General features: G+C 42.8%; 8 protein-coding genes across 12 annotated transcripts in view; 3 read left to right on the forward strand and 5 right to left on the reverse strand.

Moving 5' to 3' along the window:
* The window catches only part of LOC308125632 (chymotrypsin-like elastase family member 2A), a 3,162-nt gene extending 2,772 nt beyond the window's left edge, over positions 1-390 (reverse strand). Inside the window, exons 1-2 of the mRNA XM_080489526.1 lie at positions 260-390; positions 62-156 (exon numbers count right to left, since the gene is read on the reverse strand). Of these exons, the coding sequence (XP_080345652.1) occupies positions 62-156; positions 260-293 (129 nt within the window). The 5' untranslated portion in view covers positions 294-390. The remainder of the gene's footprint in view (positions 1-61; positions 157-259) is intronic.
* A 1,316-nt stretch (positions 391-1,706) lies between these two features.
* Positions 1,707-20,854, forward strand: LOC308125633 (uncharacterized protein). 2 transcript variants are annotated; one of them, XM_080489527.1, is made up of 10 exons: positions 1,707-1,842; positions 2,339-2,419; positions 3,476-3,679; positions 3,967-4,053; positions 4,170-4,300; positions 4,393-4,522; positions 4,613-4,715; positions 4,812-4,934; positions 5,193-5,524; positions 20,772-20,854. In XM_080489527.1, exons 1-9 carry the CDS (start codon positions 1,777-1,779, stop codon positions 5,522-5,524), a joined length of 1,257 nt encoding a protein of 418 aa, XP_080345653.1. In that variant the 5' UTR covers positions 1,707-1,776; the 3' UTR covers positions 20,772-20,854. The 2 variants fall into 2 exon arrangements, with proteins under 2 accessions (XP_080345653.1, XP_080345654.1); XM_080489528.1 differs by lacking the exons at positions 3,476-3,679; positions 20,772-20,854 and having other exon boundaries at positions 5,193-6,182.
* A 10,072-nt stretch (positions 20,855-30,926) lies between these two features.
* slc35g2b (solute carrier family 35 member G2b) lies at positions 30,927-35,053 on the forward strand. Of its 2 annotated transcripts, none has more exons than XM_080489820.1 (2): positions 30,927-31,250; positions 32,479-35,045. In XM_080489820.1, the coding sequence occupies exon 2, from the start codon at positions 32,515-32,517 to the stop codon at positions 33,763-33,765; it is 1,251 nt and encodes a 416-aa protein (XP_080345946.1). In that variant the 5' UTR covers positions 30,927-31,250; positions 32,479-32,514; the 3' UTR covers positions 33,766-35,045. The 2 variants fall into 2 exon arrangements, with proteins under 2 accessions (XP_080345946.1, XP_080345945.1); XM_080489819.1 differs by having other exon boundaries at positions 30,941-31,336; positions 32,479-35,053.
* A 2,014-nt stretch (positions 35,054-37,067) lies between these two features.
* nck1b (NCK adaptor protein 1b) lies at positions 37,068-62,223 on the forward strand. Of its 2 annotated transcripts, XM_080489822.1 has the most exons (5): positions 37,068-37,304; positions 48,209-48,259; positions 48,918-49,158; positions 58,726-59,480; positions 60,037-62,223. In XM_080489822.1, the coding sequence occupies exons 3-5, from the start codon at positions 48,933-48,935 to the stop codon at positions 60,235-60,237; spliced, it is 1,182 nt and encodes a 393-aa protein (XP_080345948.1). In that variant the 5' UTR covers positions 37,068-37,304; positions 48,209-48,259; positions 48,918-48,932; the 3' UTR covers positions 60,238-62,223. The 2 variants fall into 2 exon arrangements, with proteins under 2 accessions (XP_080345948.1, XP_080345949.1); XM_080489823.1 differs by lacking the exons at positions 37,068-37,304; positions 48,209-48,259; positions 48,918-49,158 and adding an exon at positions 51,813-51,935.
* Positions 62,224-64,236: 2,013 nt separating this feature from the next.
* On the reverse strand, positions 64,237-67,953 carry bdh1 (3-hydroxybutyrate dehydrogenase, type 1). The gene is made up of 5 exons (XM_080489824.1): positions 67,022-67,953; positions 66,243-66,353; positions 66,004-66,139; positions 65,762-65,914; positions 64,237-65,340 (listed from the first exon to the last, which is right to left on the reverse strand). Exons 1-5 carry the CDS (start codon positions 67,232-67,234, stop codon positions 64,874-64,876), a joined length of 1,080 nt encoding a protein of 359 aa, XP_080345950.1. The 5' UTR covers positions 67,235-67,953; the 3' UTR covers positions 64,237-64,873.
* Positions 67,954-82,768: 14,815 nt separating this feature from the next.
* Positions 82,769-92,550, reverse strand: LOC308125823 (glycogenin-1-like). Of its 2 annotated transcripts, XM_080489825.1 has the most exons (8): positions 92,150-92,470; positions 90,458-90,593; positions 90,177-90,351; positions 89,905-90,067; positions 85,776-85,902; positions 84,400-84,616; positions 83,936-83,974; positions 82,769-83,704 (listed from the first exon to the last, which is right to left on the reverse strand). In XM_080489825.1, the coding sequence occupies exons 1-8, from the start codon at positions 92,154-92,156 to the stop codon at positions 83,570-83,572; spliced, it is 999 nt and encodes a 332-aa protein (XP_080345951.1). In that variant the 5' UTR covers positions 92,157-92,470; the 3' UTR covers positions 82,769-83,569. The 2 variants fall into 2 exon arrangements, with proteins under 2 accessions (XP_080345951.1, XP_080345952.1); XM_080489826.1 differs by lacking the exon at positions 83,936-83,974 and having other exon boundaries at positions 92,150-92,550.
* A 1,758-nt stretch (positions 92,551-94,308) lies between these two features.
* On the reverse strand, positions 94,309-99,710 carry cpb1 (carboxypeptidase B1 (tissue)). The gene is made up of 11 exons (XM_080489827.1): positions 99,588-99,710; positions 98,521-98,596; positions 98,305-98,429; positions 98,131-98,230; positions 97,927-98,028; positions 97,710-97,814; positions 97,519-97,629; positions 97,339-97,429; positions 96,393-96,595; positions 94,979-95,063; positions 94,309-94,684 (listed from the first exon to the last, which is right to left on the reverse strand). The coding sequence occupies exons 1-11, from the start codon at positions 99,650-99,652 to the stop codon at positions 94,497-94,499; spliced, it is 1,251 nt and encodes a 416-aa protein (XP_080345953.1). The 5' UTR covers positions 99,653-99,710; the 3' UTR covers positions 94,309-94,496.
* Positions 99,711-99,976: 266 nt separating this feature from the next.
* On the reverse strand, positions 99,977-106,443 carry agtr1b (angiotensin II receptor, type 1b). Its single transcript, XM_080489828.1, has 2 exons — positions 106,314-106,443; positions 99,977-102,087 (listed from the first exon to the last, which is right to left on the reverse strand). The coding sequence occupies exon 2, from the start codon at positions 101,977-101,979 to the stop codon at positions 100,888-100,890; it is 1,092 nt and encodes a 363-aa protein (XP_080345954.1). The 5' UTR covers positions 101,980-102,087; positions 106,314-106,443; the 3' UTR covers positions 99,977-100,887.
* Between the last annotated feature and the right edge of the window lie 36,157 nt (positions 106,444-142,600).

The raw sequence follows: 142,600 nt of genomic DNA on the forward strand, positions 1-142,600 counted from the left end.
TCATTGGGCAAAAGTGAAATGACTTTATATAAAACAGCAACATATTGCTCAGGTGTTTTACCTGCCATTTCCAGGTGTTGGGCTTAGCATTGCTTCCCCCTATGACTCTGTGATTGAGCACATTATGGTTGAAAGGCTTTTCAGCACAAATCAACCCTTTTCCAAACATGTGCGTAATCAGAGAGGAAGAAACATTGTGTTAATGTTAATACGTGTAATCTGTTGTGAATAATGTTGGTGTAGTGAATGAGGAGCTTACCAACGCAGGCCAGAACAAACACGAGTCGAAACATGACGGAGCGCTGAGGACGAGGAGCAGTTCGCTTTTATACCCGTTGGAGATGAGAGACCTTCAGACAGGTCTACCAAATCAAGCAGGCGGTAAGTTCTCTGCCAAAGTCAGCAAGCTGTTGAGATTAACAGCTTCGAGACTAACCGTGGACTATTCTATATTCTGTCCCTCAGGGGGTCGAAAAATGAAAAGAAAGCTGTTTTCTGTGGTAGCCAGGCATAGTCTGAAGTCTCCAATAGCCACACATAGAGTTTATTTCCATAAATATATTGATAAAAACAACATTTACATTTTATGAACCGAGGAAAACAAAAACTATCATTGTGGGAAAAGAGCAGGTGTGGGTTGATGATGAAGCAAAGTCAACTAAAACCAGCTGTGACAGGTGCGAGTCAGACACAAATGTTCTGACAGATAACTGTCAACAGTTGTGAGGAGGAAAAAGATAAACAGCTTGCGAAAAGTATGTCACTTATACAAAATAGAATGGAGCATATTGTACAATGTTCCATACACATATAGGCGACAGAAATCAAATTACATAGAGATCTAAATACACGACATAAACAGTTTTTATTTACAATAAGATGTGTTCTATTCTATTTTTGTTTAGTATTGTATAATTTCCTTAACAAATGTGCTATCTAGTGATGGCCTAGAAGCCATTTTGGGATTGGAAATGTTCAGGTTTGAGCCCTGGACCCCTATCAGCTCCGCAGAGAGCCTCAATGTGGCTGCCCACTGCATCGTGGAAATGAGATAGGTAAATGCAAATAAGAAATGTCCTAAAGGGGATTAAAAAAGTATGATTACTTATTCTATGTCTAACTCAATGGAAACTGCTGTTTTATAGCATTTGATTGCTTAATCTCATTCTGACCTATTAACATTTGGGAGAATACAGTCTGTAAAAAAAAAAAAAAAAGAAAAAGAAGAATTACAATTATTTCCTTGCTTGTCACGATGCTGGTTTGATTATGGTGCACAAGCGTGTTGTGACCATCCCAGCCTTGAATTATTAATTGTGTGGATAAGTTGAGATTCCAGATGGAAGCTTAATGAATTATTTTTGTTTTGTTCCAAATAAAAAAATCATACGTTTTTGACCCCGACTGGTTATGGTGGCCCTCTGTTTGCTGTGGAGATCGGAGGTTGACCACAAGTCTTAAATGTGACTAATCCAACTCACTATTGCTCATCGCATACTCGAATTGGCTGCTCTGTGTTGTCTATCAGAAGAACGCTGTCGTCTGTGCCCGAGCTGCTCAGGACAGCTAATCGAGCGCAGAGTCGTCGCTCGGAGACGCTCGATGATTCTGCCGTCTTTATTTATTAGCCTCGCCTGGCCCTCCAAGTCAACCCGCCGCGTCTGCCCGTGCAAGCTAGCTCTATTTTTAGTGAATATCTCCCAGTAATGCCTCGTAACTCCACTCTCTCTCAGTGACATTCAGTCAGTACTGGCGTAAACTAACTTTTAAAAGGCAATGGGACTACCGCAGAGCTCGTTCCTGTCGGACGGGGGAACTAATAGTGGCTACCACGTCCATGGGGTACGTGAATGCAAAGCAAGGTTACACATCCAGGTCGTCTTTTTTTTTTAGATCCGAAACACTCGTCTGATTCTCGGTGCTTGTCTTGCTTCACTGGGACTGGGCATAAGTGTGTCGCTGCATTGCTCTGTGAGAGCCCACAGGGGATTTTACAGCTTGTTTTGCAACTTGTGTGACGGTAGTTTTTAGCCCTTCACGGTGTCCGCGTGCCGCCCATGATGAGGTGGCATTTGGCACACATCCAAGCCCGCTGAGCATTCCCTGGAAGTGTGCATGCTTATTATCGTAGAAACCTACAAATCATCACTGGAAGCGGGAAAGATGCACGCTCATATGTTGAAGGTGGTAGATAGATACACCGGTGGTCCGGCTTCTTGCAATAAGAAGCCCCGAATACCGAAGAGTGCAGTTTCTGGAGTGGACACAGGGGGGCGCTGAGAACAGTTCATGTTGTTGAAAGCGCCTCCAGATTGGAAATGTTTGTTTGTTTTTTCAGGTACAAGAGGACTCACCTGCTCAGAGGGCAGGTCTGGAGCCTTTCTTTGACTTCATCCTCTCCATAGGAAACACCAGACTAGTGAGTAGACTCCGTTTGACAAGACTTTTATATGGTTGAAAATGTTGCTCATAACAATCAAAAGTCACCTGTACGTCACAGGGTGAGCACAGAGGAACAGACACTCCCATTCATACCGACTGGGAATGTAGATTCACTAATTATCCTTGCATGCATGTTTACACAAGCGTGCATAGAGAAAGAAGGCAAACTTTACACACAAAGCCTGAACTGAAGCTATTCAACTTCAACTTCTGCAAAAGTGCTACACCAGTAGTCATGCATTCTCCCACAATGTGGTTTTACTAGTAATATGATAATACTGCAGGTTTTTTGTCATTGCTTCAATGACATTTGTTTATAGAAGAAAACAAATAAATCTATTCACTGTGAACTTATTCTCCACATCTTATACATACTGAGCGTGACTTTAAGCGATAGAAGTGACCATGGCCTCATATATCACATCAGTAAATGATCCTCGGTGGCTTTTATAGCTCTTTCATTAGTAGCTCATTATTAAAAGCTGAAATATTCCTGAGGAAGGAAGAGAGGCAGTGCTTGTATGCGTGCAGCCCGGATAAAGCAGCAGTTGATTCACATTCCTTTAATGATTTGAAGACAGCGGATAAAAACCGAGGTGAACACTTAGAAGTACGTTTTGATGTGAAATTCTCTGAGCGTTACCTGCAGGAGACTTGTCAGGCCTCACCTTTAAGCTGACATTTGGATGCTTCGTAGTGAAAGTGTACGTCCATTTCTCTTCTTTTAAAAAGCAGACGCACAACCGCATAGACTTCGCTCTGTCTGCTTTGTGTTGACTTGTATTTGGGCGTGTTTTGATTGTAGATGTATTTCAAACCGCCGACGTCTGCTTCTGTTCTGTGTTTTACTGCAAACTCAACTTGACAGACCATTTCTCATTCCCCCAGAATGAGATTTAAGCAGCTTGCATTGCAGCCACAGTGGGAAACATGGCCATACCGTCCGCTGCCATAATCTCATTCACCCCATGCTCTTTGACATTAAACCCCCGTCTGTGATGTCGTAGCTTGAAAATCTCCCCCCCCCCTCCAGAATAAAGAAGGCGACTTGCTGAAAGACCTCCTCAAGGCCAACATGGAGAAAGCGGTAAAGATTGAGGTGTACAACTCTAAAACCCAGCGGGTGCGGGAGCTGGAGGTGACGCCCAGTAACATGTGGGGCGGTCAGGGTCTGCTGGGCGCGAGCGTTCGCTTCTGCAGCTTCGAGGGAGCCAATGAGAACGTTTGGCACGTCCTAGTAAGTGAAACCCACCTCGTTTTGTTCCAGCTGCAGCTGGTAACCCCGCGTTGACCCCCCCACCATGCAAAACACATTAGTGGCAGCTGTTGGATGGAAGTCATCACATTTACTGTTGCTATTGTGTTGTAACAAAATGGAATTACATGAAAACTACATTTCTATATATGTCAGTTAATACTCTGTATGCCAGATTTGCAGTTCAGTAATTCTTCTTGGTATTTAAGTTAATTTGACTGAATTAAATGTAGTTGAGGTAGAAAATGCTGCTTTCTTTCCCTCTTCAGGACGTGGAAGAAAATTCTCCTGCAGCTCTGGCCGGCCTTATTGCACACGATGACTTTATAGTTGGAGCTGACCAGGTGCTCCAAGATGTAAGCTTGTTTTCTTCTTCCTTTCCTCTGGTTGATGTCAGGGGGGAGACAAACCCATATAAACCACAAAAATATGAAACCATTTTTCTTAATATATGCGTCACTCTTGGTTCCAGTCAGAGGACTTCTTTTCTTTAGTTGAAGCCAGTGAGGGGAAACCTCTGAAGCTGTTGGTGTACAACATGCAGACTGAACACTGCAGAGAGGTGGTGGTCACACCAAATGGAGCGTGGGGAGGAGAGGGAAGGTCAGTGATCTTAAAAGGGCTTCAGAATGGGCGATTGTGATTGCTTTTTATCTCTATGGTTCAACCGTGTAAAAATACCTTCCCATACCCAGTTTAGGTTGTGGTATCGGCTATGGTTACTTGCACCGGATTCCCACTGGTCCAGTTCAGCTCAACAGCGATCTCCAACCCGCGGTGACCGGTAGCAGTGACGACGAGCCACCTGCGGTTGACCACACAGAGGTATAATCTGTCCTGTCTTTTCATTGTTTTTTTTGTTTTTTTAATTGTTGTTTCTCATTTTGTAGCGTCACTAATACTTCGTTTTGTCAGGTGTCTTCTGTGGCTGAAAGCAGCCCATCTATTGTTCAAGAGTTGATCCAAATCGAAGGAGATCAATGTGTAATCCCACCCAGTCAACCGGCTGCAGACCTTGGTAAACCACAATCTGTTTTTAGAACGCCCTCAGACCAAATTGGCCGGTTTGTCATTTCGCTCAAGTTCACGACTATTTGTTCTGTGCTGTTTTCAGATATTTCCAGTCTCCCCGAAGCCATGACTCCGGATTCATCGGACGTGGCTTCCACCAATGACGATGGCCACAGCTCCATGTTTGTTAATTATGGCGATGACTCGGGTGATCAGTGTAGCCTGGGTAAGCGCTTCACCCCTAATTAAGCTGCGCAGTCTCACGGTGCGGCTGAGAAAGAAACTGAGCACAGTGCGAATCGGAGAGTTGGTTCATTTAGTCGCTTAGCTGGTGCATGAATTGCTGCTTCTGCAGAGTCCGAGCTCAAATCGTGTGTAGCACAAGTTTAAAACATGTTATTGTTTACACTTTTGTAATGTCAGAATGAACGGAGGACAAGTTCACCTTATCCACGTCCCTACAGACTCTGACGTTCTTTTACAGAAAACCTGTCTGTTGACGACGGCGGTTCACCTTCAAGGAAAGAAGAGCCCGTCGTCCAGGAAACTGAGCAGGAGAGCGGTGTGGATTTAGCCGCTTCTCCCACCAGCGAGGCCGCAGACTACGACGATGACGCGGACGCGGACGCGGACGCAGACATCGACCCCGCCCCCGACGCCGACGGCGGCCTGGAAGTCGGTGCGGAGAGCCTCAATATCTCAGGTATCGGCGAGATGCGGGATTCTAGTCCAGAGCCGACAAGCTCCGCTCAAACCACAAGGGAAGAGACGCCGGAGCCTCCTCAAGCACACACCGAGGAGGACAGCCAAGAATAAGTAACTTGAATAACTTTTGCTTAAAAGATGATTTAGAGCACCTCATGTGACAGAAAGCCTTCCTGATGACGGCAAGTTGTATCACTGGAACTTTTCTTTTTTTTTTATTTCACCTACTATATCAGTGCCATTGCTGCATGCTGAACTGCACACTAACACTAATATGTTTGCCAGAAAACACTAAAACGCTGTTTTATGCAACATGAATGTAGAGTATTTGTAGGCATACTGTGTTTTTAAAGATCAAAGTTGCTGCAGAAAAGCCATCATAGCTTACACAAGCAATCCAAAGGTTACATGAGTGTTTGTTCTAGTCGGCATTACTTTCTAAAAGGTACAGAACACTGAAGAAGAAGAAAAAAAAAAGGACTTTTTCAATCGGGTTTCTTGTTTTTATTTCCTAATGGGTATGTGTGTGTGTACACAGTTTTTAATCTCAGGCAACTCCCTGTTTGATCCTTTAAACTTTTCTTGCTGTTTCTTATGTGGAAGTTTGACTTTTGGTTTAAGTGAGGACGCTACGTTTGAGGAAGCTCTGGATGTTTGCTGTTTGTTCGGGGGAGGGGGGGGGAATTTTAATCGAGTTATGTCTGATTTATATGGATGGATGAGAACATCCAGATATTTATAAAAAAAAAAAATAAGATGCTCAACATGGATTTTTTGTGTTACTGTGTCTTTTATTTGTCGGGGTGACTTCAGGCATCGGGACAGCAGGTGTCAGCAAACACTTCATTATAGAACTCAGGCTTCAGTTGGGTTGCCATTGCAGCTTTCGATATGCCAGATTACCGCTCTCATTTTTAGTAGCCGTGTTGTGACGCTCTTAAAAACACATCTTCGTCGAGAAACACAGGGAGGTTTGCTTAAATCGCCTTGTGCAGAGAAAAAGCAGTATATTATAGAGGATTCTCACGGCACCGCTCAGACATGGCGACACACTGACGCAATGGTGCATCGTTTATCCCATTTGCATAATTTTGTGGAACCTAAAAATGTACCATGTGTTCGTATTATATGTGGCTGACTTAAAAGCACTACAGCTGGAAGATGTATTCTGATATCAAGAAGAAAACAAAATAGTGATACTCCATAAGCAGAATAAAAAAAAAAAATTCTTACGGTGTCCAAAAATCCCATGAATTATAAAAAGGTTTGGCATATATTCAAAACACATATTGCCCTTTATTTTAATTTTTTTAAAATCTGTAATGAAATATTTATTTGTTTTATTATCATTGGGGGCCATTATAATGTAATATTGATTTGAAAAACTTAAGGAAAAAAATGTAAAATATAAGTGAAGCTACAGTATCAGACAGGGAGCATGTTTCAATTATTTACCAGGGCACTCCTCTCCTCAGCTGAAGGGGGGGGGGGGATGGGCAAGAGGGAAAAAAGAAAAGCCTGCGTGGGGGATGAAAGACACGGGGGGGGGTGGATTTGTCTTTCCACAGCTGGATGGTGGAGCACTGTTCTCAAACACGCTTTCCTCTGGCACACCTGCGAGTGTGCGTTAGGTGAGGATTATGTTTCTTAAAACGAATCTTGGTGGCTTTCCGTTCCGCATGCACGCTGACGTCCAAGAAATTCCTGACAAATGAAATCCTCAAGCTTGTCAAATAAGAGACCTTTCTGTTGCGGGCGAGGATGTCGCCCTCGAGGTGAACGTGTTATTTCAGTGAGGTTTACAATGTGATTATTTGAAGAAGCAGCCCTGGGCTAAAAGCCAGCAGCTGCTGGTGAGGTGGATAGGTGGAGTTTAAACGGGGGGGACAGGGGGGTGGGCACCTCTGGAGGAACATGCCTTGCCTTCCTTCTCTGCCTCCTTGCGAGGCCGTTTCAAAGGGACACTGTGACGCAGCTGAACCCACATGTCAGCTTAGCTTTATCTCAACCCCTGAGAGGCTCGGCTCACAGGCACCAGCATAGTGCTCGCTGCCTCAGCCTGGCGTTGCAGCATGACAAATTGTGAAATAGAATAACTCCAGAGAAAGATAGAAAGGAGGGACTAGGGGGGAGGGATTGAAACATGGGTGGAAGGAATGGATGGGGGGGGGGGGAAGGTATAGTTACAAGGCCGAAGGGAGAAATGGAACAAGAGAAGACGATTGGATCAACCATGTTGTTCACATAATGCCGAGTCTTACTCTTTTATTTTGCAGCTCGTGTTGCGTTTCTGTCACACGGTAACGTTGTTGATTGAAATTAAACTGACTGAACCGTATTTATTCGATTTGACAGTGAAGTAGACTTTTCATCCATGTGGGTGCGAATCCTCGTTTCTGTGTTCCATCACCTCCCCGCCCTAATCACCCCTTTCCCGGTGAGGAGGAGTCTATATTTGGAAGTGCTGTGAGGCGTATTTGCATACAATCCTGATGCCGTGTTGCTCACAGTGGTGCAGGAAAGAGCCTGGGAATAATGCGAGTAAGTGCCTGTCTGCGTTGGACCACCAGGGTTCAAGCCATAATTACATTCATTCATGCAAGAGGACTGTCACTCTGAGGAGGTCTGCATTCATTAACAACTTGTTTTCATCTCTGCGGTCATTACCAACTGGCTGTATGCTTTCTCATAATTGCGCAGGGGATTATATTTGCTTCCAGTAAATAAAACCCGTTCGCGTTCGATCTTAATCTTAAATGACGGCTCACAGTTTGCCCTTTGAAGCAGGGGGCAGGGATCTATGCATAATACGGCCGTGTAACCTTAGTTAGCCTGCATTGCATCTGTTTAGCACCTGTGATGTGCACAATGGAAAACCAATTTAGGCGCAGGACCGATAAATCTGAGCGTGTGACACGACAGAATGGCGCGTGGGGAAGTATCGCAGCATGGTCAAATGGGAATTAACAATGAATGTTAAGTGACGCATGGTTGCAAAATGAAACTTTATAGTCCTTGTTATCCACACGGCCTTCCTCCCTGTTGGGGCCCTCTGACGTTACTCTCACATTTCTTCTCGGAGTGGACAAATCACCGGTCCTAATAATATAAGGGCTACATCACTACTTTACTGCTTTCTGAATGATGCCTCTGAATTAACGGTACAATATCAGTGTTTCTCGTGACGGTGTGGTTTAGTGGTCAGCAGTCATGCCTCGGTGTGCACGTATTGCATTTCCAGGCCCAGTGCAGGTGGAGGCCTTTCTGTGCTGGATTTGCAAGTTCTCCCTGTGTGTCCTTGGGTTTTCTCCAGGTGCACTGGTTTATATCGCTTTTCATGCGATTTTGTTCCATCGGGGTGCAGCGTATTAAAGGTTTTTCCTCGTCAATGTTACAAAACAATCCCATTGAAGTAGCTGGTGGCTCACAGGGTTTCATTTCTGAAAAGCACGAAGGAGGTTTTTAATGCTAAAAGAACCTCACATATAGTACTGCCTTTCAGTCGCGTTCACACAGGGGGCCCATGCTGCCATGGATCGCTGGGAATGTTCGCTCTTTGACAGGCAGACCTTTGAATCAAACGACAAACGTTCAGATTAAAGGAGCACCTGAGCCAAAGCCATAATATTCTTATGTTAGTTTTAAATATTACAGAAAAAAAACAACTGAACAACCATATCAGAAGTGTGGTAGGTAGAGTTCTGGCTTGAGAGCATGCATTTGAACTCATAAAATGAAAGCATTAACTTTATAGCCATCTTAACTGGTCCTGCTGCAGAAATATAACTATATATATATATATAAAACTATAAATAATCTCCAGTGCAAATGTAACAGTGAAAATGACTGCTTGGCATAAGACAAAGTGGGATTAGAGTGGGAGGCTTGAAGAGGGACTCATCCTCACAGGGTTCTGAACCTCCTGCTTTATTCGACTGTTATTCATCTCAATACATGAAGAAGAGTCCTTATCTGATGAGGATGGAAGTAGCACATACACCATAATCCCAAAGTATAGTGGGGGGGGAATAAAAACCCATGTGTGATATGATGATGATGATAGAGAAATATTAGATGTCAAAAGTGATTAGCGCTTATCTGGATCTAATGAAATATCAGGGAGCTCACACTAAAATCGTGGCAATTGACCTCATGATGGTGCTAGAGGGAAACTCACAGGACAGATTCTTTTGCGAAATACTGAACATGTTTGCCAAAAATGCAGTCTGAGCGAGAGACCGCGTTACATAGATCCACGTCACCATCATGACTAAACAAGAGCCAGCCTACTCTGTTTCTGCTGTCACTGCTCTTTTATTCCCCTCAACGGAATCAAACTGTACATTTTTGGTCGTGCACAATTGTCCAGCTTCTCCCCGGTGACGGCAGAGGAAGAGAGGAAAACTCGGTGACAAGGTTACGAGAGGGTGTCCTGCATCATTTCCATGCAGCGGGGGTGAGGAGCCGGCGGCCACGCGAGACGGCACACATTGTTCCTCCGTCGGGATGATCCTGCTGATGTCAAGTCCAGGCCCATCTGCTCCTGCGACTCTCACACTGAAAATAAAGACCTCACTTGTTTGCATGCCATCAATGTGCCAGTGCCCCATAAATATATAACGGATTTAATGAGTTGTCGTCAGGCTGCCCTTTAATCGCCATGCACCATCTGAAAGTCCTTCAGGTGCATTCATTTGTATTTGTTTTTTATCTTTAGCTATAGACAATTTATTTGAAGATTTCCATTATGAGTTTTCCTTCTCAAGTAGAGCGTATTATTTATTTTATTTGTATTTATTTATTTTCCTACTGAACCCTGAAGACGCTTTCTTCTATACAATGCTTAAAAAAAATACAGCGTCTGCAACGTCACCGTTTTCACCCTGTCATAAGAGGAAAAACAACTTTGTTATGGCAGCCTTTTCCAGCTGCCGCATCTTCCTGGGTCCGCTGTTTCTTTTTATTTACTCTCTCGCTCTCTTTCTGTTGATCAGGAAGCCCTTTTGTTCAGCTGAGGAGCAGCAGATGAGGCAGAGGGATAAAGGTTTGGCTCAGCCTTTTGCAGAGAAACGCGACTCAGCACCATCCCTGCTGCTCTTCTCTTTCCGTGACATATTTGCACTGACGCCCCCACCACTGCCCCGGCTTGGTTCTGACCCGATGGGGGACTGTCTCTTACAGTTAACCTCATTTACTAGTTAACTCACACCCACACGTGGCAACGCACGCTTGATTTTAGCCCTCCTCTGTCAACGTGCATAAAGATGCACGTACACACAATGTCGCGTGCCATCCACTGACGGAAAGGGTGAATATTGGTGGATTATCTTCTACGTCAAGAACATGAGTGTGATGTTCTTGTCATTGAGAAAATGTCAGGGGCTTTGTTAGGTAAAAGGCTGTGAAACTGAAGCACGTCACATCCTGCACACGGGTGACATTTTATCAAGCTCTTCTGTTTGCACATAAATACAAATATGCTACAAAGCACATATACAGAATTGGATTAGGTTTTTTTTTTTGTTTGTTTTTGATTATTGTTCCTGGGACTTCAGTCATGATTTCTCATCCACTTAAACAAACGGCTGCAGCACTTCTTTCCAATTGTAGCTCCTTCAATCAGCTTTGGCTCTGCTGTGCGTGTGCCTGTGCGTGTGCGTGTGTGTACACAGATGACAGCCTGAATTTGACAACCACAGCATGCGCATCACTCAGCTTGTGTCCGTGTCGAGCCAGAGACGCACCGATCTACCTGGTGCAGGCGGGGGTGGTTTGGGAAGCATTGCCAATATGGTGGAGGGTGGAATGAACTGTGTCGGCTTTTTACTGCAAAATGGAGGCACCATTTTACAACACCGAGGAAAGGAGGATTAGAGAGAACGGTGGTGCAAAAAGATAAAAAATAAAAAAATTATGCCAAGCTGTGAAGTTGCCATGCGTGTGCAGATGAGTTGACTCATAAGAAACAGGATTGACGTTGTGTAACTCTTTCATGTTGGAAATGATGAACACGATCAGCATTCAGATTCTCCTCGGAACAGCAGAATATATAAAAACAGCTGAGTGCCTCGGTGCTGTACACATTATTTTGACAAAACCCGAGCCCCCAGACATAGAGGGTGTGATAATGCTCAGACAGAGCAGGGAGAGGGTGAAAATTGAGAAGGGATGCACAAGAGAGCCAATGAAAACAATGTCCCAAAATAAGAGTAACCCGGTGGAAAATGATGTGTGTGTGTGTGTGCGTGCGTGCGTGCGTGCGTGTGCGTGGCATATGTGCTGCATGTGCACTGAAATGCACTGTTATCAGTTGAGGCCAGAGTTCCATTCCCCAACAACAGCTGAGCAGCACAAACTCCCAGCGTCCCCCTGAGATTCCCTTTTTTTGTAATTACTTTGCAGAGCAGGGGGTGCCCTGCTTCTCTCAGGCTGCCTAGTAGCTTATGCTCCACTTCATCCTCCTGATCTTAAATGCTCTGACTTCTGTCGAGAGCTTTCTCATTCCGGCTTCATGCTGGCGTGCCCTTAAATACATCATTTGCTATGCAAGTCATTAAATTGCCATTAGACTTTTACGTCAGGTGCTGTCCACTGATGGCATTACCCATCCGTCATAATTACGGTGACTGCTTGAACGGGCGGGTTTTGCATGAGACAGAGAGTGTTTTTCAGCGCGCACAGAGTCCGTGGAGACGAGCAAGGATCCCATGTTGGTGCAAAGCCAACACATGAAATGGGGAGTGTGTTTACCTAAGGAGAGGCAAACAGAAGATGGCAGGTGGGTTCGGGTCGCTGCCTCCACCTGTGGCTGCAATTACAGTGATAAATGGAGATCGGGACACTCTGGTGACTCAGAGAGGGCTGGCCAATCACTTATCTGGCAGTGAGTCATCAGCAGCTCCTACTGTCAACAGCAGTCCATCAGAAACACATGGGAACATTGAGTTCGTGTGTGTTTGCACACATCTGCATGTGAGTGGGAGGCTTTCAAAAATGCTGATGGCAAGTTTCTACCATGGTCATCCACTGTCCTCTGACAGTCCTCTACGATGAAGATGTGAGGCATCGGAGGGAGCGCCTCGCTCATTGATATTGTCCATCAACAGCAGTACATTGTGTTCTCCGCTTGCAAAAAGTTTCCTTGCATACGGACGGCTTTACAGTTAATGGTGAGGAGGTTAATTGAGTCCTTAGTTTGAGCTTCGTCATTCCTGCCATCGGAATTAAGTCTCTCTGTCTGTCATATTTTCTCAAAGGAAACCTGGGCAAAGCTAATTAAACCATTTAGAACTTTAATACTGCAACCCAAGACTGTGATAGAAGTTTTATTGAGTGTTTCAAATAAATTGCAGCTTTCCCGTGCAAAATCACAGTAATGATGACTTTTCTGTCTCAAGCAGACCCTAATTGATTGTTTTGTCTCGTTCCCCATAGCAACTGGGATTTACCCTGAAGGACAAAATCACAGGGTCTTGCATTATGTCCGAAAGACCATAAAACAGTCTCTTTCGTACCTCTTTCTATGCACCTCCTCCACCTGCAAGCTCACTGATTCAGTCATTGATTGAGATATTCTGAGCTGTAGCTGCAAAGTGCACCAGCTTCTTAAATGCCAGCACTGCGAAAGCAGGAGGGATTAACCTATAGGTGTTTGTCATATGTGTGCGTGTTGTTTTTTTTGGGTTTTTTTTCCCCTCCCCTCACAGTAACACCATAATGTAGCTCATTTGGTGGGCGTGACAACACTGCTGTGCCCTGAAGTTATAGCCAGCTGGCAGCTGCTGAATTTTCTCTTCCTTTCCACTGCGAGACTGTCGCCCTAGATTCCCCATCATGACATTTTGGGCAGCGTGCATTTCTAGGAGGGGATGTGGGAAAAGAAAAATCCCTGCTCACGCCTGCACTTTAGTTAATAAAACCTTGTGTAGCAGCCATGAAACGTTCATACGTCTGCCAGTTCTATTCGGTTAAAAAAAAAAAAAGATACTTTCCTTGCATTCATGCGATGCAGTGAAACCAAATTCAAATCCTGACAAAAGACTGGAAATAGCTTTTTTCGATCTGCCAGGGGAGCAGGCAGGAATACAGGGGATCCTTTCTTCCTCCTTAAACAGGAGCAGTAGTCACAGGAAAACAGAGCTATGCTCCTATTTATATCCTAGTTTATGGTAAGGCATCATATTACTTCAATATCCAGACATTACTGTTTGGAGAACATTGAATAAGGGTTACTATTGTTATTACTTCTCATCCTGTCTCTGTTGATCGATTGATAGCCTTTGAAATCATACACCACTCCAGTCATGGGCAATCAATTGATTCAAAAAAAAAAAAAATGAATAGGAATCATTGATATTCAAGTGATGACCGCCGGTAGATATAATAGAAATGCTTTTGGACGACTAAGCAAGCATGCGGTTAAAAATGGAGTGTGAGCAGCTGCAAGCTTCCAATATATTGGGCAAGAGACTGTCCATACTGGATAACCGAATACTTCTGAAAACACACTGATCCATCTCACAGAATGTAATCAGTACCACTTGCAATAACTAGCAGCTGGCTTGCTTAGCGTACAATAAAAACTAGATTCACACAATGTCATTTCAGCTCTAACTGTAAAGGTATTAATACAGTATGATAAAATAAATAAATATACAGAATATTGTGGCCTGTGTATAGGATGATAAACTAGCTTTCAAGTACACAGTTGACTGAGATGTCCATGGTAATAGAAGTTTTGTCAAGCTAAAACATCAAATGTCTTATTAATGTACATTATAAATTATTGACTATTTATTTCTGCACAAGTGCCTCTCAAATATAGCTTCTTAAAAACGCCATCATTTTCAAAAATATGAATAATTCTCATCCAGAGATATTAACGCATGCAGACAGTGATTCTCACTGTGAGGTGAAGGCGCAAACCTCTTTAACCACCATATGGCCCCAGCGATTATCATATTGACACAAAGGTCAGGTTTCCGCCCTTCAATATTTGCCAAATTGAATGTTTATCAATAAAGTATACAAAAGATTGCTTTCCCTTGAAAACCTATACTTGCCATTATGCTGATAAAGAACACAAAGTGGTTTATGATACGGTCTTTCAGTGGTACAGGTGCACTCGTGGGTCGTAAACCATTAACTGTTCTTCTGTGGTGTTGACAAGAGAAGTTATGGAGCATTAAAAAAAAAAAGAGGTTTGTGAAATCAGATGGAAACTATTTCCAACCAGATGCTGCACAAAGTGCTTGAACCAGATGCTTTTCATTCCTGTGAAAACGAACATCACAAATAAATCGGCACATAACTGCTTTCTTTCGTGTGGTGTAATACAACTTTACAAGCAAGATACAATCAAAACAATCCGGCTTTCGTCTCGCTGATGGTCCAAATTGTAATGTCCTTTCTTCAATTTGTTGTTTGACTCCGATTTAAGTCTGCAAAAGAGGAACATATTAAAAGTGATGTTTTCAACAGTTTACCGTCGCATGAAGCCAAAAGAAATCTTTCCACGACATTGTCTAAAGGTTGATCTATGAAAGAGGTACCTCATGCTAATTGGCCCCCAAGATTGGATTTGCCTTTTCCAATAATGTTGCTGTCAGACTGCTGCCAGGAGGTTTTTATCTGCCTCTGCTATTCAGTGTGGGCAAAGGACCCTTTTATCTCCTGCTTGATTTGATAATAAAACAACTATAATGTCGGCCCGCCGCCACACACACACACACACACACACACATGCAAACACAGATAGCTCATGTCCGTGGCTGAAAAGTGAATAAAATAGAGGGGACACAAAAGGAGCAAAAAAAAAAAAAGTGATATGAGAGCTAATAACAAATCCAGAGAAAGAAGTTTCACATTTTTATATTTTTTTTTCTTCTGTTATTTAGTCGCATTTAATCAGATTTTAGTTTATAGGTTTGCCTCCCCCGTTCCTCTGCCCCTCCTGTTTTTTCTATTTGATGTGTCGCAAGATAAACGATATGAAAACCCTCATTCTGAGAGAGTGGTGTGAGCTGAAGGCTTCCCACAGACGTCATTCTAAATAACGCTTTTACTGACACTGAGTAGCCCTCTTTGTATTCCCATGCGCCAAAATGACCATCAGTTCATTATCCTGTCCTGCAGAGCACATCATCACTGTGTGTTTTTTCCCCACAACATCTGCAACATTACCACTGCACAGTTACAAAACTGCGCCTCATTTTGACAAATGCAGATCTGTAGCAGGATGAATTACATTAAAACTTCTTCCAGAAATGAGTCACGCTCTGTCTCTTTACTTGAATTTGTACATGCCTGGGTCATTGCTCAGAAAACATGCAAAGAAAAGTGTGAATGCAAACATACAGCATCTGATCCATTACTGTGTGATCTCTAGGAGAGGATTTAAACACAGTAACAGCTCAGCGGAGGAGCGTGTTGGTAAGCGGCTTAGTTTACCCCCTGTGAGTTGCTCCATTACAGTCGGCGCATGAGTCAGCTGCTTTTAAAATCAAATTTCTTTTTCCATTTTCACATATTGTCCTTTTTCCTCTTTTTAATCCCTGAAGATCTGAGGTAGGGGTAATGAAACGGTGTTAAAAGTGAATGGAGGCAGTTCTCTGGAGTATAAAGAAGACACATTTTATCTGATGTTGATTTTATAAATTCTATATGTTGATGGTTAGGTGATTTTGTTTTTATTTCATTTTTTTTTATCTTGGCAAGCACATAGTGTGGACACAGAGCAACTATTATTTGAAGTTTTGAGGAGATATTTCAAGTCATTCGAAGTATGAGATCATGAGCGTCTCATCACAGAGCTCATCGTACCATGCTTTGGTAAATGTTTTGATATTTTAAAAAAATGTCTTATTGAGTGCTTTTTCACTGCATCAGCGGTCCCCTCGGTATCGTTATTCACCCATTCACACACCAAAACACAAAAAAATATGAAAGGGGGATGTAGCAGTTGTGTCAAATAAATTGTTATCTACACTAGAAGAGAAAACATAACAATTAAGAACCTTTAATGAGTTAATCCAGAGCATGTCTTGTGCTATAAATTGGAAAAATCTGGTTAATCTTTATATATAGTCTGCTACTGTCATACCTATTACATTCATGGTATTACACTAAAGCTTATTTTATCCTTGTTTGTCTCTATCACGCTATCCATATATGCAATTCTAAGAATTTTGTTGAAATAATTAATAGAGTCAGAGTCAGACTATTCATTTTCATCAAGATTTCGTCTCAGAAGTCAAAAAGAGAAATCATGCTGCTGTGAAAAGGCAGAAATGGATGACAGACGCAGAAGGGCTGAACAAAAGCAATAAAGACTTCACAGAGTTTGTACAGTTTTGGTGTCTTTCTCTGAAATACAAGTTGTATCAACTGCTTGAATAAATATTTTGATTTGAGCTGCTCAAAATCAATAGAACCATCCACATTTACAAGGGCCAATATAGTTTCATACCTCATATTGCAGGGTATGGGGTATTGGTTAAAACTCTCGCATGAAAGCAAGAAGGGTGGAGTCCCAGCCAGACCAGTGTGGTTTGTATGTTCTTCCAGTGTGTGGATCGTGAGGGTCAGTCTCTTTGCACTTTCCCTGTAATGGTTCAGTGATCAGTCATTACCTTTTGGCCATTATGAGCTGGGATCAGATCTACTGTCCCACTTGGTGTCAGCATTCGTTCCAGCTCGGGTTAAGTTAGTGTTTCTTACTCGTCTCGTCTCTTTTTCAGGTCACTACTCCACCTGTTCCTGTCTGCCTTCCCTCAGTGTGTGATTACCTGACTCCTCCCTAATGTGGTTCACCTGAGTCCCTTCCTCCCTAGTGCATATTAACTCACTTCCCTCATGCTCCTCTTGCCGGATCGTCTTTGCCAGTGTCGAGTCATCCAGCAGATCTTCTAGTGTTTCTCTTTTTGTTTTTTTTTTCAAAGTGAAACTCCTAGAAACCTTTTTCTGTTTTGGAAAGTGAGTCATCAATACTTTTAAAGCCCTTCAACAAAATCATCTCACTGGCAATGAAGCCACGTCAAACACCCGCTAAAACGACACAATAGTGCGATTCATGGCAGCTATCGATCCAAGTCACTTGCTTCTTTATGTCGGTGCTGTGATGCGACACGTCCCCGGGCTGCGCGCAGCCTACGTGTCAGCCATCCCAAGACGTGTGCTGCTTACCTGACCCCGTCTGCCGACGTCACCGTGAACATGACTCATGCCTCATTTCATTTTGTCGTGACTATCACTCCACCCGCTTTTCAGCCTCCCTCCAGCGGCTCCCCTCCCTCACCCTCCCTCCATTTGTGCATCCCTCTCCCCTCACAAACACATCCGTAAACACATCACCGCACACACTGAGGCAAACATACAAGCCCCTGCCTCCTCTTTCTTTTCTTTTTTTTTTTAAATGTGTCGTCTTTAATTTGGGGGAGAAAAAAAAGAAGAGAAAAGCAGAGATGAAAATGTGACAGCTGACACAGTCAGAGACACCCTGCCTTGTAAGTGAAACACAATAAAGCTGCATGACCTGATTACACAGCCACTGTGAGTGTGAGCTGTTCAGTGTGTGCCATGACTTATTCTCTCCCGAGCATCAATTTTGTATTCTATAGAGTCCTAGAAATAGATTTTCACTTTTCAGGCTACTCTGCAGTCTGCCAGGGCTGTCCTGTTGACAGCTGCCTGCCCGCATAAATAGGCTCCTTCAGGCCAGCGCCACACGGAGGGAAAAGGGCACGAGAACGAGAGGCAAAGAAGGAGGACGATGACAGTTTGAGGGGTGCCGATTTGTCTCCATTTAATATGTGCTCAGGTCCCTTCATGAAACCAAGAGGCGGGAATCGGCGCCAGGAAAAAGACCAGGCGGCACTTCAAAAACCGTCCTTTGTATAGAGCCCTTCTTTGTGTTGGGAATCGGTATGAGGAATGTCTTTGCCAGGGAAAGATCCTCTCTAATGAGGCCATTTTGGGATGAAGTAGCAGATAAATCAGCTAATCTCCCCCACAAACAGCAGACACTGCTCTGCTGGCTCTTAAAATAACTCCTGCAACATCGTCTCCCCTATAATTTTGTATGTCACAACGCAAACCCTTGAATTTTCAGTGTATTTATGTAAACATCACACAATGACAATTTAGATGGGAGCTGTTCTCTGCAACTAATCTTTAAAATCATTGGCAGACTTTCTTTTATTTTTTTTATTTTTTTGGAATGAGTGGGAAAATTTTAACCTACACATTTGGATCCACTGTCTTGGCAGGTGGCCAAAAGTCAAAAACAGGTAAAGGAAGGAAAGAGAATGCAGAAGCATTCCATAAGCGTTTTTCAGTGCGCACAAACAGAGATACAAATAAAATACTCAAGCTTGATGGATGCCCAGCATGACCAGTTTTATTGCTTGGAGCAAGAATTGGAATCCTAACATAGGCTAATTAGCACTTTACTCAAAAGTGTAAAAAAGAAGCTGGTAGCGAGGTCAGGGTCACGACATAAACACGACATAAACTGGGTCAGAGCTGCAACACACAAGGTGGTACAAACTCTGACATACTGGAAGTCAACTACTTCCTCTCAGCTAAACGATGCAGTAAATCCACTTGCGTGATGTTGTGAGTTACAACAGGCTCTGTTGACATAGATTTCATCGCATCACTTGTGACTTTCTTCAGCCTGTAAGTGTCCTCAGAGCAGCTTTGAGCTAATCAAGCTTGTTTCGGCTGTCATGTCATCTCACCATGCTTGGCATAGACTAATTCTTTTTAACGGCTTTATACTGTTTAGAGTCGCACTTTTGTTAACCAATATACCTCAAACTTTCTAAGTCGTGGGATTATTTTGTAATTAGTCCTATAAAGGTGGGCTATTACTTGTATCTCAGATTTTAGGTGTCCTCTTTTAGCCGCCCGGTTTGTACTCCTGTGATGGCTGCATTCCTCTCCTTGATTGTTGTCACATCTTTCTCAACCGGCGGTGTTTTTAATTGATGCCAGGTTCTCCTGTTGTTTGTATTTTCGCCAGGCCGTCTGGTTATGTAGTGTTGTTATCAAATCTGTCTACTCTCAATCTGTCCCTGCACAAACTGTACCGTGGTTTTCAATCCAAGTCGGTTTTGTGAGCCTTTGCTTTTGCACCTGCAGTTGAAGTGAGCCACTCAATCATCTGACAAGTAAGAACCACCCTCAGTGGTGGTGACACAACTGAAATACGCGGGTGGAATTGTTTACTGTTGACTGTTTTCTCGGTCAAGGTGGGATTTCTAGTATTTGTAGGGAAAATGTGACACATGCCCACGTATAGGTTAAGAGGCCGGGAGCGGTCGAAGATTCATCTAATAGTGCTTGTCAGATTGATGGTATGATACTCCAGGGGAAAGCGTCTCTGGCATGAGAGATGTGACTCTATCCTATCAGTTTCCCCCAGAACAGAATCGCCACATATGTTTTTCCACACCTGATGTCATTGTGGGGCTTAGTTTTACACACCAAGTAAGCCTCCCTCTGCAATTTAGAGCAACCGTGCACCACGTGATATCGCCCATCTCCTCAGGATCCATCTGTGCACACAAGGAAGGTGTGCGTGGGGTTGTATTGTGTGCCAGTGCCGACCGGCTCCATCTGGTAACAAGGCGGTAAAGATAATGGCCACTGGGAGATGTGGCCAGTCAATAAGGGGTATAGCTTGTCTTGCGGGTCGATTGGGGATTTCTGCCGGCTCCAATACAGCTTTGTAGGGGGAGGAAATGAGAAACTACAGCATTGGGGTGATAAGACTAGGTAGAGAATGTAAATTGTAGGAATCAGATGTCAGTTAATTCAGACTGAAATCAAACAAAACTCCAAATTTTTAATGGAACTAAAGACCACCAAGGAATATCAATTAGGCATGGGTTATGGTGTTGTTGACACTTTCTGAAATGACGATGGGTGAAGGCAAAATATGCCTTGAATCCAACCACACACTCTCACCACCTTACAGGCAGTTTTGAGTCACCAGTTAGACACTGTATATTTTTGTACAGCAGGAGGAAACCAGAAGAGGAAGCCCAAACAGGGAGAACATGCAAACTCCACACAAAAAAATCTCCTGGACTCAAACTCACAGTGCTAACCACTACACCACCATGTCACTCCTTGTAATACCAAACTGTCTTGTCGTACGTGACTTGTTGCTATCATCAAGTTGTTGTGTTTTTATCAACCTGCTAACATTTACCCAATATGATTTATGTCCCTGTTTTTACACTCATTCATTGACTCGTGAAAATGCATCAGTACACACAGTGTAGATAATGGGACTTGTTTCAGTTTGACGTATTGATGACATTCATGACTGTGTTTTATTACTCTCTTTCAGGCTGTCACTGATGCGACGGACATTATATTTTCTCCCCATTTCTGATTGAAGCCTTCACTGTTCATACCCCGCGCCCTTCCTCCTCTTCCAGTTCTCGTTATCTGATTCATGTCAACCTTTTTCTGCACAAGTAGAAAATTAGCTCAGCTCTGGCTTTTACATCATGGCAACTGTGTTTGCCGAGATAAATGTAATGGGGTGACCTGGCGGCTTGAATCAATAGTCTGTGGCGTCGAGCTACAAACACAGTTTGAAGGAAATGTTCCCGTGAGCCAAAGTTGAAATGAATTGCCCCTGGACACAGTCTCATACTCCAATGAGACTTTTAGATGGGTATTTTGTGGAGGTCCGCTGAAAGCCTAATGAGAAATTTAAGAAATCTCACTGAATTTAAGGGCTAATTTGGGAGTCGGTTAAATTGCCTGTGAAATGAGAAACAGAGCTCTCTCTTATTGGCACACTTAAGAGCTATGTGTTTTTTATTCTAATTATCAGCCGAGCTCACGAAAACAATAAAGCAGCAGTGTATTCTCTTGCTTTCAGGATTTGTTGACTCTCCCACCGTCTCTCCTGAATGCAGCCTGAAGCTTTTTCTTTTTCACCGAGACAAAAACAAAGAAAATATTTTGTTTGTTTTTGAAGAAAGCTCAATAACTTGACCTAAACAAAGCAGATCGCATTGCAGTATATGCTGTTATTTCAATTTTGTATTTTTTATTTTTTTTTACTATGCCTTAGAACACACTGTAACAGATTATTTATAGAGCGTGTGCATAAAAGCGACTGCAGTGCCCATGTTTGTGGTAATGAAGAATTGTGTCATCTATTGAAGGAACATGGTCCAATCGTGTATCTCTGGGCTGTGACATGGCTTTAAGGACGTCAGTGTCAGTCTGTGGAGGGGTCAGTGTGCAGCTTTGGCCCAGATTGAAATAGCTCAGCAGCTGCTTTATTGATCGCCGAGAAATTTATGCTCCCCGGGAGGATGAAGCGTACCGACAGTGGTGATCTCCCCTGTTACAGTCAAGTGATTTACATTCATACTTACAGGTTAGTGCTGTCCAATCATGGTCCTGCAGGACTGACACTTTTCCATCTCGTTCTGGATGTTCCAACATAAATGAATCTAATGAAGGAGTCATAAAGCTTTAAAGAAACCCTGATAAGAAGCTGCTTATGACAATCAGCTGTTTGAGACAGACACATGAGACATATAGAGCAGCGGTCCTCCAGGGATATGATTGGATTGTTTTTTGGTAAGCATGGTTGGAAAATCTAACTGTCAGTGTGAACAACACAGCGTCACAGGAGATGTGGACTGTGGGCATCAGACTTTATATCTCTTCTTTGTAAATAATGTTCTTTTTACTGGAAATCAATGCACATTGTGTATTATATTTATTCACTGCTAAGACTTGTACATATCTGAATAAAAGTAGCTTCTATTCTATTCTAGTTTATTCTAATAGTAAAGGAAATGTAATAGAATAAATGTAACAATAAATAAATTCAGAGCTATGAAATAGACTATGATATACGAGACAATAAATAATGATTTATCCGTTTTCATTGATGCATGTCAGGCCATTGCTCTAGCCTTACTTGCATTTTAACTTGGCATTGGAAAATACATCTGTGGTGAGAGTGTAACTTTAAAGACAGATGTGCATTGTTTAAGAGAAAAACCATGCAAATATAATACATTATCATGTCGCATCAGGTAAATATTGTATTGGTCCCTTATCTCTGATCGTTTCTCGTGTGATACCTCTCAATAGGACCAGATAATTGTCTTTATGTGTAACTGGAAGGTTGGAAAGTTAAACACTCCACAGGGAGAAAGTATGATGTTTGGTCGAGTTTCAGGAAACAGATTTGTTGCCACTTGGCAGGATATTAAAAAAAAACTGTATTCCTTGCAAGTTTCTTGCTGCATGAATTCTTCTTAAGACAAACAGAACATTGAAATGTCGACACCAAAAATAAAGCTGTTGCTAAGAATCACAGTCTCTCCATTAACCCTGCCTGCCTCTGTCTGTCTGCATAACACAATTTAATTTAAAGGGCAACATAAAGTATATTTAAATTTTATGGAGAGGCGATGTCAGTGACAGTGCTCAAAGTGATGAATGGAGGGTTTTAAGTTTCTCTCTATAACCCCACCCAGTAAATCACCGAGCTCCCCCTCACACACATCACTCCATCCCTGACCAACACTGCTCCGATGTTGATGATTATTAATTCCCTGACAAATAACTGATGGTGCTCCGGTAATAATCTAGTCAGATGATGTGTTGTCATGCATCACAGTGCTATGCCAGTTTGGAAAAAGAAGAATTCAGATGTTGTGAGGTAATCTATCACTCCTTCTCTCTCTCCACTGTCTGTAGAGAAACCACAGTAGGAATTGGATGTGATGAATGCATCCAATACTGGGCAGCCTTTTTGTTTATTGTAGCAAACTAGTGACTGAACTAAGGACTTTGAAAGATGTGTTTATTCTCAGGTGCTGCAGTCAATTTGATTCCCATTTACTGTTGTTTGAAATTGATTTCATTCAAGCCCTGGGCAATGGTGGTGAATGCCTCAGTGGCTTTTCTGACACGGTTGAGCTGTAAAACAGACTATCCTATTGATCCAGTTTCACTGTTTTGTACATGCCCTGTGGTAGAGTAATACAGTTATGAAGCCAGTAGGTCACAACCATCATCAGATCATTCTCTAAAATGAAACAGGAGTTGAAACAAATCTTTTCCCCTAAAATAGAAGGTCTTGCTGAAAGTATTTTCCTGCGTATTTCTCTCCGTAGGGCATTTGTAGTGAAAGTAACATCCCTCAGGTGTCTGTGACCTTTGCAAAAGCCTCAAGACATCTCAGCTAAAAATGTATAATAATCTCAGGCAATGTCCTGAATGTTAGGCCCGCGTGAAAACAGTTTATCATGATGGTGGAGGCCTTGTTACAGGACGGTCTCGGGCAATCTGTATTGTGTCATAATCTTTCTTTAACACAGTCAGGCAGAAAGATTCAGTTAAAATCATTGATCCTGTCAGTGAGCGAAGAACTGGCTGCTGCCTGGTGTGTGTGTGTGTGTGTGTGTGTGTGTGTGTGTGTGTGTGTGTGTGTGTGTGTGTGTGTGTGTGTGTGTGTGTGTGTGTGTGTGTGTGTGTGTGTGTGTGTGTGTGTGTGTGTGTGTGTGTGTGTGTGTGTGTTTTCCCCCCCTCTTGTCTGGAAACCTGACAAATGTGTAATGTTTAAAATTAGCAAAGCAGCATGGCCGAAACTGATGAAGATTTAATGAAATTCAATGCTTCTGTGTCTAATTGGGCAACAGAATTTATTTCCATAACTGTTTAATTTTCATGTCTATAAATTGGCTGAATAACGGTCGACAACGTGAAAATATTTCTGAGTGTGTGTTTTATTTAAGACAGTGAACGGCTGTGAAAACCGTAATTTCCCTGGGCTGTAAAAGAAATGGCGGTTTGTGAGGGAATTTCCAAAAATATGTGGAGATGTCTCACACTTTTCTCAGAAAGCATAAAAGATAAGAAACTGAACTTCAGCATGTTGGTCAGGTCTTCATCCAGATTGGGATTGTAATCCAGAGACAGTGGACAGTGGTGAGAGAAGCAAGCTTGTGTTCGAAGGGCGGCTCTCTGTGGTTCTCTGAGGAAGACTTTAACAGCTCCCTGGGTGCTAATCTGCAGCAGCTGGATGGATGGATGGACGGATGGATGGATGGATGGATTGGTTTAAAGTGTGATCAATCATTTAAACAGTTTTTTTAAATCGTGTGGGACTGTTTCATGACTTTCCTGCTACTGCTGTTTATTTATTTATTTATTTATTTATTTATGTATTTATTTATTTATTTATTTATTTATTTATTTATTTATTTATTTGTTTATTTGTTTATTTATTTAGTGAGTGAGTGAGTTTTGAAAGCTGTCTAAATGTTGTCCAAATGAATTTTGACCCAGATTTTCAAAGGAAACACGTGTGACTTTCCCACAATTTTTGTCCAACATAAACAAAAGTACTGATCGCCAAATGAAAAGTTGATGGAAATTAACATAATTTCTCACTTTTTTGTGTTTTTTTGCAACCCAGTGATATAGGGACATCAAATATTCCTCACATCCTTCGATTTGTATTTTTAATGGTTAAAACCATTTAAATCCAACTGCTGACCTCATGAGCGACACCATCTGATGTAGATACATCAAGTTTGAACTGCAGGTGTAAGTCATTTACACCATCACACTACTCTATTTTAAGCGCTAATAATAATGAAACACTTTGGTTTGTGTTGGTATTGTGCTGGGGGGGGGGGGGTATTTTGGTTTTTTTTGTCAGCCTGTAGTGCTCTCTCTTTATGCTGTCACAGTTTGCCTGATTCTGCAGCTCATAATGTTACTGAAGCCTCCTTTGTGTTTTTCATATCTGTATGATGGGTTCATGCAGGCTTTTAGGGCTGCTGTGCCGTGTTGACAGTAAACACAACACAGCAGCCTCTTGGGCTTATCTGCAGTTTTCATCTCTTGGCTGGAAAACAGAGAGAAACAACATCTATCGCAGCAGGATCCATTCACACAATTACACCATCGCTAATCTAATAGACTAAACTAAACATTAATTGAGATCAGAAGAGAAGTAAGTCTTTATCAAACGGAGAAAAAGGGCAACCTCACAGGGCTTGTCTGAGGCGTCACATGCATTATGGATCAGCATACGCCGACTGGTACACACAATGGCCGGTTTATCAGACCTTAATAGCTGATCTCTGAAAGGGTTAAGGCTCAGGCTAATCAGCTATGGTCATGCTTGAACCACAGACTCTGCCATGAGGTAAGCCTCCTGGGGCAAATAGGTATGTTAGTGTTCCAGATGGTTTCTCCAATGATAATAAGCTCACAAACAGGAAGTGATCTCTTATTTCTAATGTTGTACTTTGTATAAAACATGATTTGCAAGATGATTTTAAATACTGTCCCATTTGAGAAATATTATTTTCTACAACTTATATAAAGTCACAATAAAACAGTACTTCCACGCAGAATGTCATCGTTATTTGCTTATATGCATGACTTGACTTGAACGATGTCTATTTATGATGAAAAGTAAACAAGCCTCACCCATTCAAAGGTACTCATGTCATATTTATCAAGCTGTAGAGTTGAGTTTGTACAGCTTACTCTCAAGAGCAAACAGCACAGCTGTCATTCCTGGCCTTTCTCTTTGGCCTCAAATTCTCACTGAGCCCGACATCTCAGCGGACTCCTTTCACCTTCAATCTCAGCTGATAGTTGGTGACTGCAATGTGCTGCACCTTCTCATGTCAATGTAATGTCTTTAGGTTATATTCACATGTCAAACTATGTCTACAGGTTTGCTTTCTTCAGGCTAAATCAGCCTGTTGAGCCACACATTTTTTCTCATATGCAAATTAAAGTCAAAGAGTAGTCCAGTATTACAGCTGCACACCTGGGTACCTTCAACATTACAGGAATCTCAAATCTAGAAATTAATAAATGGAGATTGAATAGCCTAAAAGCAATTATTTTTATTTAAAGAAACATATTTTTTAGAAGTGATTGTAATATGAATGCAATAGAAATTATTTAAAATTGTGAAGCTATTAATCAACATCCACAAGGGCAACAGGTATGACAGTTGCAGTCTTTATATAAACTCTCAACCACTTGACTCAAGCTTTAGGAGTAAAAGCTTCTAACTAGCTGGTGTTTTGTTTGCTCCGCTGATGAAATCGGGATGATCGAAGTAATGCAGAATTCCTTCAAAAAGTCCCCACGACTCCTGAACTTTGAAAAGCTTCTGATGAAGCCAAAGGAAGTTTCACTCCAACCAGTACAAAGAAGAAAACCTGCTAGCTGCTGGAGTCCCAGGATCCAATTATATCCCACCATGGCTGCACCAAGAAGCTGATAATATCGCAGTAGATGGGGGGAAAAAGGTGTTAAATCTCGTCATCTGTTCCAGAGGGTACAAGTTGGAGCAGGGGTGTGGAAAGGATGTGAGAAGAGTCAGAATTTCTTTTTTTTTCTTTCTCAGAAATAAACCTGCTATGGTTATCTCATGGTGTGTGTGTGTGTGTGTGTGTGTGTGTGTGTGTGTGTGTGTGTGTGTGTGTGTGTGTGTGTGTGTGTGTGTGTGTGTGTGTGTGTGTGTGTGTGTGTGTGTGTGTGTGTGTGTGTGTGTGTGTGTGTGTGTGTGTGTGTTTGATAAACAATATCTTTATCTGAGCAGCCATGATTGTTTCCTGATTGAAACACACTGCATCAGAATCAGAACCTTTATTGTCATTGTGCTGAAAGAACAGCAGAATTTTGTTCAATCCCATTCAGTGAAAATAAAAAAGACAGAAAATCATCAACAAATTGAGGAAAAGAAAGTGATGAAAATTAGAATAAATAGTTCATAAAAACAAAATTCTGTAAAAAAAAAAAAAAGAAAGAAAAAAGAGGTGAGTTTTGTTTGTTTGTCTTATTTCAACAATAAGACAAGATAGTATGATGATGGTTTTAGTTAGTTAGTTAGTTAGTTAGTTAGTTAGTTAGTTGGTTAGTTTCATTTTTGGGGGGGCAGGGTGCAGAGAAACAACATATCCAGCGAGGAAGCCTCTTTGGCCGATGCATAATTAAAAAGGCTGGATTTAGAACAAACTGCTGAGTCGGCCCATTTATGATTCATGAAAGTACCAGACTCTATTTGATTTTTGGGATTCAACAAATAGACAGCAAACAAAAGCGCCGCAAGATTGCTGGCAGGGGCGAGCTATTCTCAGAGAAACGTCTACAGGTGCCGTCATGCTGGATACAGTTTGGCTGGGTGCTTGACGGCTGGCTCAAGATTAATGGTGTCTTACACAAGGTAAACCTCGAGATTCCCCAGAGTATTTCTTTTAAAGACAAGACAAGGAAATGTACTTTTCCCTTTAAATAATGAAGAAAAATAAAATGTTTAGGTGAACATTGTAAAATTACTGTCTAACACAGTGTGGTACTTGGCGTCTCCCACCGCTAAACGTGAGCAGAGCAGGAGCCACATCCTTTCTTCTACCACCCACACACTAATGATCCATTTAAACCACCAACCTCCATTTATTCTCTTTATGCGCTTCATGACAGAGACAAACCCGCCCTTGTCTTCCACATTGCCAAATCCTTGAAGTGCTGTGTAAGCCTGTCCATCAATGACCAGGACAGATGGGACGGTAGTTTGCCGTCCTCTGCTCTCCAGCCAATAAAACAGCAATCTAACTGCCTAATCGATGACAGATGCATCAGTCCCCAGATGGAGGATGGATGAGCGACATATTCTTTGTGTTTTCGAATGCTCCAGACTGGAGAAGAGTGAAAAGCCACAGGCGATCCATACAAATCACACCTCAAGGCCCTTGTATTTTTCTCCAATATGCTCAACAAAATGCAGCAGGGGTAATACAGAGCATAATCATCAATCGAAAGCACCGCACTGAAATAAAATGAAGAAAGTAAGAGACATAAAAAGATGGTTATGGAGCCAACTGAGGAATTGCAGCTTGGGGTCTTCTGAGTCAGTGACTTTAAAATTTTCAGACACCACTGAAACATGTGACAGCAAGAAAACCGCCGGGGGGAGGCAGAATGAAACTGCTGAAAGTGGCAATGGAGCTCAAGTCTGGAAAAAAAAGAAGAAAGAATGGTCTTTGTTTGGGACATCAGTATGTTGACCATCCATCCATCCATCCATCCATCCATCCATCCATCCATCCATCCATCCATCCATCCATCCATCCATCCATCCATCCATCCATCCATCCATCCATCCATCCATCCATCCATCCATCCATCCATCCATCCACAGTACTGCCTACTCCTGATGACTAACACTTTATTTCCAAATATGTAATGTGGTGATGCTAATTTGCTTATTTCTGTAAAATGTCAGGTTTTCATATTATTCCCACTAATTAGCCACCTGTAGTACAAGTTCAGTATTGTTCCAAAGTATAAAAGGATCAGCTTTAGATTCTGTTGTTGTCTTGAAATGTACCCTACATTAAAAGAAAAAAAAAACTGACCTACGCTCAAAGAGTGATTAGTCTCTATTATGTGAGGGTGTTCACTTCCCACTCATCCGACTTTTATAATAATCTGGTTCACTCACATAACCCCCGGAGTTCTGAGAAAGGTGAGGAACGTACACTGTTATGACATTGAAAGAAAATTGCGAAACGCTGGTTCTTTCCCTGAGATGTTGTGGCATGATGCTTTGTAATAACAACTCAAATCCTGATCCCAGATTCAATAGGCTTTATAGCCTTTTTGTATATATTTTATATATATTTTACTTCAGTTTCTCATACAGTCCAAAAAAACACGTTTAAGGGTAATTTGGTGATCCTAAATTGCTCGTAGGCATCTGAGACAGACCAGTGATTTGTTCACAGCGTACCCTACCTTCAGGATCCAGCGCTCTGTGACCCAAAATGTGATCAAACAGAATAGAGGATGAATGCATAGATGGTTCTTCTCGCTTGTCCACGATGACATCAAAAGACATAGAGACATTTCTTGGTGAACCATCTGCTGGAACGGGCAGCTGCAAACTTTGTGCCGTCGGGATTAGGGAAACTTAACATGTTGCCGTCTCCCTGGAGATACTTAACAGAGCCGAATCATTCTCCTGTTAAGTGAGATAATAAAAATCGACTGCAATTCACCATCTTTCACGCCTCCTCGACGGCCTGGCTCATAAAATCTCATCCATGAATTTCTTATGGAGGGAATATGCCCTCTGGTTGGTTAAATGAGAAGACATGGCACTATTGACTCCCAGTGTTTAATGTGGTTCAATGAGCTGTGAGGCAGTTCAGGGTTTGGTGGGAATTTTTTTTCTCACTCAGTTTCCACACTGAATATTTCACCATCTACTGCAGCAGCTCCGACATTCACAGCTTCATACACGCTGATATCTGTCTTGCAAAAATCGGATAATACCACTCGTGTGTCTGGCTTATCTTAACGAGTTATGCACTGACCAATGCACGATTGCTAATGGGATTTTACCTGTTTTAATACTCTGGTGCGTGGATATGTTTAACCTGTGGGGCGAGCTAATAACTTTAAATGTTGAATCTGTGTTTTAGAGTGGTGTTAATGAAGTTTCAGAGCAGGAATGATCCGGTACCAAAAAGTGGCGACCCTTTATTAAACCTTAGTTTAAAATAGTAATATACAAAACCAAAGGGATGGCTATCTCTATCTCATCGAAATAATATTCCCTGTAAGTTGGCAGCAATTCATTATTTTCTGTGTTGAATGTGTGCTGACCACTATATTATATTTCTAGGGCTACCTATTCATTTGTTCATGAGAAACCGGTAATAGAAATTCACTTCTGCTTCCCAAATAGACCAATTCTACGCTTTCCCCTACTGTTTTCCTTCTTTGCAGTAACTGCAAATAGCCGAATATGTAAATGTTGACATTGAGTTAATTGTCACAACATCTCCAATTACCTTCCATAGAGCTTCGGCCCAATTAAATCACTGTCATGTTATGGAGGCAGCGGCAGCGAGTGGCACTATGATCTATATTACCAGCTGAGGTTCCTGTTGCATTGCCTGAGGAGTAAACTCAACAATCTAATTCCGGCGCCTTTAAATTCATCCATCCTGAAGTGACAGTAGATTCCCCTGCCTGCTTTTCATTAAGCTGCGTTCAAGCATACGTCATCTCTGCGTTGTCCTGTGGGCTCGCTTCACTGTGGTTGATGCATTTGGATTTCTTGTACGAAACAATGAATTGCTTCCAGTAGATTGTTGTCATTTGAAGAGCGTGACGAGAGTAAGGGGCAAATCGAGCATACTGTATGAACAATTGGTTTCCCAAGAGGCTTCTTCAAGCAAATGGCATGAACCCAGAGGATCATGGGACACCTGATCGCTTTAAATAGACATATAAGAGATACATACAAACTCAAATGCTAAAGATTTTCAGTGTTATATAAGGTGCTGAGAAACTATTAGAAGTTCAAATAAAATGTATTTCGTCTCTATGTGATTACATGAAGATACGATTAAATCATATGAACAAGATGATGATGATGACGATGATGGTGATGATGATGGTGAGAAGGGCTCGACGCACACACATCCTTCTTCCTCTCTGAAGGAGGACGACCACGAGCACAGTGTAGGTGGGAAGCAGTCCTGGGGAGGAGGATTAGGAGGTCAAACCGCAGGTTGTGACAGTTGCTTCTCTCAACGGCTTTCCCCTTCTTCAGCTTCATCCTCTTCATCATCCTCATCATCCTCATCATCCGCCTCAGCAGCAGCAGCAGCAGCAGCTTCAGGAGCAGAGGCAGAGTCCATCGACTGTGCGTGTGGAGCGCAAACAAGCAGCGCGCATCTTCAAGAGGTGCTCCACTTCAGGGGGAAGAAGATGGGGGAATGGCAGCTGCAGATCACATGTGAGGATCAAGAAATCCGACAAAATCTCCTTTTATGACACAAACCCAGGTCCATGCACCAGTAGGAACTATTTTAAGAACAAAAGGTAAGACGTTTTTATCGAGGACACGCATGCCTTATTAGGTCTTTAAACCAATTCCACCCTCATTTCTTGCCATTGCATCTTTTCACTTGACAAAAGCTTGAAATCTGAATGCTTAATTCCTTCAAAATGAAAAATCTATTCATTTTAATTTGCACGCACTTTTGCAATGGCTCGTATTGATCTTTTTGGTTGTTTTTTGTAAGTATAATATGCAATATTAATTCTTTATGTTCGATTTGATCTTTCCAGCTAATATCATATAGGCATCACGTTTTGCCCTATTTTCATCACCCTGTGCATGAGCATACATATACTGGCGTTAATTATCAGTAATGAAGTTATATGAATGTGTGCCGTAGAGAAGAGAAAACGAACAAGAGTGTCAACCTGCCCCCTTGTGGTGTTATGTAGTAGTGTTTCGAGGTACTGCCAAATTTAATTCTCAACAAATCACCTGTAGTATATACAGTATATTTATAAAAAACAAAACAGTAATAACTATAATAGTGTTTGTCCCCAATGTCTGGGAAGTCTTCAAATGTTTCAAACTGGAAAACAAAATTCAGTAAGCACCTCACTGAACTAAAGTGTGTTGCTGCTTAAATAAAGACATAAATCTCTCCTGCAGGAGGAAAAAAAAACCTCTACAACACATCATCACCATCACACAGTCCTTTATACAGGGTTTGCTTTTTTTTATGGTGTGTGACTCCATTCATCTTTTAAGTGGCCCACATTCATGTATTATCCCCTCCGTGGATTCCTGTTATGTAATTTCATCCCCATCAGACAGCATCAGCCTCAGAATGTTTGCTGCTCGGCTTATATGAGCTCACATGAGATATATATAGACGTAACATAACACGAGTGTAAGGCCAGGCAGGATATAAAGGTAGTAGGGGCGGGGTGAAAAGTGTGTGCTTTTCTTTGTGCGTGTGTGTGTGCGTGCGTGCGTGCGTGCGTGCGTGCGTGCGTGTGTGTGTGTGTGTGTGTGAGGAAAAAAATACTGAAAAGCACATTATGAATTATGCAAGCCTTCCCAATGAAAACAGCAGCAGGGGCACACAGTAACAATATTTGACTCTAATTTTAAACATGAACAAACATCAAAACTGATGTTTTCTTTTTCCTTCCTTCTGCAGATTGCCCCATTTGATGCAAAAAACAAACAAACAAACATGGATGCATCTTCAGCCTCCCTCCAGCATGGATCAAAAAAGCGGGTTAAGATTCACCCGAACACAGTAACAGTAAAATATGCCACTCATTTCCCCCAGCCTGGCGATGAAGGGTACGACGATGCACCTTCTTTTGAGGACTTTGGCACTTTTGCAGAAGCAAACGTGGGAAAGAGACTGGTGTCAGACAGCAAAGGGGGCAGGACTTTCTTTGGGACCATGGAAACACAGCCGAAGCAGCCAAGTGTGCAAAGAGACAAGGGCGTCGGGGGCCAGCTGGCTAGCTTTGGTGAGGCGAATGTGTTGGCCTCCAGGGTGACCTGGATGGCCTTGTTCGGAGCAGCAGTGGCTCACGGTTGCGTGGCACTGATTACCCGTTTAGCAGCCGACCGCTCTAAAGTTCCCTCTCTCGAGCTGCTCTTTATCCGCTCGGTGATCCAAGTGTTGTCCATCCTGGTGGTCTTCTACTACCAGGAGGCCCCGTTTGGTCCGAAGGGCTATCGACTCCGTCTCTTCTTCTATGGTGTCTGCAATGTAATCTCAATCACTTGCGCCTACACATCCTTTGCCATCGTACCGCCCAGCAATGGCACCATCATGTGGCGTGCCTCCACCACAGTCTTCAGTGCGATACTGGCCTTCCTGCTGCTGGATGAGAGGCTGGGCTACACTGACGTGGTGACAGTAGTGGGAAGCGTGTTCGGTCTGTGCCTGGTCATGGTACCAAATGTAGCAGACGAGGAAAAGTCCAGGCTGAGCTTTTGGAAAGAGGCCTTTGGCTACACAATGACAGTGATGGCCGGTTTGACAGCCGCCCTCTCCATGATCGTCTACAGAGCCATTAAGGAACGTGTCAGCATGTGGACCGCACTGTTTACCTTCGGCTGGACGGGAACGGTGTGGGGGGCTTCCACCATGTTTATCATGCAGGAGCCTATCATTCCTCTGGACGGGGAGACCTGGGGTTATTTAATCGGAATCTGTATCTGCTCCACCGTGGCATTCCTCGGAGTCTACTATGCCCTAAATAGGTTCCATCCAGCGTTAGTTAGCACCGTGCAGCACCTCGAGATCGTGGTCGCCATGCTTCTCCAGCTCATTGTTCTAAGGATGATTCCGTCTGTTTATGATGTCATTGGAGGCCTGGTCATCATGGTCAGTGTGTTTACTCTAACGGGAGTCAAGCTGTACAGAGTGAGTAGGGCCATTCGGCAGGATTATCAAGAGATCCTAGACTCACCGATTAAATGAACTGAGATATGTCAAGTCTATTTGTTTACATTATTGCTTGGTTGTGCAATTTAAAGAATGTCTGGATATTCATCAGATAATTTTGTATTGTTGTGTTGTCAAAAGAGTGCCAGTTGTGTAAATACTGTCTTAATATTTGTGTGTGAAATAAACAAAACAAAAAAAATGTATCATGGTGATCATCCACCAAAAATAGCACTGCATTCATGTCAGATTGTGTGGCAGAGCAAAATTTCAGCAAGAGATTAAAAAAAGATTGATTGAATTTGTGTGATCCCACATTTAAAATCAATATTGACCATACTGAATGTGGTCTTGTGAGTGACAGTGTCAAATCAAAGCATCAACAAGGTGTGTGTGCGTCCCTCTGTTGTCACACTGTGTGAGTCTCTGCTCACAGGTATTGTTCATACAACATACAAGCAATGACAGAATAAAATAAATACCACCCACAACACATAGAATGACTGGTATTGATTTTCTTAGCCTTAATCTGTTGCCAAGAAAGTGTCCATTTTTAAAACAGTCTGGAAAGCCAGTGAGCAATCTGATGATATATTGGCCTTCATGTGTTGGTACACCGGCTCTGTTGTGTTTGGTATGTGAGATTGTTCGTATTAAAGTTGAATCGAAAGTTCCAAGTAGACTCCAAGTTTATATGAGGTGAAATGCAGTTCTCCACGACCCAAATTTGTTATTTAATACCTATACCCGTGGTTGTCAAAGTGTGGGGCAGGTGGCACGTACCTTTACCCAGCATTATTATTATTTTCTTTTTTGAGAAGAAATCCTGATAGACAGAGTGCAAGTGAATAGAATGAAGGTGAAACTATTCATCATTTAATTGAAAGACATTTTTAAAAGGTATTGAGATCATAATGGGAAAGAAAAAAATGAAAAAATGAGCTTTAATGCAAAACCACAAGTGCAGTTACAACAGTTCAGGCTACATATAAAGATTTATATTTCAAATCTCCATCTAGTTGGCTCAAGAAAACATTGTTTTTATTGTCTATGGATCGTAACAGTTGTGGAAGACATATTTCACGAGACAATGCCTGTGCAGAGGACCCCCACGCTTTGAAAACCCCTGCTGTATACAATATTGTGTCTGCCCCCTTTTGTGATTTTCTTATTGCCTCTCATGTATGTTCTTCAGGCCCCGTGAGCAGGTCGATATTCAACTCGGGTGATTATATCCGTGGCTTCTGTTTACTTTCAGACACTGTCAAACTAATACCAAGAAGCAGGTGCACTGTATTGAATTAAAGTCCCCTTTAACAACATGAGACCAGCTGTATTTTCTGGAGTGATTTAGAAAATCCAGGCCGCGGTAGTCAGTCTCTGTGTTTCCCCCCAAGGCAAAACAACAGTGGTGGAATGAAATAAAGACATAATGACGAGGCAAGGCGGATGAAAGAGAGCAGGCTGCTCGTCTTAAAACGGACACAAAAGCCATGCTTCACTGAAAGCCCAGCAGGTGGCATTCACGATCTACTTCATTACTCAGACTGCCTGCCTTGGCAGAAAGTGTTAAGTCATTATGCTCTACTATAAAAGTAATTATTTGTAATTCAGTGGTTAGGAACACTGAGCTGCTCTGTTTCTTTTTAGGCACACAGTTTGAAAAGATCACAAAACACACTTTCTATCAGAACACTACAAGTGCACTCACTAGACTTGTGGTAGCGTTATAAATTGATGGCACAATGTTATGTACTCAACTTATGGAAAAAAGAAAAAGAGAACCAAGCATCAGCTGGACGTGCAACCAACACCTAGTCACGCTTGATCAGCTATCACTGAAGAAATGGTGAGTAAAACATCAGCACAACCACATGAGTAATAACCATAAACTAATAATTAACTGAAGCTGTCCTTCACTTTAAAAAGACAGTGTTTCAGTAGTTTGCTTTAAAATGGGAACGAATCAAACTCACTCAGATATAAATGAATAAACTGAGGTGACGATACTCTGTATAGCTGTCATGGTTTGAGATGGGGTTCTGCGTGCAGAAAGCAGAATACATGTCGAGGGGGCCCATCTGTTTGAGCAGGAAACAGATTGCATCCTGCAGCAAGCTGCACAAGCTTCCAAATTACTCTGCAACTCTCTCCACTACAGACATGTTTATTAGATGTATCATCACTTCACCGCAGGGGGTGAATGAGTTCTTATACACACACTTGTTGCTCATGTTTTTGTGAAGTGCAGATGACTGCAGTTTAATACTATTCAACCCCAGGGTTGCTGCAGTTTCCATGTATGCATTAAGTGTGCACTTTCTGCATTACCCTGCACAATATTATAATCATCTTTGGCTGACAATAATCTTGAAATAAAAAAAAAAAATCTAACCAAGATGCAGTTTATAAGTTTTGTTCATCTCAACTTTTTAATTGTGTTTGCTCCTTATTAAACTACCTGATAGAGAAATAACTATCATTATGGATGAGGGACTGCAGGATGATGCAGTGGTTAGAGCTCTTGCTTCATAGTGAGAAGGCCATGGGTTCAAATATTGCCCTGGCCTTTCTTTGTGGAGTTTTCATGTTCTCCCATGTGTGCGTGGGTTTCCTTCCTCCGTCCAAAAACATGAATATGAGGTCCCTTTAGGTCAACCCAAAATTTCCCCTAGGTGTCAATGTGACTGTGTGCTTGCCCTTTGGTGGATGACATGTCATGGGGCCCTCGTCAATAGTTTGATTGGCCCCAGCGCCAGTAGTAGTATAGAAAATGGATAGATTCTTAAGATGAAACATGTTTTTTTTTCCTTTTCAAAGCAAAGACTTTCTAGCAAATATATTATGACCCACGAAACAAAGATGATGTGATGTGATGAAACTAAATCAGAAGTGAGAGTTTGAAAGGGGAACTTTCCTTTAAGGAAGTTTTATTTTTTGACTGAAGGTAAATTCCTGTTTTACCTAAAAAGCATTTTTCCGTAATTCTGTTTAAAATCAAAATAAGAAAAAATATGCAGGAAATCTTTTTTGATTTGATTACACTCTTTAAATGTATTATAGTCAAAAACCTGAAGTAAAACTTGATGATCGTCAACCAGCTAGTGAATCGCATTGTCTTCTTACAGATTTATTTGCTGCTAGTTTGTATTGACGCCCTTTACCGAGAAAAAAAACATGACGAATGCTTGTGGGAACGTCGGCAGCTGCATTGTGATTAACTGACATGTCTGCCGTCCAATCAGAACACAGCCTGTTTCCCCCGCAGCCAATCGCGTTGTAGGAGGCGGGACCACCCGTGCAGCCGTGGCTAAGTTAGCCTAGCCGTGCTGAGCAATGACATGCTTTGATATAGAAATGCTCTTCCAGCGCGGCGCCGCGTCTCATCAGCGAGGCTAGCTCCGCTCTGCGGTGGGAAAAAAAAAAAAAAAAAGAAGAAAAAAAAAAAAACCCTAACCGGCTGCCCGCTCGGACCCTGGATATCACTTGTGTACATCCTTCGCTGGTGTGCGTGACGCTCCACCACGTTAACCCCCTCCAGAAGGAGCTCAGACGCGGCGGCCGTCAGCAGTCAGGTAAGACGTGGTATGACTGGGCATGATGTGGCTGCGAGCTGCGGCGGATGGTTGGAGCTTCTGCCGCATAATGCCTCTCGCAGAGCCGCAGACTAGCTGCCGCTGCTGCTGCTCCCCCTCAAATTCAACAGTGTGGCTCACGATGCTAACGGCTACATGTTAACCAGCCTGTCGCCCTGCCAACATGGCCAACATACCGTTACCCGTTAATTTGGCTGGAGCCGAGATGTTTGTATCCATTGAAGACATTGTTCGTGGTTTTTCCTTTTCCTTTCTCCCCCCCCATCAACCGGGTGAGCTAAGTTGAATAGCCACGGTTCACTGTCAAGCTAAAGTTGTGGCATAAGACTGCTACACACTCCACGTAACCAGACTTAATTTCCGAGCATCGCGTTTACGCGTTAATTTCTGAGATTAAACATGGAGAGGACGCTTTAAGGGCAGGCAGGGTGGCTTTAAACGGCTAACGTGACAACATGGACCTCTCTGATTTAAATAATCTTGTATTGGTTTTTAGCTTTAACTATATCAAGTTTTTTCTTTTTCTGTCTGCAGTGCCGTTCAGTCATGGTGGCATGCCCTAAAATTAGGAGTAAGTTACGTTTCCTTTGTTTTAAATGGCCATAAATGGTTATTGCAACAATCTATCAGCTCCTGTTTTTCTCTCACCACACACTGATCACTTCCTCCCTAACATTTGATCGAACCGATGTGATCTCGCACAAGATTTCGACTTAACAGAGTCTAAAAATTCAGCTATGCTTGACATCTGGGATGTACTTAGAGTAAAACGTAGGTATAGTTTTGAAGTTGTATTTAGCTAATTCTACTACATTAAGACACATAACACACACACAGATGTGATTAATATTTGAAATATCACTCTCAGGACTATTAATAGTATTGGATAAAAGTACTAGAAGTTGATAGGAATGCAAACGAACATTAAATCTCTACATATCAAGGTAGTCAAATCCATTTCAATAATTTGGCCAAATAAAACCTGAAATGAGTGAGTCTATAACTAATTATATTCCCAGAGATTTTCCTTTGTTTTAGGTCAAAGAAGGATGAATACATTATGAAAAATTCTACATATAATTTCAACATCATGTCATATGATTTAAGGTCTTGTGAAAAAATAGTGTGAAATCTGCTGAAAGATCAGAAATCCCCTGAGCTGCAGTTTCTCTTCATGATGTTTCTGTCATTTCTCATGTGGCCTTCATTTTTTTTTTTTTTTTTTTAACACATTCACTTCCAGGCTGATGATCTGGTCCATGGACCACATGTTTAGCACCACTGTGTCCAAACGTGTCACAGATCCGTATGCTTTTACTTTAACCTTTTAATTTGGTCAGCCGCCAATCACAGAGTGAAACTAACCACTTTGAATTCAGTTTTCTAGAAAGATCAGTAAGAGGAACTGAAGTGTATTTCCTACATGAAATCTTTTTCTGTTTGGGGAGGGGTGGATGATTGCACACAGTGTTTATCTACAACATTGTTTCTACCTTACACAACCCTAGCTAAACTAAATGCCATGCTTCAGTAACACAATAAGCACTCCGGCTGTGTATTTGTTGACGAGAATTTGTGGATGTGTTTGTGTGGCCTTTTTGCAAAATGTGCTCAACAGTGCTGTGCAATGAACAGACCTCTTGAGAGTTTCTATTGCACAGGTAATAATTTGCCGAAATTCAGTAGGAGTGATTTGAGGGAGTAGCGTCCCCGTCTTTTCGTGTGCTCTCAGCTGTTCAACATAGTTTGTCTGGTTGTCACAGGTAAGGTTTTTGAAGAGTGAGATGGAGCAAGACATTGGGTTGCTGTAGCTTTCTTTTCAGTGAGTCGCTGCGAGGACACACCCAGTTTACAAAGAAAAGTGATGGTAAAGTCAGACTTGTCCACCCGTCAGGCCGGGAGGCAGACTTTTTTTAAGAATCTTATTTGACGCAGATAGTGGTCATTTACATATTTGCCCCCGTCAGCTGCCAGGTCAGAAGCTGATGTTCAGGATTAAAGACTCCAGCGAAACTCAACGTTTCACTCTTCTGCAATGCATGCTGATTTTGCGGTCACATCCGCCTGTATACTCTCACTCTGTCCTATTCATAGCTCCCGTTGATTCATAAAGCCTGTAACATCCCTTAATGTCATGACAAGAAAAAAGACATTGCGAGCATAGATGGATGATCTCTTTTTATACAAAATCTCCTCGTTGCCAGTGCCTGGTGTTGTGCTGTCAGTGGCCTCCAGCAGCCAAGTCTGTCCCCACAGCCGAGGGGGAAAATACCAACTGTGCATTTCATGATAGCCAGAAAAACTAATGTGCCTGAAAATTTCTCAGTTGAACGAGCAGCTCAGGAAACCAATCTATTATCCAACATTACGCTTGTAATAGAGTTGAGAAGCGGGGATTTTTTTTTTCTACCCCCCACCGCAATCATTTCTTCTTTTCTATCTCTATCATCTCAATTATGACAAAACTGCTCTTCTACTTCCCCTTTTCATTTTGGGTTTTGATTTTATGCCGGCCTTGTTTTGCTGTAGACATGAAGAGTGAATTGCAAAAATCTTGCTATTGGGTCACCTATTTATCCTCTTCAGGTAAACTTGAAAGTCTAAGCGTCTGGTTTTGCAGATGTGGTCGAAATATTTGCTATCAGGAATGATTCAGAGTAAATAATTTTACTTCCCCATCACGGAAAAAAAAGAAGTGCGCCGTTTCGGTTGTATCGTTTTTTTTTTTTAGTTCATTATGGTGTTATTTCTTTCAGGGAGAATTTCATCGAAAAAATGAGGAAGTATGTACTTGTGTAACCACAGCAGTCATTATGGCAAACATTATTGGTGTGTCCCAGAAAGAAACATTATCGTTATGGGTTTTATCAGAAAGATAAATTTAGATGTGACAAAAAAGCACTTTACACAGCCTGTTACTGAAGTTAGGTTTCCTCTGCCCAATGTACTTCATATTTTGTTCAACTCACAATAGTTGCAGTCTCCAGGTCTATAGCAGTTTACCACATTGCTTTTCTCCAGGCTTACTCAGTAAAGCAATAGGAACAATTTCAGTAGCGGAACCCGAAACAAAATCTGTGGTCCTTGTATTGCCTGTGGCCTCTCAATTTATAAAAAATAAATAAATAAAAAGAATTTTTTTTAAATACTTATTCAGTAATATTAAAACAAGATGGCTACAGAGCTTTTGCCTGCAGTCATGTGGGAAATCAAACAGCTGAACTGTAGAAATGCAAGACAGCTGACAAAGAAATGTCAGACATACCAGAAATCTGATCAAGCACCCTATCAATCATACCACATCGCCCTCAAACCAAATGTAATGCCACAACTGATCTCGGTGAATCAAGACCCGATAGAAGGAACAGTTTGAGGCGGTGGTCTGTAAGTACCTCGTTTGAAACGCTGACTCAAGACCAAACAAGAGTTATGGGGGAAAATCTGAATTTAAGAAAAGTGATTCAAACATATGATTACTGTAATGAAATGATGACAATTGGGACAAGTATTGGTCAGTTTCATTTGGAACGATGTCGAGAGCAGTTAAATGAATTAATAATAATTTAAACAATAAAGAAGCATCTTATCTGATGTAGACTTTATCTGCCTACAGAGTCTGAGACCACATGGGTTTATGATGAGTCATAGGTGGAGATATAAAGCAATCCGTTGCAGGTTTCTATGAAATAAAAATATCGTCTGAGTCAGTCAGGGGATCAATCCCATAATGCTTTGCACTGTGATTTTGGTCGTTTGTGTGCCAGTAATAAAGATGTTTGGGTTTTTTTTTATGCTTGACTTTGAATTACATTAATTATGGTCCATATAACCACAGCTACTATCACAGCTTTCTGCGTCATACTGAAAGCTTTAAATCTGACTACTGGGATGAAGAAGTAGTTTTAAATAGTTATTGTGATAATATTGTGATAAAATTGGCATTGGTTTAAAACTTCTCCATGCTGCAATCCTGATGGAAATGCATTGCAACCAGCAGTGTGACCTCTGTTGTTCATGAACAACAGTTTTCCCAGTGTTTGAAATGTGTGTAGGCTGTCAGCGTCAGGCTGGAGAGAGGTGAAGTTTTGTGCAGAAAATGTTGCCTTTCTTGTTTCCCCTCCTATCAAAGATCTCATAGATGTTGATTTGCGCAGGCCCAAGATTTTTGTGGCATCACCATGCAATCTGGAATGCCTCCCGCTCTCAAGGTGCTCGCACACAGGTTACAACATGTGGCTTGTCCAGACTTCTGCTCCAAGTAGCTTGTTTCGTCCTATTGTGACAGCACCCGAGGGCTCATATTTACCAGGATGCCGGAAGAGTAAAAGGAAGCCAGTCTATCTATTTCGTCTGTTTGACACAGGTTGTCTGAGATTGTTCTCTTGTGGTTTGCAATCGGCTATTTTGATCGCACCAATAACTCTTTCCAAAAGGTTACAACAGGGTTCACAAAATATACTGCGACAGTGCAACGTCGGTCTAAATTTTATGTACATCGCCTCTTTTACAGACTCCTTAATACAACTTGCAGTTTTAAGTGTGCAACAGCACTCCAAACTAAACCACAGAGCACTTTATTGTACTATGGTGCCTGATGTTAGAAATCCCTTTGCTTTGTAAACTTGGATTAGTCATGGGGAAATCCCCTGGAGCTCTCCAGAGTTTGTGAGGTAACCTGTAGGTTTATTTTGCTGTGGCCCTGATCCCATATTGCTTGGATGTGGCCGTGGATGAACGTGACAGGCAGGCCACCCAGAACAGGAACTGGCAACCTCAGGGTGTGGATGAAGATGTGGAGGCTGCTCATGGAGATTTGGTATAAAAAAAATGGATCCCTTCTTACTCAGAAGTTCTACTTTCTGATAGATATCTTCTTACAAAAAAAAAAAAGCAGTGTTCCTCAATGTCTGCCTGCAAAAAGCTAGTAGAAGACCATTCATTTAAATGATTCATGGTGATTATTTAAAGTGCAAGCCTGGCTCACACTCAGTTTATTGTTGCAAATGGTGTTGCAGTGATATTATTTCTATATTTAGACTGTCCTACAACAGTGTAAGCTACCCACAAGGACTTTGGTTTATGACAGCAACGCTTTGATCATATTTTTTTTTGTTTCAGATCTGATAAGGCTCACTGCCTTACTTAAGAAACTTGTTTTCAGCAAACAGCCACATAAAAGACCCTGTGAACGTCACCTTTGCCACATGTCGTCCTTTTTTCCATTAAAGTTGATCCAAAGTTCAAGCGTACACAATTCGTTGTTTCATTTGAAAGCAGTAATTCTGTTTTATGTATTCTGCAGCCTCAAAATAAGAATATGAAAAAATGGGGGTGTCAAGCGGGTTTTGGATTATACACATGACACCATCACGCTGTTTGGAGTTTCATCCTGACTTCCAGCCACTAATACGAGTCAGCTCATTAATGCCATAAGTCTGAGTTCAACTGGAACAGTCGGGCTTGAGAAAATGCAGCAAAATATGACGGCAAAAGAAGAAATTAACACATTTCACAGCACGGTCATGTGTGTTAATTGCTATTTTATCATCAGATATTGTCATTACATTTTTTAATGAGTATCCTGATATTGTTAATTGCTGATATGTGTGCACGCTTGTACGATTACAGATTATAGTTGTAGATTTAAGAAAGGCATACTCAATTAAAGTTAAGTGTGTTACTCAAGGAATAATGGAAATATTTGGGTCCCTTTAGCTTAAACAGTCATTGACTCTGTTCAAATCATATTTTGGTCGGGAAGGTCACCCTACATTTTACTCAAGACTTTAGATTTTCTCTGTTAATTGCTTGGCAGCATATTTTAAACCGTGGCACTTGTGTAGGTCTGTTTGACGTGCAGAATGACCCTTTTGATGTCCAGAAGAAGGCTTGAATCCTTTGCTGCCGGTTGTTGCCATGAGAGTAAATCTCTGGCAGTTTTCAAAAGACATGAGCCATAGTCTATTTTAGGCCATTCCCAACTGCGGAGGGTGATCCCGAGGGGTGGATAACCAACTGCTTTCACACAGTCATGAGTGGAGCCTGCACGCTTGGCCCAAAACACAGGAGGCCACCTGATTACATTTTAATCTATGCAGTCTTCTAATGTGGAAAAAGATGTATCCTCTCAGCAACTCTGGTGTTAAAGTTTAAACTAATTGTCATCTTTTTAATGAGCTGAATTACACGCATCAATGCTGAGATAAGTTATCTGAACTCATCTGAACTCTGACGGGGGGGGGGGGGGGTCAAGCCTGCACTTTGTCAGATTGCATCACTTTCCCATCATCCGGTCACCCTTGTGTCTACACTTCCTGTCTCACAGCTGGCCCGCCAAGTCTCCCATGACCCTTTGCTGCTCTTCTGTTTTGAGAGAATGTAGGACAACTGGGATGAGCTGCAGTCTCATGGGTTTTAGTCGCATGTGGCTCGATGTGAAAAAAAGAGCGCGGGCTCTCCTCACCCATCGGTCCGTCAGCGCCCTGCGCTGTTAGCTCGCGAGGCAGACCTGCCCTGTGGCTAAAATGCAAGTTTTGGTGTAAGTCGGAGGAAGTGCAGCAGTGCCAGAGGGGCTGAGTGAGCAGCGAGCACACAGAGCACATTCCAGAAGGCAGCAGAGCCCTGTGATTTTAGCAGGCTGTCACAGGGATTAGGTTACTCTGTCTGCCTTTGTGAGCTCATGCTGTTGCTGTCTCAGAGACTCAGCACTCCTGCCTAGCAGTGGTACACTCTTTGGTCCGACAGTGAAGAGAGACGAGGATCTGTAATTGTTCTCCTTGGCTTGTTTACTATACACTGTATCCAGCTGTACTGACTTGGTGTCTACAAACAACTTCCCGTGTCTGTAGCAAAATGGAAATGCCGTGGACACCAATATATTTTTCAGGCCTTTCTTTCTTGTACTTTACTGCAATGTAGCATCCCTGTGAAATGTGTTATCACACAGGCCTCTTGGTGTGCTATCTGCCTGTATCGCTTGTTTTTTCCTTCCTACATAGACACAACAAGTTACAGCTGCAGCTGCGGATCGCAGGATGTGGTGAACTTGTGTCAGTATTGTTCCATAGTAACATAAGACTTTACAAAGTTGTACCCTCTGTCTCTGCAACACTACTGACATGCAGTTGTTGTGGTGTGTGGTTTATAGTGATACTTAAGCTCCTTCAAATTTTATTGGCCATCATAAAGGTATTTTCTAAAGATCCAAACAGAATAGTTGCTGCTTATTAAAGCTAGCAGTGATAACAGAGTGGTGTTGCTGATGGGGAAGCAGCTGTGACAACTGTTGGTACCTTTGAGGACACTAGTTAATTGGTTACTGCCCTGCTGCTGATACGACTGCAGATAAGTCGATACCAGTATTACAATTGAGTATTTGATAGTTTTAATCATAATTTTATAGGGTTAATAGTGGAAGCAAGCTTTTAAGCAGACGTTTTCTGATTTGAATATCACTGTCGGCGTGCCATGACTATGCTCTCCGAACAGGCTAGTAATCCCCCGCTGCTCAGATTGCGTCAGGAAAGGCTTCCGGTGTAAAACTCAGCAAATCGAACTTGTGTATTAAATGATCGACTGTTGCAACTCCAGAAAGGAGCAACTGAAACATGTTTCACACACTTTATGTAATAGTTCATGCTCTATTTTGGTCATATGCGTTTTTTCTTCACTCATTCTATCTGATGGAAACATGATCAAACATATCAGAAATGGTGATTTATATTTTCTATAGTTTTCTCTAATATTGAAGACTACACAATTTGTGATTAATTTAATTTATCAGAATCCGAATGCAAGACTTAATTGAATAATTATGTGTTGTGGAACTAGTCAGAAAAGTCAATTATGGACCCCCCCCCCCCCCCCCCCCCCCCCCCCCCCATCATAAATCTTACCTATCGAATGCCTGCCAAACCACTGGTTAGAATTTTGCTAATTACCTCGACAGAAAAGGGTCTTTGTCCATTAGTTTCACATTTTTGTAAAAATAACCTTTGTGTTTAACATTTAATCTCCAGACTTCTTTTGTCCAGTAAGATAATCTTCACACACTGTAAACCACAGTCCTTATCTGTCTCATCTATTCAAAGACCCATTTAGTAGCAGATGGTTTTTAAGATGGGAAGTAATACTGACTTCTTTTTGGGTTTCGGATTAATTCTTGCTGCGCTCTATTTAGTTATGTAATTCTTTGTCTACCTACCAATGTGATCAGTGAATGAGCAGTCATTTGGTGTGTTATGGCAGTGATGGAAAGAAGACGTTTCCTGTAATGATTTGTATAAATGTAACAGGATCGCTATTGGTTGTTGGATTCTCTAGAAACTGCTTGAGAAGCACCAAGATATTGTTAATGTGGAACAGCAGAGAAAATTGCCTTATTTTTTTTGTGCTGCTGAAAAGAAAATATTAAGACATGGACATTCTTTTGTGTCAGGAGTTTAAGTGAGCTATGCTCGGAGAAATAAAAAAAATAAATAAAAAAAGAAGAAGCAGGTAGCCACAGGGAGTCGGGAAAAGCCTGCGCTCACCACAAACCACCACATTTGACCATTTCTCTCCTGTTTCATGCAGTCTGGATGCCCATGTTGACAACCACAAAGTTCAGGCAAAACGCAAGATCTTCATGCAGAACGTTTACTACCCATGTTATTTCCAGACTTTTCGTCTTCTTCAAAACAACTATACAACTGGTTACTCATTATGAAGGTCACGGGCTATTTGACTGGGAGCAGTGACTCATTACGTCATTGCATCTGAAAATATTTTTTCCACAATATTTCTACACTATGCCTGCAGTTGTGCTCTACCCTTTCTCCTCCACATGTCTGTGTCAATAATCATAACTTAAAGTACAAGGTCTTTCCAGCTGCTCCCTTTTACAGGGTTTGCTGCCGCAGGTCATTGCAACTTGCACCATAGCGTTGGATAGTTTTAACGTCCAAACCCCTTCCTGCCATAACGGAAATTCAAACACGAATCCCTGCACACTCAAGGTCAAGACTTAACCTGCTGCCCCCATGGCTAAAAAAACTCAAGTGTCGATGCTTCCACAAATGTTCCTAACCTATTTCCACTCACAAAAGGAATATCGTCCCACTTGGTCAAAAAGCTGTTTGATTCACACGGAAGTCTCCAGAACTTTTTAATTTCATGAGTAATCGGAATGAGTGTTGTTTCACAGCCACACGTTGTCTTTGTGCTGAGATGATGCTTTTCTGCTGGTTGTATGATGGATGGGCCTTACCTGTTAATTCTGCCCGGCAGCAGGGTAAACGGAGACCCTCAGTGGCTGTAAATGTGACACCATTTGAGCAGTTTGACCTGTCTGACCTGGTGTTTAGTGCTTCGGAGTGGTGACTGGCCTTGGCTCAGTCTGCAGCTGCGCGATTAGCTCAGAGCATCTGTCGCCTAACTTTTTGATCCTCCCTCACATCTGCACTGTCGTAAGTCACTGCCATCTTAACTTGCCCTCAGTGCTCAGCCACCCTAGAAATGAGTGGGTTTCGGGGTGGAGGGATGATGCAGTGGACCTTCTGTAATGGGGAGATAGTTGGGACACGTACTGTCAAATGCTGACTGTTCTGTCAGGCTCAAATATGGAGAGTTTAAAGTGGAAAAACGATTGCAAGGGAGGGATGTTGTCGATGGAGGAGGAGGACATATACACGCTTATCTGCCTCTTTGGGAGATGGCTACCCAGCCCAGCCCTGGGAGAGTTTGTTGCCTTTATCTTGGTGAAAGAGGCTCTTGAGGAGGGTAAATCAGCTCTTTGCTTTTTTTTTTTGTGCCGCTCCCTAAGATGTCCTCCAGTGTGTCTTAATTTAATTAAAGATGGAAAAGGAGCTAGCAATGACCTGCAACCTGCTGTTCTACCTCTGCTCGTGTTTGCTTAAGATCGGGTTCTCGGCCTATCTGAAGGCCAACTGTAGCTGAAACTTGGTCTCTACTGCTACTTCAAATAAAAACCAAGAGCTCTATCAATGAGATCAGTGTCTGGTCCCTGAAGTTGGTGTGTATTTATGTGTGTGTGTGTGTGTGGGGGGGGGGAACTACATCCACTCCCATGACATCAGAGCAAAGCAACTGCTCCAATAGTGTCTCACTCCCTCAGAACCGACCCGAGTATCTGCAGTATAAACCTAAGCACAGCTTGACAGTGCTGATGGCAATATGGGTCATAAGACCAGTTGTTATGAATGTGCTCATTGTTGAACATGAACAAGTTTAGACAGTGGATCACACTGCTCCAAAATCATATTTATATATACCCTGGCGGATCTATGCAGCCTTACTAATAACGGACTAATGATCGTTTGTAATGCAGTCTACATAAGCACTGCATTTGCATAGTCGGGGAAACATAAGAACGTTTATGGTGCAGTTCTAAATTGAAAGCAATCTTGTAGATCATTAGTGCTCTATAGGAGCTTCAGTAAGTGACGTCGCTCCACTGCTGATGCACACTCTCCTTGTTCTTCACTTCCCTCTGATAATGATCTTCACCATCCTCCTGGCTCCCAGGTTCAGATTTGATGCCTAACACAAAAGACAATCGTTGGACTCCTTCTGAGAGGAAATAACCTCCCGAATAACTTTATTAAGACAGCGTCAGAGTTGAATACCAAAAAAATAGTTATTTCTATCTGTTATTTCAAGAATACAATTGCTGGAGGGAAATTATGTCTGAAGAGACTAAACTGTGGAAATGATTGGGGGCACATTCTCAGCAAATAGTCTTACGTTTGTTATAAAATGTTATTTATATGTGGCCCTGCAGCTGATCGGTACAATAGGCTTCTCATTCTTATCAAGATGTGCCTGGAATGATATGCAGAATTCTATTTCTAATTGCATTTTTTTTTTTCCTCTACATTTTTTAGGTCAGCGGAAGTGTCAACGCTCTTGAATTTCTCAGCTTTGATGCAGTACAGGTACCGTCATTTGTTTCTAAATTTAGTCCAGATTTTTATCTGCAGACTCACTTTGAAGGTGACAACAAACTGTGCACAAAAAGTAAGGAAATTTGGTGGTACCAATGCTTAATGGCGGTAAATCTTATAACATTGTAAAGCCACATTATTTCCTGTTTAAATTTTGACACATTTGTAAGGAACATGAGCGGTGGAGTTGAGTCTGAGGAGATTAGACGGTTTGGCTGAATGAAAAGAATCATTTAACAATCGGGAGCATGTGGAAGAGCCATACACATTCACAACAGCCTTGCATGTCATCCTGGTCACCAGCCTTGTCACATGCTGCTGTGGGATGACATCCCATTCGTCAGCCAGCATTTGCTGTAAGTCACCCAACAGCCACCTGATCCTGCTGGTGTTCACTGGGGTTGAGTTCAGGACTGCTGGCAGGCCGTTTCACCCTCTGCGCTCTGGACATTATAGTTTGGCTCCAAACCGTGTAGATATGAGATTCCCTCTGGCTGCAGAATATCATCTTCATATCTCATGTGCCTGCTTGACTTCTACCATTGCACAGTTTGTCAAAACCTGTACCGCAATCTCAAAACGAGAGTAAATATCAGCTGCATTGACAAGATGTCTGCCACTCTAATTTTTTTTCTCCTCCCTTCATTAGTGTACCTCGTGCAAGATGACGGAAGAGGTGATTGTCATCGCCAAGTTCGACTACATGGCCCAGCAGGACCAGGAGCTGGACATCAAGAAAAACGAGCGCCTGTGGCTCCTCGATGACTCCAAGTCGTGGTGGAGGGTTCGAAACGCCACCAACAAAACTGGCTTTGTGCCGTCCAACTATGTGGAGAGGAAAAACAGTGCGAGGAAGGCTTCAATCGTCAAGAATCTCAAAGATACACTTGGTAAAAAATGTTTTTTTTTTTTTTTTTTTAAAAGAGTAAGAATTTATTATTTGCCTCTTTACAAGTCGATGTTGAATTTTACATGTGATGGTCTACTAAGTAACAACCAGATACCATGTCAAAGTTTACTCCTTCCCCACGACCTCGTTTATTTTTATGGACCATCCCGTCATATTCCAGTCGATCTGCACAGATAATTGCAGTGTAAATATTTATGGGATTTTGGTCCCTCACTGCAACGTTTTGACCATCAGCTGACATGCTTTGTGTTTCATATTCGGTTTCAGAAAGAGGATCTTTTTTGTCGACCAGCCCAGCGTCGCTTCATTTCTGACCACTTTGTTGTGGTATGTGGTATGATAGGCTGCATAATAGAGGAAGATAGTCCTATTGTCTGATCGGTTGAAACACTGATATGACTTGTGGCTTACCATTATATTTTTAAGCATTTACTCGGGTGAGGCTGTAATTGGTGAGTTTTTCTTTTAATGTCCATTTTTAGCTTGGATACATTTTTACAGGCCTGATTTATGCTAAATACCTCCACTCTGTGTATGACTAGAGGATATTTCCATGTCCTTTTCATCATGGCTGGATTTGATCTGGCACAGGTGTCATCTCCTGTGTCGGCACTCCAGTAATATTTCTGGGCCCTGCAATTCACCAGGAGTGAGCCAAATGTAACTGTATGTAAGCCAAGGTTACCATTTGTCTTAGCTTAGTTCTTTTTGATGACAGACTGTCATGATAATTTGTGATACGCACACTGATCACTGACATTCAGTTTGGAACGGGGCCATGTAGTTTGGCAAGGGTTTTACCCCTGATTTCACTATTTGGGTTGTTAATGTGTTCTCATTAAGTGCCTAGTTTCGGGCCCTGCCTTTTGATTTTTGGCTGCTTTTCATTCTGTAATGTCTAACCTGTTTGCACCTCAGGGCATCATTATCAGAGTTGAAAGTATGATGGCATAGCTGCTTTTATTGGTGTACTTTGACCATGTTTGTTTGGACGCCAACATTTGCCACGATGGAGACTTTTAAGACTCACTTATACAATTGACAGTGGATGGTGCCAGCTTGTTTTGTAAATGCTGCAGGTTGTATTCTAGTCATTGACAGTTTCTTTTTTTTTTTTTAAACTACATACGGTAACTTAAATGAATCTGGGCTATAAAGCCTAAACTACCACCGCCACTTTATGGGACCGTTTGACAAACAAAAACACATCAAACTGCACTTGTGGGTGGAGAAAGGTAGCCTTATCTCCTCTGCTTATCGTTGATGTGACAATGATGACCCGCTCACGCGAAGGGTGACCCACTCCGAGGAAGCCCCAGGCCCCCGCAGTGGCTTTTCTCTATAGTCCGGAATGAACAAGTGTCGCCGACGGGTGCTTCTAGCCATAAGTAGTGTTGTCAGTTTATAGCTGTATCGCATGCTGCAGTGTTTGCAAAACACTTATCTGTGGGACACGTGAACAATGTCTTCCTGTTAGTGGCTCAATGGTTGTTGTCTTTTTTTTTATTTTTTTTTTTTAATGTGAGTCTTGTGGTTAAGAGACTGACATTCAGACATTTTCCTTGTTGCTAAACTAGGCGGATTAAAAACGGTATCAGAACAGGAATGTGCCTTTCTTTAGTCTTGTTTTAGCCACATTTAATTAACAAGCATTTTCTTATAGTGCAGCTTGACCCAAGAAGATGAATTGTTTAATTGCTTGACTTTAAGTCTGCTTTGCCCCGAAGTGTTAAGCTTTATTTTGTGTGTGGGTGTGGGGTTGTCATGCACCATGGCCATTAGCGCTCCTAACAACAACCCACCTGTCACTACGTCCATTGATCAAATGGTTCAGGTGAACAGCTGCACGAATGACACAAACACAAGTCATGTCTCGCGTACACGTCAGACGCCATAAAATGCAGACTAATGTAAAACAGCAGTTAACAGAAAACTGATTGTTAAACACTAATACAATCATAGCCAGCTTGTAAATACTTAACCTTCATTTATCCTATTTTATGACCTCTGAGTAGATTTAAGACATTTTCATTAGGAGATTGTGGGTGGGTAGGTTCCTTTTTTTTCATGTACAATAAAATCGTCAGCCTGAAGAAAACTCTTGATATGTGATGTGGGAGGAAACAAAAGTTCTCCGTTCTTTTTTTAAAACAGGCTCGTTGTTGGGTGTGGATTGGTGTCATCATTTGAAAGAATGTGGGATGGTATGATCTGTCTACAGATGGCTATGTTTTGGTGTGTGTGTGCGTGCGTGCGCACACACATATTTGAGGACTCATGTTTCTCGGTTTGTTGTAAACTTATGAGCGTCTCTCTACAAACAACTGCCGTCATGTGACACTGACTCACTCCACCGTTGCCGTGTCATCACCTTTTAAAATCTTTACTTAAAAAGGCCTATGGCTTGCTATATGAGGGAATCTATTCTTCACTTTCCAATGATCTCTCTATTCCTTTCTTCTGACTTTGTATGAGTCTTAACTTCGCCCTCCTCCCTTCCCTCTACCATGAGGCCTCTGTACTCTGCCTTGCGGAGCTGGACTTGGAGGCCTCTCTTTAGTGCCCTCTGATTGGCTGAGGCTCACCACATGGTCAAAGGAGTGGGCTGCCCCGCTCCACTATCCGCCCAGCTCTTTGGGTGTTCACATGGAATAACTACAGCCGCAGTGGGAAGAGAGCAGGGACCGGGAAAAAGGCAGAGAGGGAGAGACGGCGAGCCCAAAATGGACATGGCTAACCTATTCAAACATTTCTTTCGTGAGTTTTTTTCAACTTTTCTTGTCCTCAGTAGCCCCTCAAAGATGGCCTGACATGGTTTATTGGTGGTTTTATTGCTTTCCAAGTGGTTTAGAAGTGTTTTGTCTGAAGTGTGAGTGGGGCTTTTCCTCTGCCGTGTTTGTGTAGAAGCAGTTGTCAGTTTCTTTTTTTTCTCTCCTTTCTCACTTTTCTTTCGCTGTGGTTATGAGTTAGCTTCTTGTTGGTGAAATATATGTCATAATTTGGGCAGGCGGAAACTGAATTTTGTGCTAACATGTTGTCTTGGCAGGGAGGGTGAAAGGGTGTCTTAACAGCTTATGAGGGTGTGTGTGTATGCGTGTGTGATTTGCTGCAGAGACTGGGTGGATATGCTTTAGAAAAGGCTTCTGCTGAGACGAAGCCTGTAATTGCCTCAGCAATCCTCTCTCGTTCTTTTACACACACACACACACACACACACACACACACACACACACACACACACACACACACACACACACACACACACACACGCTTTAACCCTGCTCCATTTTTCTCCTAGAACTTTCCCAGTCAGTGGGCTACAAGTTGGATTACATTATCATGCTTGAAGACCCCTTCTCCACCCTGTTTAGGAATATCTTAAGACACAGCCCAGTGTCTGTTTTCTTTTATGCTACACCCACGGCGAGCTCACTCGTTGCTCGAGGAGGGTTCCCCCCTCTCTCCACCCCACCGCCAGTCATGAGCTACAGTTGAAGGGATGTGGGGTGCTCATGTAGAACACTGTAGTCATTGTGCTAAGAGGAGGAAGGGGTCCCTGCTGATTGATGAGACCCGGGCTCCCATCTCCCGCACCTCTACCGGTTATCAGAGGAATGTCACTGGCCGTGCAGCCTTTTGGGTCGTTGATACTTTACAGCTACACTGACACCCTTTTTCAAAAGCCTGGTGGACACCTCGCTGTAATCTCACCATGTAGCCGCTGAGTGGTATCTCTGCACTCTGCCTATCATCCCTACTTATGAGTGTGTGTGTGTGTGTGTGTGTGTGTGTGTGTCCGCTTGTAGTCTAAAGGATCCACAGAATGTAAAGAGATGAGAAGGACATGGAGATGAGCTAACAAATGTTTTGCTTGTGTAAACTAAGAGCTTTTAGTTGCCTCTCTCTCTCTTTCTCTCCCCTCCCTCTGTTTTCCTGTTTCTCAGCCTCCCCAGCGAGCGGAAACTCTAATTTGAGCCACATTTCTCTCTGAGCTTTTGGAGCAGTGCACGCCAGTGAGGAAGTGAGAAGTTAAAAGGAAGTTGAATCATTGCGCGGGGGTCTGTCTCTTGGACTTTCTGGCAGTCTTTATGTTGCTTTCTCATTTTCAGCCTCCTTTCTTCAAACCTCAGATCACTGTGGCCCAACCACAAAAGCCAAATCAAAATCATAATTAGGAGATTGGAGGGGGAGTTGTGAAGGTGCCTTCAGACTAAAAATGTTTTTACTAAGACGTTCTTTTGTTGTCCTGCGTCGCCTTTCCCTTTGCATTGCTTCAGAGGAAATGAGTCGTGGTCTGGGCTTGTAAAAGAGTAGCCAGTGCTGTAAACATTTTGGGGGGTAAAGGTTACAAACATTTACTGCACAGCTCTTCTTCTCAGTTGGATCTGGAGGGGTGCAGATCACTTTTCTTACCAATTTGGTTTTCATCTGCGCTATGTATTCTTTCATTTTGTTGATTTGAACAGAAAAGTGGCGGCTGGTTGTGAGAGCTCTCTGTTTGGAGCAGTGTTGACTTGTCATGACAAGGATTCAAACCTTAATACTACTTCTTGCCGAGTCCCACCGGCTGGTGTCATATCTGCTCACATTTGTGATGTTTACTTATGATGATTGACTGCTTCCATTTTGGATCTTTAAACAAAGCCTCTGAGTGATTGTTGACAACCACCCACTAACTTCTGTTTGGACAAAATGTGGACTTTATCAACTGAAACTTTAATTCCTGGAAAAACCACTTAAAAACCATTCCTGAACTCTGAGGTTGATTTGGGTGCCGTCTCTCTGTAGAACTCTGTCATTAGACAACTGATTAGGGATTTTACTGATGCATTGTAATAGTCTGATTGTGACAACCAGCACAGACATGGAAACCATTTGGCACTCGGTTGAAGAGTTAGTTTTGAAATAATGGAATCTCAGGCACTCACAAAGGCTAAATGCTATCTAAATTTAGGTCACTAGAAAAGAGAAGTGTTCAGGGAAAAGAAAAAAAGAAAATGGGTCAAGTGAAAGAGTGAAAATTGCTCCCGGAAAGTACAGCTGTGTTAGTCCGACCTACTGTTGCTGTCGATTGAAAGCGAGATAATCACAAAGTCTTTATTTGGCAACAGGATTCATAATTGGTGGACTGAACGCAAACAGCTGTGAGCTTGTTTAGCTCCCGCGTGCAACACTTCCCTGTCCGGAGCCGTAAATAAAAAGTGGAGCTGCGGATCCCCCCAGAGCTCCGCCGCATCAGATCGATGGCTGCCTGCTTTTGATGTCTCAGACAGCTGAAGTTTAAAGAGTTTTGCCCGTTTCCTGCAAAGCTATCAGTCAACCACGTTAGCAGTTTAATTGAAGCCGTACGTCTTAAAAGCGGCCCCGCCACCTCCATTGAAGACTACGCCAAGTCACTCTAATGTGTGTGCTTTCCCTGTACTCTTGACTGTTGAGTGTGCATGCTGTCATTACATTTAATGTGTAAGTCTCAGCACATCATATAGCTGAGGGTTACTGTTTAGCATTACCCGTCTACTCCGTTTGAACTCCTTTTTATTTATTTTTTTACCTGTCACCACATGACACGTGAGTTTTCCTACAACCTGGCTGAAATGAAATGTGAATGTTGTGAATGTGATCCAGCACAGAACGGCAGTGTATTTTCCAATTTTGGCCAGCGGCGGGTGGATGTTAAAGCATTGTCAGACAACCTGACGCGGGGTGTTGTCCACCACAGAGGAAGAGCCCTGAAATGGAGGGAAGCCGAGAGGTCGAGAGGGCCCGAGCAGACAATGGACAGCCAGCCAGCGTAGGCAGGCCGGCGTTAAAAAACAAAACTAGTTCCTGTCTGTCACTGGTGGCTCAACAAACTCCCCAACACTTTCTTCTCCCCCTGCTGCAGGCGCTCATCTCCATACAGAAAGCCAAGTTTTCACGTTATGATCGTTGTCATTGTTCTGTTTGATTTACTGCCTTCTGGTGCAGTACGACTTCCTTCTTCTGCATCACCGTCTCAGGAAATGCGCAGGAAAAAGCATGTGACGTCAAAAAGGAGAAACATTTCCAATGCGCAGTAGTTTTGAATCTCTGTTGCAAGCTTTTCCCAGGTAGCAGCCGGGTGGCAACTGCTACCTGGGGGAAGCGGGAAATACCAGATTGTATCTACACATGCAAAAGCTTGTGTACCTGGCAGTGTGTGGAGTTATCTTCAGGTGGTGTCGATCGGGTATTGGCAGCAAGTGAACTGGGCTTCTCTGTTGGGAAGAGTTGTCAGCTTTCAGCAGCAGTGAGGGGATCGTTTCAGTTTTGAAGACACTGTTATAATGTACAAAATGGCCGCTTCCAATGTTCCCCACACGGATCAATATTGTTGTTTCACGGCTTTATAAAACCTGTGATATCTTCCACATACTATCAGCTACAACCACCGTTGGAAACGGTGACCTCACTCTAATCATTCATCGAGTGCGAAAGAAAAGATCTTCAGATAAACATTAAAAGGAAGCACAAACCAGCCGTTCTTCTACGCAGCCACAGAACTGAACTCTTGTAATTAACCTCCACCAGCATGACAGACGGGCCCCGAGCGAAGCAAATGCCGTCAATAACAAACCCCTTTATCTTCCCCTGACTATCATCCGCCTTTAACTGTGCAGGCAAATCCCAACTTCCCATTATCATTGCCTGAGTCTAGTCAAATGTTGGGGATTTGCTTTTTTTTTTTCTTGTTCTTTTTTTTTTTTAATGCAAAGCTTATATGTGGTTGCAGCAGGAAGTGGCAAAAAAAAAAAAATCCTGACAGGGTCGCTGATAACGACTGTTACCTGGCCGGAGAGATAACGTATAAAGCCCTCAATTGTTTCAGTTCTTAGCTGGAGCTGAAAGATGCTTTATTTATACGTGTTTGGCCCCTAACATTTGCTTGGCGCGAACTAGGTCACTTCCAACTGAGCAAAGACGCATCCTGGGGTTTGCACCTGCAAATCGCCTGTTCTTGTGACGTTTATATGCTGAAAGAAATGAGCATCTCAATGCTCATCCTCTATGTTTATTTGCTTTATCCAGCTTATGTTTAATATCTGTCTTGTATTTTTACAGTTCTCGATTTTTATGCATTTTTTTTTTTTACGTCTGTAACGCTGCACGGATGCGCAACTCGCGTCTGTGCGATGCCCAGCCTTCACCTACAGACATCAGCTCTTAACACCCTGTCTGGAGTCTGCAGTTATGCACGGTGGTGTGACTAATAACAGGGTCTACCTGGAAGCAATTTGACGTTGGACTCTCAGCGCTACCATGAAATTTGTCTGTGCTCCTTGAGTCGGAGACACCTTTCAGTAACAGTTTATCCGTGGTGAGGCATATTGAGTGTGGCTTTGTGACACATTAGTCATGTTCCTCACTCAGAAAACAAACGCACCAAAGGTCCTCGGAGCGCCGTCCCGGAGACTACACCCTGCCTCAACTGTATAATTTCACCCAGCTGTATTTTGATTATGCAAGCAATAGCCTTTGCAAACGTAATCAGAAAATGGGGTCTCTACTTTAGTCTGCTATCAGTGTCTGGTTAGTATTATTTTGACTCTGCGCTGCCTACATCATCAGTTAGACCAGAGACTCTGTGATTACAGTTTTGTTGCCGTAGTTTTGCAAGAAGTGGGGAAATGTTGGGCCTGTTGCTTTGCACACAAACAGTCAAACATAGAATTACAGCTGACGGAAGATGCCGTGATGTTTACGCTGCATCCATTGGCGAGCGACGCAGCGATTAGCACTTGAGGCTGTCGAGCCAGCCTGGGAAGATGACGATCACAACCATGACATCCAGAGCTCGACCCCGGGGCTTCACAGAATGGCAAGAGGCTTGGGGGCACGATAATCCTGCTGTTAGCCTCGAGGCTGTTTCGCGATGGTGTCACAGAGTGTCGGTCCTGCATGGGTCTATGGTTAAATGCACGGGGTTACAGGTTTCAACTGGAAAAGCTCGCACTCTGAATGCTCCTGATAAATACACTCTTAATAATCTTAAATCACAAAGCCAGTAGTAAGCTCAGCGGGGTGCTTGGAAGGCGCCGGGGTTGGGAGGTAATGGGAAGCGGCAAGTTGGCACAAACAGGACGGGGTTTGGTATGAAGCTGCACGGCGAGCGAGGCGGCAGGTGTCGGGCCAGCTGAGGTGATTAGTGCAATGTGATTAGAACAGTGAAATGTGACTGAAGCTTTTCACTGACAAGGTTCCCTGGCAACTGTAGTTCGTGACTTTAATTTTTCAGTTAAAAGTCAGCATCCGGAGGCACTACCCGACATTTTTCTGTTTTCGGAGGAATTATTGGCCCGTGTCAAAACAAGTTTTCATCCCACACAATTTTTTTTTCCACCATGCTTCTGCACCGAGGCCTAATCCCCAAGAATGTATTTGGATTTGGAGTGTGGGGTGTAAGGGCACTGTAATGTGGAAAAGAAGTGATATTTAGCCCAGCTTACCCAGCCTCCCTGTATTTCAGCACAGCCCTTAATGCTGATTATTGCTCCCTGGTATTTGTCTGGGAGTTTTTCCTTTTTCCTCCCTTAATTTTTCTGTGGTGATTTACAATGGGGTGTGTGGTTTTTGTTTTCTCGTTGAGACATGCTCCAGGTCAGTTAATGTGCGATACAAAATAATTCATTCATTCATTTCAAGACAATGTTTGAGTAGAATTATGGTTCTTAATTTTAATGGCACCAAGGAAAAAAAAAAAAAAAAGCATTTCCATGTGCTAATTTGTGACGTTCGCTGTCTGACATGGAGATGCACATCACACTTCACTTCCTTCCACCGTTCGAGGTGAGATCTGATATTCATCTGACAGACTTTGTGCAGTTTCGTAAGAGCTGAAGCCATCTTATCGTGAGAGTATTCGTACACACGTTCTGACCAATCACCTGAATTCACCGCCCAGTGAGAATGATGCAGCTGAAGCTCGGTTAGTAGAGTGGGTCACCCAATCGCCCGGCTGTGGGTTCGATCCACTCTCTCCCTGTCAATAATGTCATTGATCAAGATAAGTGTTCCCAATGGAACATACAAAGTCCACACAGATTAGAACCAGGAACCTTGTTACAGTGAAGGTGCAGCGGTAACCATTCAGCCTTAGCCCTTCGTTTTGTCCGAATAAGCACTTCAAAGTTAAACAGTCAGCTTTGATTGACGCTACGTAAAGTTACAGAAACCCTTTTCAGGTCCATCGTGCTATTTTGTTTTGACTCCTTTGTCAACGTGGAAGCAAGATTGTCCTGTTCCACTGCAGCCGGCCAGCAGAGGGTGATACGGTGAAGCTGTGGCAAAATATTCTGTAGGCCGTGTTTGGCAGTGTCGGTCTGGAGGTTCGGAAAGCAAGTGTGTAACGACAAGTTTTGTTTCAAATCCCACTGCCGACCGGTTGCCACTGTGACCTGCAAACGTGCAGATCATGTGATACAGTGCGGTGACTCTGGAAGAGAAATGGTCTCATGCCGTTCACTCCATTTATATCAGTGATGAAATTTGTCTGTGAGAATCGTAACATGTTTTTGTAATTGTTTCCTAGGAATTGGGAAGGTGAAGAGCAGGAAAGGGGGGATGAGAGACACGGCCTCCAACGCTGACTCGGACATGTACGCCGACAACGGCGAGAGACTGTACGACCTCAATCTGCCCGCCCTGGTCAAGTTCAGCTACACCGCGGAGCGCGAGGACGAGCTGTCTCTGGTGAAGGGCACACGGGTGGTGGTGATGGAGAAGTGCAGCGACGGCTGGTGGCGCGGCAGCTACAGCGGACGGTCTGGCTGGTTTCCGTCCAATTACGTGACGGAGGACGTGGACGGGACGGCGGGGGGAGGAGGCATGGGCGGGCTCGGAGACCCCGCCGGATCTTTAACAGAAAAGCTCGCCGCGGTGGTGAACAGCACCACGAACGGAAACCGGGTGCTGCACACGGTTCAGGCGCTCTACCCTTTCAGCTCGGGCAACGATGAGGAACTGAACTTTGAGAAGGGCGAGGTGATGGAGGTGGTGGAGAAGCCCGAGAACGACCCCGAGTGGTGGAAGTGCCGCAAGGCGGACGGACAGCTGGGCTTGGTGCCCAAGAACTACGTCACTGTGCTGGACTCCACCTCCCATAAACCCTCAGTGGGGCCTGCTGGGCCTCCCACGCCCGACTGTGATTACATCTCGCCCTCGAGCAGCGGGCGCTTCGCCGGGAAGGAGTGGTACTACGGGAAAGTGACACGCCACCAGGCGGAGGTGGCCCTCAACCAGCGGGGCTCAGAGGGAGACTTCCTCATCCGAGACAGCGAGTCATCGGTCAGTATTCAGACCCTCTCCTCTCACGATGCTGAGTGACGTAGTCTGTAGTTCGGGGTGGGCAACCCGAGACCACTCCCTCCATAATCCATCTTTACTGCTGATGGCAGATTTCATTCGAATACCTTCTATTGTTTATGAATCGTTGCAGCTGCAATAAACAATATTTCATTGTCAAAAACCTTAAATTAATATTACATATTGCCAAGTGTTGGAAAAAGCGCACCCAATGAGCTTTAAGTTTGTCGTGCAGCTTTCACTCTGCGTGTGCAGGAGTTGGTCGTCAAAGTTTGAAATGCAATTATTTGTGTTTCGTTCAGTCAGTCTGAAGAAACTTTAATCACTGTGATAGAGGGATGGATTTGATTGTAGAACTCGGTAAAAGGGTGGATGCGTCTGCTAGAGGGAAAAGATCATGATCATCCACCCACAATGGCGATGAGCACCACTACTATTTTACTCATTATCCGATCCATTTTTTTTTTCCCGTTTTAAACCCTTGACATTTCTTTTGGGGGGAGAAAACAAAATAACCCTTCGTTGTTTCTCTTCTCAGCCCAACGACTTCTCCATCTCCCTGAAGGCGCAGAGCAAGAACAAGCATTTCAAAGTGCAGCTGAAGGAAAACCTTTACTGCATCGGACAGCGCAAGTTCAACTCCATGGAGGAGCTTGTGGAACACTACAAAAAGGCCCCCATCTTCACCAGTGAGCAGGGAGACAAACTGTACCTGATCAAGGCCCTGGCTGCCTCCTGATCCATCACTCTCTCTCTCTCTCTCTTTCCCTCTCTCTCTCTCACACAAACACACACACTCACACACACGCACACACGCACCTACACATTGTTAAAACCATCCATATATATATGTAATGCAGATACACCCGAACACACACTAACATTTCAGCTCCAGGCCTGAAGACTTAACACATCATCAGGACTAAAATGCCTGATCTGTGAGCATTCCAAGAGGACGTATGGAAAAAGCATGTGAGGAACTTGGAGGAGGGAGACAAAAGACTATATGGACTCCTGAGAGTTGACTACAGACCTCTTGGTCGCCTATTTTAAATTATCCAGATGTGTTAGGTCATAGGCAATGCCATGTATTTCCACCTTGATATCTTATTAGAGTTGCATTTAGTTTCTTTCTTTTTTTTTTTTTTTTTTTTTTGATAATATATAATCTTTTTAACAATTTCTTTTAAGAATGTGATTTTTTTCTCTCTTTTTTTTTTTAACTGTATACAGAACACACGAACCACCCGACTGAGACATTCTTCAGCACATTTCAGACCCTCGAGGTCTCCTTTTCGACTTACTTCTTCGTCTTACTGCGTTCTTCGTCAGACACACTAATCCTCGACTTCTGCTAACAACTAATCATGAATAAAAAGGAAGTGACCAAAATATATTTATTGATACCAGTCTGTTAGGATAAAAGGCATGGAGATTGGAATTATCGCACTGTGCATCTTTTTTTTTTTTTTTCTTCTTCTTCATCTTCTTAAGCAGGATTAGAGGGGACTCCTCTTCTTGTGCAATGTAAAACTAGATACTCGTCTTTGTTCAGCCGAACTGCTTGTCTCACATATTGCTGTATCCACATCATGTGAATTTTACAAAGCTTGAGGCACCACGCACAGTAGGAATCTAAATATAGTCCTTCCTTGGATCCACAAAAAAAACAAACAAACAAAAAAAAAAAAGGTTTGACAGTCCATGTGTGTGATATGGGGGTGAGACTTGAAGTACTTTTCAACTAGTCGTGACCACGAGTCCCGGTTGAGTGTGTGGATGACGACCCATCCGTCTTCCCAGCATTGCCAAAGGAGGCGACGATGGTGGTGGTAGGGACGTATTTACGTCGACAACAGTAGCTTCCCAACAAACAAAACGTACATCGGTCCTGTGGCGCCCGGGGGCGGGGGGGGGAAGTGGAGAGTCAGTCCGGAGGATGAAGTCATTCCTCCTGAATTAGTGATCACTGGAGGAGTGGAGGGGTCACGCAGGGGTCGTGTTGGCCCGGCTGCAGAACATATACATCATCCGAGGAGACGCCCTCTTCCTTCGGCAGACGGGGGGGGGATTTTTTTCAGAAAACAATTCCTTATGGCAAAGTACCGATGAAAAGCGACGTAATCTGATTTAAAGTCCTCGTTCTCCTTGACGTTTTCCCGCATCTATTCCCGTGACCGAAACGCGTCCGAAGAGCGAGTTGAAACGTTCTGCACGCTTGAGGCCCGCCCGGCGTATGGGTCGGCGTCGAGTTGGAATACGGCGCGCGGAAGTGTGTTTCAGCAGCACACATGGTTTTTATTTACAGTGCGGGTCTGTAAGCGAAGGAGCGCTTTGTCGAGTGAAAGTGGACCAAGTAGCGTTTGAATGTCGGGAGGGGCAGCCGAGCGGCACCACCGCCTGCAATCACAGCAGCGCCTGGCAGGGAGCCGCTCCGGCAGCGAGCTCCGAGATGATGATCAGGATGCCTGCGATGATGAGTTCTCCAGCTGTGGCCAGTTGGACCCGAGCACAGGGAGGAGGAAGAGGGAAGTGCGCAGAGGAGGAACGGAAAAAGAAGAAGAAGAAGAAGAAAAAACAACAAGGAGGGGAGGAGACTTGGGAGAATCTCCTCCACTGGATAAGAGTATCTGGAAAGCCACGCCCAGGCAGGGAAATCAACACAGAGCCAATCCTGATGTGTCACTGCTGAGGAGAAGGCTTCTAACGTCCAGTTAATCCAAGCAATAAAAAAAAAAAAGAAAGAAAAAAAAAAGAGTCATGCCCCAAAGATCACAAAGCTTGGGCGTGAGCCTGCAGTCCCCAGGTGACTGACGGGAGTTATTGTTCCCTCGTTATTCGAGTTCTGGAACCATTGACTTGTCAGTCTGATTTATGAGGAGTCAAAAGAGCATGTGCTGATTTTACACGTACAATACCAGTCTGCATCGGAATCAAAGTGAGATTATATCTTATTAAAGAATATGAAAACAACATTCCAGGATTAAAAGGCTTCAGCGGGATTATTTAATACCGAACAGGTTGCTTCGAGTAATTTTACACACAGAAAAGCAATTTTAATTAATGTGACAGGGGATATTTGTGCCTGTATTTTAAATTTCCAGCCAGCGCAAGAATATTGGCAGAATGTTCTTATTTTTTAACCAACGTGTTTACCTGCAGACGTAACGACCCCTTTTTGCTTTTATTTTGGCCACGTTTTGCCTCCGCGGGCTCCCACTTTCTGCAGCGCCTGCGATTCTTACGCGGCATCCAAGTGACGAACGCCAACGCATCATGCCCCACTTTGAAGGATTTAGGAGATTTTAATGTGCCTTCACAGCTTTTTGTCAACCAAAGGTTTAGTGTCCCATTTTTTTTTTTTTTTATTTTGTAACCTGTGCTTCCACACTTCTCTCGTCACTGCTGTGTGCTATTTGGTTAAAGGTTTGCATGTGCATCAGATCAGTGAGCCATGTGTTTTTTTGTTGTTTTTTTTTTTTGGAAGTCTGAAAACGTCCCTACGGGGAATATTTCCGCATGTAGCGCTCACTTTGATGTAGGCTGAAAATGTCGGTCCTCTTTTGTTTTTTGGTTGAGTTTTTTCTGTCACGCATTAAATGCCCATCAGTTGATATTGTGTGTGGTTTCAAGTGGCCTTACCACAGTCGAGCTCATCAAGTCTAAACAGTGAATGCCTACATGTACAGTATGGGATGTTCGTTCAGAAGCGTTTCTCCAGGTGTGATGTAATCACGACCTGAATCTCATGAGCACCTCCAGTAACGGTGTCACAGTCATTGGTTGTTGAAGAAGCTGCCATGGTTTCCGAGGATAGTTTTTTTTTTTTTTTTTTAAATGTCTCTGTAAAACTATTGTAAGACATCCACTTTTACAGGCTCGCCACTTAAAATATGTTAAAAGAATCCTCAATATTTAAATGTTTGACTTGATATTCCGAACTACAGTATCTCCCTGTATAGATATTGTTACTGGGATCTTTTTCCACTTTCCAACAACGGAGGCCGCATGAGCAGAGCCTTGTAGCTGTACAGAGATGGATTGAAATCTGCATACAAGGACACTGAAGTCAGTTGTGACGGATGTTATCAAGAGATCGATTCTCAAGCCGGTCCTTGTGATTAAGAGCTGGCAGCCGGGACTTTAAGTCTTCACGTGGGGTGGGGTGGGGTGGGCGGGGGGATTCCTTGATGATGTTCAGACCAAGTGGCCGGTGTGTTTTGAACTTTGGTGCTTTAGTGCTGCTTACATTTCTATGGTGTTCTTTGTCTCATGATGCTTTTTTCCCCCCTCCACTGTATGAGAGAACGAAGAACCAGTGTCATGCTGTGGAATGATACCAGGCAGTGCTGTGAAAATGTTCCCGTCATGCTCTTGATACTGTTTTTATGGAGGGGGTGGGGGTGGGATCGTCTTCAGGTGTAATAACTTAGGAGAGTTTATTAGAGTGTTCAAAAGACATAATAAACGGCATCAAATGACCTGTCGCTATTATCTGTTCTTTTTAAGTGTCACGTTACCAAAACAAAAATTGCGAGACACATCTGTGTCCACTACTTAGATTAATGTTGCTTGGTTTGTTTTTTTTATAAAGCAGCTCAAATTGAGACGTTAATGTTACCTGGTGGGTTTGCGTGTGATGCACGGATGCCACCCAGTGGACATTTGTAAAATTACATCACCTGGCACCATCATTTATCTTCTGTCCAGTTTCGAGAGTAGCTCACTGAGGCTCCTCGTAATTCAAAATGAAATTTCTCTCTTTATTTGCATACAGTTCACGAGGACAGAGGAAGGCGGCAGCTTTTCAGATGTTCCATCGTAGAAGCTGGTTGAGGCCCGCGAGACAAAGTGAGACTTGTGTTGTCGTTATGTAACTTAGGGGCGAGTCGGGCCAAAATCCCAGCGTGGCCCACCTCGGTTTTTTCCGGGGGGGAAGCAGGGGGCTTCTCTTCAACGCAAACAAAAGGATTCCCGTGAGAAGAAACGTTACAAATGAGACAGACAAGAGAATTTTAAAGAAAACAACAGTCGGCAGTTCGGACAGTTTTTATAGCTATGATTGTTTCACAACCCTGTTGCTATCACACACACAAAGTAGTTACTACTTATCAGAGAATATATCTGTATAGATAAAGTTACAATTCTTGCCAGAAGTTGCAGAAGCAAAGTGCAATCATTTTCATAGAGTTAAAAAAAGAAAAAAAAAAAATTTAAGGCTTGATCAGTGAACGTTTTCAAGTGCTGAGGAATACATAGCAGGAAGCCCCGCCAGGGCGAGTCCGTCGATCAGCGTGACGCTACGTGGAAGAAGGACGCGCCGCTATCTGATCGGCGCCGAGGGTGGAGCAGGCGAGGCGAGGACGGCCTCCCTCTCAGAAGTAGAGGAAGTCGGATATGGCGCCCGGCAGGTGGGTCATCGCCTGCACTCGGATCCACCAGTGTGGCTCCGAGGGGTTGTACCGCGTGTACGGGCGCTTGGACGTGAGGGCGTCGGTGATGTCATCCAGCACGGGGGTCACGTCCTTCTGCCCGCTGTTGCAGTACGAGCGCATCAGCGCCATGTGGTGCTCAAAGTGGGCTTTCCCGTAATCCTCCTTCACGTCCGGGGGTGCCTCGCTCCACAGCTTGGCGGCCGTTGCCGCCACGACGTCGCGGGTGAGGATGCCGGTGGCGGCGATGAAATTACCGGGCTCGACCACGGACACCTTGACGCCCCAGGCCTTCATCTCGTAGCGGAGGCAGTCGGAGAAAGCCTCCACGCCGTATTTCGTCACGCAGTACGGCGAGCGCATCACGTTGCCCATCCTCCCGTACATGCTGGCCAGGTTCACCACGCGGCCTGCGGTCAGAGACACAAGGCGCCGGAAAACTGGATTTTAAGAGTCAGACTTCGTACCTGCTAAATAGTCATATCATCATATAACGCAGCTTTTTCTAAAATTGTGCAGCCCTAGTCGCAGTGATTAATTTCCCTTTACGAGTCAGTTTTTCTTCGGCGTTGAGAGGCTTGCATTGTTGGCATTCCTCGGAGAGCTCATGGGACACTACCAACTGCTGAGCAGCTCTACTTTCTAGTTTCTAATCCTTTGCAAATCACCTTGGGGGAAAAAAAAACTAACCCACATTAAACTCCGGAGAGCTGTGTTCCATTCCAGATGGTTGCGGTTTGTCATTTTGGACACAGTTTAACCACCTTGTGCTAAGATGTGACCGATTATCATGAGGTGTCTGTCCTGTGATGGACACGGTGGCTTTATTACCTTTTGCCCTGCGGATTAACGGCAGGACGGCTTTGGTGACCCTGATGGTGCCCCACAGATTGACCTCCGACATCTGCTTGTAGGTGTCCATGGAGGTGAACTCCACCTCTCCAAAGGTGGACACGCCGGCGTTGTTCACCACCGCCCACAGACCTGGTCAGGGACAGAAAGTCGGCGTCTGAAACGAGGAAACACGCGGGACTGTTTCCCGGGAGATCGTTTGATTGATTCCAGGTATTTACCTCCCTCCTTCAGGTTACTGTTGATGAATTCCACAGCCTGGTTCACCTGCTCGTCACTGCACACGTCCAGCTGGACCACCTTCATGTGATCTGAATGGAAGTCCTCAAGCTCCTTCGCACCCTCTCCGCCTTTATCCTGCAATGGTGACATCGGTCACACTTATCGCCTCGTTTCCTTCATTTAACTAAATGCCGCGTCTATCCGGCCGCTTCTCTTGGAATACTTTTAATCGTGTTACCTTCAGAAAGCACCCGGCAAAGACCGTGAAGCCCAGCTTGTGCAGATGTTTGGCGAGCGCGTGACCGAATCCAGTGTCACAGCCCGTGATGAACACGGCTTTCCCTTTCACCTGCACGGAGGAACAGGAAACATAGGACTGTGTCACTTTCCCCAGTAGAGACACAGTAAAACATATCTATAGGGCTTTTAAATCACCAGTTTTTCCAACTGGTCACCGTCATGAAATAGAATTCATTTAAAATGTCAAACTGCCTGAACTCATTTCCAGTTGATAAGCTTTTGGTTTGGGGACAGTGGGCATGACCCTTGACCCCCCCCATCCACCTCCCCGGAGCACCATAATGCCACTGCCCAACACATCCTGGAAACAGGATGGTTAAACGAGGATAAAGAGTTCTAGTAAATAAAGTATGATTAAGTTAGTTTAAAAAAAAACAAAAAAACTTTTATCTGATGTGCTTTCTGCTGGATTTTGAGTTCAACCATTTATTAGGTTGGTTTTTTTTTTATTCACAAAAGAAAAAGTGTCCATTACTTTATGAGATTCGAGATATTTAGTCAGAGCAAAGAGGCAACGCGTTGCAGTTTAAAGCTGAAGTGCAAAAAAGTTGTCATTAATTAATTCTTAAAACACGGTTTTAATGGTGGCAGGAACCGCTGCGGTTCAAAGGACTAATAAACAAGTGATAAAGGCAAAAGATGCACATTTGCAGAAATACTATCAACATGAGTTTCACAACGGAATACTGCAGAAGGAGAGGGGAACATGAGCATTACCTCCAGCAGCCCTCTGGGGATCCGAGGCGTCGCCACGTACAGCACGAACACGGCGTACAGCACCACGATGCACTCGGCCACGCTGGTCTCCGGTAACCCCGCAAGGCGCGTGGCCGCGTTGAGCAGCGCGGGCAGCCCGAAGCCGAGCAGCACCGTGAGGAGGACGGAGAAGAACACCAGCAGTGTCACCCGGAGGACGGACTGCGCAGCCATCTTGGCGGAGTGGTATGTTTACGTTCCTGCTCGGGAGTCCAAGTCGTCACGGACCCGGGGGTCACGACACGCCTCCGCGCGGATCAACGTCAAGAGGAAACCCTCCCCGCACCTCGACAACACGGACACGCTTCCATCGCAGAAAGGTACGGATTTAATGATTACAGCTGCTTCCTTGATTTATTTCGCCGCTAAATGACCCGGGTTAAAACATTTTACTGTGAGCGAACCTTAAAAAATGTGTCACAGTAAAAAAAAAAAAAAAAAGCGTGCGCGATGTGACGTTCACGTGCAGCAAAGTCTGATTAAACTCGTTCAAACACCATGTCAACTGGATATTCTACCATGAACTACCGGATAATAGTTGAAAATACTCATTTAGTTATGTTTTGAGGTAAAAAAAAAAACCAAGACATTACCGACTTTCAGCTGGTGGGCCAGCCGGTTGAAACGAAACAGGAAGTGTGCGGAAGTGAACGCTCTTGTATCAAACTTTTAAAACATTTTCCAATTTTCAGCTCCAAAATGAAATATTAATCAAACAGATCGCTCGGAAGTGTACAGAACACGAAGTTCAAACCAGAAATGCAACTTGTTGTGTAATTTTAAATTAGTAAAGTATTTCGACACTTGAGTTTAACATTAAACTGTCTCTAGAAATCCACATTAAGAAAGTCAGCTGACCTTGTGCTGCGAGAGCCTTCTCCAGTCCAGCAGCCATCAGCCGGGGTCAAAGGTCAAAGCACTCCTACAGCCTGTATTAAAGGGGACATATCATGCTAAATCCACTTTTTTAGCCCTTAAATGCATGTTGTTGTATATTTAGAGTGTTTAGAAGTACAGAAAAGTTCAAAGTAGTCTCTTCAGGTGCTCCGTTGATATCTTTATATTCTGTTTTGGTCATATTTTGCGATCCGTTTCGATTTTTCTATTCTCTATTACGTTTTTTGAACTATTACGTCACAGTATTCCCGGCGGAACTGCCAAATTAGGACATCGACACTTCGAGCAATCCGCCAATTTTTGTTTCTCGCTGCGATTTTGTAGTCCAACCTAAGGGTGCCGAAGTTACGAGAGGATAAGTCGATGGTTCGGTTGTTGGATGTAGTAACCCACAAGCTTCGTTACACCGTCTCCCAGCATCAGAACCTTTTCGAAGTGCCTGGTTGAGTTTTATTTTTCACAGAAAGGTACCCACATCTGTGGGTAAGGTCATTTTTGTGTGCGCGAAGCACTTTAAGGACAACTGCTTCAGCAACCTCCGCCAGTATAAAGAAGGATTTGCCGAAAGACTTCGTCTGATTGAGCTGTCAGTTCCTTCTATCTATGGAGACGACGAACAGAGCACTTCGGTAAGCTGTATATAACGCTAAAAAGTGTGATGATAAGACGTCCCTGTCATTGTTTTGTTAGCATTAGCAGTTGCACTGTCTTCATATGTTAGCGCTATGTGCTCGTTTTAGATTATAATGTAACTTCTGTGTTAAATAGTCATTGTAATACAGGCAGTATTGTAGTAGTGGGCATGGATGGAGAAGTTAGTGTAAATATAGTAACACACCATTGCGTTACATCCATATGAAGACGTTGTTCTGAAGGTGCATCATCGTCATTTTCATCTCGCTCCGCCGCGTCCGACTCTGGCTCGAACATGTATGGCTGGATGGACAAATCTTCCGTTGTTGACATTTTGTAAATAATGTGTGAATATAAAGTTTCTGCGCCGCTAGATAATTGTATCTGTTCTATCAAACTACAAAGATGGCCGAACAGGGTGGCGTTGAACCGAGTGTGACCTCTGCAACCTGGAGAGGAGGCGGGGTATGAAGTGTCTCATTTGCATTTGAAGAGACCGCCCCAAAACGAGTTGCTCTCAGAAGCACATCAGAAAAGGGGCCTGTGGAGCTCTAATAATGAGGAATTCAGACCCAAGCATTGCAGTTCCGCTTTATATAGACCACAACTGTATGATTTATATGTAAAAAGGAAGGATTTAAAAGCATGATATGTCTCCTTTAAAACTTCTATCTGCAAGGTCGTTCAGCATGTATCTCCACTTCCTGTAACTCCTCCTCCTCCTCCTCCTCCGAGTATCAGTAAATATTTAATGCATTAGACATCAGAGTTCCTCCCGAGGTGTCGTCATCTCCCTGCAGAACCGATTAGATTTCCTTCACAGATGAGTTTGGATGTTTTTCTCTGTGTTGCTGAATTTGCTGGATTAGTGCAGACCCAGAAATTTCCAGCTACTGATGTTTGGTGCAGGCTTTTCTCCCAGACCGGTCCGGGTGAGAGGAGCAACTACGATTTCCAGGAGAAAGTTTATCAACAGGGACTTGTGAAGATATACCTCTCATAGAAAGATTAATGCTCCTCATGTGCCACAGTTGGCAGCAGTGAGTCATTCCAGGACTCACTTTGTTTTCAGTCAAGCCTGTTGTGTTTACAATCAAGTGTGACAATTTATGGGAGTTGAGCTAATTCAGTGAAAAGGACGAATTGTGTTCCTCTAATCTGAGTCAACATGCAAGCAGACGATATTGTTTTTAAATAAATGAATCAGACACTTTGAAGTCATTTTAACTGATAACTGGTTTAAATGTGCTTAAAGTGACCGTCACGTCAACCCTGAAACTATATGGCTGATTCCTGGATATCTCTGTTACCTGGGTTAATTTACCCAGACATTCTCAATTCCTGATCAGCATTACTATGAAGCAGGACATCAACTCAGTAATTCAACCCAGGGTTTTCCAGTCAGGATCAGTGCGCCGTCAAATTATTGTGAAGCTGATTATTTCAGCTGAAGCGTCGCGGAGCCAAACAGAACAAGAGCAAAAACATTCTTCAAAGCTCAGTGACCAGGATTCATTTTATTATGTCAAAAGGATTGCATCTCTACCTAAAAATTCTGACTCTCCAAAGCTCCTCCCACCATCGACACACCAATCAGGATCTTCTACAAATGGGCAGGTCCTTTTCCAAGAGATCTGGTTGGTCAAGAGGCAAAGTTTTTATACTGGTTGATCTGTGATCCAGAACATAACCTGCTCCAGAACAGGTTAGAGGTTCAGTCAATGATTTATCCCGGTAAGAATTGAAGCAGCATTGCAGTACAGCAAACCAGTGTTAATCCAGAAGAGAAAACCAGAGTTAATCCTGAAGTTAATCCAGAAGAGAAAACCAGAGTTAATCCTAAAGTTTCCACTCTGCTGGAATTGATTTAGGAAGTTGTCTCTCGGACCCAAATCACCAAATCTAAATGGAAAACTGCTCTCTATCAAAATGTTGTCTCTGTTCTGTTTGGAAGAAAATACATTTTAATTTGGTTTAGAAATGATTGCAGCTTGTTTAGAAAACAGTTCGAACCTCAATCATGAAGTCGCTGTGGCGCCAACTTGCAACTTCATGTGACATTTATTCTCATAAACTCTTCTTCTTGTTCACTTGAGTAAACTCTCACGACTTTCACATAGATAATAATCTAGCTTTGGAGAGCTCTGTCTGAATCCTTTCCCAAACAGCTTGCACACGTGTGGCTTCTGGCCTGAGAGCAGATCAGAGGTTGCAGAAGTTTCACAGAACTGTTTCTGTCACAGCTGAGTGCACTAATCTGTGTGTATGAAGGTGTGTTTCTTCATGTCCAACATTTGGTGGAACCTCTTGCCGCAGTACTGGCAGGGGTAGGGCCGGGTGCCGGAGTGGATGAGGAGGTGTGTGGACAGGGTGGACGACAACTTGAAGACCTTTCCACACACCTTGCAGCCAAAGCTTCGGTTCTGGAAACACATTGCAGTAACTCTCCTTGGACTTTGTCTTCGCTCTGCCATAGCTGCTTTGATCCCTTTATCATGTCAGAACTGAACAACACATGAAAGCTTTGATGTCATGAAACAGAGTGTACAGGATCGTGGACTGCTTGAACAACCTTCATTGCTTGAATTCTTTCTAGATTGTCACATTGTTTAGACAGCTCAAGGAGTATTTTACATAAGAAGTGGACAACTCACAGCGACACAGATTCTCAAAAGACGAGCCTGCAGAATACTTTGAAGTCTATCAGAGCATCATTGAGAAGGTCAAGGCAAGACAATTAGAGGACGCCAGAAAAGAGGCCATGACGACACAGGAAAAAGACCGACCGGAGAGTGAGACGAGGGAGAGGCAGGAGAGAGAGAGGAAGGAGATGCAGGAGAGAGCGAGGAAGGCGAATATGAACCCTGTTGAGCGTGAAAACCTCCAGGTCTATCAGCGCATTGCTGAGAAAGTCAATGCGAGAGAGGCAGAGGAGGAAGCCAGAAAAGAGGCCACAAAAACTCAGGAAAAAGACAGACCGGAGAGTGAGAGGAGGGAGAGGCAAGAGAGAGAGAGGAAGGAGATGCAGGAGAGAGCGAGGAAGGCGAATATGAACCCTGTTGAGCGTGAAAACCTCCAGGTCTATCAGCGCATCGCTGAGAAGGTCAATGCGAGAGAGGCAGAGGAGGAAGCCAGAAAAGAGGCCATGAAGACACAGGAAAAAGACAGACCGGAGAGTGAGAGGAGGGAGAGGCAGGAGAGAGAGAGGAAGGAGATGCAGGAGAGAGCGAGGAAGGCGAATATGAACCCTGTTGAGCGTGAAAACCTCCAGGTCTATCAGCACATTGCTGAGAAGGTCAATGCGAGAGAGGCAGAGGAGGAAGCCAGAAAAGAGGCCATGAAGACACAGGAAAAAGACCGACCGGAGAGTGAGAGGAGGGAGAGGCAGGAGAGAGAGAGGAAGGAGATGCAAGAGAGAGAGAGGAAGGCGAATATGAACCCTGTTGAGCGTGAAAACCTCCAGGTCTATCAGCGCATCGCTGAGAAGGTCAATGCGAGAGAGGCAGAGGAGGAAGCCAGAAAAGAGGCCACAAAGACTCAGGAAAAAGAAAGACCGGAGAGTGAGAGGAGGGAGAGGCAGGAGAGAGAGAGGAAGGAGATGCAGGAGAGAGCGAGGAAGGCGAATATGAACTCTGTTGAGTGTGAAAACCTCCAGGTCTATCAGCGCATTGCTGAGAAGGTCAATGCGAGAGAGGCAGAGGAGGAAGCCAGAAAAGAGGCCACAAAAACTCAGGAAAAAGACCGACCGGAGAGTGAGAGGAGGGAGAGGCAGGAGAGAGAGAGGAAGGAGATGCAGGAGAGAGCGAGGAAGGCGAATATGAACCCTGTTGAGCGTGAAAACCTCCAGGTCTATCAGCGCATCGCTGAGAAGGTCAATGCGAGAGAGGCAGAGGAGGAAGCCAGAAAAGAGGCCATGAAGACACAGGAAAAAGACAGACCGGAGAGTGAGAGGAGGGAGAGGCAGGAGAGAGAGAGGAAGGAGATGCAGGAGAGAGCGAGGAAGGCGAATATGAACCCTGTTGAGCGTGAAAACCTCCAGGTCTATCAGCGCATTGCTGAGAAAGTCAATGCGAGAGAGGCAGAGGAGGAAGCCAGAAAAGAGGCCACAAAAACTCAGGAAAAAGACAGACCGGAGAGTGAGAGGAGGGAGAGGCAAGAGAGAGAGAGGAAGGAGATGCAGGAGAGAGCGAGGAAGGCGAATATGAACCCTGTTGAGCGTGAAAACCTCCAGGTCTATCAGGGCATCGCTGAGAAGGTCAATGCGAGAGAGGCAGAGGAGGAAGCCAGAAAAGAGGCCATGAAGACACAGGAAAAAGACAGACCGGAGAGTGAGAGGAGGGAGAGGCAGGAGAGAGAGAGGAAGGAGATGCAGGAGAGAGCGAGGAAGGCGAATATGAACCCTGTTGAGCGTGAAAACCTCCAGGTCTATCAGCACATTGCTGAGAAGGTCAATGCGAGAGAGGCAGAGGAGGAAGCCAGAAAAGAGGCCATGAAGACACAGGAAAAAGACCGACCGGAGAGTGAGAGGAGGGAGAGGCAGGAGAGAGAGAGGAAGGAGATGCAAGAGAGAGAGAGGAAGGCGAATATGAACCCTGTTGAGCGTGAAAACCTCCAGGTCTATCAGCGCATCGCTGAGAAGGTCAATGCGAGAGAGGCAGAGGAGGAAGCCAGAAAAGAGGCCACAAAGACTCAGGAAAAAGACAGACCGGAGAGTGAGAGGAGGGAGAGGCAGGAGAGAGAGAGGAAGGAGATGCAGGAGAGAGCGAGGAAGGTGAATATGAACTCTTTTGAGCGTGAAAACCTCCAGGTCTATCAGCACATTGCTGAGAAGGTCAATGCGAGAGAGGCAGAGGAGGAAGCCAGAAAAGAGGCCACAAAGACTCAGGAAAAAGAAAGACCGGAGAGTGAGAGGAGGGAGAGGCAGGAGAGAGAGAGGAAGGAGATGCAGGAGAGAGCGAGGAAGGCGAATATGAACTCTGTTGAGTGTGAAAACCTCCAGGTCTATCAGCGCATTGCTGAGAAGGTCAATGCGAGAGAGGCAGAGGAGGAAGCCAGAAAAGAGGCCACAAAAACTCAGGAAAAAGACAGACCGGAGAGTGAGAGGAGGGAGAGGCAGGAGAGAGAGAGGAAGGAGATGCAGGAGAGAGCGAGGAAGGCGAATATGAACCCTGTTGAGCGTGAAAACCTCCAGGTCTATCAGCGCATCGCTGAGAAGGTCAATGCGAGAGATGCAGAGGAGGAAGCCAGAAAAGAGGCCATGAAGACACAGGAAAAAGACAGACCGGAGAGTGAGAGGAGGGAGAGGCAGGAGAGAGAGAGGAAGGAGATGCAGGAGAGAGCGAGGAAGGCGAATATGAACCCTGTTGAGCGTGAAAACCTCCAGGTCTATCAGCGCATCGCTGAGAAGGTCAATGCGAGAGAGGCAGAGGAGGAAGCCAGAAAAGAGGCCATGAAGACACAGGAAAAAGACCGACCGGAGAGTGAGAGGAGGGAGAGGCAGGAGAGAGAGAGGAAGGAGATGCAAGAGAGAGAGAGGAAGGCGAATATGAACCCTGTTGAGTGTGAAAACCTCCAGGTCTATCAGCGCATTGCTGAGAAGGTCAATGCGAGAGAGGCAGAGGAGGAAGCCAGAAAAGAGGCCACAAAAACTCAGGAAAAAGACAGACCGGAGAGTGAGAGGAGGGAGAGGAAGGAGATGCAGGAGAGAGCGAGGAAGGCGAATATGAACCCTGTTGAGCGTGAAAACCTCCAGGTCTATCAGCACATTGCTGAGAAGGTCAATGCGAGAGAGGCAGAGGAGGAAGCCAGAAAAGAGGCCATGAAGACACAGGAAAAAGACCGACCGGAGAGTGAGAGGAGGGAGAGGCAGGAGAGAGAGAGGAAGGAGATGCAAGAGAGAGAGAGGAAGGCGAATATGAACCCTGTTGAGTGTGAAAACCTCCAGGTCTATCAGCGCATTGCTGAGAAGGTCAATGCGAGAGAGGCAGAGGAGGAAGCCAGAAAAGAGGCCACAAAAACTCAGGAAAAAGACAGACCGGAGAGTGAGAGGAGGGAGAGGAAGGAGATGCAGGAGAGAGCGAGGAAGGCGAATATGAACCCTGTTGAGCGTGAAAACCTCCAGGTCTATCAGCACATTGCTGAGAAGGTCAATGCGAGAGAGGCAGAGGAGGAAGCCAGAAAAGAGGCCATGAAGACACAGGAAAAAGACCGACCGGAGAGTGAGAGGAGGGAGAGGCAGGAGAGAGAGAGGAAGGAGATGCAAGAGAGAGAAAGGAAGGCGAATATGAACCCTGTTGAGCGTGAAAACCTCCAGGTCTATCAGCGCATCGCTGAGAAGGTCAATGCGAGAGAGGCAGAGGAGGAAGCCAGAAAAGAGGCCACAAAGACTCAGGAAAAAGACAGACCGGAGAGTGAGAGGATGGAGAGGCAGGAGAGAGAGAGGAAGGAGATGCAGGAGAGAGCGAGGAAGGCGAATATGAACCCTGTTGAGCGTGAAAACCTCCAGGTCTATCAGCGCATTGCTGAGAAGGTCAATGCGAGAGAGGCAGAGGAGGAAGCCAGAAAAGAGGCCACAAAAACTCAGGAAAAAGACAGACCGGAGAGTGAGAGGAGGGAGAGGCAGGAGAGAGAGAGGAAGGAGATGCAGGAGAGAGCGAGGAAGGCGAATATGAACCCTGTTGAGCGTGAAAACCCCCAGGTCTATCAGCGCATTGCTGAGAAGGTCAATGCGAGAGAGGCAGAGGAGGAAGCCAGAAAAGAGGCCATGAAGACACAGGAAAAAGACAGACCGGAAATTGAGAGGAGGGAGAGGCAGGAGAGAGAGAGGAAGGAGATGCAGGAGAGAGTGAGGAAGGCGAATATGAACTCTTTTGAGCGTGAAAACCTCCAGGTCTATCAGCGCATTGCTGAGAAGGTCAATGCGAGAGAGGCAGAGGAGGAAGCCAGAAAAGAGGCCACAAAGACTCAGGAAAAAGAAAGACCGGAGAGTGAGAGGAGGGAGAGGCAGGAGAGAGAGAGGAAGGAGATGCAGGAGAGAGCGAGGAAGGCGAATATGAACCCTGTTGAGCGTGAAAACCTCCAGGTCTATCAGCGCATCGCTGAGAAGGTCAATGCGAGAGAGGCAGAGGAGGAAGCCAGAAAAGAGGCCATGAAGACACAGGAAAAAGACCGACCGGAGAGTGAGAGGAGGGAGAGGCAGGAGAGAGAGAGGAAGGAGATGCAAGAGAGAGAGAGGAAGGCGAATATGAACCCTGTTGAGCGTGAATACCTTCAGGTCTATCACCGCATTGCTGAGAAGGTCAATGCGAGAGAGGCAGAGGAGGAAGCCAGAAAAGAGGCCACAAAAACTCAGGAAAAAGACAGACCGGAGAGTGAGAGGAGGGAGAGGAAGGAGATGCAGGAGAGAGCGAGGAAGGCGAATATGAACCCTGTTGAGCGTGAAAACCTCCAGGTCTATCAGCACATTGCTGAGAAGGTCAATGCGAGAGAGGCAGAGGAGGAAGCCAGAAAAGAGGCCATGAAGACACAGGAAAAAGACCGACCGGAGAGTGAGAGGAGGGAGAGGCAGGAGAGAGAGAGGCAGGAGATGCAAGGTAGAGAGAGGAAGGCGAATATGAACCCTGTTGAGCGTGAATACCTCCAGGTCTATCAGCGCATCGCTGAGAAGGTCAATGCGAGAGAGGCAGAGGAGGAAGCCAGAAAAGAGGCCATGAAGACACAGGAAAAAGACAGACTGGAGAGTGAGAGGAAAGAGAGGCAGGAGAGAGAGAGGAAGGAGATGCAAGAGAGAGAGAGGAAGGCGAATATGAACCCTGTTGAGCGTGAATACCTTCAGGTCTATCACCGCATTGCTGAGAAGGTCAATGCGAGAGAGGCAGAGGAGGAAGCCAGAAAAGAGGCCACAAAAACTCAGGAAAAAGAAAGACCGGAGAGTGAGAGGAGGGAGAGGCAGGAGAGAGAGAGGAAGGAGATGCAGGAGAGAGCGAGGAAGGCGAATATGAACCCTGTTGAGCGTGAAAACCTCCAGGTCTATCAGCGCATTGCTGAGAAGGTCAATGCGAGAGAGGCAGAGGAGGAAGCCAGAAAAGAGGCCACAAAAACTCAGGAAAAAGACAGACCGGAGAGTGAGAGGAGGGAGAGGCAGGAGAGAGAGAGGAAGGAGATGCAGGAGAGAGTGAGGAAGGCGAATATGAACTCTTTTGAGCGTGAAAACCTCCAGGTCTATCAGCGCATTGCTGAGAAGGTCAATGCGAGAGAGGCAGAGGAGGAAGCCAGAAAAGAGGCCACAAAGACTCAGGAAAAAGAAAGACCGGAGAGTGAGAGGAGGGAGAGGCAGGAGAGAGAGAGGAAGGAGATGCAGGAGAGAGCGAGGAAGGCGAATATGAACCCTGTTGAGCGTGAAAACCTCCAGGTCTATCAGCGCATCGCTGAGAAGGTCAATGCGAGAGAGGCAGAGGAGGAAGCCAGAAAAGAGGCCATGAAGACACAGGAAAAAGACCGACCGGAGAGTGAGAGGAGGGAGAGGCAGGAGAGAGAGAGGAAGGAGATGCAAGAGAGAGAGAGGAAGGCGAATATGAACCCTGTTGAGCGTGAATACCTTCAGGTCTATCACCGCATTGCTGAGAAGGTCAATGCGAGAGAGGCAGAGGAGGAAGCCAGAAAAGAGGCCACAAAAACTCAGGAAAAAGACAGACCGGAGAGTGACAGGAGGGAGAGGCAGGAGAGAGAGAGGAAGGAGATGCAGGAGAGAGCGAGGAAGGCGAATATGAACCCTGTTGAGCGTGAAAACCTCCAGGTCTATCAGCGCATCGCTGAGAAGGTCAATGCAAGAGAGGCAGAGGAGGAAGCCAGAAAAGAGGCCATGAAGACACAGGAAAAAGACCGACCGGAGAGTGAGAGGAGGGAGAGGCAGGAGAGAGAGAGGCAGGAGATGCAAGGTAGAGAGAGGAAGGCGAATATGAACCCTGTTGAGCGTGAATACCTCCAGGTCTATCAGCGCATCGCTGAGAAGGTCAATGCGAGAGAGGCAGAGGAGGAAGCCAGAAAAGAGGCCATGAAGACACAGGAAAAAGACAGACTGGAGAGTGAGAGGAAAGAGAGGCAGGAGAGAGAGAGGAAGGAGATGCAGGAGAGAGCGAGGAAGGCGAATATGAACCCTGTTGAGCGTGAAAACCTCCAGGTCTATCAGCGCATTGCTGAGAAGGTCAATGCGAGAGAGGCAGAGGAGGAAGCCAGAAAAGAGGCCACAAAAACTCAGGAAAAAGACAGACCGGAGAGTGAGAGGAGGGAGAGGCAGGAGAGAGAGAGGAAGGAGATGCAGGAGAGAGTGAGGAAGGCGAATATGAACTCTTTTGAGCGTGAAAACCTCCAGGTCTATCAGCGCATTGCTGAGAAGGTCAATGCGAGAGAGGCAGAGGAGGAAGCCAGAAAAGAGGCCACAAAAACTCAGGAAAAAGACAGACCGGAGAGTGAGAGGAGGGAGAGGCAGGAGAGAGAGAGGAAGGAGATGCAGGAGAGAGCGAGGAAGGCGAATATGAACCCTGTTGAGCGTGAAAACCTTCAGGTCTATCACCGCATTGCTGAGAAGGTCAATGCGAGAGAGGCAGAGGAGGAAGCCAGAAAAGAGGCCACAAAAACTCAGGAAAAAGACAGACCGGAGAGTGACAGGAGGGAGAGGCAGGAGAGAGAGAGGAAGGAGATGCAGGAGAGAGCGAGGAAGGCGAATATGAACCCTGTTGAGCGTGAAAACCTCCAGGTCTATCAGCGCATCGCTGAGAAGGTCAATGCAAGAGAGGCAGAGGAGGAAGCCAGAAAAGAGGCCATGAAGACACAGGAAAAAGACCGACCGGAGAGTGAGAGGAGGGAGAGGCAGGAGAGAGAGAGGCAGGAGATGCAAGGTAGAGAGAGGAAGGCGAATATGAACCCTGTTGAGCGTGAATACCTCCAGGTCTATCAGCGCATCGCTGAGAAGGTCAACGCGAGAGAGGCAGAGGAGGAAGCCAGAAAAGAGGCCATGAAGACACAGGAAAAAGAGGAACCAGAGACCTAGAGGAGGGAGAGGCAGGAGAGAGAGAGAGGAAGGATGAATGAAGTCAAATGAAGTCTGTGTGTGTGTGTGTGTGTGTGTGTGTGTGTGTGTGTGTGTGTGTGTGTGTGTGTGTGTGTGTGTGTGTGTGTGTGTGTGTGTGTGTGTGTGTTTGAGGAGAAAAGTCAGAAATCATTTTTTTTGTGATTCAGGTTCATGTTTGTCAGAAGCAGGCTTCTTTATAAAACAGTGTGTGTGAGGTTATATATTTTAGGCCATTGTGCAGACAAAAATGATTAAAAAAAAAAGTAAAATCTGCTTTTTTTTTAGGTCAGATAAACAATAGGGATTGCTAAGTCGTAGTTCTTATTGGTGGAGTTTTGGGAAAGTAAGTCAATAAAAAGCGCCGGGGTGTGATCCAGGCTGGAGTTTGGCAGGCAGGTTATGGTTGACTTCAGTCAGCATGAAATAACTGTAAGTCAATAACGTGTCCCTGAAGGGTGTTGACAAACCAACATGTGTGTATAAATTGTTGTATTCATTGTTATTTGAAAAAAAATAAACCCTCAGATTTTTCACACTTGTCCTCATCTTGGGGACAAATCTGTGAGAGGATTAAATATATCTTTAGGTGAGAAGGGTAGCAGCAGAGTCATAGTCACACTTCAGCTCCTGTACAGAAGTGTCTCCCTTCCTAAACACTGAGACATGAGATGATCATCAGTGATCAAAGGTCACCTGTTTCATTAGATTTGCTGAAAGAAGCACAACGTCCATTAATTTTAGTTTATTTCACACTTTTGAATAAAAACAAACTATATTCAAAGACAAAACAGGATCTGCAAACAAATGTTGTTTTTTTTACATTTGAATGTATTTTTGAAAAGGAGGCTTCAGTTAACACATTAATGTTGAATTATTTTTTATTCTGTGAAGAGATTTAATTAAATGTAGACATTAACATAATCCTTCTATACCTTCAAAAAGGGAAACAGTTGTTTTTCCACATTATCTTTCAGTCATTTAACTGGTCTGAATCACTTGATATCAATTTGGGTTGTTTGTGGCTCATCAACAAGACATCCTGGCATAGGAGTCAAGGAGACTTGACTTGGTTTATTTCATTCACCCAGGAAAGAAAGAGGTCAGGCAATGTCATTTTTAAAAGGGGAGCTTGATTTAAAGTGTTAGTATTCCACGACACGCATTGTTTCTCATGCTCGTCAATTCCCTGCCCATAATGACAACGCTAACTTCTATATCAGGTGAGTGAAACATATGGCCAGGCGGACAAACCTGGTCTGCCAGATGGTCCTATTCGGCCTTTAGGAGGAGTTAAGTTTGAGTAAAACTTAAACTTTTCTTGCAATGTTTTAATCAACATTGCAAAAGACCAACTTTAACTGTCATAACTTGTGTTTCAATGCACTGTGCATTCCTGCTCTGCACGTGACCATATTTTGCCCATCAGCTGTAACCCTACAGACTCCAAAGAAGACAGCTACTGGGAATTAGAGGCAAGAGAAAAAGCACTGTTATTTGGAAGAGCAAATCCCAAAGCACAAATGTATTAATATCTACTCATGCGTTTATAAGATATAAGATATAAGATATAAGATATCCCTTTATTTATCTCGCATGTGGAGAAATTTGCATATCCACCAAGAATCGTAAACGTGCAAACATTTATTATATGCCAATATTTTCAGAACTGTCAAGTATTTTTAGGCACTAAAACCAAAAGAAAAACGTGCACTTCGGTGATTATCAGGGTTGCATAATCTCCATAGGCCCAATGTCGGGAAAAGCCGTCACACAGTTAAGTCTGATCGTTACGATTCATGTCAATAACTCCAGTGAATTAAATAAGCCAACACTCTTTCATTGTTGTTTATTTTGGAATATCTTTTTTTCACCCAGATTCCATCATGGGAATCTTTCATAAGGGCCAGTATTCTTGTTTTGGCTGTGATGATTCAGTATTCTCACTTATGTTATTTAAGTTAGAAGGAACAATGATGGTAAATTCTTATTCACTAAAAACATCCTAGCTTTTCTTACCTCAGGTTTGATTGTATAAAAAATATTATAAAAGGTCAATTATTTGTCTGAGAATCCTTAGTGATTATCTTTATACAGTTTGTGCCCCTGTGAGAGCAGCTGAGATTAATGTAGCTCCCGAACTAACCCAAGTCAAATAAAGAATTCAATAGTGTTTAAGCTTTCTTTTACAGATGTTTGTAGATACAGAACAGGTGTGACAATTCTGATTAAAGCCTAAAAAGTGAAAAAGGCCTCAAATATTCAAAGGAAATTCAATATGTGCCCTATAAAGAGTTACTCTGGTGGTGATGAGGCTGCGTCATGCATCGGACCAACACCATGCTTTATAAGACAAGAACAGCTCATGCTGGTGTCGCACACCTTAGAAATCCTCTTCATTTCATCAAAAATACTCTGTCTGCAACTCCAAAACACGCCCTGATGTTTGATGGAGACAGTGAGGGTCAAGAAAACACATAAAACAACCAACAGAAAAATGAAAGCAACCCACTGAATTCCCAGTAAAAACAAACAAAAAAGCAGATGTTTGAGTTTAGCGCGTGGAAAGGCAATCAGGTCATCATCATCGTGACATTTTTAACAGCCTTTGTGATCTTGGCAAAATGTGACTTGACGGCTCGCAAAAAGCATCGCATCGCAGCTGACAACACACAAGTGTATTATGAGATTAAAGGTTATTTTTACCGTGGATATAATCACAAGGTGCTGACATGAAGCCACATGAAGCTGATATTTCTTTACCTGATCTGTCCATAATGGCCTCAAAGTAACGACAGGCCAAAATGTTGACATATTTTAGCAATGTTTTTTTTAAAAGAGTGATATAGCTGTGTGGAGCACCTGTTAAATCTCATATCTGTATATATGTGTAATACTTTTTATATTCGTTTATTCTTATTTTATCTTGTTTTTAATCTTTTTTTAAACGAATTAGGAAGAATTGCACCCAAATTCTCTCCTGATTATCTCTCCTGTGTGATGCAATCAAACCTCAGAACAATTTTAAATGTTTAAAATGTCCATTTTTTTTTTTTTGCAACGTTTTAAAGTCGCTCAAGGCTGGAGTAAATCTGGATGGTGTATACACCCTGGACAGGTCGCTAGCAGTCCATCACAAGGCAAACACACACAGGGAGAAGATGCAAACTCCCAATCAGACCAGTAGTATTCTTGCTGTGTGGTGAGAATGGTTTACAGCCAGTATGTACCATAAGTTTGAAATCATGTGCTTCCCTTGGTGCCTTAAGATGGGGACCTGTCTGCAATATTTATCAAATGTTAACTTCAAGTAATTGGTAGGTTTCTACCGCAGTGTTGGGAAGAAGAGGCCTCATAGGTTCCACCCAACAACAGACGATCCATAAATCTCTGTCCTCTCTAATTAAGCTCAAGAAAAGTGCCTGGTGTTAAGTGATCACTGCGGAGGTAAATATAGCTTGTAACCCTCAGCTCTCCATAAACTTGGCCCAGAGTGAATCAACTTTTTCTTATCATAATTTTGAAGGGATTTAAATAATCAAAATCGCGCTTTCCTAAAAATCCTGGCACCCAGAGAGGAAATTACTTTGGGAAGGAAAGCAACTTTAGGCTCTTGGTAGGACTTGTTACGAGGTGATATATGAAAGCTAACCCTGACGACTTTTATACCTGGAAACAAGGATACACAGTCAAACATTGAAAAAAATATGTAACCGGCTTTTTTTTTGTTTTTTGTCTCATAGCATGACGTGTGCATGTTTTCCCTTTATGCACTTGGTCTTTCTGCAGGTGCTACAGTCTTCTGTGTTTGCACCGTGTTGGATGACTGGGATGGATACATTTTTTTGTGTGGAGGTCTACAAATCATATTTGGGATAGGAGTAATCCGCTTTTCGAGAGATTGCATAGTTCAAGACTCCTCTGCTTGGCAATTCATTCCATAGTACGTGTATTTTCACACACTGTCTGAATCCCCCAAGTTAGAATAAAAAAAAATAAAAAAATGCAGATATCAATTCCATTTTTTTTATATGGAATAAGCAGGTTTTTTTCCCCCAAACACTCACTATTCACATATGGTTTTAAAGAAAGAAAAAACACCAAAGCAAATCCCAAACTTGAGGTTTTTAATGTTTCCAGGAAAAAAAAAAAAAAAAGGTTTTGGGTGTTACAGCCAACATCCCAGTCTGATCACCAATGAGGAAGCTGCTGGTCAGAAACCGACAGGATGATGGCAGCAGAGAGAGAGAGAAAGAGAGAGCAACACACTAAGGCACTCAGTGTACATGTAAATGACCATGTGGCCTTTTAGAAGTGCTGTAAACATTTGTTTATATCTATGTTAAACAAAAGCAGTTTTTAGTCACAAACAAGAGCTATCCGACTTTAGAGGGACGAGAACAATAAGCAGACCGTTCGGTGACCTCATGGTAAAAAAAAAAAAAAAAGAAAATTGAAGAATGTACACAAAAATCATTGCAGATTATATTCACGCTGATAGAAAAGGCCCAGTTGAACTCATGTCGTCGTGTCAAAAAGAGCCCATATGAAAATATTGCAGTACTTTAAGAACATTTGTCGGCAAACAGTTTCAGATTTTTTTTTTTCACAGTGTAACAGAACCTGTATCAGGGTTAAGTGAATAATGACCATGTTGCATAGATTAAAGTTTTTTTTTTTAATATATATTTGAGTAATCTTTTCATTTTTAAATTGCACTTTCTTTGGAGTGAGATTGCGTCGGTGCTGGTGAAGGGAGAGATCCGTCTTCAGTCGAGAGACGCACCGAAACCAAAACCGCCATTTTGTTTTACAGCATTTTCTCGAAAGGTGTGTGGCGACAGTTTTTTTTTTTTGTTTTTGTTTGTTTGTATATATAAACTGCAAGTGCTCATTTTATATGCGTCATCTCTTCATTTGAGGAAAGTGTCAAGCTTCCGCTTGATGTTATCAAATGAGTCCATTCCCATGTAGTCGGCCTGTCCTTGCTCCCATTTCTGCTTCCGCTCCTCGGAGGACATCTGGGGTTCGGCTTGATATGAAAAGCTCTGAGAATGAGGGAGACAATGAAAGCAGGAAGGACAAACAAAAAAAATTAATTGGATGAAAAACCGCTTTTTGAAAAGCACTAAGCTCGCCAAACGTAGCCTTTCCAGATTAACGGCAACAGGCAGGCGCACGCAAACCAAAGCTCGGGGAGTTTAAATGAAGAGCGGGAATGGCTACAAACTACCGGTTGAGACTACGCCGTACAAGCAATGTCGTCATCTTCTCCGTACCTGTTCACTCTCAAAAATGATCATTTCACTGAACTGGAACTTGGTGAGGTGAATAGGAAGACAGAAGAGGTTACACCGACTGAGAGAATCACATAATCTACAGACTACTGTACTTACAAGCACCGTTTTCCTTTACCGACCATCAACACATTGTGTTTTAAGCAGCGATTGATAGGAAAGTACAGTTGGCATATTGATGGTTAGGAAAGTTGGAAACAGACAAAAGTTAGTGCTAAAAGGAGGCATTTCGATCAGACATTTTTTTTGGAGCTTTTTGTAAATTAACTGGGCTAATGCCATCGAATATTATAAAAAGTGGACAAATCCACCCAAAAGAAAAAAATGCCTGTAAGATCTGTATCTTTACTCACCACCTGCTGGAAAAAGACTCATTGTTTTTAAAAAAACAAAAAAAATCAGGCATATTGCACAAGGTTAATACAAGCGTTAACCTTCCAACGTACCTCCACACATCCGGAGTCGAACGGCTGGTCTCCATACTGCTGTTGGAGCATGGGCACCACAGCACTGGAGTACAGCATCCACCAGTCCAGCAGGAAGGTGGGATGTGAGGTGGCATCTTGCACGTTCCCCGAAATCTGTTTGCTTCTGGGCTCAAACGTGTAACTCCACGGCTTGGTCTTCCCCAGGAAGTGGACCACCTTGGCATTGCCACCGTACCTGACGGGGAGGAGAAACCATAGTCGAGTTGAGCAGCTGAGTAAATGGTTAAATTGGAAATCAATACATAAAAAAAAAAAAAAAAAAAAAAAAAAAAGGAGTCTTCACGAAATGTTTTCTAAGCATTAGTTTGACTGAGAGGCGACGACGACTGTATTAGTTAGTGGAACTGAGACAAAAAAAAAAAATAACTAACTGCATTCTACTACTTTGCTTTGGACCATTTTACTTTAAAATATTTTTTATACATTTAAGTTGTATATCAAATTTTAACCTAATTTCATTCGTTCTCATTTTTTTATTCAAAACATTAAATTGTGAATAAACTAATACATTATTATTATTATGATCAAACCCTATTAAACTAAAATGGTATTATTGAGGATTTAAGCTCTTTTACCAACATTAAACCAAGAAAAACATTTCTGATAGTTCAAAGTATACATGACAAGTAGGTTTAATGTAGGTGTAGATTATTGAAATATTCATACTGCGAGAAGCTGCAAAACAATCGTCACTAGTATAGTTGTTTTGTTTTGCTTTTTCCCCCCAGCATTGGCAGTCTGCATGTGTACACAAATAAATCGGAATCGGCTCCCGCAGAGTGCGTTTTGTTTTATTTGCCAGGCCTCTAAGCACCATCGCTGACAAACTAGCAACAACGAAAGACATGTTTATCTTCCCTGTCAGTCCGATTCCGATGCCAGGAAATACCAAATCCTCAGAGCCTCGTTACCATGAGGAGAGACGTGTGGACGAAAACATGCAACAAGGAACATGGCACACAATGACCAGTCCAGTCCGGGAGGCAAACATAAAAGGCCTTGAAATACCGCGCTCTATTTTAGGATTTGCATCGGCTGTTGGGAGCTCGGGGGGGGATATCCAACCCAGAGCTGAGGCCTGCTCGGTGACACTCTCGGGGGGAGGCTCAGCTGCTGGAATCTCGCCACTCGTCTCGCGCGTAACCCGATGTCATGTCACAATGTGAGTGGTTGTTCATGTGAGTGAGTGTCTGCTTACGGTACGTCTTGGCTTTGCCTCCAATACACGAGGGTTTCAGTCGCATTGACCGACCGCTGGAGTTTGCCGCGATGCTCAAGTCACAACGGTGATTTAAACAGTTTCCGTAACTCCCGAAGGAGTGTGGCTGACTTACTGTTTGAATGCTGGAAGATAGGTGTAGATGGCCACGCTGCTGAGGTTGTAGATGAAGGGGAGATGTTTTGATATGTCAGTCGTTGCCCAATCACTGAAGTAGCCATTCAGAACCCCTTGGTCTCCTCCTGCAAAAGAAACCGCGTAATGACACAGATGTATTGCGACATCTAACATTTTAACTCTAATGCTTCCTCATTCCTAAACTGTTTTATTCCATTTGGAGTATTTTGGTGCTCTGCGTGATGATAGGTACACTTCTGCCTCCAGAGAAGTTTTCCCACCCACTCTTCAGTCTGCCGAGGCGGAAGTCTCAGCGGGCAGCGGCAGCCATGTTTCCCCTCACGTGTCGAACATCCAACACGGTCTTCCCGCGTGACTCGTCATCGTTAAAGGTAAAAGTCATTGGATTTGTACAAGGCTTGTAGTTTGCTTGTAAATCACGTCACCACAAGCAAAGCATGTGCACAGCGTAGATTTGTCCCAACCTCACAGTATCGGCACAAAAGGTTAAAGAGCCACGATGTACAGGACATTCTTGTAAGATCCGTTTTACTGTCGACACCCAACTCTTTGGTGTGGGAAACATATCAAACATATATATATATATATATATATATACCCCACACATACATTCATCTGGCAAAGATTTACAGCCTCCTATCTGTTCATTGATCTCGGACAAACTGCAGCGTGATGCCAGACTGCAGGAAAAGCTTGATTTCACTCTTTTTGCCGGGGTATTTTTCATATTTCAGTCAATTAGTGAAGCCAAGTGATTTGATTGCTCGCTTGCATAGTGAAAAACACCAAAAGTTTAATAGTATATCACTCAACATGTATCTGACAGTGTAGTCTTTCCATATAGTCCTGCATGTTAGTTTTGTAAAGACTTATCTCGTATAGTTTAATGGATTTAGTGGCACTTCATTGAACCGCATCCTACCAATCGCACCCCCGTTAAAAAAAAAAAAAAAGGAAAAAAAGTAAGAGAACCTAATTTGTTCACAACATTTCAGAAAATTATTGGAAAAGAATTGTTGGCCGGAGCAACATGGAGAAGCAAACTCACTTTATCAATAGTGAGGAGTAAATAAATCCTCCAACATTTGAAATGAGTCATTTTGTAGTCGCTAGCATTTTCCGATAAATCCGCCTCATATTGTTTTTTAAATATTACCTGAATAAAATTGGTTCCCCAACAAATATGTTAACTTGTTCAGGGTAAGATTACATCTTCTATCACACCGATACCAGTATTTCCAAAAAATTCTCTCTTTCTCTGAACGGATGATGTAAATTAGCATTGCCTTCTGAGCGAGGGGGCGCTGTAAAGCATGCACTCGAGTAGCCCCAGGTCCTCGTGCTCCAAAGGGAGGCTTTGGACAGCCACTCGCCCTTTGTGATGTTGGCTAATTTAGAACCGGGTAAGTGCTTACATAATCTGAGCGAGAGAGACCGTCTGGGGGTGCAGGGATACATAGGACTTTAAGAAGGTCAGTAAATCTTAAAATATACAGCCACTTATTGAAAAGCTCCCGTGTTACGTCATTGGATCCGCAAGTGACCGACTTTCCAAGTTGACGAAAAACACAAGCTCACTGACGTCTGGTTCCTGGAGTTGCTTCACCTACTAGTCACATAAGAAGTGAAGAAACTGGCACAAGAGGAGAACCTGGGCGTTAATAGAACTTGAGGACTGTACGTCGATGAAACCACAGACCGCTGCAGTTTAAAATAACACGCATCGCTGCGGCCGTTTGTCCGAGCCCTCATCCTCCTCTAGGGATTTCAAAACTTAATATGGGGCCAAGTGAATTCATTTTGAGTGGATGAGCAGGGCTCAGCAAGAATGTGCATCTAAAACTGTGCCAGTTTGTTTTGGCATGGGACGACACTGAATCCACAGATGCAGAGATAGACCCCTCCAGGGTTCAAGGATTTTTCTCTTTTCACGGCACTTTCACCCCCCCCCAATATCACGAGATAAGCTGCGGGAAGACACACAGGCGATGTATTGCATGTAGTAGAGTGGAAGGGAAATGCTAAAGGTCAAAGAAACCTCAACTCATACCCCAGTGCACATGAACAGACTATCCAGGGCTATAAATAAGACGCTTTACCCATTAGCATGTCGTCGAGTATGCAGACGCTAACGTCACATTTGAAGTTGTTGCAAAAAAAAAAAAAAAGAAAAAGTCAGTATTAATTGACAGATCAAGTCTTTTCTTAAAATTGTGCCATTTGTATTCTTAATACAATTGTGTGATGATAAATTCCTGACACTTGTGGCAGCCAGAACAAGTCGGCACTCTGAAAGAGTTGGCTCACACCAAACAAACTAATTGGTTTTTCCCATGAACCCCTCCTGGTGGAATCCCTTTCACAGTATTATTGGCGAGCTGGAAGGTCACTTCATGTTGCAAAGTTTCAGACATACTAACAAGTGTCCAGCCCCAGCACTTCCAACAACAACAACTATAAACAACATCCTGTTTTTGTCGTCGTTCTCTTTGCGTGTTGGCATCGTTCAAGGTGCTTTGGGTGAAAGCTGGTGATTTGGACGCGTCGGTATATTGGTGCGACTGGGTTAGTGAGGAATCCAATTGTGATCCTTCACTGTTCCCATTGCACTTGAAGCGAGGCAAGGTTTCATACGTGGTCTTTGTAAAGGAGCGGTCACTGAAATGGTTCTGCATCGATCCACCGATTAGTTTAAGAAGGAACAGCGACGTGCTCAAGATGGGCTGACGTTTGAGACAGGCGTGTATTTTAGCAGGTTCCAGGGTTGGAATGCACAGCCATGAATGACAGTCCTGTCTGGGTTTAATGTTTACTGAACAGCTTTTTTTTTTTTAAATAGCAAAGGCCTGATTTGAGTGTCAGGACAGCTGTTTATGTCCCGTTTAAAAAGATGTTCTTTTTCTGGAATGTGAAAGTGGTAAACCTGCGGTACGAGACGGCCGCGGCACCAAGTAGCACAGACTGCCGATCTTTTTAGCCACCGGTCTGAGAAGAGCTGTTCACTAAAGCCACAATTCCGTTTTAGTATATGCTTGAAGCCGAAGACTCACTGAATGTCAAACAGTGCTCTGTGCAAAACGAGGCCTCTCACATTTAACCTTCACCCCACCCCCGAGAGCCCCTGAGAATAACTCGGCAGAGCTAGAAGGTCTGACTGAAAACCCTTGTGCCCCTGATAAAAGCCTCAGTAAGAGCAGAAGATAAAAAAAAGCCTGGTTTGACATCATGTTACCCAGAACATGATGTTACCAAAATGTCTTCAAAGTCTTGTGCCCAAAAACACTACAGTTTACATAATATACAAGTAATAAAATATTTTAGTTAGTCTTAAGTGACACCAATTTATTTTTGTCTGAAACCAACATCTTGGTGTAGGGTCACAGTACATATAGCAAGATGTGTATGGGGTCAAAACAACACCTTTGGTTAGCTTAGCATAAATAGATTGAGGGGAAAATACCAAGTGAGGGAGTAAAATAAAAAACAAAATGCATCAAGCAGCATCTACTAATCGAACTAATGAGCAGATTACACAAAAGCCAGAGTGTAAAAACAAACCGCTGTCGATTGGTGGGATTCACCGACTTTGAGCTTTCAATCCAACTCCAAAACTTAAATTTTGAAATGTTGAAACGTCCCTTCGAATAAACTAACCCTCCGACAGCCATAGGCAGAAGTACCTATTAAGTCATGTTTTCTGTCAAGCAATTTCAAAAACCTAATTTTGTCTAAAACAAAAGATATTACACAGGAAGGCTCTCACTGGATTTGGAGACAAAAAAAAAAAAGAAAAAAAAAAAAGGTAAGACCTCAGCTACAATTTTCACTTTGAATCACAGTGAATTATGTTGTGCATGTCCCACGAATGTATGTTGCCTGTAGTTCAAATACATGAAACGAAGTACTTGGTAATTAGGATTGTTTTGGAGCTCGAAGACACACATATGGGACACAGTCACGAGACAATTGAAGTCTTAACAGTATCAATATGGAATCTCCGCCCTGTCTCCACCTCAATGCTGGACGTGACTACGTCCATCTACCTTTGAGCCGAGCACAAAAATGATAGTAAATGTGTAAAAACAAATGTCTCCCTCTTGGCTTACCATCAAAGCTGCCATGTTCCGTACAGTGCTGAAGCAGTTTGCCGTAAGTCTCCATAGAAGGACGGTAAACAAACACGCCAGAGTTGAAGCAATCGGGCCAGCCAGGGTCAGGAGCAGCTGACAGTTCCTCTCTGTCAAATAGCTCATCTATATTTGAAAGTACCTAAGACGCAGACGGAAACAAGTACAGACAAGCAAACAAACTCATTTATAGACGACAATAATGTCGACGGGCTTCCAGGGGGAACGCTTGAAGGCTTTGCTTGTCTCACCAGAGTGTCTGCATCCATGAAAACACATTTGGAGTATTGCGTGAGGGCCCAGCAGTGGAGTTTGGTGAAGGTGACGCCCAGGTCAGGCCTCTTCATCATGGCCAGGTGTGCCGTGTCGCCGCTGTCCAGCACGTCCACCACCCGCACTTCATCGTAGATCCTCTTCAGCACAGACCTGAAGGTTCACAACATGATGGAGGGAATCGACCGGAGAACAAGAGCCGACAGGAACAGGTGCAGTTCAGGAATGTTGGATATTTGGTTGCAGAGAAAAGTCTTACTGGCAAGGATCTGACACCTGTGGACCAATGAGTGCCACCAGCTTCTTGGATGTGTTGTGGTTGCGGAGGGATTTGCCCAAAACCATGGCACCTCGAGCATAGCTGTCATTTGTAGCAAGCGTTACAAAGGCCTGATCTGGAAAGAAGGAAAATAAAGCAGACAATGTAGTGTGCACTGGTACCAAACTACACTTCTTTTTTATGACGGAGGAGAGCCAAACACATCTAGTAAAGAAACGTGATTTCGACAAGGTATTCATATTTATTTATCTAACTGGCACTAATTTGTCTCACACTATGTGCAATGAGTTAAACATTGGCAGCAGCATTAGGTACAGTCCAGTGGACAGTGAAGTCAAGCAAAAAGAGCGGATTTATTTATTCATGTCTGGACAGCTTTAACCAAGTAATGGAAGAAGCATTTTTGTGGGGATGATTGTAAGTATCATCATCGATTCTGAGGGTTAAAACCTTTTATATCTTTAAACCCAAAAGGAGAGACAAGTTCAATCTTTGCACACTGGTACATAGGTGCATTGATGTCATTCGAGTTGGGAACAGTTTTTGAAAACCATTTGGCATGCTGCGACACAGTCGTCATTTCCAGTGGCTAAAATAAAATATGATCCGACCGCACTGTAACATTTCTGGTTTGTTTGAGGAAAAATGCAGACTTTGGATCCCAGAGGCAGATCAAATGTCTCATTAAGGTGAGTTTTATTTGCAGTATGGTGCCTATACTGGGTCCCACCACCTGACTGCAGGGAGGAAAATCTATCAGCTACCTGCCAAGTCATGGTTTAGCACAATGACTTCCCTGTGAGAAGATGTATAAATTGAGCCAATGAGGTCATCCTGGCAGCTGGGGCAGTTGTTTGGCTTAACACTTGAATCCCACTTGGATTGGATGCTAAGTCATTACCGTGTTACCAATGACCAGCAAAAAATAACATTAGTGTGCATGAAAACCCAGAGAGCTTGGAGTCTGTGTTTGCGGGCCAGTCAGGGAACAATGGCTCCCATTGCTATGGCCTGCCAGGAAAAGTTGTTCTGTGTCAGTGCCTCCACTCAGTGCCACGCCTCCTTTCTCTCACGCCCCCTCTTCAATTGGTAGAAACAGCTCTAGGCAGCTGCAGGCAGTTTCAGGATGAGAGGAATCAATTAACAAAAAACCAGCCAAGACTACCTTCAGATTTGACCGAGAGGGCAGTTTTCATTGAGATCATACCAAATGACACTTCAGGTGTAGAGATTGAGTACTCTGGTTCTGAAATATCTAGGAACCTGATAGGGGTTTAAAATGTGTTCTAAAGCCATCTGATGTAACAGCCAGTTCTATTGAAGTTCCTACTCACACGGTTGAGTTTAAACACTGTAAATAATGTGCAACTAACAAGACAGGTGGTGCGTTATGTGAGCGCTATCCTTCAACGTGACAAATGATGGTTGCTGTCTGCTGGTGGTCGAGTTACACTCTCATTTATAGTGATGACAACAAAACGCAAATGAAGACAGGCTGAACGGAGTGTGCTTTGGATAAGTGCCCACTCTAACTGCACATTATGAACAACCCCAAAAGAGACAAGATAATATGAAGTCAGAACCACGACAACTTTACGCATAACGCGTAAAACTTTCCGATTGGCACAAAGTAGGACAAAGACTTTGAAATATGAAAGAAACGTTACATACCAGCCATGATTGAAGAGTGAAGTCGAAGCTACGGTGTAGCCCGGACTTGAAGACAGCTCGGCTCGGAGAGAAGGACTGAGTGGGGGCGCAGAGGAGGATTTATACCAGCAGCAGGACAGCAGCGGGGCGCGGGCAGGGCTCAGGGCGCAGCGTCACGTGACGGTGCCTCCACACACACCCATCTGCTCACAGCACGGGCATACCTCCGCACACCCGACTGTAGTTCACAGGGTTCAACTATTCGATGGTTTGCGCGTTTAAAGTACAAATATCAACGCAGAATGAGCGTGCTGTTGTCTCGGATAATTGCTTTTGTACTGTGGCGTTGCGCGTCGGGGTAAGTGGAAAGCTGTCAGGCAGACATGAACGTTCCACTCCCTGCACATCCCCTCTGCAGCCTTGACCTTTCAAACATCTGTCGGGCAGCTTTATGAACTGGTGTCAGATTGACTAGTGATGACAATGGAGAGATGCGGCCACTGAGCTCTGGGACAAGATGTTCCCCTATAAATATTTGGCGTTTTGTCGCCATCTTGTGAGACATAAAAACCACAGCAAAACAAACAGCGGCTGTGGAGGTGACTGGCCCTGCTGCATGTCACTCAACGGTGAATTATTTTTAGGAGTCTCAAAGGAGGCCTTGTATTTAATCCTGAGATGAAGTAGCAGGTTCGTACTTGGAGAGATGATTCAAACAATGAAAGAACAAAAAGTCAACAGAGATATTTCTCAAAAGCAACAAGTGAAGGGGCACGAAAGATGTCGTCCATGATAATATCTTACAGTTATATAGAGGAAACTACAACTAGTATGTGACATAAACTGCCATTGGAATGGGAACAAAGTTCCCCCCCTTCACTAGAGCAACCAGTTGTAACAAATTACTTTTATGAGAATTATAGCTCCTAAACTTGTGCAAAGAATTGTCTTTATGCATAATCTAAAAACATGCATCACCTCACAGCAAGAATATCGTTGGATTCTGGGCTCGGGGACCTTTCTGTGCTAAGTTTCCATGTTGTGGTTGTGCAGGTGTGTATTTTCTCCTCATGTTTGAGTTTGTGTAAAGGACATCTAAATCGTTTTCTAGAGCTTTGTGAAAATGTTTCACTTCAATGGTGGGACATTTTGACATTTTACATCATTCAGGTGTAATTGTCTCTGACTCGATGTCAGCAATCTCTAATTGAACCATTTATTAATGAATGCCTATTTAATGCCAGAGCCATAGTTTAAGAGTAGTCATTGTTTTGACATTAGATTGTCTGCCTTTATAGATTTGTTCCGCAACCTCTAACCTGATGTTTCAAAATGTAATTGTAATGTTTAGAAATATGAAAAACAATAAAGGTCGATATCGTTGCAATCTTAATAATAAATGGCACAACATTTTTCATTTATTTGGTGCTTCCTGTTTTTTTCCAAAGGAGGTGAAGGTGGAAGGTCCGGGAAGTCCACTGATCCTCTAATTTCTGGTTACTTTCCATCACCAGTGAATTCATGACTTTTCTTTAAATGCTATAGATATCTGGAGGAGTGCTGCATTGCATGATTTTTTTTTTATTTGTTTTTATAATTACAATTATTTGGCCATAAATGAATAACATGTGGATTTGTGAGCATTTTTTTTTTTTTCTTTTGATAATGGGCGTACGTGCAGTTAAACATCCTGCTGCTTTCTGGCTCGTTTATTTTCTCCACTCAGGCAGATGCTTGGCCGCCCAGAGACGGTGCCAAGGCTTATTGTGTCTCTCGCGTACTGTGTTACCAAACTGAAATCCTTGAAGACTTGCACCTCTACCCACCTATACACCATCTCCACTTCAGGCTGGATCAGGGCCCATTAGAACAAGAGGGATCACTTATTCTTGAAAAAAGGGCTCAAACAGTGAATCAGTTGATCCTTTTGAGTATTGTTTTCTTTATGCTGTAAGAACACTGAATTATTTGCATGATTAAGTTTAATTAGTCCTTAAGCAAATTATTCGGATAATTTGGTGTAAATGCAGCTGGTTTTTCTGACCTATTAGTAATGGGTTGTAAAGTGTAAGCATGATTATTTTCTTTGTAGATCCCGATTTGTGATGTTGTTGTCACACAAATAGCAAAGGCTGTGTAAACCAGACGCAATATTATCAAATACACATAAAAAATTGATTCAGCATGTGGGGATGGATCATTGATTTTATTGTTTACACTCATCTCGACATTCTGTCAAACACAGTGAGGAAACATGGCGGGTGGTGCCCGTATCCATGGATACGGGCAGGAGATGGCTGAGAGGTTGGAGGGGCTGGGGGCTAGTACAGAGGAGCTGAGTTGGCAGGGGTCCTGGCAGTTCCGCTTTTTAATAGAGGTTCTTCTGCACGTAGGCGGCAATGTACTTGACGGCCAGCATGGTCTCCTCGCATGTGGGCTTGATCTGAGACTCGGGCAGCAGGAAGCCATAACGACCAGTGTCACGCAACTCGAAGGTGTAGGAATATTTCACTCCCAGGTCATAGGCCCAGTCATCAGAGCCTCCAGCAGCAGGGTCTGAGGGCAGATAAGAAGAGGGGAATTATTCAGAGTGGGGGTATGCTGACGGCCTGGGACACTAAACGTGTTTTCAAACTGATTTGGTTCCAATGGAGATGGTGAGAAAAATAAAAAATAAAAATCTTTTGCTTGGAATAGCTGCATTGCTCCTGATTGCCTTCTGTTATCTCTCGAGGACTCATGTTTCACAAGAGATGTTTGCATCGTCAACAAATGAAAATGCATCATATTTGCACTGAAAATAAAACCTCCCTAGAAAGAGCAACACGGTTGTGATATTTGTACACTTACAGATGGTCGTAGCACCGGGTCCACTGGTGTAGCGAGTGCCATACAGGCTACGCAGAGCAGAAGAGGCTCCCTCAGCAACTCTCAACTGTAACAGAGAAGAAACAAACTCACATTGGAGGATCACCTCGTAACATCTGCATCATATATATATATGACATATTTAGTCTAATGTACTTGAGAATAATCCAGTACAATTCTGTACGATATGCTTGTACATGTATGACTTCAAGGAGCATCATAAACCATGTCTGAGCAACACAACAAGATCCCTCTAAATATAGTTGACATTATCCACCATCAGTTACCATCCATTACAAATCAAGTACAGTTGTGTAACACCTGAAGACATTAACCCGAAGTGTCTTATTATTATTATTATTGTTAATTTCTATATTATATATATTTGACATATTACCACATATTATTATACTATATTTGCATGCTTGTATGTTTAAATTTAATAAAAGTTTTAATAATAATAATAATAAATTTTAACCATGCAAGGAGAATGCTACAAATGGTAAAACAAAAATTGGAGGGAATTAAAAAGCTGCATTTTCAAAGTTATAATATATGGATACTGGAACACTGGATAACACCTAATGCTTCTAATGGTAAAGTCTTCACTGATATTACTGATGGTGGTTTGGGAGAAAGCCTCGGGGAGTCGCGGGAGGAAATGAAACCTCCGAGAAATGCACAAGCAGGAAATTATATTTCTAGATGGACCGATGGGTTGTGACAGATTCCCAGCGTTCTTTTGTTCTGTGAAGTATCAGAAGAAAGACTGAATTACAAGGCAGTAATGGAGAGGCAGAGACGTGTGATCCGCCTCAGTTAGTGTGAGAGCTGGAGCAGGGGTGTGAGTGTTAACTGCAAAGAGTTTGGACACCCCGGTGAGAGGTAAAAGAGCCATGAGAATGAGGCATGTGAGCAGGGAGCAAATGATTTGCAGCAGTTATGTGTGGCCCTCAGATAAGACTCACCCAGATATGGTACAGGGTCAAGCTTATGCAGTAAGTTTCTTTTGGCCATGATGTTTAAGTAACATCTCACTTTAAAAGCTACTTTTATTAAGTGTAAAGTCACATCCAATTAGAATCATTTATTTGCAGCTGTAACATAACGTTCCGTTTATTAGCACTGATGATGACGTCTGCTGTTTATTATTCGAAGAACCTTGTTAATCTAAACTTTAACGTGTCTGTCTGACACCCGTAAATCCGTTGCTATAATTGTGGCTGTACCTTCATGTCTGTTTCCAGCATGTCTTTATAGCATTGCAGCACTATAGCGATGCATGTGACACTGTGATGAAGCACAATTATCTGTACATTGTGACTGACCGTGCACACCCTGATTCAGCAATAAGTACTGGACAGTAAGACTGTGATGAGAGAAGATGGTCACTGACCAGCTCACTGTGGTGGGCAGCCAGGTTGTAGGAGTAGGAGTAAGGGAAGAGCAGGAGCTGGGAGTAGGAGTGGATGGTGAGGTAGGCCTTGATGACGGACTTCTTCCCACGGATGAAGTTGGCAACGTTCTTCACTTCGATCTCGGACTCGGGAGTGTATCCGCAGAAGGTGTCGCTGCAGGGGTTGCTGGAAGCTCCCAGAGCTGCAAAGACATTTCAAAGACATTAAAGTTTAACTGCAATAATCAGAGGGGGGGGGGGGGTGAAACATATGGCATGTGGGGTAAAACTGGTCCCTCGGAAGGTCCAAGTCTGGCACACAGTATGACCTGAAGGAAATGAAATTGACTGACACTCAGAATTGAACACCAGATGGCAGCATTTCCATTAGTCTGAGCTACCTTAGTGAGACAATCAGCAATAGTGTCAAAGCCATACTGTGGTGGTACATTTATAAAAACATGCATGTTGAATGCTTCAAATATCTGTGTTATTCAGAATAGAAACACTTTGGCAGGTAGGAGTTTAGATCTTTATCTTGTAATTTTCAACATTTTCTTTTGCGACAAAATGACAAAGGCAGACGAGTTTTTCATATTTAACTTGATTTTGAATGTTGAAATTGCACAGAATCTTCTTGAGAACCTTGTTCAAGTTTGGGAAAACGATTGCCAATCAAATGCTGGTTTGGTTTTTCACACCATTTGCAGGGATATTTATAATGACACCATTTTACTGACCTGGCCCACTTTTTATTTCTGTCTGAACTAAGATAAATTGAACTTTTACCTCTGAGTTGAAGTGACATCTTTTTAGCAGGGTGTCATCACATTTTGATGGTTTATTACAGAAAACCATGATTAGAACTTTGGTTACCAGGGTGAAAAGTTTGACGCAAAGGTCCCTACCCTAATAGAAATAATTTCAGCAATACAACTACACTTACTGCACCAGCCGGCATCAAAGTTCCTGTTGGGATCAGCTCCAACGCAGCTGGATCCAGATCTCCTGGAGCGAGTTTTCCTCCACATCCTGTTCTGTATTTCCCAAGAGGACAAAGTGAATACATGTTTATTTGTGTTACGTAAGTAGCATATCTGTCAACTGAAGCTTGGTTGTGACATACGCTCTTGTGGGTGTAGTCATAGCCATCGATGTTGAAGACGGGCAGAACGAACACGTCCATCTGGTTGAGCAGGCTGGTCATCTGAGAATCGCTGCCATAGGTGGCCAGAGCCTGAGGAAGGATACAAAGGTCAGTGCTGTGATCAGAAGAAACTGCCGAGTAAGTGCTTGACGTCTATGAAGCTTCAGTACCTCCTTGACAAACCACTGGCAGAAAGCAGTAGAGATCCACTCTCTGGCGTGGATACCGCAGTCCAGGAAGATGGCGGGCTTGTTGGCGCTGGTCTTCTTACCAAGCTGTGGTTATAAAATGTTATCGTGAAACATTAGTGCTGAAAAACTGCGCTTTAAGTTCAAAACATGTTCAGCATCTGGAGCTGATGTTCGAAAGCATGTGAGGCTGAAGTACCTTGAGGACAGTCATGGGGCGTCCTTCATATGTGTTTCCGATCACCTGCTTGCTGACCAGAGAAGGGTTGGAGGAGGAAATGGAGGAAATCCAGGACTGGATCTGAAATCAAGGGAAACGTAGGAACAGGCGATATTAAATTAGAGCGGAAATAGAGACTCAGTCACAGTTGAGGCTGGGAATGAGGATGGTTTTGACTCTTACATCAGTCCAGGTGTTGTACTTGGTGTAGCTGTGGGCTCTGGGGGTGGGTCCGCCATCAGCCTGGCCCTCAACAGCAACCTGGACATCTTCAATGAGAACACTGTGGAGGAACTCACTATAACCCAGTGTTCAAGAAGTCTCATTCAAAAAGTTCAGGTTTGACCGGTCACTTACTCGTTCTCCATGTCGTTCTGGTTCAGGATGGTGGAGACAATATCCAGGTACATGGCAGGCACGTGGATGTCCACATCCATGTTGATCTTGACCTGCTCAGCATTCTCAGGGCTCCAAAAGTCCACCTGCAGGGGGAGCCAACACATCAGCAGTCAAACACACAGGGACGAAGTGAGAAAGTCTCCTCAGCAGATAACAGAAGCGAAGAATCGGTACCTCAATGTCCTTGGCCAGAGTTTTGATGAGGGTCACATGCTCATCAAGCACAGGCTTCAGACGGAAGACTTTATCTCTGTTCCAGACAAAAAGGGAAAAACAATCATCACAAAATGAAACAGGACTTTCAATGAACTGTGTTGTAGTTAAGGTTAGTGTCATACCATACTACCTATCAAATCTTGGTAATAGCTTGATAATAACCAAGTATTGTTGAAGGAGGATTACAGAATATATCAACCGTCCATCACAGTGCAAGCAGAGATACAAACAACCACACATTCACGTTCACACATACATGCAATTTTAGAATCAGGGATTAATCTGGCATACACGTTTTTAGACTGTGGGAGTAAACTCCAAACACAAAGGCCTGTAACAACTAATAATGCAAAAATTGCCAATAACATAATATCTGCTAATTATGTAAAAATAACATATATTACAAGAAATGCAAACAGTGATTTTAAGAAATCAGGCCAATTTAAAGAAGAATTTAAAAGATGGGAAGAAAACAGCGTGCAAAAAATATGCACAAATGAAATGTAAAAAGCCCTGAAGAAATGTAAAATGTAAATGCAAATGCAAAAAAAAGGGATAAATGAGTGAAAATGGGATAGAATTATTTGAAAAGTCATAAGCTGATCAAGTAGAACTACCAAAACTCCGACATTGGGGGAAAAAAAACTTTAAATTGGCCCTTGATCCTTTTTAGTAAAAACAAGGCTGAAAATGAGCCACATCTCCCTCAATTATATACTCAGTGAGTTTAGTAGCACATGATGGAATTATTATTTGAGGTATTCTGATGCAAATTATTTATAAATGCCAGAGAAACATTTAGCGAAAGAGTGAAAACATTAACAAATGAACTATGAACTTTTCAATAGCTTCTGCTGAAAGAATCCCACATTACTCTTCTTTTTCATTACGTTCTGTTGATAAATGGCCAAGCTGTGAGTGCAGAGCTTGGCTGTATCTTTTGATGTTTGATAGTCATTCGATTACAGACAAATCACGGGAATACAGTGTTTTCTGCTCCATTAAAAATAAAAAAAAGAAATTACCCCTCGAAGCGAGTGACTTCGGCAAAGGCAACAGCCACCAATCCCAAAAGCAGGAGGACCTTCATGTTGGCAGTGAGTCTGTCCTCACCTGTGGACAGCTCTTATAACCCCCTGCTTGCTGCCCATCCACCAATCCCAGTGTGTGATGTCACTCATTCTTCCTGAAAGGCGCTGTATCGTGCACCTGTTATTTTTTGCGGGCTGCTACGTGCACTTTACATGATCAATGAGTCAATGATTAATAGCTGCCAGGAGCCTCTCAGAGTCAAGGACACGTCAAATTTGTTCATTAAAGCTACTTAATCTGAGATAAACGGCTCTATTTGTAATGTTTTTGTGCAAAATGGATGCCTCTATATTATGAGGCAGTAAAAAAGTAACCATATGAGTAATGTTTCCCCATTTTATTTATACTCTCATATATTCACAACATTTACCTTTACAGAGTAGAAAAAAAAAGAAATTAACATAAACAAATATCACCTACAATACAACCGTCAGAGACACTGATGAAAATCTCCTAACCTGAAGTGTTTGTGTACCACAGTTTCACACAGTTTAACTTAGTAACAACTCAACATTTCGGTCTTATGCAAACACAAATCGGACATTTTCACAGGGAGCACGTCATATGACAACGATTTCAAACACAGCCACAAGTTATAGTCAAATATATCACACACATATATTTACAATTGCTACACATGACCAATTTTTTTTCCATGTATACAGCTGCTGGCAGAGCATGCATTAGTTCCTTGTGACTTTTTTTTTTTTTCAGCTTTGGCGTCTTTGCTAAGCACTTGATCACTGTTCCAACTGGTGAAAGACCTGCTGAGCACACAGAACAGCTATCACCGGACAATATATTACTGCACTGCATCATTAAGGCACAATGTTGACAAAATCCTGCAGATCATGCACATCTGGTTTTTTTTTTAAAATATGGAGATAAACGAACAGTAATTATGTGTTTTCCAACAGGGCAATATGTTATTAAAACGGTTAATTTATGGATTTTGTTGTGACACTGACATTCATTTCACTGGCTTGGAAGGAAACATGAGCTAGTATCAGGCATGATTGCAATCTAACATGTGATGGTTTATTAATAACCACTGTACAAAGTGGTCCTACAGAAGGGCACGAATGCAACATCTCCACTGTTCTGCATGGTTCAGTGCTTGGTTATAGAGTTTGGTTTCAAAGCGAGGAATGTCTCCATCCCATCCCCAGCCTCTTGACCACAGACCAAAAGAGCAGGGAGGGTGAAATTATACCCTGTTCCGCCCCATTTTTTTCACTTTACGTCAGCGGAGGCATTAGTCTTGGCTGTAAGGCTCAGGGCTTCCGAGGCACGAAAAGAGAACGCGCTCATCTTGGAGCTGATGCTCGGGTGAGGTCTGGTAGCTCCACCCGGCGAGCAGCGCAGCAAGCGCAGTAAGTTCTTGCGAAACTGCCGTCCCACAAAGCCATACACAATTGGGTTGATGCAGCTGTTTAAGTAGGCGATGCAGATGGTGAAGGGCATTGCTGTGTCTATGATATCCAGGATTTTACATTTCTGCAGCAGGTTCATTTGGTGGAGAACTTGCATGAAATGGAAGATTTGATGGGGGCTCCAGCACAGGAAGAAGGCCAGGACAGCGGCTGCCAGCATGCGCAGTACCTCGTCGTCCCTGGAGCGGGAGCTTTTCTGTATGTGTTTTGCCCCCAGCAACGCCCGTCCGATGAGGCAATAACAGGTGATGATGATGATGAAGGGAATCAGGAAGCCCAGCAGACTTTTCATGATGCTGATGGCCAGAAGAAGCTCCTTCAACCTCTTGACATTCTCAGTCTTTGGGTGGAGGATAGCGCACACGGTGGTATTGTAGTCCGGGAGGTGCAGCACATCCCTGGTCAGTGCAGTGGGCATGCTGAGCACAAATGCAAACACCCAGACCACGACACAGGTGATACGAGCATAGGCAACGGTGCGGAACCGGCGTGATTGCACTGGGTGCACAATGGCCAGATAACGGTCGATGCTGAGTGCTGTGAGGAAGAAGATGCTGGTGTACAGGTTAAATATCACGAGCCCCGCGCTGGCCTTACACAGAAAGGCTCCGAATGGCCAATTGTACCCGGTGGCAGTGAAGGTCGCCCACATGGGCAGGGTGATGAGGAAGGTTAGGTCAGATATGGCAAGATTGAGGACCATAATATTGGCAACCATCTTGAGCTTCATGTAGCAGTAGATGACAGCCACCACCATACTGTTCCCGACGATACCGACGACAAAGTTGCAGCCGTAGACAATGGGTACCAGGGTGTAGATGAAGTTATGGTTTCCAGACATGCCACATGTCAGCTTTATCCCTTCTGTCGCTCCTGCCGTTAGATTCTGCATTTTCCCTTTTTTAGTGCCAGATCCTGGGACTTTCAAACGGGGGGCCCTGTCGGCAGGGAGCGTCTGTGGTGACTGATACAGGCCTTGGGCGAAAGGCCTCCGAGAGTCCTATAAAAGAAGCACAACAAAAATGTCACAGGCAGCCGAGAAGAAGAGCCATCATTACTGCTGGCATGGTCCATAAACGCTAATCCACACGAGCACCCATGAAAGTGCTCACCCTACACCAGCTCATTAAAGACCTGCACATTAAAGCCATCCCGACGCTTTATGTTATTTCTGTAAAAATAAGAAGCCATGAAAAACAGATGTTGCATGTTATTCAATATTCCAAAAATGCTCTTTGCAACATCATCATTAAAGGCAGTCTGCATTCTGCCTTCTCTTTTAAATCGTCCCTCGGCTAATGAAGGGCAACAGTAAAACTGTACAGTGCTTATCAAATGGTCCGTCCATCTTGGTGGACTGTCAGCACCCGGAAGGAGAACATTTATGCCTTGTGTTATGACCTGTGTTAATGAAGGCTGCATGCCTAAGTGTGAGCTCGGATAACAACACCATTAAACACAAAGGTACTGAGGGAGCGGGGAGGAGAGGAAAAAGAGAGGTTTGAGGCTCCAGTCACTGTAAAAGACATGTCACGTTTCAAACCCTCGGTGTGCAGAGATACATTGTACCCAGCATGAGAACTTCTAATCAGCACACACCTAAACAAACAGGACAGCAGGGATTCGGCTCTGTGGAAACTTTGCTCTGTGAGAAAATCAAACCTGCGTGCTGTGGAGAATTTGCCTCGGGGCTAGTTTTTGCCTCATTTGTACGAGCTGAATGTGAAATGGGAATAAAGAAAATATTCTCCCATTTGTTGATAGTGTTTATGTTTAATAGAATAGCTAATTGTAAGTCATTAGAAAGGATAATGCAAGAATGCAAGCATAATTTCTATATATATATGCCCCCCCCCCCCCGCGAAAAAAAAAAAAGAAGTTTATATTGCTAATTGCATGAAAATAACATATTTGCGGTTACATTAACTCCAAACAGATGCAAAGGGTAACAGTTTTCTGGCAACTCAAAAACAGGCAAATAGCAAAGAAAGATTATAGAAATAATTGTCTTTTTTTTCCCCACGGTATGGAGAGAACACTTTAATAGCTCTCAAAGACATAAAATGTATATTTTTCTATACGCAGTTACGACTAAACGAGCTATTCAGGCGTCTTGCCACAAGATGGCATTACAGCTTTAGGATTGTACACTTGCGTTCTGACTGCTCTCTCAGCGTTATATCATGGTTGGTAACGTGGACACACTCTGCCAGGTCTGATGCGTATCTATTTGCAAATATTGAAAGCTTCTTGCAGATTTCCAGATGTAGTTGTAGCAACCCCAGATGACGTCTTGCAAGCACTTAAAGACAACAACAACAACACAAAAATACTCCCCATCGGCATTCCTGCTGCCCTCTGGTTGGCATTAAGACTGTCTGAGCCCCAGCAACTAAACTATTGTATCTCAGAGTAAAAGATCCTTATATTTTCCACCACATTTGAGGAGATGAACTCTTTGGAGAAAATGCACTTAAAACACCAAATGTATCGGTTGCAGATGTGGGGATTGTTGAGTTTGGAAAAATGTGTGGGTGCCAAGGGCAACAGAATAATGAAATGAATAAGGAAATATCTCTGTCCGTTTTCCTGCACTGCCCCTGGTGTAATAGGTAGGGTAAAGCACCGACACAGATGTCATAACTTGGATTTACTGAACATGTGTTTTCCTTCTGTGATGATCCTACCAGTGACTCGCTGTAAATTCGATCTACTTAAGAGAGGGCAACAAAACCCACATTGGTTTAGTAATTTAAGGATTCGAAACAGTTCAAGGTAATCTCCTGATGATGACGAGGACATTTTTAATGACCAAAATTGGACATAAGAGAACAAAATTTATGCCATTTGTGTTTTTGCATTTCTTTAGAAGGGTTTTTGACCGCTAGTGTTTTTCCATGAGGGAGATGCTAATGGTGAGAGGGTATGGGGAGGGGAGGGGGGGGTATAAACAGAGCTAAAAGTCATCTCTGTGTATATATGTATGTTGTGAAGACCATAATAAAGCTGAGGTGCTACTGACAGAAGGTGACTCAGAAGCAGGTTGTTTAGTGCTGCTGTGTACAGCGCAGCTATAGCGTGGAGAGAAATCGCACATTACTGAATGGGAGCCATAAACCCTGGGTGACCACAGACAGGAAGGCAAACATCTACTTCACAAGGCCCATGAGCAAGCTGCATCCTCCGAGACAAGACAAAGGAGTGTGAGGCCCTGCGCGGCGTGCAAACACAAAGCTGCTCGGAATAAATGATAAATTTGGCTTCAGGAGGAAGTTGGGGAACGTTCGCGCGCCACAGTCCGCTGTCTGACTCCTGAGTGACACTGAACCAGCAACTTTCCTAGTCTAATCCTATTTCAGGACCTGTAGGTACTGCTTCTTCCTGAGATCATGGGCATTTAAAGAAAAGAAAAAAGAAAGAAACCTGGAAAAATGGCAGCGTGGGCCAAGTTAAACTGTATTCAAACACAAATGAAGTTCCCATCAACTGAGCTATCTGAGCTTTGGCTTGAGCACCACCATCTGGCTGCCCATAGAGAGAGCCACTAAAATGCCTGCTTGATGGAGTTAATGATTTATCTCGGCCCATTATGAAGTGAGGTCCATGTCGCCGGGAATGCGCCACCTGAGCCTGCCATCTCATGATCCTCCGTCTGTTTACTCCCCCATTTCGGCCTCGCTGGGTCAACAGGATGTCCTACAACAATGGCGACTTCCAATTTTTTGCGTCTGGTATCTTTGGGCACGTCAGAGGTGTTCAGATTTATCACCAATTACCAAGAACCAGATATGCCAATTATGAAGGTGCACAATGCCTCAAGAGCTTTATCTTTACTCTAATGATGTGTTGCAACTCAACCTCCTACTAATCACTTCCTCTTCTCTTTCATCTCACTTCAGTTTCTTTCGGATGAACCGCTTCACTAACGGCTGAAGAAGCTTTCAACCTTCACAATCAGTTCAGATATCAGAAAAAGAAGAAAAACCACTTTGAGTTTATGCTGTTGTGTTCAGAAATAGAAAGATTTTGATTGTGCGTTTAGTTTGGCGTGTGTGTGTGTGTGTGTGTGTGTGTGTGTGTGTGTGTGTGTGTGTGTGTGTGTGTGTGTGTGTGTGTGTGTGTGTGTGTGTGTGTGTGTGTGTGTGTGTGTGTGTGTGTGTGTGTGTGCGTGTATGACAGTGCGACGTTCCCCATGAGCCTATGTACTTCTGGTTTTCAGCAGCGTAGCTAATGAAAATATTGACTTCAAAAGCTGCGTCTGTGTTTTTCTGTTTAGAAAACCGAGCTTTCATGTGAGTAAGATAATTAGAGAGCGCAAACCTCTCGCCTGCGAAAGTGCTCTTCATTTCCTGTTCGGGTATTTTCAAATTACAGTAAAACAACACATTAAAAACCCTTTTCTCCTGTTTGTTTTCACTCGTGGCCATAGTTTACTGAAAGATTGTCTGAGTGTGGAACATATGAGCGTTGAACGGGAACATGAGTCCCCTTTAAAAGTTTGAAACTTTCCTTTCAGAGCATGATGTGAAACAGCTTGCACGCTGCATACCTTTCTCCCCTCACACCCCCAACATGTTCATTCTCCATCATCCCCTCATTGCACTTCTCCCCAGTTTCATTAGCTTCTTGTTGACAAGCCATAATAACTGAATGTCATCAGTTTTTACTCCGGCCTTTTTTACCCCCCCCCCCCCCAATCACATTTTTGTGCCTGTTTTCTTACTAAATCCATCATAAAAGAGTATTTTCATGAAGTGTAGAGATGCTGTTTATAAGGAAGTGGATTCAATATTCTTCACTGATCCAAGAGTTGAGTTTGTATCGTTTGTGTATTGTGGGTTTTTTCCCCCCCCATCCTCACTGCAAAGCTTTGGTTATTTTACCAAACACTCTATACACACACTCAGAGACCTTTCACATGGACAGCTAAAACAAACAAAGTAAAAACAGGTTGCACTGATCAAGCCGACAATGATCTCTAAGATATCACAGTTTTCCCTTCTGCATAGATACGCCATAATGAATAGAGTACAGAGTGAAACATTGACAGGAGAAAAAAGATTGAACCATTTCAGTGTCTGTGCTGGAGGAAACCACGAAATCGATAAATACTAAGACGCTGATCGAAAAGGGCTATTCCTGGTAAAATTCAGACCTCTAAGATGCTGAAGTTGTCAACAGTTTTCTTCAGTTGGTGAGAGTTTTTCTGAGATTGTCAGGTCTTACCTGAGCTGCTGAACCAAGAGGCTGCTGATGCGTTGAGGATCAGGAAAGGCAGAGGGAGAAGAGAGAGAGAGAGAGAGAGAGACCACCGTCGTGTGTGTGTCCAGTGACTGCCTCTGATTTAAACTTAACTGGCGTAGCGAGACGAGCAGGAATACTGTCTGACACACACAAACACACCCCCTCCTCAGCCCCTCTCTCTTTCTCTCTCTCTCTCTCGCTCCCACAGACACACATAAACACTCTGATGATGAATGAAGTATAGTGGAACCAGTCCGCTACGTGTTGCCGTAGCCCGTCGCTCTATGTCCAGCAAACAACTAGCAAACACGACTTAACACAATAGCACCTCTCCTCCTCCATCTTTCCCCCCCACTCTCTCCTTGAACGTCTGCGTTCAATCACCCACTTTCTCTTTCGAATGCAAAATCGCTGCTGCTTTTGACGGCCAAAAGTTGATTAAAGTGCCGAACGTAGGCCCGTTGCACTTTGCTCTGGCCAGAGTTACAGTCTAATTAACCACAGAGACTCGGGCACACGATCACAGGCAGCACTTTGGTTAATCTCACTGTAGTATTTTTGACCGCCGCTCTCTTTCTACTTGTATCATCTCTCGTCCCATAAGAGTCCACTGTCTCTCGTCTTTCCCTCAGCATGAAAGGTACGGCCGCGCTCTGATTGTGATTGGACCTGTCAACACTCTGTATTAATAGCTGCCACGAGCCGAGCTTTATTCAGGGTGGAAGAGGGGCTCAGGGAAAATGGGGGGGGGGGAATCTGCAGAGTGGAAACCCCCCCACCCCTCCTTGTCGGGGTTCCTGAGGATATTTCCTGCTTTTTACAAAGTGATTTGGCTGTCACTCATGTGTTTAGCTTTTTTTTTTTTTTAGACAGATGGACGTATTGTTCGGAGTGTATATGTGTGAATCTCGCAGCCAAAGAGCTGACAGCTCCCAGGGTGCACGGAGAAAAAACTAAAAAATCTTACTCAATAGGAAAGAGTTTTAAGCTTGGATTCATTACGATTGTATAATACAACTGTTTTATGAAAAACAAAAACAAAAAGGAATTTCTATTTTTGGTGAGGATTGCACACGAACATCAGACACTGCTTGGTGCTGAGACTATTTGTCTCTCACTATTCCCTTCTTTCTCAACAGCTTGACAGGTGTTGAGAAGTGGGTCACATCCTCACCTCTGTTCTGCAGTCTCTATAGCAAATGTCATGGAGATGGATAATGACGGATGAGGAGGCATGGCTGTCATCCCCTAAATCCCCCCTCGGTTTGAGTGACCGCAGTGTTGGGCGATGAAGAAAGCCATCACCTGGATTAAAGACAAACACGGGAAGAAAGGAAAAACAAACACTTGGGCTAAGTGGAGGTCCTGTTTGGTGGCTTTTGCTCACTCAGCTGTGACTTAGTCATTTGAGAATGATCACATTTGCAAAGCTTTCTATTGCAGAAAAGCCCCGTGAGGGGTCAGAAGGGGTCAAAAGTCAACTTTTTTTTTTTTTTTTTTCCCCAATGCATGACATGCAGTAAAGTCTTCTTCAGTCTTTATACTTGTTGCTTTTTTAGGCTTGTGGTGGAGAGTAACTCACTTCCACTGCAACAGAGCCATTTACTTCTCCAGGGGATGATGATCAGGCTCCATAACATCTTCAATTACAGCAAATGATAAGAATCATCCATTAGGTGAACGCTATCTTATTGTGTATCCTGTCACCCCACTGAGCATCTGTAGGGTATCACATCATCTTCATCGGCTCACTGCCACACGAATGATTAACAATCTATATCTGACCCATGAGACCTCTAAAGGAAGTTAGGCCAGAGAAGCGCCAAATCTCTAACTGTTTTCCGCAACACAAATATCTCCGTCGCAGCAGAATGTTGTTGCAACACTTCTCCACTGATTTACAACCCCGAGTACAAGCAAATGCAGATGTTAATGATTTAGCAATGGACATTTGGAAAAAGAAATAGCGTATAGTAGTAGACCTATAAAGAGTGCATGGGTGATGTTTATAAAAAGTTATGGTTGGTGGATTAACAAATTAAAACCTCAAAATGAACCCCACAAATCACCCGGAAAGACACATTAGCGCTCTTTCCTAAATTGTTTTCGCAATTCACATTGTGCAACTTTGGGGAAACTTGATGCAACTCTATTAAAATCCAAAGCGATGTGTGGTCATTCAATACTTATTGAATGATGCATCTTTTCGGACTTGATAAATCCCAAAACAGGACGAGACACCATCTGAAACCCGGAGGTGTGATAGTGGGAGATGTTCTTGCTAATCAAATTGCTTTAACAAGATTAGCTGTGTTAGCACTTAAGCTGTAGTAGAATGAATTGATGACTGAGGTAATTACTGGTAGCGCGGAGCACTGTGGGAAGGACGGACGTTTTACACCACAATAACACAGGGCGGTAAAATGGCAAACTCGCACACAGCCACCTGTTCAAGAAAGACAATACCCTGTGAGGTTAGAAGACCGAGCATGAACCACAAAGAGTTGATAAGCTGTGTTTGAGTTACTGCATCATATCGTCCCAGTCTACTATAAATACATGATCAGTGTTTTGAAATCTTCACGTATTCCTGCTGCACAGTTTCTACTCTTTGAAACTTTTTTTTTTTTTTTTTTTTAGACTTTCTTTTGAATTTCGTCAAATACACGGAGGAAAATTAATATTCAGATTGTTCCTGGTTTATTTCTGTTTAACATACAGTTTTATTTAGCCTATGTCATACCAAAGACTTAAACACAAATATGTTATTTTCTGTCTTCGCATGCATTATCGCTGTATTAGTTAGAGGCATCGGTCGGGTCAAAGGTTCCGTGAGCGTGTATCAGATTACAGCGGTTCTAATTGCATACCTATAAACTCATAGTGAACCTCAACACAGAACACCTACAATGCAGTACAGTATTTGTTGAATTGTACAGAAATGCTTATTTTACTTTCATTGCTTATGTTCCTTATTATGACTGGTAAACACAACCAAGTAACGTGAGCTAAGAGGGAATGGGGCGAGACCTTGTGGAGAGGCAGATGTCTGATTTCCAGGTTCACACAGTGGCTAGAAATCACAACTTTGGTGGTTCGCCACATGTACCTTGCTTACTTTGGAATTGTTGAAAACACTCTGTGGGGTCTCGTTTGAACAAAATGTCATTCAAAGAAGATTAATTTATAATGGTTGTATATTTTTATGCTTGCCTTGCATTTGATTGTTTTTTTTTTGTTCTCGCTTGCTTTCTTCGTCAATCGCTTATCATTCGAAGTTTGGACCTTACAGGCCCGCATGGAAATTGTCAACTACCATCTGATTGGTTTGTAAACTTTTAATTTAAAATGGCATTCCAAAGTTTCTGCCTTTAAAAGTTTGAAACGTCTTCCTTTTCATACTAAAAGAACTTTATTTTCTGTCTCACCGGACCACATTTAGTTTTGGCGGATGAATCTGATTGGCTGGGAACTACACTATGATGTGTATCACTCCGCCGCACAGCGGCTCATTACTGATTGTCACATGTTGGCGAAACATTCGTGACACCGACAAAAACAAACAAACAAACAAAAATTACACGATTCAAAGGAGCGGATACTGACAAAGGTTTGGTGTTTTTTTTTAAGCAACAATAACATTTTCGTGCAACGAGTTGTTTAACTTTTTGTGTTATGACATTTCATGTTCATTATTTATGTATGTATTAACTCTTGTTTAGACTCATCTTGTTTTTTTTGTTTTTGTTTTTTTCCCCCACAAGTGTAACCAACAGAGACAACTTGAAATGCATTTAAATTACAGTTTTCTTTCACCTTTTCTTCTCGTCACAGCTGAAAGCCCAGGTTGAACTAATAATGCCAGTAACTTTATTCTTGCGATATTTCGGAACAAATCATGGTAATACACACTCCTGACTGCTGAAAATGTGCGCAGTGAGAAAAGCCGGCTCAACTTTACCTTTTAAGGTATTGCCTGTGTGATCCGCAGGGATTTATGTCTTGGAAATGACTGGGTTTTCTCCGTGGCTGTGTTATGCAAAGACAAAATGGTGCCAGTTCAGAAGACTAATGTTGGTAAGTTGATACAAGGTTACAGAATAATGGATAGAACCAGCAGTGGAGACTGACAGTAGTGCCCCACAGCTCTCAGGTGACCTGCTCCACCAGTGAAAACAGTCATTTGAACAACTACTATGTTTATATTTGTGTTTCTTTGCTGGCATTTGTGTACCAATGCAATTCTTTTTTAAACCTAAATGCATGGCATGCTGCTCCCTCTCCTTTTTTTTTTTTTTTTTTTGCAAACATCTCACATACCTTGTGCTGTTTCTTCTACTACAGGATGCCTCTGCTGCGTATCCTTCCTGTTGCTGTCGTACCGTTGGGTGGCCTTTAACCTGAAGTCCTACCCCGAGGAAAACCTGCTGTGGACCTTTGGTACAGTTTTCAAAAATCTGCTGAACTCCTCAGGAACCCTGCTCCAGATCATCAAGGTAAGAACTTGCTGCTGGTGCTCATTTATGAAGTGCTGATGTCTTGGCTCTCTTTGGGTGGTATTTATGTACTTCACTGTTAAATACTAGTTGTTGAACTGTGTCTGTTTGTATCCTATATGTTGGACTTTGTCTTCACTGCCCTTCACTCACTGTATATCCAGTGTTTATTTTGACAATATTTGAGGCCTCAGTCCTTTGTTTTTCCTGGGCTGGTCATGTTTGGCGTGCCGACTGCAGTATACATTTATTTTTACTCTTGTTGTAGGATGAAAATAAAACGTCTTTGTACTGTTTCTAAAAGCTAAACTGCTTTAAAAGTTGCAGTATTGAAAAATGAGAATCACGCACACACAACAAAAATACCAAACACTACAATCATAACTCTTATTTGTGTAGCTTATTGTTTTACATGAATGTGACTTCAGAGTATTTACTTAATAACATTGAAATAAGTCATTGTAGTAATCTTATGCACTGAAGATAAACAACAAGAAAACACATTTTTCAGCAGTCAGCTGCCTACAAGGCACAGTACATGTTGAGCCATTGTAGCTCTATATGGCAGCTAGGATCTTAGAAACAGATTGTATGAGTGTACTTAACAAAGTTGCCAATAAATGTTATAAAGAATACATACATTTTACCTATTTGTCAGCCTAATCCAGTGACACCAATTGTTTCTAATTAAAAGGTCAGATGATACCGTTTACATGAAATCTGAATAAAGTGATCAGATTGACCTGCAGGTATATTTTGCAGTCAGAATATTGTCTGCTTTGGTCAGTCAATCCCAGAATGAAATCCACACACGATCGTCAAAGTTTACATGGTCGTTCGCTAATACTGACAATGGGTTTGTGCATTAGAGCAGTCAAGATTTCTTTCTTTCTGGCTTTCTTTTTGCAACCTGAAAGAAATATTCTCATTGTTCAGTTGGATCAAGAAAAGACAATGTGTTAAAGAGCAACGTTGTCTCCCGTGTTGACCTGTTGTGTGTGAAGCATCACTTGGAAATGTTATGCAACAGACATGTGTACAAAGCTCAAACAAACAGTAAAAAAAATCTGATGTACCGTTTACATGGACTCAGACCAGATCATTAACTTCAAAATTTTGAATTGGATAGGCCCAATCCGATCAGAAAGTGTTTACATGATTCAGATTTTGTTATCGTTAACATTCATATAATCTGATGGGAAGATTTTACTTGTAGATCACGTCAAGGCTGAACTCTCCAAAGTCACCAGAACATATTAGAATATGTGATTTGTCTGATGGGCACTCAGTGCTCTGATGAACGAATAAGAACATACAGCCATCTGTACAGAACAGATTTCTGGGTTTCTGACAGGCCTAAATAAACAGCACTGCATATATCAGCCCCAAATGGGCCAAAAGGGATCTGTCCAATGTGACTTTAACAAGCCTTTTATTTTGTCAGTATACAGCGTCAGTGTCAAGGACAGCACCGTCCCGCTGGCTCAGTCAAGGCTCAGAAAATATTTACTGCATTGCTCATGCTGAATGGACCTGCCTTGTTAGTGTTGTCACTTGCATGAGCCTGACTTAGACACAGCGCTCGCGTGACAGGGCGAGAGGGACAACGAGTAACAGAACACAAAACGTGATTCGTCACGTCAGCTGTGTACCCTTTTTTATTTATTTTTTTTAAAGCAGTTACTGTAACAGCCAGACGTACGTGTGGAACCTGTAAATGGCTGCGGATTTGGATCGATCTTTGCCCCCAAGTTTCAGTTACTGCTTAACGTCACGGAAATGACTGACCCAGAGGTTGTGCCTGGATATGTAGAAACGATGTGGCCAACACACTCCTCTAGCAAAAGAACAGATATATTAAAGACAACAAATCTTTTACACAAACAGGAAGTGTCCAAGAGATTGGAGAGAAAGTGGTGGGAAGGCCTGTGACGGGCCTCTAAAAAGCACATTGTTTAGGTCTGGCCTCCCCAAGGTTGCCTTTTTACATCTCCACACAGGGAGGGCTGGGAAAATACTGTAGAGGACGCTGAGGGAGGCTTGCAGCTTTTCCTTTGGTGTAACCTCTCCCATGAATATTTGGAGCCTGTTGCTCGATCTGCGGAAGATAAAAATGCTTCTTCACGGCCCCGTAAAGATTATCAGTCTGGTGACATTTGAATGTAATAAAGCAGCGAGCTGTCATGCATATGTATTCTACTTCCTTAAGGGGCCGTCTGTCCGGCCAATGAAGAATTATAGACAAAGATAATGGAGGAAGTGGCGGCGTTGCCTGCAAGCCAGGCTGCTCTATAGGTTGTGTTTATCACAGTCACCGTGACAAATAAATTACCCTCTAATTTGTACACTTTGTTTTTTATTTGACAGCAGCGGCCTTTCATTGTGCTGCGCAAGTCAGATGCCCACGTTTGTTATCGTTGCGTAACTTTGAAATAAACACAAGTTCTTTGAGTGTTCCTCATGATGCTGTTGTCGTCTTCTCGCTTTCAAGTTTTGTCGAGTTCAGCGTGTGTGTGTCTGTTGGCACAAAGCGTAGGTTTCTGTTGGTGTTCACGAACTTGTGCACGTAAGACAAAGACTATCCGTTCCAGACACCCACTCAGGGTCTGGAACCTGTTGCTCTCCCCTGCCAGGCTTTCCTTATGTAAACAGTATATGAACAGCGTTGAGTTCTCTTTTTCACTCGTGTGACCCTCTCTTGTTTTGCAGTGGAGCCTTAACCGGACTGAGCAAGAAGTCAAATGCAAGCCAAAGTTAAACGTGAAACCAAAACAAATATTAAAAATACAAGTGATAAATCACATCTGGCCACTAATTTGCTCTTGGAAGATGCATCTCCGCGGGCAGATTACGTGCAGTATCTCAACGTGTACCCGCTTCCTCCTTGAACCCCCCCCCTCGAGCCATGCTGTAAGTCTGTGGGTCTGATGGGGAGTTTGGGCTCAGCTGAGTCAATAGCCCTGGGGCCCTCCGGTCCGAATAAACACCCCCGTCCTCCGGGAAGACGGTGACTCGAGCCACGCTGGCCATGTTTTGTCAGCTCCTCATCTCTGGAGTAACAAACAGATTAGCATTTGACAGATGTGTTTCAAGGAAGTGGTTTAGCCTTTTACGACTCTGTCCAACAATAAATAAACAATATTAATTCAATAATAACATGATTTTTAAAATTTGGTCACAGGGCTATGACCTATTTCTTTTATAGAATAATACTGACTTTTATTATTTATGATTTTGTTACATGAAAGCATTAATTCCTCTGAGAATTCTTTCATTTTCGTTAGTTTTAAATTTGACTATGAGTTTATTTTCAAAATGCCAATTGATCTATGTAAAAAAAAAAAAAATATATATATATATATATATAAGTGATACTATGCGTGTGGGGAAACCACCTATTTGGGTGCTACCTTTTACAGGGGTTTCAACGAGTCATTGCAACTTGCTGGATTTGGCACCTGATTTCCTTTCGGTCACAACTGGGAAGCGAACCCAGTTCCCTCCTCTCAAATGAAAGACTTATGCTTTGTTTACAATAGAAAAATCTACTGGAATCAGCAACAGCTCTCAGTATCAGGCGTATAAGTCGCCGCTTATCAAGATGATGGTGCAGTAAATGGTAGTTATTGTAAGCCGAAGTAAAAACAGTGAGAAGAGAAAACATCCCTCTGTAGCCTGTGTTTGTTATTGTCGTGAAATCTTCTACCATCTACTGTCATGGGTAATGCCACACAATTCTGGGTTTTGGAAAGCGTCGCCCTCTCGAAACCATTTCCAAAAAGTGCCATTTTCAGTGTCTCGCAACACCATTGTCGTGTAAACGAACAGTCAAAATGCAATGGACGTTTCGAGTTTTCACTTACACTTTGGGGAACCAGGTGGATGTCACTAAATTGACATTTACAATGCCGTGCAAATAATCAGTAATCAATGGCTTACCTGTCTTATTATCATGGTTAGTGAACACATTCGTAAATAGAAATGTGGATTTCTGGGTCTGAGTTGATGTACATGCTCCTGTGTTGTGGCAGCAGAGAGGTGCAGATACACAAAGAGTTTTCCTTTTGATATTCAAAACAAATCATCAGGATGTGAATCGCGGTTGGAGTGACTTTGACCTTGGCATGATCGTTGGTACTGGACGGGCTGGTTTGAGTATGTTGGAGGCTGCAGGTTTCCTGAGATTGTCGCGTGTGACGGTCCTTAGAGTTTACTAAGAATTGTGTGACAAATGCAACAACATGATCTTCCTGTGTGATAAGACTCCATCTCACAAAGGCCAATTCAGGCACCCGCTCTGAAAGCATTGGACCGCAGCTGCAGCGTAGCTGGCAAACCCTGAGATATTTTGTATTTGACGCCTTCATATCACTAGAGTCTCAAATATCATGAACTCTTTGCCACTGGGGATGGAGGCTATTGATGTTCCTAATAAAGGGAATCATGTCCGCGTTTAACATCCAATGAGGGACTCCGTTTTAGTAGGAACCTGGGAGAACAGATGATGGGAAACTATTGAAAAAGTCACTAGTGTAAACAGAAAAAGCAATACAGTTTTTATTTTTTCTTAAAAGGAAATATAAAAATGATGATTCCACTGTCGTCTGAGTTTTCACACACGCTGTGCTATCGCATACTCTATAAAAATGTTCCCGATCCATTTTCGGGTCATCCCACATCAGAGCTTAGTCTCCTGTGCCACAAGAGCCATGACTCAGTAAGTGGAAGCAATAACCTTTTACAAGGCCACATCTTATTGCTGTCATGTAGCTCTTAGCCGAACGCATCTACTGTTGTCAAGGCAAACAACGTAAAAAGCCTGATTCTGCGTGGCTTTCGCTGGTATTTCTCAGTTCACTCCCTTGGTCGTCTACTTCGAGTTTGCTGCATATTCTGGGACACCGAGTTCACTTGACCCCACAGTAAGCAACAGGTCAAGAACTTTGTTCCAGTCATCCGTCCATCCCTTCAGGCGCATCTCGTGCACTGATCTGCTGAGAGAGAGAGAGAGAGAGAGAGAGAGAGAGAGAGAGAGAGAGAGAGAGAGAGAGAGAGAGAGAGAGAGAGAGAGAGAGAGAGAGAGAGAGAGAGAGAGAGAGAGAGAGAGAGAGAGAGAGAGAGAGAGAGAGAGAGAGAGAGAGACGCAGCTGTGTCTGGCTTCTTTTTCTACTGAAGATTTTCTCTGCCCACTCATTCCCAGCATTTTCTGCTGAGATGGCCTTGCTCCGGGAGTTTGTCTTGGTTGTGTGATAAAGGAGAGCCAGTTCGCATCGAGGCCTTCTGATCAGCACAGTAGTGTCTGGTGTAGGGAGAGGAGGCGCTCATACCGGTGTCTCATTTAGATCTCTGTCCTTTTGTTCGTGTTGCATTTTGATATTAGAAGACACCAACAAATGCCAGCGCAGCCTTTATATCTGAGATGTGAGATGGAATGGGTGTAATTTTTAAATGTGGGAGAGCTTCAGGAGGGATGTTTAGAGATGTTGTTGCTTTATTAGAAGTGGGTGATGCAGGGAACATGGGTCTCTGGGGAACTGGTGCAATTTCAAACAAATATGAGTCCACCAATATAGCCATTAGTTATATAAATGTTTTAAAGCCAGTAATAATGAAGTGCACACCATTTGAATGTAAGGCTAACTTATGGTCATTTTGAATGGGCGTTATTGTGGTCCTGTGACTAAATATAGCCTGAGATAATATTTTGACAGACTGGACTTCACAGGCTGTCCACTGATGCTACGTGCTGCAGTTACTTCCAACTAAGTAAAATGTAGCAGCAGCCACGCGACTCTGGCACTACTATAGTTCTATACTGCTAAGCTATATATTAGGGCTTCCAATACGTAGCAAATATTTCATTGTGATATCACCATGCAGAACATACATGTTGCGTTAAATGATGTTTCCATGCACTGTGCATTGATGCGTTGCATGTCAATCAGATGAAACCCTGCGGCTCTAGATGCCGGCCCACGAGGTTGACGTGAGCGTCTGAGCTCACAAAGTGTGTGGAGAGAGCGAAGTGAGCGTTGGGATGGTGTAAGAGACAGAAACAAGCGAGGTGCAAAGAATTCTTGGTTAACCCACAAGTAACCATGTTTCCATGCGGAGCGGGCCGGCGTTACGCTCAGTGAACATTATGTCTCGACAGCAAGGCATTGTTAATCCAGCCATTTTCAAAATAAACATATTGCGTTGGAAAATTATCGTATTTCCCTTCCGCAACATTATTTCATAGCTGGTGGCCACAGAAGTCAGAATCACTAAAGAGAAGAGAAAAAAACCCCAATCTAAAGTCAACAAACTGCTGCGCTTCTGAAATGCTGCTGGTGGAAACGACAAATGCGCATGTGACAGAGGAAAAAAAATGAAACCTGTTGGTGTGAATTAGGTGCAGGAGGAAGAGCGCTGACATTTTTAACAACAAATGTCATGAATGACATTCATCAGTGGCGCCCAGGATGAGTTTGTGATTTTTGGGTCTTTACATACTGTACATCGTAGCATTCGGCATCTTTGATTAAGTGGAGATTCACGTTGTGCAGATATACTTATTGTTCTACCAACAATAATGTAATCCATTTCGCAAATCGAGGCAGGTAACGTTTGGGAGCCTTAAAAGGGCAATTGCCACAGCTTATTTTACAAACGGCACACCCCATGGGTGCTAAGATTAATACGAATGCAGTAATATTTTAACGTTTTAAGTCACGTACCTTTTTATTCTAGCGATATTGTACCCTTGTTATGTAGCTATTGCTACACTCTACAAGATATGTGGAGACACTTGAGTCAAGATGTTTGCCATATAGCCTTTAAATGTCTTCCCAAACATTTTGTTGATACAGGATGAGTCTCTAAAAATGCTTGAGCTTGGATATCAAGAAGAGTTATTGCAGAGACACAATGGATTCAAAATATAATTCGCAATGACCACTTCTCACTTTGTTTGGACAACTCAAGTCCCACACGATGCTGCTGAGTATATTAGCCTGTGTCCCTTCTTTTCATTGAACAACTTAGTTAGAGTTTTGGGAACCGGGCCAAGGAATTTCCCATCTGGAGCCAGAATGACTGTTCAGTGGCAAGAAGTTTCTTTTTTTTTTTGTTTTTTTTTTTGGTTCGACTGACAAATGATAAACACAAGGTATTAACAGAGTTCAAGTAATGTCTACAAACATGTGTAAATACAGGAAATGCATTACTCTAATGTACAATAGAGTTTATTTTCTTGAATGATTTGCTTTGTCGCACTGAAGCTGATGAAACGAATATACTTCATGTTACTCATTTAAAAAACTAACTATTGTAACTGTAGGTGCTAGTACAATACAAAGGTATTTGTTTTCTTATTTCAAACTATCACAACTGATGGATTGAAGTCCGAAGGCTCCTAAATTGGTCATACGATGCATGCAGTTATTTTTCCTTGATAATCAAAGAGGCATTCAGCTGCCCCATGGGTGCTTGTAACTATGTGCCTCTGAGGTCAGCCGACCCCTGCTGAGAATGCTTGGAGTGGATAGAAGAAGAAAAAGGAGGGGAAGAGCTGGAGGAAATAACACAGCAGCGGGGTATCTTATGCCAATCAACATACAGCAAAGTGAGATACATTAGCCAAAAGACGGATGCTCACCGATTTCCCTGGACTGTGTGGGTGGATGTTTTTACCCCCAAGAGGACAGAATGGTTAATGCGCCCGTTGTAGCATCAACCATACTGTCTCAGTGGGATTATGCTTTACTTCCTTGGATATTATAAGCCCCATTCTTGCATGTTATTAAGCAGTTTAAATCCCATTAACACTTTTGCCTTTGTTTGATTTTCTTTATGTTTGTCAGACAAGTAAACACATGTCCTAATTTGTGACTGATGTTGGTGTTGTGGCGATCGTTTTGTCATTTAGGACAGATACCACGTGACTTAACACACGGGGTCAAGTTTCACTGTACTCCCCCTCTGTGTTGGCATGAAGCGAGGGGAGGCGACTCACCACGAAGCAACTCCTAATGAAATCCCTTCCCGGGAGCTCTGTAAATATTTTCATCCTCTCCCTCAGCCTGCTGATAGACTAATTCCACTCACTTTCCTAATTAGTCATAGAGGAGTGGATGGGATGGAGGCTGAGACGGGAGGAACTGGCCAAGTGGACACGCGGCTGGTTGTTGTTGGAAACTGTCCACTTCAACACCATGCATACAGCCTTATCATGTCCTCTTTCAGGTGCATATCTGAGCTAACATTTGTACAAGCAGATAAAAATAGATGAACAATTACTTATGAAGACATTTCCAGCCTCCCTCTTGAGAGGATTTGTCTTCTATGAAATAGCAGAAGTCTTGATTGGAATGCAGGAAAACAACAACGATCTTAAAGCCATCAGCTTGAGAATTTGTAATTTGTGCATATTTCTGTCATAAACCGTTAAAGACCTGGTGATTACTCGTGATAAAGTTTCAGATTTAATTGCACGTTTTCTCTGTAGTACCAGAGTTAGTTATTCGTCGGACAGACTATTCTCCTTGTCAATGTATCGCCCCTTCTTGGTGAATTATTTTTTACAGCAAGGAAAATCAAATGGTATGTCCCTTGTATAATGATTAAAGCGACTTTACCTAACTGGACTGGAAAACGTCAGCTAAGCGTCTTTTGAAACTTAATTATACGGGAGGTGCCATGTTGAGAGTGAAACTCATACGTTTCACTTTAAAGTCATTCTTGTGTTGCACACTGAATTCCTGATATCTGCTGTTTTCTAAACAGAAGATATCCTTTTCAGGGGCTGACCCATAAGTAATAGATGACATATGTTCACAGTGTATGTCGAAAACACCCCCCTTTTTGCTTGTATCACAAATCTTTGAAGTAATTTCTGATTTCTGTTTTTTGAAGAATGAGATCAGTGCAGGCGCCTCGGACTGACTATAACAGCGGTGTATTTATTGGGTGTTTTTACCCTTTTATCTTGATGCATGGCTCATAAAAACACTGCGCCAGAACAGTATTGGATCTTGAGCCTCTTGAACTGTACATTGCGCCATCTTGGGTTTGACTTTCTTTGGGTAAGCCGATGAGGAATTTTTGAAAACATATACACAAGTGTCTCTCAACCTTCTTCCATTTCATATTTGTGTTCATATTCCATTTTTTGCACAGAAATATATTCTGTAAGTTTTTTATTGCAGCCATTTCCTATATTCTCCTGTATCACAGTGAAGCAATCCGACCCTCTATTATAAGACCAAGCTGTTTTCTTTAATAAAGTTTAATCCATGTCAGAAGAGTACAGAAGAACAAAGTCAATATTGGAAAATTACAGAATTAAATACATTTTTTCCAGATTTAGTTTTTTTTACTTTTATTGAAGAAGATAAACTATTACACCCATAATTGAAATAATATGCTGCCTTTGCCTGGGCTCATCTTTGGGCAGCATACAGATATACAGGCTCACCAACATAATCCATCTTTGACAGGTGTGTTGCAGCAGTCGTGCTGAGAAAACAGTCGATTCTTTCTTCCTTCCAGACGTTCGCCGAGCCTAAACTCCTTCAATCATCCTGGTTATTTGAAAAGCATTACTTACTGATGGCAGTAACACTGATTGATGAAGTCGAGTTTCCACTTGAGCCTCCTGTCATATACTTGGCGTCAGCCAAACCACAGATGGATAGCCTGTGGGTCCGTACCATACCTACTGGAGAATAGTGCTGTTATTTTCCTAATTTTCCTACATGTTCTCATACCAAAATGATTGAATCAGGTCTACTTCAGATCACCTCAAGAATGACACACATCTAGCGGTAGCATTTACAGTGCCCAATGTGGGACCATGCGTCATATATGGTCAGCAACAGGACCTTTGTTATCATGGGAATAATATTGGGAAGAAGAAAATAAACCTTGTTTGGCTTGTTTTGGGCAACAAAACTTGCTTGTTGAAAACAGGGAAAGGATATGAGTTGAAGTTTCTATTTACTCGAGGGCGACTTTATTAAAATTTTCGAAAAGTGGACACTTGGCCCAGCCTTGTGATACTTTAAATAATACTCATACTTTACTCAACTTATTTCACGCCTTAACAAAGTACCCTATTACTCTGTGACTTTAAATGCATGCTTCATAGTCCATTGAAAAACAATGAAAACTGAATTCATTAAAACAATGAGACCCTGGGCATAATGTGAAGAGATAAGTTAACTATGGTATGGATGTCAAATAGATGATTTATAGATGATTCATTTGAGCTCATTTTCGAATGCTAAAAATGCAGTTTCCATTTTTTTTTTTTTCACCCTGGACTCAAATATTAATTTCAATTTGATCCAAGCTTCACTCCACTTCTTCCCAGTTCCAGGTGTCATGGTGCAACTGCTTTTAAAAACAATGTTGATTTATTCTTATTTAGTCTTTCTCACGTTGGGCCACTAGTGGCTCCTGTTAGTTGTTTTTATAATGAGACCACACACACACATGTGCAGACAACAATAGCTATAAACATTAACAAAGTGTTAATACAGTGTTTCTCAACTATAAAACCACCAAGTCCCAGGAGCCCATGTACAGAAGAACAATTTACTATGGACGAGCTGCTCATGCTCAGTCGTAGTGTTTTCAAAAAGTTGCATTTTCGCCCATTTGCACAATAACGGAATCGGAGCATTTTCAAAAAGTTCCACATAATTACCACAGCAAATGTAACAATGTGATTGGGATTTAGAAAAGCAGTGTTTATTTTCTGACTTTCTGGCTTTCATCATGTTCTATGTCGCATTAAATGGAATTGTTTAGTCAGAACAGCCTCAGTTTCATATAGCAGAGACGAGTACCTCATGAAAAGGTGTCAGCGAGGGTCACACCTCAAGAGTGTAAGAGTCTAAATTTGATGGTAATGAGATAAACATGCACGTACAAGTAAATGCCAAACAGACGTCATGGTTAATAGGTCCTCAGAAAGCTGTCCATCACGTTTATCTAATCATTCCTGATGGGCTACGGGTGATGCAGGCAGATATTGGTCTCAGAGCTTGCTCGCTGCAAATCAGGTTAACTCTTACACTGAATGTGGAGGAGGCCTGCAAATCTGGCCCCTGCTCCATTTCCCCTGGCTGCATTACCCACTTCTAACAAAGTTACCACACACTTCTCATTTTTCATTGGATTAAAAGGCCCATATAGATTTGGACATGAGACACCGTGGTGCATCAATCCCAAGTGCATCTGGCCTGCCGTTCAGATCGTTCCGTGCACGCACACCTCTCTCCCTGATATCTCTCTTTCAGACGCGCTTTCATACGTTTTCCTGATAATCTGGCTTCAGGTTGTCACCTACTCATTAACCTTTAGTCTCCATCGCTGGTTTAATTACATTAGAGGAAAGGACGACAGCACTAATGATCATTGTGTTCAATGATTCATACCCATTAAAAGCTATTGCAAAGCGCAGTGGAGGGCGAGGTCACCGAAAACTGTTTTAGTATTGTGTTTATTTGATGTTGGGCAGGGCATTGTGGACTACGCATTCTAGCTGTTGTTTTGTATGTGCTGTCTCCACTTCAGGATTCAAAAAAACAAAACATTCATACTGCAATATTTTCATAATTGTAACTCTTACAATGGTTATGATATTTAAGAAATGTAAAAAACAGAGGAATGCAGCTTTTTATTGATATACAAGTAAATATGGCCTCCAGGACTTCCTCAGTTTGACCATATAATTCACCAGCATGCTGCATCGTTGTAACACGAGTTTCTCACTACCATCAAAAACAGTAATATTTACAAACAGCGTGATATATAAATTTGAAGTTCTCTTGGAAAAAGGAGCCGAAGCACTCGCTCATTTCTTATTTTTTAAAGCAGAAAAAGCGTGAATAACTGCAAAAACTTTCACTTTTCCTCTTGCCGTATGTCAACCAACACCAGACAAATCATTTTGCTATTCCCCAAAGGGCTCATTTGATAACTACATAGCATCTCATACAAGAAGCCAAGTGTGTAAAAATATTCAGCCTTCTAGAATTTCCATGATCTAACATGCTTTTTTCACCATGCATAATGCATAATTCAGGATCCTTTGTCAGATCATCTGTTGAACTCAGGCAAGAGGTCGTCAAATAAATCTGTGTGTAAATCGGTCAAAACAGAAAACACTGACAAACTCACACTGAAAAACTGAAATAATTTGTTATTCCTTCTATAATAAGTCACTTCCTTTACTGTACATCTGTTTTCTGTTATATATAGGATGAATTACTCTCCTGAGGGCAGATTACTTTGAAGGAACCCTGACTAATTGTGTTTCAGTGACATTTGAGGGACATCTTCCCATTTTCCGACCAGCAGCAAACATAGATTTAAGTCTGACGACCTCCGGAACACATGTTGTACATTCAGGGGAAACCGTGTCTCTTGACGGTGAAGCTGCAGGGCCACTGGTGTGTATTGTTCAGCATGTTTGTTGGGGAAAGTTTCCCATGCTTGTTACTCATACAGGTTGTGCAATACAATTTGTTCACAGCGTATGTTCGGACAAGCTATTTTCGTGCTTCCAACAGGTTGCATAACAAGATTTGAGTATAATGTGAAACAAATGTTTTTACCCTGGAATTTATGCTTTACCACTTTTTTTTCTTTTTCTTTTTTTTTTTAAGCAATTAACAGAAGTTGAAAGCCATCTACTGTCCACTTTCTATAGCACTAAATGAAATTCCGGATTCAGGATATGAACAGATCATCAGTCCATCACAGCACGAGGACCCAGTCACACACAGTCACGTTCACACACGACTATTTTTACAGTTGCCAATTACCCTTGGACCTATGTTTGTGGAGTGTGGGAACAAACCACTGGGGGGAAAAAAAATTCCATACACACATGGGGAGAACATGTAAACTCAACACAAAAGGAGCTCTTCTCACTGTGGGAGGGGTAACACTAACCACTACACCATGATTATTAGTAAAAATTCAAATTTGAGAGACACTCACACTGGGAGAATGAAAGTACACCACACTGTGTGGCCTGGACCCATACCAGTCATTTTCACAGTAAACAGAAGTTTAATCCAGAATGTGACCTCTCAAGAGATGACTGTAATTTCATTAATTTGCTTTGGTTAATGTGTTTTTGGGAGTTATTTAGGCTTTCAGAGTCCCACACATAAACCAATAAAAAAAAATATATTTTAGAAATGTGAAAAGCAATGCATTACATGTGTTTAAAAAATATATAAACACAATGAAGAAATAAAAATGAAGAACCTGATCATGGTAGAGAGAGTAAAATTCAAATATAGCGAAGATGTTACAATACTAACATTGATTTGTATAGTTCTTGTTTACTTCACGAACCTCCTCCTCTTTGTCCTCTGATTAAGACATTCATTTTGTCGTCTACTATTATTTGATCAATGTACTTGTTAAGTATAAAGACATGTCCCATTTTATCTACATTATTATTCTATTTTGAGAAGTCACTTTCTAATGGTTCAGTATTTTCAGAAACACCGTCATTGTTGTAGTGGTATAGCTTTGCCGTGATTTATATACCATAAAGAAGTACCAGGGAGGCCATCTGTTCTGAACATGCTCTCAACAATAAATAGGCCTCAGCTGACGTCACCTGAAGGCCTTTGAAGTCAGGCACATGAAACAGCTATATAGTGCTGTGACTCTAAAGCTTTACCTCCATTAGGCCTACTCATCAGGACTCCACTGACACACGGGGAAACAAAGGCGTCACCAGGCAGGCTGTTAACTGTGCGTATCCAAGGTGTGATGTCACGTACGCCGTGTGCACCGCAGCCTGTCCACACAAAGCCACTTTCCCCGGGGGAAGCGGCGGCTCCTGCCTTGTTCGCCATATCTACCAGTAAGAGCTGGCACTCCCTTGTGCTTGTCTCCACAGATAAGACGTGTAATTTTCCACAATGTCACCAGTTTCATGTGAGAACCCGACCATATATTTTCTTTCTGCTACACATGGAATCATCCATTCATACATCTTCTATATGCTTTAACAGACAAAGGGTGGCAGGGTGCCGGATCCAATCCCAGCTCATTATACAAACCCTGAATATGTTGGGAGTTCCTCACAGCGCAAACACTCAGGGACTATCGCACATTCATACATTGGACTGTATGTATGTGTAGTATCATACTGAATTGGTCCTTTCATAGGTTTTGACAAAGCACAGTGATTTACACCATTGTGCTGCTACTCTGTAACGCTCCTATGAAATCCTATCTGTGTCTCAACTCTGCCCCATGGTGGACATAATACTAAACAGCTCAATCTTGTCTTGATTTTCATGTTTATATAGATTGAGTACTGCTCTATTCTCCCAAGTAAATCACAAGATGAAATAGTCATATCTGAATTGGTTTTGAATGAATAGACCTATTATAATGTGTTTGTTTTGAAAGTTTTTTGTTAGTTGTAGAGTTTATTGTCATTTTGGCATTACTGACTGTAACTACTGTTAATAGTTATCCCAAGAATTGTCCAAAATTAAGCGCTCACAACTGATTTTTTCCTAAATTTAATATGAAGCAAAGCAGATCTCAGGTTTTAACATTTGAACTGTATCGGTGCCACCTTGTGGATCACAGTCTCAATTACACACCAGCCATTTGGTCATTTCTCTGAACTGAAGAAACAGACCATAGCAGTCAAAGTAAAACATTGTCACATGAAACAGTCAAACAGGTTTGCTTTGTAATGTGATCGAATTGTAAAGCACAGGAAAGACCAGAGACCGATTTATTTTTTTTGTATCATATTTTAGGATTAATGCCCTCATCTTGGTGTCATTAAAAATCACTATCTCCTGCTTTAAACACAGGCTTGCAGTCTTCATCTTTTATCACAGATCGAGAGAAAAAGTACACTCACACGCACTAGTTTCTCCCCCACACATTTAACTACTTTCTACTTTTTCTGCTTCATGAAATTTCTCCATAAACGGGGAAATCTTGAAATTACAGTGACACACAAATGACCCCCTCCTTTATGTGTTCAGTTTAAGGTGCTCAGCAATAAAATCGCGAGTAAATCACTGGAAGTGTACGCAGCGATAACTATTAAGTTTGACCACGCCACTGGAGTTCAATTGATGTCTTATAGCATGCCGTTAGTGGCTGAATGTTTGCAAGTCTCATGGTGTGAAGTTAGGGATGCTAACTCTCCGCGCCTGCACACAAAGCACATCAGCCAGCTAGCCTTGGGCAAAGGAAGCAAACATGCTGGAGTATTTGAGTCAGTTTGCATCCCTAATGTCAGAACAAAACGGTAGCCCCGGCGGTAACGCTCAACGCTTTACTTGTTTATTTATTTCTGTATTTTTGCCCCCTTCTAATCTCCTGTTCCCGAATTAATTACTCAATTAGCATAGTAAATTAGCGAAACAATTATGATGCATGGAAAACTTCCAGCGCGCCCCATCGCAGCCAGTCGAGATACGTTTAGTGAAGTGAGAAGGGGGTGGGAGGTGTGTGTGTGTGTGTGTGTGTGTGTGTGTGTGTGTGTGTGTGTGTGTGGTGGGGGGTGAAAGCAAGCAGGGTGGCTTGGAACTGAAGCCAGAGCGTTAGAGAGTTTGTAATGAAATAAAACATTTTAACAAACAGTCCTGCCAAATGAAATGTGATACCCTCTCCTCAGTGTGAGATGTAATAAACACAAATTTATTAGCAATGTATAAAAGTAGCAATGAATTAATTCGCCGTGCTTCTTAGAAGGTTGCGTGGTGTGCAAATAGAATTAAATGTGTTCTTTCTTTCTTTCTTTCTTTTTTCTGAGACACACACTAGACATCACGCTCATGTTCATTTCATGTTAAAGTTGATACTTGCCTAACTCTCATCCTGACTTTTCCCCCAGTATCATAAACTCTTACAACAGTTGCCATATCTAAAATAAGTTCTCTATTGATTTATCTGTTCTGTCAGACTTAAATCACTTCCGTTGCTTTCGGGGTAAACGTCTTCCTTTCAGGTTTCTTGCGATGCGCCAGAGCGAGAGGAAGATTGGCCTTTTGGCACCCATCTGTCCCACATCTGGAAGACAGAGTCGTTGTCCGCTTTCTCTGCTCCCTCCGAGCGGGACACCCGCATCCCTCGCAGAGGAACAGTTTGAATATTTATTGTTAATATTCCTCTCAGCAGCTCACACTGCGACAGCTAATAACTTCATGACCTTATTTGATGCGTTTTTGTGCACTGTGACACAAACAAGGAAGCGGCTTCCCGTTTGAATATGCGGACAAGCACATCACCTGTAACTCGGTGGATAAAATGTCACTCTTCAGTTTAGCGGGATCCTGGCGGTTGGAGCAACTGGAAACTGCTTCAAGTAATGAAGCCATCACAGCCACCGCGGCTGTGTATCCTGAGAGGCTGATTGCTTTGAGGAAAGAGAGGAAAGGTTTAAATGCACCTAGATATTATTTTATGAAATTCTTCTGAAAGCTAACTTCCTTTTGTCTGTGTTTATTATACGATATGTTACAAATGTTTTCTCCTGAATACTTTTTTAAAATCTGAAAATAAGCTACTCATTAGGTTAATATTGGACGCCGCTATCAATATCGTTAACCTCGGGTTATTGAGAGCGTTCTCGTCACAGACCCATTGGTTCATTCCCTGTCTTTGGTTAGATTTTAGGTACTGAAAGTCTTTGATTAGATTTCGAAAAACATTTACTTTGTGAAAAGAAGTTGATCAATGATTTATGTTGCACAATTTATGTGCTCTGAGTTCAAATTGATGACTTTTCTTTTCATGGAAGTCAATATCTACTGTGTGTTCTCTGTGTGAGTGCTGTGTTTTAACTACCCAGGCACCTCTGTCTCCTCACACTCTTCCCACAGCCAAACCTGAAGGTTCAGAAGATGTAAATACGGGTCGTTTGAACACACTTAAACAATCAGCTTGTGTTGTTTTAAGTATGAGGACGGGCTGAGTCGGTAAAACAGCATGACGACCACAAGACTGTCACTCCGCCTGGCTATTATACCGACCTCCGACACAGCAGCGAAGCACACCAGCATGCTATAAAGGTGGAGAGAGGGGCTATACCATATGTGTGTGTTTCATCCCGTTGCTCCTCCTGAACAGAGGAAGTTGAGACCCCACACCAGCGCTATCACAGGCTGAAACAGGTGATAGTCGAAGCAGCAAGAACCATTTTCCAGCTAATGTAGCAGAGCTAAATCACACTGAAGTGTTAAAAAAAGGTCTCTTGTCGCACCATGAGAAAAAACAAAGTGAGACTCATCTTGGATTTATGCCCTTTGAACACTGACTTGCATTATGCCACCTGATTGCTATCACTGAAGTGCTTTCAGAAACCTGTTTTAATTCCTGCTTAATCTTATTATGCATTGATTTAGCTCTGGAAGTCCTTAATCACTGCTCTCATGAGTAAATGACTCTCGTCTCTTTCCCATCATGTAGCTGATGCAACTAAAAACAGAAACCTGTCCAGGAGATGTTTTTGGGATGTCTTTGGGATTCGTACTACCGGGTATCAATGCTTCTTACGAATGCTCCTAAATTACACTAAATACAATTTATTGAAATGCAGAGCATGAATGCATTGTGACTTAAAAGATAACTTATGGCATTTTAATCTGGTGCAACATGTGGATTTTGCGTGTTGATTTATTGTATCTCTAAATAAAATCAATTTAAATTACATGTCATATTTGTGTACTGCTTGTAAAATGTGGCCTTGAGCATCTGAGGCCAAACTGGTAGTAACACAAAACATCATTTATGGCCATTTTTCTACTCCTATCTGTTATGTCTTATCTTTTATTGTCACTCTATCCACCCGAAAAAGGCAGGAAGCAAAAGGTCGGATACGCTGTCTGTCTCTGTGCATTAGCACTGCTATAAACTAGTGACCTGTTCAATTGCTCACACTCGTGTTCACACCTACGGCCAATTTAAAGTCACCAGTTAACCTAACAAAGGTGTAACTGACCTGGACAGAAAATCCACACAAGCTCAGAAGGAACATGCAAACCCTCCACATAAAGGCCCCGGCCTGGAATGACACACACACGTTCTCACAGTGACATGATGAAGCGATGTACTGTGCCACTACTTGTATTCACATCCACATTGTTGTCTATTTAAAAAAGTGAGTTTGAAGAAGCGTCACTGTGTTTTCCATTGGTAGAGTGAAAATATAGTGGATTTAGGATCATTGAGTGTTTCCTTCTTGCACTTCAAATAAGCTAAACTATAAGGCCAATAGTTTGAGAAGCTGAGTTTACTTTCACCGGACGGGAGTTTCAGGCAGGTGTGGAGTGGTGGCATCATAAATTTCCATTGGCCCGTTCCCAGTGGCATAAGTTCCTCGTGAATATCACATACCTCATTATCCTCCACTCAGTTTAGGTTCAATGTGTAATTAGTTTAATGAGTGTTGTCCACTGAGAGCACTGTGGAGGGACCCGTCTTCTAAGCTAATGTATTTGCATGACAATATGAGAAGCGAGCAGATTGCACATCATAGTCTAACAGTAGGTTACTCTCCTACGTGTAATAAAAGATCAAAAAGTCACTGATGGTTGAAGTAAGTGGACTAGCATTATGTACTCGACAGCTCTCTCTCTGTCTCTGTGTTTTAATTGCATTACATTGTTTGGCGAATATCTCCTTTCATTTGTCCAAGTTAGTCCCCCCCCCCCTCCTTCTTTCATTTATCTTTTCCAAGGCCGATGCAATCTGTTCTGTCTTGTCATGTAAATAAAAGCCGCATCTTGAATAGAGGAAATTAAATTCAAAGTATCCCACTGGTTGCCTGGCAGCTACATCAAATGACTGAAACAGGAACCTCTGTTACACTTTCAGTGTTGTTGTGCTTTTAGTTAAGAGCTTAAAGCCACTCCAGGGATAAAAGACAGCTCAGTAGAAGTCAGCGGCTGAACTGAAGGATGACAAAGTGAATGATGTTGATGAAGCACGACCATTAATGTGCCAAGTGCTCAACATTCTGCACATTTTGGCACAAAGTCCAGTTTAATCAAATGCCTGTGATGGCTTTTATGTGCTGTGCTGTGTGATATGTGATGAGCAGGCAAATGCAGGGCAATTCAGTGTCTGTTGGAACCTGCTTGATGTGACAGTGGCAAACCTTTAAATTCAAGTCTACCAAATGAAAAGTTTTGTATATTTATAAACTAAAAAAAAAGAAAACTCAATTAAAAATGACTGCAAACAGTCTTATAGCTGGGATCAGACAGGCTGTTACACTTTAATTCAAAGCCCATCTATCTTGCTAAACTGTGTTTTCCACCCAAGATTGCAAATTCGCTGGTCTCCTCTCTTTTTTTGGAGGGTGGTGGTGGTGGTGGCAGTGGCGGTGGTGGCGGCGGCGGTGGCGGCTGCGGCGGTGAGGCATGCAGTCAGCAGTTGGAACGTCACCAGTCTTCGCCTGTCAAGGCTGTCACAGCTGGACTCCGCTTGTGAGTTGATTAAAATAGGAGAGTCCACAGCTAATTAAAAAGCTCTTCCCTTTTAATGCGAGAGTGTTAAATAAAGGAGCGGGAGAGGGGATATAAACAGCCTCCTGACAGATCGTTCATTTGCAGAAACTCCAGGCTCCCTGTTGGCTTGAGTGGAGTGTGTGAGGAGAGTGTTGATTTGGAGAGGAGATGCAGTGTCAAAGGTCACCTTTATGGAGACATGGCACCACCCTTTAATTGAGTGTCCGGCTCAGCTTTCCGCAGTGCGTTAAAAGTTGAGTTTTGTGATGCCATTCCAAGTTTTGATGGCTTCATATTATCATGTCTTCTACCCATGGAGATGATGAGGAAAAAAGAAGAAAATAAATAAATAAATAAATAAATAAAATACCCTTCCTGCCTGCATTTCCTCTCAATGGCTCGAAGGGCAGGTAAAGTCTTCAGCTTGAATTTTTGTGTTTATTTTACAAGCAACTGCCTGCTGCTGGTACTGTTGATTAGAGCTCCCCCTGGAGGGAGAAATGATAACAGGGGGAGTTTTCCACAGTTCAGAGCCACAGTGAATCTTCTGCCTCCATGTCACTTGCCTCCTCTATTGAAATACCAACCATCTCCACGTCATCTTTCACTACATCCATAAATCTGTGCTGTGTTTTTCCTCTTCTTGTCCTCCTGTTTGCTTCACTTTCGAAATCAAACGCAATTCTTACAGGCAACTATACTGGTGAAGATCATGTTTTTGACGCTCTCCCAATATCTCAGGTCCTCATAATAGTCTTGATTGAATAATGTTGATACTGGTTTATTACACAGATGGTGATGATCCAACAATTGGCCCAATAATGTCAATGCTATCATGCTGAACACACCGTTGTGTTGATAAACTAAACTCAAAAAGAAAGGATATTTGTGTTTGGTAGATTAGTTCTTTGTCATAATGCTGCTTTTTGGCTATACATTTCACACCATTGCAAAGCCCGGCATTGCAAGTCTACGAAAACAGCACTTTGTAAAAACGTCTGTTTTTGAAATGATCCTGTCTAAACAGGGAAAACACAACTTTTTATGAAAATGTACTGGGAAATTCACACTAGTTTTGCAATCAGTTGTTTTTCTGCACATGCACAAGTAAATTGACAACAATGACAATGGCAGACTCCAGAGTGTGGTTTGTGCTGCTGAACTCCTTTGGATTCAACGTCACACAGTGTTCTCTGCATGCGCGGTTGCATTACAAAACGAACACACCGCCTGACATGCAAACTACAACAGGTTTGTTCCTGTGTGTACTGCGATTGTTGTGAAAATGCCGTGTAACTTTGATTATACCAAAATGGAAAAGCGATACTCTTTCCAGCAGATGTGTAAACAGGCCAGTACAGCGTGGAGGAGCCATACACAGCTACAGCAACCTGGCATCTCCCCCTTAACGTATTGGCAGACAGTATTTGTAAAAGTCTTTGTCGGTCACAGCGCATATCATAGGGGGGTGTATTTAGATGCCACAGCTACGACTACTACTACTATGACTACTACTACGACTACTACTCATGATAGTTACAATACCACCCTCAGTTGCAGTCAGACACATTATACATGCACAAATACAAATACTACTGCTGTAGCATGTAGTGGCTAAGTGAAAAAATACACATAAAAACCTCATTATGTGTGCAACCAGTGAGTTCGGACATTTTTAGTTCTGGTTGGACTCCGCTGTATGTGGGTGACCAGAATAATGATCTCAATATTCAGAGGTTGACCTTATTGTTCTACAGTGATCAAAACTGTTGCCCTGATATGAATCGGAACCATTTTTGCTCAAATAAAAATGAGATAAGACAAAGGAGAGAGTACATTTTTAACTATTGTATGTTTTTTCACTTATTGTGTCTCTTGGTGATGATGGTCTGCAGGATTCATGCCACGGTGCACGCACTGCCAGTGTAGTGTTGTGTGACTAGGTCAATACCACAGAACAACATGCTATAGGAAAAACGGGTCAGACAAAACATGTGTGTTATTCCACAATGACGTTAACAGTAATGAAGCACATTGAAGTCGTAAATCTTATTCTGGCATCGCCTCTAAAAAGATGTGTAAGAAAGGAAATATTGTTTTGAAGGTAAGAATAAGCAGACAACTCGACTTCAGCCTGCAGTTGCATAAATAAAGCTGGCTTTAGAAAACGGCGGTCCTTGAGAGTTTTTGTGTGGCCATCGAGTTTTATGATCCTAATTCTTTCGCATATATTGCCAACATAAATATGGCACTTCTCCATGGGATTCTCCACAGAGGGCCGTTAAGACCCAGGCTCGGCAGCAACAGGTTCGAATACGCTACTTTTACTGCAGAACCTATGAATTTTTCCCATCAGTGCCTTCTCGGCATGTTTGGTTGTGAGCAGAGGCCACATACTGTGCATCCTTTTAAAAATGTGGATTTGCGTTGCTGATGGGAGATGATTTAGAGCTGAAATTCAGGGGAGAATACCTCCTCTGCATGTGTATCTAGACTTCTTTGTTTAAAATTTTTAACAAGCTCGCTGTGTAATTTCCACCATTATAACACAATTGGCCATCACAAAAAAAGTGCCACAATTTTCACGTGAGATCCTAAATACAATTTCAGATTCCACCACATTTTCTAAAATAACAAATACCCATAATTTCTTTGGTTTTGTCCTGTATTTGTTTAAATGCCGACGCCTAAACGTCACAGAAAACAAAAAGAAAGAGACATTTCAGTTCAGTAGAAAGACCCTCAGTGGTTTCATGCCATAAACAAAGTGAGGGAAAAAAAATACATAAATTTAAAAACAAGCTAAAATAATCTCCTGTCCCTTATGTTTAAGCTCTTTCGGCTTTGAGGAAACAGCATATGAGAATCTCAAAGGCTATGATGCACAACAGGAGAAAAACAGTTGACTATATCATCATAACCCTTTGGCAATAACACTGTGGTGGGTGATTCAGAAACATGTGCTGCCATTTTATCATGCCGAGGGCCAAGTTTTGGAGCCTTAAACACCCCGCCAAGGCTTGATAAATCTGGCTTGAAAAATCTCATTTGCAGAGAGTTAGGCATCTGCAACAATATTTATCTTCTTCCCTGTCCAAGGGTAATGGGTTAGGCAGGATAGATGAGGGCACAGTCCTCTTGCCTTCAGGTGCAGCGATCTCACAGAAGACCCGTAGACAGGCTGCTTATGACGAAGCAAAAGGAAACACATCAAGTCCCTCAGTAAACATATCACCATGCTTGAACAATTGGCTATTAGCATAATTAGCCTGCCTGATCTTAGACTTTTTATGTATGTGAGGGTGTGTGTGTGTGTGTGTGTGTGTGTGCGTGCGTTTTTGTGTCTGGAGGGGTGGGGTGGGGTGTGTTTTGCTGTTGTTCCACAGCAATTAAACCCATCTAATTTCGAGAAGAACAAACATTCTTTGGTGGCTGGGGGAAAGCTTCGGGGCGCAGAAACTTCAGGAAAAATAAAGTCCTTGGTGGCGCCAAGTCTTGTCTGATGATGTTTGCTAATTATGCAGCCAGGCACTTCCTGGGAAAACACAAAAAAGTAACAGGCTCGGGTCTGCGCCTGAAGCTTATCGAGAAACAAGCAGGCAACTCTATCTGGATGTGGCCTTTTGTGTCTCGTGAAGTAAAGAGGAAAAAGGATGGAGAAAGAAAGAAATGGATAAAAAAGTAAAATCCAAAGGTCAATTTCCAGTGAAGGACTCTGTCTCAGATGTAATTAACCTTTTGATTCAGGACACTCTGTCTCGTAAATAAGCTGGCAATTAGTTTATTTGGCTATCATGTGATAGTAATGACTCTCATTAGCATGATGTGACCTCCTCTAATCTGTTGCCTCCCAGACTCTTTACTGGTTTTCTTGTCTGGCCTGGCGTACTGGCCTCTGATTGTTGCTGATGTGTTCATACTGATAGAATACATGTATAATGTAAAAGCAACCGTCGCTGTGAAGTCAGCACTTCTGTCATCTTTTGATTTCTGCCACATTCAATCAAATTTCCTCTAAACTACTCTCCTCTGTCCTTCTTGTATTTTGTCTTATCTGCACCAAGAGGGAGGTCAGAATGCAGCGACTGGCTGTTTTTCTTCTGCTTTGTTTTAATCATAAATACAATCCAACACATGCTCGAGCAATCAAATGCCTTTCAGTTGCTTTCAGCTCTGAGATAGCAGTCTTTTTTCTTCTTCTGTTTTTATACAGTATGTGAGTGCATTTTTGTCAGGCAACTTCTGGTTCTGCAACTTTTTTTTTCTTTTTATTTTCGACCAAGTAAATTAGGAAAGAAAGTTGGACAGATAACAATCAATGAGAACAGAGCAAGATGCCTTTTTCACACTATCAGGTCTGAGTAAGAGTTAACGAGGCAGAGCATGCAGGAAAATGTGGAGAACATGGACTCTGAGACTGTAAGCCAGGACACCACAGGGTAGTAAGATGTGTGAAATGGTCTTCCCCGTGCAGCTTCGCTCAGCGAGGATCACAGATGTAAAAATATGGTCTGTTTTACAGCACACTGACTTCACTGGTGAATTTCAATGTAAATGCAGGCAGCAATTGACTCGCGTGAAACTCCCATACTTTTCTTTTTTTAAGAAAGAATCTGGTAATGTTGCTTACTAAGATCATTATTTTTTTGCAGTTCTGAAGCCCTTGGTTTTGGTGTCTGACACACTAAATATTCCAAGTTCACCTATTAAACGTTCAACAATTGATACGATTATGCGGTTAAATTATTGAACAAGCAATTATGACACTATATGTGCATTTGATACGTGATGCAATGATGCACTGAGACAAAGTCACTCATTGAAAGCTCTTTACTGTGTGCGTGCAATATATCAAGAAATGCTTTAGGGTGACAAGCTGCAATTAAGCGTGGCGTCAGAAGACATTTATAAGCATTTCATATCTCATTGAATACATTTATTTATTTTACAAGAAAATGTTATTTTACTTTAGAGTTTGTTTTTTGTTTTTTTTTAGACGTCATTCAAAGTTGTGGAAGATTAGTGAGAAGTAAAGTGGGGAAAAAGCATTGATAAGTAAATAAAAGAACAATGCAACTGCTCATGCTTAAAAGAGCAGATGAAGACTTGCATTAGAGTTTATTATCTTATTATCTTTTTTGTACCATCTTAGACTCACTGGACTGCCTAAGAAATACACCTATTTACCTATTCTGCTATCGTCCTTTCCAGTGCCCTATTTTTAAAAACTGTAATGTCTAGTGTTGTCTCTGAAATGGTGCTATATTGATTACAAAAAAAAGAAAAGAAAAAGAAAGCAGAAGGCAGAAGGCAGGCACCTTAAAATCTAGTGGATCTTTGATAGTGCACCACATGTGCTGGCAACACTTGCATCATCAAATCATAACGCTCACTGACAAGTCTCAAAAGAGAGCTTGATGTACACATTATGTTTCAAACGCTATAATATCCACCTACTTACACTGACTAACATCCTCTCTCGAGACATTTAATAAACAACAAATAAATCCCTGCACTTACGCCACTAATTGTACTCCACTTCATTGCTGCTTTCATTCAGAGGTTAGTAGAGGAAAAGATAATTATTTGAATCTCCTGAGACACCCTCAGGCTGAGTCATGCTGTCAACAAGGCCAGATCAGGTCTGGAACTATCAAAAGACGATTTTCCACAAGAATGCCAATATCTGTTGTTTGTACATGGCACAAAGCCTGCCTCTCAGAAACCAACACAAGTGAGCCCCCAAGTGCAGAAGGATGGCAAAGTTCCACTTTTATACACTTTTGCAAAAGCAGCAATTAAAGATGCAACAAGGAACTGATCAGAAACATTTGATCCAGAGAAGAAAAAAGGTGTCTTTGTGTGTGACTTCAAAATCTCCTGCTTGGACATGTTTGCGTTGGCCCCAGCTCGCCGTCCACATCATCATCCTCCAACATCAAAGACGTCGACCTCCAGCTGAGATGTTTATCGGCTTCAAAGTCCTGAAGAGACACCCAACCAAAAAGAACAATAGTGTTTTCCCACCATCCCAGTGTCCCATGCTTACTTACTAGCGTGCTGAAATGGCCACGATCCCAAAGTTCATGGCTCGTGTGGCCATTAGACATCTCTGCTCTGAGAGAGTCCACTGTGTTGGAGAAAGACTTTAAAGCTCCTCTACCATAACCGCTCTGAGCGAAGAGAAAAGAAAACTTCCTCGCGTTTGACTCCAACTATGTTTCCAGATGTGCCAGGGGTCAGGGGTTAAAGATAAAAGTACCAGGATGTGGCATACCCCAACTAGAAACTGGTTTGCAGTGTGTGCATTCCTCACTGGAGGGGGGCGATGAGCCGAGTGCCTTGTGTTTCTTCTTTCCACCGCTCCCAGTGAGAGGCCTCATTTTGCGGTGGTGAATTATGACACCACAAGTTTCGGGCTCGCTACTTTGGCAATGTTTACCAATGGCACCAAGGCAAAATGTCAGCCGTGTTAAACGTAGCGGGTGAAAAACAAGTCGGGGAGTTGTTTTCGGTCTTGGCTGGAGTCGAGGTCTCAGACTCGCTCCTGACCCTCACCGCGGGGAGTCGCTTGAAGTGTTAAAACTTTCCACATCTTTCTTTCCACAGCAAATGAAATCATTTAACACCCCATTCCTGATTGGAAATCTAAAAGAAGGAACTCAAAGTGTGATACGTGGAAGGCCGAGCGGTGCAGGGCTTGACTGATAGCTCTGACTAAGGACCAGCCTTTCCACCCCCTGCCTGGTGCTGAGCAGCAATAGAGACATCACAAGTTATGTATAAGAGTCTATTACGTCGATTCAAGAATGTCTGCCAGAAATTGGGCTAATTTCACAAAAAAACGCTAATACGATTATTTCAAGTGTGTCAGAGGCTTAATAAGTGTGGAAATTGGCCTGTCATATAAGTCCTGAGAGTGGTTGTAAATTGCATGATTACGGTCGCAAAGCCTTGGCCTTCCTTATTGTTTCTTTACATATCGTAATCTGCTAAATGAAAATGGACCGGACAACTTCATTAGAATTCGGAAAAAAAAAAAAAAAAAAAAAAAAAGTGGGTAACATTAATATGACAGAGACAACTTTATTGTGGTATTATGGTAATAATGAGCTTTAGAGGATGTGCAAAGATTACATGTCCCTCGAGATGGCTTCTTTTATTATTAGCCTCTGAGTGTTGGCTCCGAAAATTTGTTTTATTGCCCCCAGTCTCTGGCAGACTGGTCCTTCAGAAACGTGGCCACAGAGGCCTCACTTATTAAAAAAAAAAAAAAAAGGAAAGAAATGCTAAATATTGAAGACAGTTGATATTAAAATACGAGAAACTGCAGCTCAGAACAGTAGTATGTCCTCTGAGTTTGAAGATATTCTTAAAAATAATGCAGGGGATGTATTGTAAGAGGTGGAGTACTGTGCATAGGGTTTGGAGTGTAGTCTGGAGCAATGGGCATGCTGGAGCGAGCACACAGTGCCACTAGATGGAGATAGATCCTACAGAAGAGCTTTTGGGACCTCAGCAGAAACAAGACAATAACAGCACAAGTGGAGCAGAGGACAAGTCGCACCTTCATGTGCTCAGACCTTGGATGCATAGTTTCCTGCGCGGGCACCACAGCGCGATCGTCCTGTGGCCCCCTCTTATTTAGTATCAAAGGGGCATTTACGATTCATAAATAGACCGTACCCATACATACCACGGGAGCAGCTACCTTTTATTAAAATGAAAATGATAATCACCTCCAGTGCATCCCCCAGCTTTCAGCCTCTCTCATACAGTGAGCTAATTACCTGTGTTCCTCTTAGTATCATCCATACAGCTTATGTATGTTTTGTCTGTGTGAGTGCAACAAGGTTTTGTGCTTATATGCTTTTAATTGTCAAACACAAAAAAATGTTTTCAGACTCCCGAATAGCACTGGAGCATTTTTTACATTTAAAGACTTGCAGGTTTGTGAATTATTAAAGAGAATAAAATATGGTGACAATTAGTAGTTTTCTGTTAAATTGATGTGAACGTCCAACCTGTTTGGACTAATTTTGGAGATACGTGAGAAAGAATCAAAAGGAGAAACCGATTCAAATTGGTGAAACGGGCTGACGGTGAGCCTTACTGTGTGATATGATAATGCTGATACAGAAGCATGTCCCAGTCTCTAATGGAAGGAAAATTATATAGTTAGATACAATGATAAGAGGAAGTGACAAGCTTTTTTTTTTCTTTTTTTTTTTTTTTAATCCTGCGTCTCTGCTTTGACTCCATGAGCAGCGTTTTAGTGGTAATGGCCGATAAAAGCTGAAAAATTATTGTAATTGGAGAGCAGTACCAGTCCAGTCTCTACACAGATATAAACACTGCAGCACACTCTATTCCAAAGGATTAAGACAAAAAGTAGACCGTAAACTACACAGATTTAAAAAGGAGCCCTTTTTTAGCCTCACCACATTTATTCATATTAGTATCATGTACCTCATCCAAGAGACTCCATATGTGACTGTTGCCCCACAGACACGTAATGTAAGACTGAGGGAAAACAAATGTAAGTGTTAGTCCCACAGGAACCAATGTGAACTCTGTCAACAGATGTTTTATGCTGTGAAAAGAGAAAGAAATCACAATTTCTCTTGAGCTCTCATGTGAATTGCACCATTTAGCATGTAGCAGTTGTGACAGGTAATTGACTTTAGAATCCAACGAGGAGTGTTTGTGTCACAGTAAATAATACATTGTTTCTGTGCATTCATGATTATTCATGGGTTATGTTGATTGTGAGACATTTCTATATGTATCCATATGCGTTGTTACAGAAGATAAAAAAAAACAACCTTTTCTTAGCACACATGCACTCCTCCAACCATCCCTTTTCTCTTCAGCTGGAGTCTCTGTGCAACAGAGGGTTGACTTCAGCAGCTGATACACTTAAAATACAGCAATGAATTAACCATTGTTGTTGGATGATCTCATTTGCGTCCTGCTTTGAGCTCAACCTCCTAATTCTCTTTATATACTGAAATATTAAAAGCCTAATATGTCATCTGTCATGGCTGTCATTTATCATCGTAGCTGCAGTGTGTCCTGTGGGCCCATAAAGATTTCCTTTCAGACGTCTTTTTATTAAATTGCCAGCGTTTGTTCCTGCTCAAATGCCTGTCCTTCCCAGCTCAATGTAAACTTTGCTCCATCAGCAGCTGCATATCTGCGTGTTGATGTTCGCCCTTCCATGCCTTCATTTACCAAATGACCCAACTTCACCGTTTCTGTCTGGCTTAGACAGCTGAGCTGATTAAGAAGTTGCCTTTTGAACACTAATTTATTCCACTCCACCATTTTGTTATATGGCCATTGTTTCATTTAAAGTTTACCCTGCTTCTACTTAGATGGAAGTCACGCTAATTCTGATTTCCTTTTGGAAAAGCTATTTAGTCTTACAATGTATGATGGATCTGATTAGTCATTCAGGCCGGCCTCTGCTTTTATGCTTACATTAACTAACACAAAGAGCCCCCCTACAGGTTAAAGTTTAAATGTGGATTAGCAGATAAAGCAACTCCTGATTAGGTTACTGTGGGGCTTAGAGGGAAAAATGGATTTTCCCTGCACATTATTTCACAAACATCTTCCCTCTGCCGTCTTTCTCCCCCCTTTCTTTTCTTCTCTGGCTTCATCCTCTCACATTCACTCCCAGCATGGATATCTATTTTGGCGCAAAATCTTAGAACAATTATGCAAATGCATGTAAGGCAATGCACAATACAGTATGGAAATGGCTCAGAGAGAAAATGGACTCATTAAGGACAGATGGCATGAGTGCTAAAAGCCATTTGTTATGGATGCAGGAAGACATTTCAGACAATGTCAGAACCTGAGAGACATCAGATATGTTTTTCACACCAAGCACTATTTGTTGTGCTGCTGTAGTTCTTGATTATTTCAGTATGTTGATGATTATAAACGAGCAACGTTCAAAACAACATGAGGAAGAGGCTTCTCTCGATGTGGTATGACTGTGGTGGAGGAATAATACGTTTTTTTTCTTCTTTTTTATTGCGTTTAAGTGATGACATCTTGGTAATATTTCATCATGTTGCCAGAATTTCTCTTATTGTTGTGTTAAATGTTATCTTTGATCACTAGAAGACCTTGAACAAAGTGATCAGAGCTGCTATATATTAAGTATGGAAGTTTTGCATTGCGATACGATCGCTGGAGTCAAAACGACTTGGAATGTAAGAGCGGTTGTGATGTCGGCTTCTGAAATGACATGCACCGTACGCATGACTTCTGCCCTGATAGCTTCATACAACATGAATCAACCTGCATATAAAAGAGAATTTAAACGCTTGCGAGAGATTAGTTTCCCTATATTGAGACGTGCCATGAAAGGACAATGAAATGCGCGGCGCACAAAGTGAACAGTGGGGTTTTTCACAATTAAGAAAATTAAGTCTTTGTTATCACTGAAGTCGGCGTTAACCTGCGGTGGGAGAAAATTATTTTCAGCAAGGTTAAAGCGTTACAATCTCTTGCAGATGGCGCCATAAACAGCAGTGTGGATGCAGGATGCACCCTGAAGACCTGCAACAGTAACACAGCTGAAATGGGAGTTTAGGTGGAGATATGCGGGCTTTGACATAGCCACTGTTTATTTTTGTCTTCGGCCCTCTGTGGGCTTCCCCAGCACCACTGTCTGGGCCTTTGATGTCACTGAGGTTATTGTTGACTGTTCTCTGCTGTCTGCCTCAATATTCATCCGAGCTTCACACAGGACACAGAAGAGGGAGAGGCAACGACTGCCATTTATTTCTACACTAATTTTCCTTTGTGATGGATGGCTTTCTTATTGTGTCATTTGTGCCTTTGAAAAATGCTCCTTGGAGCAGAAGAAATTACCATCTTCCAAATCATACAACCACGCACAGTTCTGTGGAGAAAAAAAAAAGAAGCAGAAGCTTGTGTATAGGACAAAGAAGAGGAACTAAAATATGGAAATTACGCAAATGTTGATAGATATGCTGGATTATAAAATGCTTTCAGTGTTTTAGATTGATAATTAAAAGAAATATGTGAATATTACTTGTTTTCAGAATAGCCACACAGTAGGTCAATTTACATGTTATTTTCATAGCATTTCTTATCTAACAAGATTTTTGGAAATAGTCGCCAAAGGACAACAAATTATTGCATATGACGTCAGACTTATAAACAGAATTATTATGTGCATACTGCTTTTCTATATGAATTTAGTCATAAGAAGTCAAATTGAAACTTTTTCTACTACTTGCTGCTATCAAAGTGAAAACAAATTGAGAGACCTTTATTTTTAAGTAATTACATGTAGACGTTGCATTGGCAAATGTAAAGGGGAACATCAAAATGCTTTAGTCTAAAAGTTTGTCATCTAAAGGAAAAAAAAATCCTTCAAAAAAAAGTCACAGAACAAACAAATGAAAGGTATCAAAGGCTTTCATATTCAAGACTTTCTCTTTGTTGTATTCAGGCTGTCTTTTGTCCATCCACTGACTATTGTGACAGGACACAGAGACTTCTAAAGGCCAGAGTTTCTTATTAAATTATTTCTGGGTGAGATGAACAGAGGCTGAATAGAATCATTAAAGTTCACCAGTTATAGGAATGCATGCGCCGCGCAGCCGTCTGCTGCGAGATGAAAAGCTGTGCGTTTTCATGCTCCTTCAAAACCTTTAACTCGCCATGAAAAGATATGACATCAATCCCGGCAAAAAAAAAAACACAAGGGAGAAATGAACGATACCATTGTGGTCTCTAAACATCAATCATGCTCAATACTTTGGAAAAACAATGCATTTTTGTTTGCATTTCAGAGGTGACAAACAACACTTGCGACTGGCTTAACATTGTCAATTCCCATTACTCAAAACTTGAAGCAAATCAGAGTTAAACTGTGGCCCTGTTGCTAGGCAGCTGAGTTCTCTTGACATGGTGGTTAGTTTTTCTTTCATTGCTTGACAAGAGCGAAGTGAAAGGAGTTTAGAAAAACTTGCTTAAGGCGCTCAGAGGAAGAGGATAATTGGAGTCTGTGGATTGTGTAGTGGCCCTTGTGTGGAAACTTCCAGAGCTCGAGACAGAGAGAGTTGGCTGCAACAAAAATTTTAACTCTTGTACACAAACTTGACCCCGGGACTGCTGCGGGGATTTCCACACTTCATTTGCAGAGTGTTTGCCCTCGCATGGCCCAGTGTCAACACTGTAGTGCCTGGAGACACAGGTGAGAGACCGCGGAGCGCGTCACCACAAC

The sequence above is a fragment of the Lipophrys pholis genome (genome assembly GCF_963383615.2).
Source record: "Lipophrys pholis genome assembly, chromosome: 20".
In the NCBI taxonomy this organism is placed as follows: Eukaryota; Metazoa; Chordata; class Actinopteri; order Blenniiformes; family Blenniidae; genus Lipophrys; species Lipophrys pholis.

Bases quoted from the DNA above. Each gene is read 5' to 3' on its own strand.
- cpb1 (XM_080489827.1), bottom strand. From the start codon at position 99,652: ATGAAGGTCCTCCTGCTTTTGGGATTGGTGGCTGTTGCCTTTGCCGAA. The intron at 97,430-97,518 runs GTATGTCACAAC...TGGGAAATACAG, and splicing joins ATGACTACACCCACAAGAGC to AACAGGATGTGGAGGAAAAC. The intron at 95,064-96,392 runs GTCAGTGACCAT...TCTCTGTTACAG, and splicing joins CTGCCCACCACAGTGAGCTG to TTGAGAGTTGCTGAGGGAGC.
- nck1b (XM_080489822.1), top strand. From the start codon at position 48,933: ATGACGGAAGAGGTGATTGTCATCGCCAAGTTCGACTACATGGCCCAG. The intron at 49,159-58,725 runs GTAAAAAATGTT...ATTGTTTCCTAG, and splicing joins GAATCTCAAAGATACACTTG to GAATTGGGAAGGTGAAGAGC. The intron at 59,481-60,036 runs GTCAGTATTCAG...TTCTCTTCTCAG, and splicing joins TCCGAGACAGCGAGTCATCG to CCCAACGACTTCTCCATCTC.
- slc35g2b (XM_080489820.1), top strand. From the start codon at position 32,515: ATGGATGCATCTTCAGCCTCCCTCCAGCATGGATCAAAAAAGCGGGTT.
- LOC308125823 (XM_080489825.1), bottom strand. The intron at 83,975-84,399 runs GTACGTTGGAAG...CACCTCACCAAG, and splicing joins TCGACTCCGGATGTGTGGAG to TTCCAGTTCAGTGAAATGAT. The intron at 83,705-83,935 runs GTACGGAGAAGA...CCTCATTCTCAG, and splicing joins TCATTTTTGAGAGTGAACAG to AGCTTTTCATATCAAGCCGA.
- agtr1b (XM_080489828.1), bottom strand. From the start codon at position 101,979: ATGCAGAATCTAACGGCAGGAGCGACAGAAGGGATAAAGCTGACATGT.
- LOC308125633 (XM_080489527.1), top strand. From the start codon at position 1,777: ATGGGACTACCGCAGAGCTCGTTCCTGTCGGACGGGGGAACTAATAGT. The intron at 3,680-3,966 runs GTAAGTGAAACC...TTCCCTCTTCAG, and splicing joins AGAACGTTTGGCACGTCCTA to GACGTGGAAGAAAATTCTCC. The intron at 4,935-5,192 runs GTAAGCGCTTCA...GTTCTTTTACAG, and splicing joins GGGTGATCAGTGTAGCCTGG to AAAACCTGTCTGTTGACGAC.
- bdh1 (XM_080489824.1), bottom strand. From the start codon at position 67,234: ATGGCTGCGCAGTCCGTCCTCCGGGTGACACTGCTGGTGTTCTTCTCC. The intron at 66,140-66,242 runs GTAACACGATTA...TCACCATTGCAG, and splicing joins TTGCCGGGTGCTTTCTGAAG to GATAAAGGCGGAGAGGGTGC. The intron at 65,341-65,761 runs GTAATAAAGCCA...CTCTGACCGCAG, and splicing joins GTTAATCCGCAGGGCAAAAG to GCCGCGTGGTGAACCTGGCC.